The sequence below is a fragment of the Ovis aries genome, chromosome 1 (genome assembly GCF_016772045.2).
Source record: "Ovis aries strain OAR_USU_Benz2616 breed Rambouillet chromosome 1, ARS-UI_Ramb_v3.0, whole genome shotgun sequence".
Classification (NCBI taxonomy): domain Eukaryota; kingdom Metazoa; phylum Chordata; class Mammalia; order Artiodactyla; family Bovidae; genus Ovis; species Ovis aries.
The window spans coordinates 163381725-163525903 of NC_056054.1; the positions used below are offsets into that span (position 1 = coordinate 163381725).

Consider the following 144179-nt stretch of genomic DNA (forward strand, 5'->3'; position numbering starts at 1 on the left):
CCTTTCATATCTAATGTCATCAGGTCCTAGTGACTGCACTTTGAATTCTTTTGCGTCTCTTTGTCTCTCTCATAACTACCAAAGTTATATTGCCAATGGACTAGGCACTATACATGCATTTGAATCACTTGTGGAGCATTTTTTAAAGTGCAGATTGTTAGAACTCCATATTGATCCACTGAATAAATTTCTACAGTAATATCTCACAATATATATCCTGCATTAAAAAGCTCCACAAACATTCTGATGGATAATCTGGTTAGAAATCCCCGGGACAATAGCAACATCTCCTGAAGAGTATCCCTGACCCCAGCTTCTCCTCCATGACATCTATTTTCTGCGCTAATGAAAAACTAAATTAAAATACTCTCCAGTGTCTCTCCCTGTCTTGAAAACTTTCACTATGTACATATTACCTGAAGCAAAGTGTTCAAGATCCTTCACACGGTATTCAATTCATTTTATAATCCTGCTTCTTTTAAACATCTGTTCCCTTGACTGATAATCCATGGCCCAGACTCAGAATTTCCCTACCATAGTCTATCAAGTCCCCGCAAATTTAGCAAATGGTTAGAATGTCTCTTTTATGTAAATCTATTAATTTCAGCACATTATTTGAACTGAAATTATTGTACTGACTGGCATCTCTTCAGATCCCCCAAATAGTTTATTATAGTAATATTTTATGAAAGTAAAAGGACATTCTGGTAGAAGTATGATTTATTTTGACTCCACTTTCCAAGCTTTCAATTCATAAAACCCTAGTGAATGTTCTTTTTTCTTTTTTTGCATTTTATTTCAGGAGACTTCCAGTGAAGATATGGAAAATGAAAATATAACATTGCTGACAGAGTTTGTTCTCACAGGATTTAAGTATCAGCCACAGTGGCAAATTCCCTTGTTCCTGGTATTCTTGGTGATATACCTCATCACCATTGTGGGGAACCTTGGACTTATTGCTCTCATCTGGAATGACTCTCAACTTCACATCCCCATGTACCTATTCCTTGGGAGTTTGGCACTTGTGGATACTTCCATATCATCCACAGTGACTCCCAAGATGCTGGTCAACTTCTTCATCAAAAGCAAGATGATCTCTCTCTCTGAATGCATGGTACAATTCTTTTCCTTTACAGTCAGTGCAACCACAGAATGCTTTCTCTTGGCAAGTATGGCATATGATCGCTATGTGGCCATACGCAACCCTTTACTTTATCCAGTGATTATGACGAATAGACTATGCGTGCGACTGTTGGTCTCATCATTTGTAGGTGGTGTTCTTCACGCCTTTATTCATATAGGTTTTTTATTTAGATTAACCTTCTGCAGTTACAACACAATACACAACTTTTACTGTGATATTATGCCACTGTTCAAAATTTCTTGTACTGACCCTTTTATTAATATTCTAACGGTTTTTATTTTCTCTGGTTCAATACAGGTGTTCACCATTCTGACTGTGCTTATCTCTTATACACTAGTTCTCTTTACAATTTTAAAAAAGAAGTCTGTTCAAGGTATAAGGAAGGCCTTCTCCACCTGTGGAGCCCACCTCCTCTCTGTCTCTTTATACTATGGGCCTCTTCTCTTCATGTATATTCGTCCTGGATCCACACAATCAGATGATCATGATATGATGGACTCTCTCTTTTACACTGTCATAATCCCTTTGTTAAATCCAATTATCTATAGCCTGAGAAATAAGAAAGTCATAGACTCACTGATGAAAATTTTAGAGAGGAATATTTAGGTCACATAATATCTGTTCTCTTTCCACTAAAACAGTCATAAAACTCCAGATCAGATTTTGTTATGTGTTGACTAGTGTTCAAATTTTTGTAGTTGTAACAGTCATTATTTTAACGACCTAACATGTTCATTTCTAATAAATTCCTTAAAATGTCTATATCTTTTTCAAAAGCATAAGGGAATTTTAATTAAGTGTTCATATCCTACTAAAATAACTAAAGCAGAAAACACAGGAAAACATTTTACATGCTTGTATATTCTTCAGTATGGTTTTATCAGTGAATTTATTAAGTATATTTTAAGCACTAAAATAGTGCTGTACCTCTGAAAATTACTTGAGCATGATGTCTTTGATACAATATAGCTGTATGAAAGTGAAAGTCAGTTGCTCAGTTGTGTCCGACTCTGCAACCCCAAGGAATGCAGCCTGTCAGGCTCCTCTGTCCATGAAATTCTCCAGGCAAGAACACTTCCCTTCTTCCCTTCTCAAGGGGATCTTCCCAACCCAGAGATCGAACCCAGTTTCCCATATTGTAGGTGGATTCTTTACCATCTGAGCCACCAGGGAAGCCCAATATATACAATATACCTGTATAGCCTGGACACACGTATCACATTTAACTCCACAGCAGAGGTGGGTTTGTGTTTGAGTGAACAGAGGCAAATCCCAGGAGTTCTGCTAGCCATCAAAAAGTCTTTTATTCCACTTTATTTGAAATACATTGAATCTCACTTCTTGCGGGGACCAATTCAACAATTTCATCAATTCCAACCTAATCAGGAACACCCTCACAGAAACACCCCCAAATAATGTTTAAGTAGATATCTGGACAGCCCATGGATTAGTTGACACATAAAATTAACAATTACAAGTTCCCTTGCTGTCAACTTAGTGCCCATACACATATCTTAAAATTATATTCTATTTCTAAATAATGATAATTACAAGGAATAATTCCACCTAACAACTCTGCTGTACAACTCTGCTGTGTACAACTGAAAATGTATTACCTCTTCCCAAGAGTGGAGGTAAAATCCTTGAGTGAAGTTTACTATTCATTTTCTTTGATATTGGGTAATACAGTGTCAAATTAACAACATTTAATTATGATAATGTAAAGTCAGTACATCTTATGTCTCATAATAAGGGAATAAGGATGGAAAGAAAACAAACACAAGTGCTATACAGACACAAATATATTCATATCAAACTAAGAAGGAAATCTCTTGGCAATTACAATCCTCATATCTATAACTGGACGTGCGATTGTTGTTGGTATTTTAACTAACTTCTTCTACTACCCATTCTGTGTTCTTTTTGCCTTCAGCAAGCACCTGACTCAGGTGGTCATTGTTCTTCACTTGGTAGAACGACCCAAATTTCTAAAGAGTCTGGACCATTAGAACTATTGTGTGGTTTGGCCTCAAAGTTTTTCATTGGCCATAATCATGGGAATAACAATGCTAAGAGATACCCTAGAGGGTGCTGTGTATTTTGTGGAGGAGTCACCTCACCCAACATAGCAATTCACTTCTTTGTCTCATGATTCAAAGAAATGTAAAGTCAAAGGGACTGAGTGGTAGTCTACATTCAGATCAATGGAAGAATTGTTGTCTATCTTGGTGGAAGCCGGCTGTCCCACTAGAAGGTTTTTGCTTCACCATTGTCCTTCCTGACTGTCACAGAGAGGAGCTGCGTGCAGCAGCTGTCCACTTTCTGATGGTGCCTGCATACCATGCAGAACCATCTGTGTCAGGCCCCAGACTTCTTGGTCAACTAATTATAAGGACACAGGCCCCAGGTGGGACACAGAAGCCTTTGTGGCAAGATTGGAGGGCGATAGCATTGGAACCACTTCTTCAAGTAATTTATTTGTGCCTTCAGGGCCTTTCCTGCTTGATCAAGTATATGCTGTTTCTGTCTGATGAAGGAATGCTTCTGTGCCCACTGAAACTTATGGTTAGTGGGTCAGATAACATCCAATTTGTCAAAGGAAGCTCCAGTATCATAGTAAATTAGTGGTCCATGGTTAAACATTCATTTTTTTTTTTTTTTTGCCAAGGTTAACTATCAGGCCTACAGCTGTTTCTCTACAGTAGAGTAGTTATCCACAGAGGATGGCAGAGCTTTGCTCAAAATTCTAAGGGCTTGTATTTAGATCTACATTCACAGGCTGATTAAAGGCTCCAAGGAGCTGTCACTGCTGATTCAGTCTCCACAGGATCTGCTGGATATGGCCCGAGAGGCAGAGCAGTGTGCGCAACAGCCTACACGTGGCACAAAGCCTTCTTTTGCTCCAAACTCCACTCAAAACTAGCAATTGGTAATAGGCTGAAATACACCAAAATACGGATAACACTGCCTCCACAATTCACAGAGGCACATTCTGTGTTGTGCCTCTCTTTTTTAGCAAGGACCAGATGTAACAACTTATCCTTAACCTTAGAAGTGTATTTTTTTTGGACAAGCTCTACATCACTGGACACCTACATATTTCACTGAAATAGAAGATCCCTGAACTGTTGTCATATTTATTTTCTACCCTAGTCCTGCAAGTGGCTTCCTAATAAATACTATTTCCTACTCACTAAGACCAATAAGCACAATGTCATCTAGGTAACAGACTAAAATGATATAATATTTATAAGTCATATGTTTGATAAAAGACTTGTATCCAGAATAGATGAAACAGTCCCAATATTCATAATAAAAACAAATAAAATCAACCTAAAATGGGTAAGATATTTGAACACTCCATCAAAAAAGTTGTAGAGATGTCAAAGAAAGATGCAAAAAGACACTCTACAAAAATTAGCTACTAGGGAAATGCAAATGAAAGTACAACAAGCTATTACTTATCAAAATGACTAAAATTGAAAAAAAGTCCATACTGGAAGCAGTAATACAGGTATTTGTCATCAAGGATAGACAACCAAATAGTTAGGAAGTAATTATCCAAAATTAAAGAGGACATCATGCTTAAGCCAAGTGTTGGTTATGTTGAAGCTACCACTGCACATCGCATTACCCACTCTATTTCTCTGTGCATTTTTCACATGATTCCTCTCTTCTATGATATTTTTCTCCTCTATTTTGGCTTTCAGCAGCAAAATTCTAAGGAAGCAGATCAATAAGTCTATGATGCTTTTTGCTTCCCCCCATCTAGCCATCCAAGTCCCAAGTGGAGGTTAAGCATTTTCTTTTGTTACTCAGATAGCACATCAAATTATCAAAAATAAGAAAGTTAACTTTTGTTTATCTGAATGAATTACAGACAACTTTCTCTGCTAATGCAAAAAAGGAAAATCTGATGATCATACCACCATTTCAAAATCCCATAATAGTTTTCCTTTAAATTGGGATGTAGAACAAAGTCTCTGACTTGGCCTCCAAGTTTCTGTGTTACCCATATAAGTTGGCCTCCCTGATCCCATTTGGCTCTTCATGCAACCCTCTTTTCAGCTACATTTACTGTGTTGTGCTTCTCTAATTATCTAGGCTCTCTGATAAACTGATAGTCCTTCCAATAGTGAGGGTCCTGTGGACTGCACCTGTCCATATCCATATGCTTCACCTATTATAAATGAAGATGCTCAGGTCCTAGCCCTGATCTACTGAAACAGAATTTGCATTTTATCTAGACCTCCAGGAGACTCACAGGCATTAAAGTTTGAGAAGTACTGATCCAGGTCACCTCTCATTGTGGTCTTTTGTTTTTCCTTTCCTCCTTCCCCAGACCTTTGCTTAAAAAGCTTTCTCACTATATTTCAGCTTAAAGTTGGGAGTTAAGCATGTGTCTGTAACATGAGCTACAGTTTGTTTGAGGAGAACAAATTCACTTGGGGTCATGTCTTGACAGGAATCTTAGATTCTAAGACCATACTGATCAAAGCACGCAGAGCATCAACATTTATTGACAAACCAGAGTTTGCACACACATGTCAGAAGTGTCATCTGTGGTTGAAAGTGGACATAAAATGTAATTTCTATTGTTAAAACCAGAACAGTCTACTATGACTGGTGTTCATGATTTCAGAGACTGTGATGCCCCGTGGAACAACCTGGATTTCTCATACATGAACAAATCCACAATGTCCAGGAGAACAGTTTAGCTTTGGCCAAAAGTTAATCAATGGGTACTATCAGGGGAATTTTAGTCCTTCATTCCTTCTGCTTCTGGCAGAAGCACACAGTTGTACAATTGGTTAACTCATGTGTTCAAAACAAATTTATATAAAGTTATGTAAATAACATTTTCCTGAGCTTATATAATGAAGCTTCCAAAATGCAACAGTGTTCAAAGAACTGTAGCCTGTATTATTGTCATTGCAGTGCTCTTAGAATATTTTCTACTTCAGAAAGCCCAAACCCTGAAAGGATCTCAACAATTTCTAACAGATATAGGTAAGAGAGAGTGATTTTTCTAATGTTCATTATTTTTTTATGGAAGGTTAAAATACTGTTAGGTCCATACAATTTCTGTCCTTTATCGAGCCCATCTTTGCATGAAATGTTCCCTTGATATCTCTAATTTTCTTGAAGAGATCTCTAGTCTTTCCCATTCTGTTGTATTCCTCTATTTATTTGCATTGATCGCTGAGGATGGCTTTCTTATCTCTCCTTGCTATTCTTTGGAACTCTGCATTCATACGCTTATATCTTTCCTTTTCTCCTTTGCTTTTTGCTTCTCTTCTTTTCACAGCTATTTGTAAGGCCTCCCCAGACAGCCATTTTGCTTTTTGCATTTCTTTTCCATGGGGATGGTCTTGATCCATCTCCTGTACAATGTCACGACCTCCGTCCATAGTTCATCAGGCGCTCTATCTATCAGATCTAGTCTATTTCTCCCTTCCACTGTATAATCATAAGGGATTTGATTTAGGTCATTTCTGAATGGTCTAGTGGTTTTCCCTACTTTCTTCAATTTAAGTCTGAATTTGGCAATAAGGAGTTCATGATCTGAGCCACAGTCAGCTCCTGATCTTGTTTTTGCTGACTGTATAGAGTTTCTCCATCTTTGGAAGCAAAGAATATAATCAGTCCAATTTTGGTGTTGGCCATCTGGTGATGTTCATGTGTAGAGTCTTCTCTTGTGCTGTTGGAAGAGGGTGTTTGCTATGACCAGTGCATTCTCTTGGCAAAACTCTATTAACAAAAGCAGAAGATATTAAGAAGAGGTGACAAGAATACACAGAAGAACTGTACAAAAAGATCTTCATGACCAAGATAATCATGATGGTATGATCACTCAACTAGAGCCAAACATCCTGGAATGTGAAGTCAAGTGGGCCTTAGAAAGCATCACTACGAATAAAGCTAGTGGAGGTGACGGAATTCCAGTTGAGCTATTTCAAATCCTGAGAGATGATTCTGTGAAAGTGCTGCACTCAATATGCCAACATATTAGAAAGCTCAGCAGTGGCCACAGGACTGGAAAAGGTCAGTTTTCATTCCAATCCCAAAGAAAGGCAGTGCCAAAGAATGCTCAAACTACCACACAATTGCACTCATCTCACATGCTAGTAAAGTAATGCTCAAAATTCTCCAAGCCAGGCTTCAGCAATACGTGAACCATGAACTTCCAGATGTTCAAGCTGGTTTTAGAAAAGGCAGAAGAATCAGAGATCAAATTGCCAACATTTGCTGGATCATCAAAAAAGTGAGTGAGTTCCAGAAAAGTATCTATTTCTGCTTTATTGACTATGCCAAAGCCTTTAACTGTGTGGATCACAATAAACTGTGGAAAATTCTGAAAGAGATGGGAATACAGACCACCTGACCTGCCTCTTGAGAAGCTTGTATGCAGGTCAGGAAGCAACAGATAGAACTGGACATGGAATAACGAACTGGTTCCAAATAGGAAAAGGAGTATGTCAAGGCTGTATATTGTCATCCTGCTTATGTAACTTCTATGCAGAGTACATCATGAGAAACTCTGGGCTGGAAGAAGCACAAGCTAGAAACAAGATTGTCGGGAGAAATATCAATAACCTCAGATATGCAGATGACACCACCCTTATGGCAGAAAGTGAAGAGGAACTAAAAAGCCTCTTGATGAAAGTGAAAGAAGAGAGTGAAAAAGTTGGCTTAAAACTCAACATTCAGAAAATGAAGATCATGGCATCTGGTCCCATCATTTCATGGCAAATAGATGGGGAAACAGTGGAAACAGTGTCAGACTTTATTTTTTGGGGCTCCAAAATCACTGCAGATGGTGATTGCAGCCATGAAATTAAAAGACACTTACTCCTTGGAAGGAAAGTTATGACCATCCTAGATAGCATATTGAAAAGCAGAGACATTACTTTGCCAACAAAGGTCCATCTAGTCAAGGCTATGGTTTTTCCTGTGGTCATGTATGGATGTGAGAGTTGGACTGTGAAGAAAGCTGAGTGTGGAAGAATTGATGCTTTTGAAGTGTGGTGTTGGAGAAGACTCTTGAGAGTCCCTTGGACTGCAAGGAGATCCAGCCAGTCCATTCTGAAGGAGATCAGCCCTGGGATTACTTTGGAGGGAATGATGCTGAAGCTGAAACTGCAGTACTTTGGCCACCTCATGCGAAGAGTTGACTCATTGGAAAAGACTGTGATGCTGGGAGGGATTGGGGGCAGGAGGAGAAGGGGACAACAGAGGATGAGATAGCTGGATGGCATCACTGACTGGATGGGTGTGAGTTTGAGTGAACTCCGGGAGTTGGTGATGGACAGGGAGGCCTGGCGTGCTGCGATTCATGGGTCGCAGAGTCGGGCACGACTGAGAGACTGAGCTGAACTGAACGTTTGTTTGTCTCAATGAATTACACTGAAAACTTTCTCTGTTAATGCAAAGAAGGAAAATCTGATCATTGTACCACCATTTCAAAATCCCATAATAGTTTTCCTTTAAATTGGGATATAGAACAAGGTCTCTGACCTGCTCTTCAGGGTCCTGTGTTACCCACATAAGCTGGGCTCCCTGATCCCATTTGGCTCCTCGTTGCATCCCTCTTTTCAGCTATAAAAATTTTTACTTGATTTACAAAATGTCAAATTATCAGTTGAAAAATGGAAAAATATAGTGAATAATCTGTATATTTTATTTTTGAGAGTAAAATCTGGATGAGCAAAATAACTCTAAGAACATAATATACTCTTTAATTCTCTGGTTAACATAATTATACTGACTCTATAGGACAAGTTTTGGTGAACTAGAACTTCAAACAAATGAGCAATAGTTTAAGGATTTAGGTCGTAATGTTTTCTGGATAAGAAATCTTTCTGATAACTGTGTTCAAAGTATTTATTTGCTTTAATTTCCCACATTTTCTGATTACATTTTGTTAAATCACTTAAATACTAATCTCTATTCTTTCACTCACTTCTGACAATAATTTTGTAATATATACCTGTATACACACAGACAGAAAAATGCAGAAAATGTTTCTCCAGTGCTTTTCTCAGATTTATGACTTAATAAGTACCCACATATTAAATTGAGAATTTTTTAACTTTTAGTGATTTGGGATTGAGTGGAAGGATGTTTACTCGAAATAAATGTACACTTAACAACTCAATTGTTAGCACAGGATATTTATATTGCCTTTATTCAGTTCCAGTCTTTGCTCAATTTTATTTCACTAATAAAACCTGTGGAGAAGCAAATGCTGTGCATGTAAACCAGAAGGATTTCTAGAGAAAGTCAGCTCTAATCACAATAATAACAAAGCAAAAGCATCTTTTAAAAGTGAAGATAACTTTGAGGCAATGCTAATATATTTATAAATTAAAAGTAAAATTACAATGAAAGTCTCTAATTCATACACAAATTCCGTAGGAAAATAAACTAGGAATTTTGAGTAAAAGAAAAAAGAAATGTTTCCCTGTGCTGACAATCTTTGTTGAAACCAGAGTTGATAGATATTTACCCCCTCAAACCACTGAGACTTTCCTCTTATCTTCAGCTCTTCTGTGATACTTCCTTTCTTCATTGCTTGTCTTTCCTATAATTACTATGTTCCTTAGTCTCTTCCTGTTTTTTGCTGTTCCTTGTTTTCATCCACTCAAATTTCCCATTCCACTTCTCTATCCACTGTCTTCTCAATTCCCTCCTCTCTTTTTTGAAAACTTGCATAATATTGTTCTATAAGGAAAAAATGCATCTGCCTATGGGTGGTCAACAAATGTCAACTGTTGTCCACATCTGAAATACTTTATTTCATTCTCCTCGCTGCTCTGCCGCTTGCTTCCCATTCCCTTCTCATTATTCTCTGATCTCAACTCTATCCTCAAACGGAGACTGCTCTCACTAAAAAACTCTTGATTCTCACACTCAGTGACTTCTGTTCACTCCTTATACTCCCAGAGCAGTTATTTTACTTTAGACACCATACTTTCCTTTGTCCTTTTTGAGTATTTTCCTCTCCTTAAGTTCCCAACACTCAGCTTTCCAATTCCCACCTTCTCTGTTCACTCTGTTCAGTATCCTTTTCTTCTCTTTCCTTTCCTCCTTCTGTGTGAGCCAGAGCTGTTGGTTGCAAGATGAAATGAGTTAACTGAATGAAAACTGGCTGAAATGCAGAAATGTTAGGGGAATTGGAGAAGTCCACTGGAGAAATTGGCAAGATACAAAGAAAGAAGTCAGACGGTCAACAGCCAAAAACATGTCCCAGCTCTAGCTCAGTAAGATCACTTGTCATTGCTGCTGAACTTGAATTCCACAGCTCACTATCGATGCCACTGCTATGTGCACAGGATTCATGTTCTGGTTCCTCAGCTGATTATACAACCAAAGCAACCAAAATTCTCTTTGTCCCACGTTTAACCTCTGTCTCCCCTCTCCAAATCCCAAATCCAGGGTAAATGAGTTTTCGCCCCTGTAGCTATACCAAGTCCCCTCCCTCTAGGTGCCATGGATGGGAAAGTTAGTTTCCAGAAACTTTGGCTTCTAGAAAGGATGAGAAAGGATGAGAGCTTTAGTCTGCCACCGCAACTTATTTGGTAGAAAGGAGAATCAATGTCATCCATCCAATAAATGATGTATATTCATCTTTAATCTCTTTATATAACTTCAAGTTCATTCCTTCAATTTTTTACTTTATGCATACTGTTCAACGTATCAGCCATAGTAACTGCTTTCATTCACCTCAATGACATCCAAGTTATTATTTCTATTAAACACTTGTAGAATCACACTGCTAAGTTTATCTCACTCAGATGTTCAGAAGATGCCCCTTGCAAAAACTAGCTACTTCATCTGAGTCTTCAGTCTCAGGTTTTAATGAACTCCTAATCAGTCATGAAGTGACTCCCTTACTAACCACTCCTTCACATTTAATCTGCCACCAATATAGGATCTCACTGATCCTATATTCTGATTTATTTTTAATAATTTTATTTATTTATTTATGGCTGTCCTGCTTCTTTGTTGATGCATGGGCTTTTCTCTAGTTGCAGAGAGCAGAGGCTCCTCTGTAGTTACAGCGTGCGGGCTTCTCATTGAGGGGGCTTCAGTAGCTGTGGCGCCTGGCCTCAGTAGCTGTAGTTCCCAGGCTCTAGAACACAGGCCCAACAGTGGTGGATCATGGGCTTAGTCACTTGGTCACACATGGTATCTTCCTGGCCCAGAGACTGAACCAAGGTCTTCTGCATTGGCAGTGGATTCTTTACCACTGAGCCACCAGGGAAGCCCTGGTTTATTTTGATCTGTGTCTCTGTCAGATGTTCAAGCTGGATTTAGAAAAGGCAGAGGAACCAGAGATCAAATTGACAACACCCATTGGCTCATCGAAAAAGCAAGAGAATTCCAGAAAAACATCTATTTCTGCTTTATTGACTATGCCAAAGCCTTTGATTGTGTGGGTCACAATAAACTGTGGAAAATTCTTCAAGAGATGGGAATACCAGACCACCTTCCTTGCCTCCTCAGAAATCTGTATGCAGGTCAAGAAGCAATGGTTAGAACTGGACATGGAACAACAGACTGGTTCCAAATCGAGAAAGGAGTGTGTTGATGCTGTATATTGTCACCCTGATTATTTAACATATATGCAGAGTACATCATGAGAAATGCTGAACTGGATGAAGCACAAGCTGGAGTGCTTGTTCAAGATTACTGGGAGAAATATCAATAACCTCAGATGTGCAGATGACCACATGCTTTTAGCAGAAAGCGAAGAAGAACTAAAGAGCCTCTTGATTAAAGTGAAAGAGGAGAGTGAAAAAGTTGGCTTAAAACTCAACATTCAGAAAATGAAGATAATGGCATCCAGTTCCATCACTCTTGGCAAATAGATGGGAAACAGTGGAAACAGTGACAGACTATTTTTTAGAGCTCCAAAATCACTGCAGATGGCAATTGCAGCCAAGAAATAAAAAGGCACTTGCTCCTTGGAAGAAAAGTTATGACCAATCGAGACTGCATATTAAAAAGCAGAGACATTATTTTGCCAACAAAAGTCTGTCTAGTCAGAGTTATGGTTTTTTCTAGTAGTCATGTATGGATATGAGAGTTGGACTGTAAAGAAGGTTGAACACCAAAGAACTGGTGCTTTTGAACTGTGGTGTTGTACAAGACTCTTGAGAGCCACATGGACAACAAGGAGATCCAACCAGTTCATCCTAAGGTAAATCAGTCCTGAATATTTATGGGAAGGACTGATGCTGAAGCTGAAACTCCAATACTTTGGCCACATGATGTGAAAATTTGACTCCTTTGCAAAGACCCTGATGCTGGGAAAGATTGAGGATGTGAGAAGGGGACAACAGAGGATGAGATGGTTGGATGGTCTCACTGACTCAATGGACATGAGTTGAGTAAGCTCTGGGAGTTGGTGATGGACAGGGAGGCCTGGCATGCTGCAGTCCATTGGGTTGCAAAGAGTTGGACACGACTGGGCAACTGAACTGAACTGAACTGACATCTCCGTCTTCTCCCTCATCACCCCAATCACATCACACATGAACAAGAACTTCACATACTTTTAATCACTCCTGAAAAGTGCATGTTATTTGACCACATTCATGATCTTTTGGATCAATTTCTAAAATAGTATCTCAGATAATATTCTACATGAAAAACTACCCCAAACAATTTGGACATGTAATCTAGTTTGGGAATAACTGAACAAGAGTCATAGCTTACTAAAGAGCATTTATGACATAAGATTCTTCTTCCTACATTCTGTTTTCTAAAATCAAATATTTAGTTTCAAAAATAACCATTGATGACATGCCACATCTTAAAAGTTTTTAGTGCTTGCCTAATGCTTGATGAATAAAATTGAAGATTATTCATATGATATTCAATTTACTTGATAACCTAGGCCTTTCTAACATTTTTAAAACCTGCATTCATCTAAAACACACAGAATTTCCATATCTCATTCAATAGTTTCACCATAAATTTGTTCATGTTCAGAATTTCCTTTTTTTAAATAGGTTTATTCTTGTACATATTTTGAACTGAAATAATCACATTTTCCAAATATAACAATTTTCCCCAATACTTTTCTCATATTAAAGTAAGAGTAAATAAAATCATATTCAGGCTAGTTTATGGTTTTATTTATACCAGCCTAACTAAATGTTTTTTTTTAATCTTCTGATATATATTCTTTTCACATTTACTGCATTGTTTTTCGAGGCCATCTATTAAGGATACAGAAATGAAAAAAGCAACATTGCTGACGGAGTTTTTTCTCACAGGACTTAAGTATCAACCACGGTGGCAAATCTCCTTGTTCTTGTTTTTCTTGGTGATATACCTCATCACCATTGTGGGAAACCTTGGTCTGATTGTTCTCTTCTGCAATGACCCTCACCTTCATATTCTCATCTTAATCCTTGGAAGACTGGCATTTGTTGATGCCTGGATATCCTCCATAGTGACTCCAAAGATGCTGGTCAACTTCTGTGGCAAGAGCAAAATTATCTCTCTCACTGAATGCAAGTTACACATTTTTTTCCCTTGCAATCAGTGTAACCACAGAATGCTTTTTGCTGGCAACAATGGCATATGATTGCTATGTGGCCATAGGCAAACCAGTGACACTATCCAGTGATTTTGACAGATAGGCTGCGCATCTGGCTACTAGCTTTGTCATTTTTAGGTGGCCTTTCTCATGCCACACTTCATAACACTTTTTTATTCAAATTAACCTTTTGTGATTCCATCATAGTATAGCGCTTTTACTGTGATATTATACCATTGTTTAAGATGTCCTGTACTGACCCTTCCATTAATTTTCTGATAGTATTTGTTTTCTCTGGATCAATAAAGGTGTTCACCTTTCTCATGTTCTTGTGTCTTATTCACTTGTTCTCTTCACAATTTTAAAAAGAAGTCTGTTGAAGGCCTGAGGAAGACCTTCTCCACCTGTGGCGCCCACCCACTGTCTGTCTCTTTACATTATGTGCCTCTTTTCATGCATGTGTGCCATGGATCCGCACAGGCAGATGATCTCTATTTTACCTTGTCATAATTCCTTTGTTAAATCCAATTATCTACAGCTTGAGAAATAAGAAAGCCATAGATTCACTGACAAAAATGTTAAAAAGAAATGAGTAGATATCATACTAATAAACGTTCTTTTTTCATTAAAACAACACAAAATATTACAGGTTAGATGTTGTGACATGCTGATTAGTGTTCAAAGCTTTTACATTTATAATTGTCCTATTATTTTAATGACTTAAGATGTTAGTGCTTAACAATACTTTAAAGCATTTGTTCATCTTATTCTAAAATACATAAGGTATTTAATCAATTGTTTATGTCATAGAAAAGTAATTAAAGTAGAAAACAAATGGAAATATTTCATATGTTTGCATGTTCTTCAATGTGTGACTTTATAAATTCGAGCTATACTAAGCTAGTGGAGTTCCTCTGAATAGTTTATCATGTATTTGATACTCACACAGCTGTAGAGCCTCGTATCACATGCAGCTCCACAAGAAGGCAGGTTTGTCTTTGAATGAACAGAAGTATTCCCAGAATTCTGCCTGCCATCAAAAGGTATTACTTTCTAATTTATCTGACTGATCATTAATCTTTAGTAGGGATGAACTCTCATATCACATAAAGAAATAGAAATTAGAAAATAATGAGGAAAAATGGCTTTAGAAGATATTAAGTCAGAGCTACAGTGTAAAAGATGCCCTTAGCTAGTGTGCTTTTTTAGAGAAAGGCAAAGAGGCAAGTTGTCTCTCACTGTCTGTGACACTTTCCAAGGACCTTTCTAGCTTTGTTTGTATTTAAAGGTCAATCTGAAAAACTTCACTGATTTAGAAAACTAACAGATTACAATGATTTAAGTTGGGTAGGCATAGAAGAGAAGAAAAAAATGGAAAGAAAATGGTCAATTTTTCTAGAATTTAAAATCGGCAAAAGATTAAGATTTTAAGAACAGTAATATACTGTTAACAGTTAACAATAACAGTAGTTGTTATTGGAGTGTGTTGTTGACAATGAGGAGCTTTAAATGTATATTTGTTGTTGTCATTGTTCAGGCGCTAAGTTGTGTCTGAATCTTCGTGACCCCATGGACTGAAGCACACCAGGCTTCCCTGTCCTTCACTATCTTCTAGGCATGTTCACTGAGTTGGTGATGCTACCTAATCATCTCATTCTCTGCTGCCCTCTTCTCCTTTTGCCTTCAATCTTTCCCAGCATCAGGGTCTTTTCCAATGAGTCAGGTCTTTGCATCAAGTGGCCGAAATACTGGAACTTCAGCTTCAGTATTACTCCTTCCAATGAATATTCAGGATTGATTTCCCTTAGGATTGACTGGTTTGATCTCCATGCAGTCCAAGGGACTCTCAAGAGTCTTCTCCAGCACTACAATTCAAAGGCATCAATTCTTCGGTGCTCAGCTTCTTTATGGCCCAACTCTCACATCCAGACAGGACTACTGGAAAAACCATAGCTTTGGTTATATGGACCTCTGTCAGCAAAGTGATGTCTCTGCTTTTAAATATGTTGTCTAGGTTTGTCATAGCTTTCCTTACAAGGAGCAAGCATCTTTTAATTTTATGGCTTCAGTAATCATGTGCAGTGATTTTGGAGCCCAAGAAAATAAAATCTGTCACTGCTTTTACTTCTTCCCTTCTATTTGCCATGAAGTGATTGCAATTATCTTAGTTTTCAGAATTTTGAGTTTTAAGCCAGCTTTTTCACTCTTCTCTTTTAGCCTCATCAAGAGGCTTTTCAGTCCCTTTTTAGTTTCTGCCATTAGAGTGGTATGATCTACATATCTGAAGTTGTTGGTATTTCTCCCAGCAATCTTGATCCCAGCTTGTGAGTCATCCAGTCTGGCATTTCACATGATGTAATCTGGCTTCTCTGATGGCTCAGATGGTAAAGAAACTGCCTGCAATGCAAGACACCCAAGTTCTATCCCTGGGCTGGGAAGATCCCCTGGAGAAGGGGATGGCTACTGGCTCCAGTATTCATGTCTGGAGAATTCCATGGACAGAGGGGCCTGGTGGGCTACAGTCCGCAGGGTTGCAAAGAGCTGGACATGACTGAGCAATTAACACACGCTCTGTGTATAGGTTAAATAAACAGGGTGACAATATATGGTCTTGTTGCACTCCTTTCCCAGTTGTGAACCAGTCAGTCGTTCTAACCATTGCTTTTTGACATGCATACAGGTTTCTCAGAAGACAGGTAAGGTGGTCTGGTATTCCCATGTCTTTAAGAATTTTCCACAGTTTGTTGTGATTCACACAGTCAAAGCCTTTCATGTAGTCAATGAAGCAGAAGTAGATGTTTTTCTGGAATTCCTTGCTTTCTGTATGATCCAATGAATGTCAAACATAAAACAACTTTGAGATGATACAAGGTTATATAGCTCAGTGGGCGGATGGGAAGGACATGGAAATAAACAAGAGTTTGGATGTTTGTGCCTTCAAGTCCTTAAATGTCCATTTTATCACACTACATACTCTAAGAATAATAAGTGATTCATCTTCAGCTCCACCCATCTCTTCATCTCACCACTGATTCTATGTATATTCTTTCTGATACCACTGAGACCCTCACCTTCATAACTACATATCTTTTTGATTTACAAAACTCAAGTTACTTTTCCTCCCATTTTGTGGATCCTCTCTTATTTCCCAAACACAGCTGCCAAATTATTCTTTGTATGTAGAACTTGGAGCAAATCATATATTAGACATTATAAATGCTTTCAGAATATGAATTTTTTTAACTTCTGAGAAGATATTAATACCATTTCAATGACACAACAGACTGGTTCCAAATAGGAAAAGGAGTATGTCAGTACGTCAAGGCTGTATATTGTCACCCTGCTTATTTAACTTCTATGCAGAGTACATCATGAGAAACTCTGGGCTGGAAGAAACACAAGCTGGAATCAAGATTGCCAGGAGAAATATCAGTAACCTCAGATATGCAGATGACACCACCCTTATGGCAGAAAGTCAAGAGGAACTAAAAAGCCTCTTGATGAAAGTGAAAGTGGAGAGTGAAAAAGTTGGCCTAAAGCTCAACATTCAGAAAATGAAGATCATGGCATCCAGTCCCATCACTTCATGGCAAATAGATGGGGAAAGAGTGGAAACAGTGTCAGACTTTATTTTTGGGGGCTCCAAAATCACTGCAGATGGTGACTGCAGCCATGAAATTAAGAGACACTTACTCCTTGGAAGAAAAGTTATGACCAACCTAGATAGTATATTCAAAAGCAGAGACATTACTTTGCCAACTAAGGTCTGTCTAGTCAAGGCTATGGTTTTTCCTGTGGTCATGTATGGATGTGAGAGTTGAACTGTGAAGAAGGCTGAGTGCCAAAGAATTGATGCTTTTGAACTGTGGTGTTGGAGAAGACTCTTGAGAGTCCCTTGGACAGCAAGGAGATCCAACCAGTCCATTCTGAAGGAGATCAGCCCTGGGATTTCTTTGGAAGGACTGATGCTAAAGCTGAAACTCCAGTACTTTGGCCACCTTATACAAAGAGTTGACTCATTGGAAAAGACTTTGATGCTGGGAGGGATTGGGGGCAGGAGGAGAAGGGGACGACAGAGGATGAGATGGCTGGATGGCATCATGGACTCAATGGACGTGAGTCTGAGTCAACTCTGGGAGATGGTGATGGACAGGGAGGCCTGATGTGCTGTGATTTATGGGGTCGCAAAGAGTTGGACACGACTGAGTGACTGAACTGAACTGAACTATTTGAATGAAATGACTAACAGTATTGTCATGATATTTCCTTCTACTTTTCGATATAAAGCAAGAAACTTGCTAAACGTACTGTGAGTATTTGTGTTAACATAGGGTTGTGTGGTTAACATAACCAATATGATACAAATATATAATCTATATATATAGATATCTATCTATCTAAATGTATATCATATAAAGAGTTTTATTATAAGATATTGGCACATATAATTATAGAGACTGAGAGTCTGCCCTCTGCAAGCAGGAGACCCAAGGAAATAGATGTTCATAGTTCAAAGGCCTGAGACAGTAGAATCAATAGTATACATTTCCATCTGAGTCTGAAATCTTAAGAACCAAAACCATCAAAGACATGGGAAGATCAATGTCTGAGACAAGCAGAGAGAAAATTCAACGATCCGCTGCTTTGTTGTTGTTGTTGTTAAATTAGGGAGAGGCATCTGCTTTACTCAGTCTACTGCTGCTGCTACTAAGGCGCTTCAGTCGTGTCTGACTCTGTGCAGCCCCATAGACGGCAGCCCACAAGGCTCCTCCATCCATGGGATTTTCCAGGCAAGAACTCTGGAGTGGGGTGCCACTGCTTTCTCTACTCAGTCTACTAACTCCAAACTAATCAGGTCTGGAACCACCCTCACAGACACACATCCATAGGTAATATTTTCAAGATATCTGGATATCCCATGGCCCAGAGAAGCTGATACATAAAGTGAGCCATCACAAGTTTTTGTTATCAATTTGACACCTATACATTATTCCTTACTGTATTTAATCTTCAAATAAAGACAACAAGGTCATAATTCTGCCTAACATGATACAACTATGCTGTATACAACTGAAAATGCACTAAGCCTTTCCCCAGATGAGAAGGTCAAATCCTTAAGTGATGTTTATTCTCACTTAATATCTGGGAACTTAATACTATGATGTCTAATTAACAATGCTTAATTACAGTGATATATAGTCAATACATCTTATGTTGTATGACAAGGAATAGGGAATAATAGTGGAAAGAAAACAAATATATTATCTGTATATGTATAAACACACACACACATGTATTCTTACCCAAACAGGAAGAAAATACATACAGCAGCATTACTGTCTTCATATCTGTAACTGATGACATGGCATTTAAAACTTTATACACTTTTATATTCTTCCACTACCAGTCATATTCCCATTGACTTCAGGAAGTACTGAAGCTAATTATTGCTATTTACCTGGTGGGGTGACACAAATCTAATGACCCAAGGTAGCCTGAGTCATTAGAACTCCTGCCCAAATAGTTTGTTAAAGTTTGCCACTGAGCTTAATCATAGGGAAGAACCTCTAAGAGAGGTGCTATAAAATTTTTTATAAGAGCAACAGTAATTTAAAAAGAAATTTCAATATCTAATATGATCTAAAATCTTAAATTAAAATCTAGTATCATTTCTATCATTTAGTCTTATTGTTTTAATTTCCATTTTTATGTTTTATAATATGCATAATATTTTAGCAGTGTGGTACATCTATCTAATTGATAAATAAAATGTGTATATTTAGAAACATACCAAATGACTTTACTGACATGAATGTACACCAAAAATGGTTTGGAATCTCTCATATTGTAAAGCAACCAGCAGTTGGAAGATAGGTGAAATACATAAGGAGATGAGACAATCTGGGGGAAATTCTAGAATGAAAGAAGAATGAGATCAAGTATAGAACTCAGGGGAACATTAGTATAATTAAGGAAAAAGAAAGAAACACAACTCAGCATAAAAGACTCAGATGGAACAATCAGGAAGACTGAAGCAGTGAGTGTTATCACAGAAGCTAAAAGTAAAGATTTTCAGTAGAGTTAAAGTCTACAGTTTGGTTAGAAAGATAATTAGATGTTCTTTGGAGCAGGCATTCAGAGTTAGTTGTGACTTTAAGAAGAAATAGGATTTGATAAATTGGAAAGGACAGAAAAAATCAATGGAAAGGAACCAAAACAGAACAACTTCCAATCTAATTCTCCATTCATTTTATATTACCTGTTCTCTTTATATTATGTATAAGTAAACTTCTACCACTCTAGTTTGCTATTAATCTTTTATTTAGGTCTTGCTCTTTCAAGTTTCTAGGCTTTTATCATTTGATTCCCTCATGCTAATTCTTTCCTCATGTGCTTTGCTTATAAAATGCTAATTTATCTTCAAGGTTCATCAGGAATGACAATTCCACTTAGAAATCTTTTTTTAAAAATTCATCCAGGTCACAATTAACTTTGTTCACTATATTTTAATATAACTTATTTATACTTTTTTATATCACAGCCTAAATTGCTTGGTAGTTAGCAATGTAAGTATCTCTGTCATCACTAGGAGATTCTAATCAGAAGCATTTGTAAAACTTGAGAAAGTCTTATCCCCCTCTGCTCACATTTTGTACTCATTTTACCCACCATCTTTTCCAACACCATGTCTATTGCAGCACTTGATTAAGGTTAAACTGAACTAAAATTTTAAAATAAAAAAGCACATACTGAGGATCTAGCTCAGTTTGTGAATGCAGGTTCCAAATACATATGACACGGTCAGTGACTTGCTGACTTAAGCATATATAGTCAAGACTTAAAATCAAGACACATACAAGTCATGCTTGATCAAGTAGCAAATGCAATATAAAAACAAGTATCATGTATACTTTGGTCACTTGATGTGAAGAGCCAACTCATTAGAAAAGACTGATGCTGGGAAAGACTGAAGGCAGGAAGAGAAACAGATGACAGAGACGAGATGGTTGGTTGGCATCACCAACTCAATGGACATGAGTTTGAGCAAGCTCTGGGAGATGGTAAAGGACAAGGAAGCCTGGCATGCTGCACTTCATGGGGGTGGCAAAGAGCGGAAATGACTGAGAGACTGAACAGCAATAATCTTGTATATTAGGAAATGAAAAATAAATTTAAGGACCTAGGAAAGTCCTTAAGGGGAGATTTGATTTGAGATGAGGATGGTGTAGTTCTTGGAGGAGAGAGGAAGACAATGTTTTAGATGAGGGAAACATAAGCAAATTAATTAAACAGGTGCACAGAAAGTGAAGAGAGGCACATGGCCAAGTGCTCTGAGGTGAGAGGAATAAAGAAAGGTGACAGGCAAAATACAGACAGACTGTGTAGCATCTGAAAAGACCAAAAAAAAAAAAAAAAAAAGGTCTTGTGTGAAAAACCCATGAAAGACCTTGCAAATTCTTGAGTAGGAGAGTATAATTTTTCATTCACTGGACAAATATTTGTTGAGCACTACAAAATGTCACATATTGTTTAAAGTGTTAGAAATATACAGGGGTGAACATAACAGAGAAATCCCTTTCCTCTTAAGTCTATATGCTAATGGTGATTGGGTGGAAGGAGTGACCGACTGACTCCTTGTGATACAATAACAAATAAATATGTAGCATATCGAAGGTGATTAATGGAATGAAGGTTCTTGAGAGTCCCTTGGACTGCAAGGAGATCAAACGAGTCAATCCTAAAGGAAATCAACCCTGAATACTCATTGGTAGGACTGATGCTGGAGCTGAAGCTCCAATACTTTGGCCACCTGATGTGAAGAACTGACTCATTGGAAAAGACCCTGATGTTGGGAAAAATTGAAGGCAGGAGAAGGGGATGAGAGAGGATGAGATGGCTGGATGGCATCACGGACTCAATGGACATGAGTTTGAACAAACTCTGGGAAACAGTTAAGGACAGGGAAGGCTGGTATGCTGCAGTCCATGGGGCTCACAAAAAGTCGGACAAAATTTAGTGACTGAACAACAACAAAGTGGAAGGAAGGGGAAAAATAAGGTAAGAAAGATAATAGCAGCTGAGGGAAACTGAAAAGGTAGGAGAAACATCTCAGTAATTCATATGTAGGGATAAATAATGATATTACAGTTTTCAAAGAGGTTTTTAAAAGATACTGGGACAAATGTAAATAACAGAGTAAAGTTAATGACCCTGGCTGAACCTATCACATCTTTTAGTCTCCTTTCAAAATTCTAATAATCTTTCATAAGGCATATTAATTGTTTCAGTAAAAGGTAAAATTAATGAGACTATTTTCAGCTCATTTAAAATTTATGCAGATAATAAACAGCATCTAATAAGAATATATATAATAATTAGCAAGGTGATCATCAAACAACTTTAGTCTTACAAGGCATGTTTTTATGTGCTTCAACCTCATAGTCTTACAAGGCATCATTTTATGTGTAGGGGATTGAATCTCCCCGCAGAAATACTCTCATGTCTGTGCAAGGAAATCCCTTAGGATTTGATGGAAATTTTTAACTTTGCATTGTAAGGAACATAATTATTGACTCTGACCTATTCGCAGTGTCCTGATTTTCATTCTTTTAATCCCAAATGTTTTAGAGGCCAAAGTTTATATTCTGAAATTCTGTAAGACCTAAGACCAAGAAGGAAACATGAGGTCCTACAAAACATTCTTAGTGAAATTTAGGTAAGGGAGATATTCTAATTTATTTTTACTTTTAGTATTAACATCCATTTATATATTTATCTGCAATTATTAAGCATTTTTAGTTGTTATTAGGTTTCAACTATGCTGTTATCTTTCTAGCTCTTTTCAAAACTGAATTGTGGAAAATTCAGGATGAGATTCAAACTGTTATTCACAATGACCTTTTCAGATTAAGGTAGAACTTCAAAATATACAGGTAAAGACAAAAAAGAACTCTATTAAATAATTCAGGCACTTACATTGAACATTTCTAACTCTGCTGAATAATTAAGTGGAGTATTTTTAGTACTTTAAAACAAACAACCAAAATTTTCAGTTGGTGTTTTTACTTTGATGTTTTGATTATGGAAAAATAAAACTATTTTGGCCAAAGAATTTATATTAGTAAACCTAACAGTTAACAGTCTTAGTGGATCACTAAATGATAGCTTTTTAAGAAGAAAACAAAATTTGTCCTCAAAAATTACATTAAGTTTTAAAGGGTTTTCGCTTCCAAGTTTATGAAAAACTAAAGTATAAAAGCAAGATTACTATTATTTATTAGCTTTTATTCCACCGTGATATATTTTGGAAAATCTTACACAATTTTTTTAGAGTCCGAAAAATAGTAGATGAGTAGATTCAAATGAAAGGATACCTTCTTTTAAATTAAATATATATATGGCATTTATCATAAAACCATTATTTAACATATATAAGATGCTGATTTGATACATTTGTATATGGTAATACGATTGTCACTGTAACATTTAGGACTCTATCATGTCACATAATTGTCATTTCTGTGGTGGGAAAAATTAAGATCTAGTCTCAGTAATATTAATGATTATGGTAAATATTTTTGTCTACATTCATTATACTGTGCATTAGATTCCAGGACTTATTTATCTATTAGTCACAAATTTGTACCCTTAAACAACATTACTCCTATTCTCTTACTCCTTATCCCCTAGTAATACCATTTTACTCTGTTTTTAATAAGTATTGCTTTTTTAGATCCACATGTGAATTATACCATGCAGTATTTGTCTTTCTCTCTCTCTCTCTCTCTCTTTTTTTTTTTTTTTTTTACTTTATTTTACTTTACAATACTATATTGGTTTTGCCATACATTGACATGAATCCACCATGGGTGTATACAAGCTCCCGATCCTGAATCCCCCTCCCACCTCCCACCCCATATCATCTCTCTGAATCATCCCCATGCATCAGCCCCAAGCATCCTGTATCCAGTATTTGTCTTTCTCAATCACTTAGCAAGCATAACGTCCTCCAGGTCCATTCATGTTTTCACAAATGGCAGAGTATCATTCTTCCTCATGGCTGAATAATATTCAATTGTGTGTGTGTGTTTGTGTATATGTATATATGTATGTATGTATGTATGTATGTGTGTATGTATGTGTGCATGTATGCATACATACACACCACAGTATCCACCTTGTCTTCTTTATCCACCCATCCTATGATGGACACTAGGTGTCTTGTCTATTATGGATAATGTTGCAATAAATATTACAGTGCAGATATCCCTTTTATAACTTGTTTTCATTTCCTTTTGATTATACACCCAGATATGGAACTTAGGGATCATATGACAGTTTTATTTTTAATTTTTTGAGGAAAATCAATCTTATTTGTAATAGCTGAACCAATTTACATTCCCACCAATAGTGCATAAGAGTTCTCTTTTCTTTATATCTTTGCCAATACTTGTTATTTTTTGCCTTCTTGATGACAGGCATTCTGAGAGGTATAGGGTAATATCTTGTGTTTTTGACTTACATTTTCCTAATGATTAGTGATACTAAATACCCTTTCATGTGCTGTTGATTATTTGAATGTCTTCTGAATACCCTTTTAGTTCCTCTGCCCACTTTTAAATCAGATTTACTTTTACCATTGAGTTGTATGAGTTCCTTATATATTTTGGATATTAATCCCCAATTTTTGAATGATGAGGTTTGAAATTTTTTCTTTGTAGACTCTTCTTCAAAATTAATAGACTCAACTTGCAGGAGAGGTCACTAAGGATCACTGATAGGATTCTGAAAACAACTTGACCCCTTCCAGGTCACTGGGATGGAGGCAGGGCTGAAATCAATACTGTTTTCTCTTTGTAGCACAGTACAGCTGTCATAAGAAGTACAAGTCACAGTTAACTTCAAAATATCTATAATTTAATAAGCAAATTGTGCCTTCAAATAAAAAAAGGTAGATTATACATAAGGTATTCTAGATTGTGTTGCATATATAAGACATGCTTGAGAGCAGACAAAATGGAGATCAGTGTGATCTGGGGCATTTAGTTTAAACTTTCTTAAATAGCCTTACATGTAAATTATGCTTTATGTAAAAAGAGTAAATGATTTAGATATATGGGCAAAAGCACCAGAAATAATCGTGGACAGAGTCAGTATTTATGGAAATAGGTATGACACTAGGAAAAGGAATAAAAGACATGCTAATCAATGGATATTTAATTCCTTAGCTACCAAAGATTACTGTTTTTAAAATTGAGTAGGGAATAGTCCTCCCCTTAATCTTAGTAATCTTTGTGCAACTCCTAAGGCAAACCTTTAAGCTGTCTACTGTATTTTGTTTTCAAACAGGCATTCCACTGGGAGATTATATGAAAACTTTTGCTCAATGAAAAAAATATATATAAAGAAAAATTGATTTTAAAATTATTCTAAAAAATTTTAAATACTGACACTGAACTTATTTGAGGACACTGAACCAAATATGGATATCTTAAATTTGTACACTGTACTTGTGCAATTTCATAAAGACAAACTTTTCCCACTGTAAGCATCCTCCCTGGAATTATCAAAACAGTCTCATGAACCTGAGTTTTAGATTTGAGGTCATAGAAGCTGACATGTTAAGGGAACATATGTCCCTTAGAAGTCTGTGTGCCTGTATCACAGAGACAGTAGGAGAATCTGAAGAAGAAGCTCCTCTCCTTGTTGTAAAAATAAAAATTCTGAAGATAAAATAATACATGCTCTAAATTAGAATCTTATATTTCCATAATTCTTATCTCAACAAACAAGGTAGAGATGGCTGAGGATAACTGCTCCTTGGCAACTGAATTTATCCTCATAGGATTTACAGAACACCCAGATCTGAGGATTCTTCTGTTTCTGGTGTTCTTTATCATCTATCTGATCACCATGGTGGGGAATCTTGGCCTGGTGGCGTTGATAGTAACAGAGCAACGTCTTCACACACCAATGTACATCTTCCTGGGTAATCTTGCTCTGATGGATTCCTGTTGTTCCTGTGCCATTACCCCCAAAATGTTGGAGAACTTCTTTTCTAAGGACAAGATGATTTCTCTCTATGAATGCATGGCACAATTTTATTTTCTCTGTCTTGCTGAAAGTGCAGACTCCTTTCTCCTGGCAGCAATGGCTTATGATCGCTTTGTGGCCATCTGCAAACCATTGCAGTACCACATCATGATGTCACAGAAACTCTGCATTAAGATGACCACAGGGGCGTACGTAGCTGGAAACCTGCATTCTATGATTCACGTAGGGTTTCTGTTTAGGTTAACTTTCCGTGGGTCTCATCAAATCAATCACTTTTTTTGTGATGTTCTTCCATTATACAGACTCTCCTGTGTGGACCCTTATATCAATGAATTAATGATATTTATCTTTGGAGGATCAGTTCAAATATTCACTATTACCATAGTAATAATTTCTTACCTTTATATCATTTTCACAATTTTCAAGATGAAATCTAAAGAAGGAAGAAAGAAAGCTTTATCTACTTGTGCATCCCACTTTCTCTCTGTCTCAATATTCTATGGTTCTCTTCTCTTTACATACATTCGACCAAATTCAGTTAATGAAGAAGATAAAGATTTACCTGTTGCTATTTTTTATACTCTAGTTATTCCTTTATTAAACCCTTTTATTTATAGTTTAAGAAATAAGGAAGTAATAAATGTTATGAAAAAAATTATGAACATATCATAACATTCTGAAACAATTACCATGCCATGTGGACAGCCGATTGCAATTTGAGAAAACTTTTTTCAAAATCAAAGAATATTGAGAAAAATGGGAAATAACAACTTTCAATATAAAATATCAAATTATTAACACATGACTAGTTTCTGAGCTGAATAAACAAGTTCAGAAAAGAGACTTTCTGCTAAAATGTACTCCAAAATATGTTACTAGTTTTCATCAGGGATAAACTAAATAATTAATCTTGAGTAACATAAGAGTACTCTTGAGTAACACAAAACTGTGTTCCACTATGATTAGTTCCAACAGTTACTATTAGTTTCAGAGTATAATAGTTACAATTTTCAACAAATCCTAGAACTAGAAGTTATATACAACAGTTGCCTTCATATTGCCTTAATATTGCTGGTAAATTTCTGCAATTGGAAGCCATAATCTAACAAACTCCTCATACCTCAAGTTCTCAAAAAATAATTCCTTCTTAGGCAATACCGTGTGACAGAAGTAAGCTATATATTTCCATTTGAATATAAATTTTGAGTTTAAGATATTCTATTTGAATATGAATTCACATAAAATATTTATTTCTTAATCAACACTTTCCTCTTTATTGTTAGTCAATTTTCTATCAACTTTTCTGAAATAGAGTATTTTAATTTATTGTTGATTTATCAATCTGTAGTTGAATACGTTGCTACTTATATTGATACCCTTATGTATTTGATATTTTCATGCTGTTTGCTTTTGACTGGCAGCCCATCATATATGACAGTCTAATTACTAAATATATTAATTAAATAAATGTTTCTTCCTCTCATATTACTATTTGACTTGCTTATTATTATGAATATCTCTATCCTGGGCTGATTCCAATTAAGAGTATTAATGCATGGATAGCATTAACAAAAACCTGGAGATGCTGATCACACATAATTGAGACAGAAAATATTAATAATTCTACATTTATAAACAAAAGCATGTATTGATCCTTACATGGACTATTATGAAAGAAATAATTTACTGAGAACCTACCAACTGCTAGGCACTAAACCAAAACTTTCATATATGTTACCTACCAAATAGTTAGACAAGATTTTTCATGTCTTTCCACAGTAAAAATTCCACACATTGACAAGTCAGGAAAAGGGTTTATTACCAAAATGCCAAACCTAGAAATAATAAGCAGATTAACTGATGCATGTCATTCTTTGATCATTCTTTCATTTCCCTTTTTGCCCTCAATCCATTTTCCCACTTCCTTTCCTGTATTTATTTTATAATTAAGGACCACTGTCAAATTCAGACTCCTTCCCTTTCAAATGTCTTCTATCTACATTTGGACAATGAGGAGCAGTGTAACTAAAGACGGGGGAAAACCCATAATGTTTCTCCCCTCTTCCACTGCTAAAGAGAGTGTCTCTAAGCACAAGTTGCATCTAATCACTGAGTCTACCTACTGTAAGAAAGTTGCTCATGTGTGTGAAATCATAGATTATGTTAACTAACCACTCACCCTTGTAGAAACTCCTCACTAATAGTAATATCTGAGCTGCCTTACTATTCTGTTTGACTTTTTGATTTAACAATACTTTTGAACTGTTTACTAAATTAAATTTCTCTCCTTAACTAGTGGGCAAAGTCTTTGTTTTCCTGCATTGTTCCTCTTACAATGACTATATAAATTTTAAAACCTTTACATAATAATAAAACAGCAGAGTTAATAGCCACATAAAATACAAAAAATTGAAGATATTTATGAAAGAAAGAAAATGGTTAACACATTTATAAGAAACTACTATAATTCATAAAAGACATGCAAACATCTGAGTGAAAGGAAGGGGCAATGGACATTCAACAGAAAAAATTGCAAACCTAATAATCTTAAGAAATATATTTCACTTATTTCAATTTAAAATATGTGAAATTAATTATTTTTGGCTTTATTTATTTTACTTCTATTGTATGAGGGGAAGATCTATCAGTTTGGGAAACATTTAAAAGGATATGACACAAAATAGAAAGCCCAGAGATAAATCCACACACCTATGGACACCTTATCGTTGACAAAGGAGGCAAGAATATACAATGGAGTAAAGACAATCTCTTTAACAAGTGGTGCTGGGAAAACTGGTCAACCACTTGTAAAAGAATGAAACTAGAACACTTTCTAACACCATACACAAAAATAAACTCAAAATGGATTAAAGATCTAAACATAAGACCAGAAACTATAAAACTCCTAGAGGAGAACATAGGCAAAACACTCTCCGACATAAATCACAGCAGGATCCTCTATGACCCACCTTCCACAATACAGGAAATAAAAGCAAAAATAAACAAATGGGATCTAATTAAACTTAAAAGCTTCTGCACAACTAAAGGAACTATAAGCAAGGTGAAAAGACAGCCTTTGGAATGGGAGAAAATAATAACAAATGAAGCAACTGACAAACAACTAATCTCAAAAATATACAAGCAACTCATGCAGCTCAATTCCAGAAAAATAAATGACCCAATAGAAAAATGGGCCAAAGAACTAAATAGACATTTCTCCAAAGAAGACATGCAGATGGCTAACAAACACATGAAAAGATGCTCAACATCACTCATTATCAGAGAAATGCAAATCAAAACCACAGTGAGGTACCATTTCATGTCAGTCAGAATGGTTGCGATCCAAAAGTCTGCAAGCAATAAATGCTGGAGTGGGCGTGGAGAAAAGGGAACCCTCTTACACTTTTGGTGGGAATGCAAACTAGTACAGCCACTATGGAGAACAGTGTGGAGATTCCTTAAAAAACTGGAAATAGAACTGCCTTATGACCTAGCAATCCCACTGCTGGGCATGCACACCGAGGAAAGCAGAATTGAAAAAGACACGTGTACCCCAATGTTCATCGCAGCACTGTTTATAATAGCCAGGACATGGAAACAACCTAGATGTCCATCAGCAGATGAATGGATAAGAAAGCTGTGGTACATATACACAATGGAGTATTACTCAGCCATTAAAAAGAATACATTTGAATCAGTTCTAATGAGGTGGATGAAACTGGAGCAGAGTGAAGTAAGCCAGAAGGAAAAACACAAATACAGTATACTAACACATATATATAGAATTTAGAAAGATGATAATGATAACCCTGTATGCGAGATAGCAAAAGAGACACAGATGAATAGAACAGTCTTTTGGACTCTGTGGGAGAGGGAGAGGGTGGGATGATTTGGGAGAATGGCATTGAAACATGTCCAGTCCAGTTCAGTCACTCAGTCGTGTCTGACTCTTTGCGACCCCATGAATCGCAGCACGCCAGGCCTCCCTGTCCATCACCATCTCCCGGAGTTCACTCAGACTCACATCCATTGAGTCCGGGATGCCATCCAGCCATCTCATCCTTGGTCGTCCCCTTCTTCTCCTGCCCCCAATCCCTCCCAGCATCAGAGTCTTTTCCAATGAGTCAACTCTTTGCATGAGGTGGCCAAAGTACTAGAGTTTCAGCTTTAGCATCATTCCTTCCAAAGAAATCCCCGGGTTGATCTTCAGAATGGACTGGTTGGATCTCCTTGCAGTCCAAGGGACTCTCAAGATAATATCATATAAGAAACGAATTGCCAGTCTAGGTCCAGTGCAGGATACAGGATGCTTGGGGCTGGTGCACTGAGATGACCCAGAGGGATGGTATAGGGAGGAAGGTGGGAGAGGGGTTCAGGATTAGGAACATGTGTACACCCATGGTGGATTCATGTTGATGTATGGCAAAACCAATACAGTATTGTAAAGTAAAATAAAATAAAAAGGTAAATAAATGAATTTCAATAATGCCAAAATACACATACTTAAAAGTATACAACAGTAAAAATTTAAAAAAATAAAAGGATATGACAGCCAATTTGGGGGGAATATAATACAGCAGTTATACCTCTAAAATTGATACAATCTTTCTGCAGGATAGTTAAGCAAAATAGATTAGATTTGGGGTGGCCACAACTGGGGAAAATGTTTGATCATGGGTTTAGAGATCAGCAGGTCCCAAGGTAGACCCTGGGTGGGACAGTGGTGGCCATTGATGGCATTTTACTGAAGTGACACCTGTGAGGCCTCCCAGATCTCTTAGCAGAGCCGTAGATACCTAAATAGGCAGCACATTGAAACTTTGTGCATCTGACCCATGCATTTTAACATCCCTTCTGCTGAGTGTGTAGGGAGAGGGGGAAAGATACATTTAAAGGAAAAGGGTCACAGCAATCCCACTACTAGGCATATACCCTGAGGAAATCAAACTGAAAAAACACATGTACCCCAATGTTCATTGCAGTACTATTTACAATAGCTAGAACATGTATGCAACCTAGATGTTCATCAACAGTTGAATAGATAAAGAAACTGTGGTATGTATATACAATGGAACAATACTCAGTCATAAAAAGGAACTCATTTGAGTCAGTTCTAATGAGGTGGATGAACCTAGAGCCTATTATACAGAGTGAAGTAAGTCAGAAATAAAGATAAATATTGTATACTAACACATATTGATGCTTTTGAACAGTGGTGTTGGAGAAGACTCTTGAGAGTCCCTTGGACTGCAAGGAGATCCAACCAGTCCATCCTAAAGGAGATCAGTCCTGGGTGTTCATTGGAAGGACTGATGCTAAAGCTGAAACTCCAATACTTCGGCCACCTGATGCGAATAGCTGACTCATTGGAAAAGACCCTGATGCTGGGAGGGATTGGAGGCAGGAGGAAAAGGGGATGACAGGGGATGAGATGGCTGGATGGCATCACCGACTTGATGGACATGAGTTTGAGTGAACTCCAGGAGTTGGTGATGGGCAGGGAGGCCTGGCGTGCTGCGATTCATGGGGTCACAAAGAGTCAGACACGACTGAGCGACTGAACTGAACTGAACTGAACTGAACTGAACACATGAAATCTAGAAAGATGATACTAATGAAATTATTTACAGGACAGCAGTGGAGACACAGACTTATGGACATGGAGGTGGTGGAGAAAGGAGAGGGCGAGATGTATGGAGAGAGTAACATGGAAACCTACATTACCATATGTAAAATAGATAGACATATAGTAAACAGGAATTTGCTGTATGAATCGGGAAACTCAATCAGGGGCTCTATAAAAGCCTATATGGGATGGGATGGGAGGGAGGTTCAAGAGGGAGGGGACATAAGTGTATCTATAGTTGATTACCAACAAAATTCTGTAAAGCAATTATTATTCAATTAAAAAAATAAATTGAAAAAAAGAGGGACAGGGTCAGCTCAAAGCCCAATCCTCCTGGTTCTGATTCAGCAACTTGGGATTAGATACCTCTCCTTACCCCCAGAAATTGGGCAAAGAGCAAGATCAATCTCACAACCAGTGTAGGCTCTAGAAACTACATCTTTAGCCCCACCTTGTACAAAATTACTACTTTGCTTATTTAATTATATGCAGAGTTCATCATGTGAAATGCTGGGCTGGATGAATCACAAGCTGGAATCAAGATGGCTAGGAGAAATATCAACAGCCTCAGATATGTAGATAATATCATTCTAATGGCAGAAAGTGAAGAGGAACTAAAAAGCCTCCTGATGAGACTCAGAGAGGAGAGTGAAAAAGCTGGCTTAAAACTCAACATTCAAAAAACAAAAATCATGGCATGTGATCCCACCACTTCATGGTAAATAGAAAAAAAGTGGAAACAGTAACAGATTTTATTTTTTTCCAAGCTATGATAAACCTACACAGTGTATGAAAAACCAGAAATATCACTTTGCCAACAAAGGTGCATATATATAGTCAGAGCTACGTTTTTTCCAATAGTCACATATGGATGTGACCATAGGACCATAAAGAAGACTGAATGCTTAGGAATTGATGCTTTCAAGTTGTGGTCCTGGAGAAGGCTCTTGAAAGTCCCTAGGACTGCAAGAAGATCAAACCAGTCAATCCTAAAGGAAATCGATCCTGATTATTCACTGGAAGGATTGTCGCTGAAACTGAAGCTCCAATACTACGGCTAGCTGATGTGAGAAGTCGACTCATTAGAAAAGACCCTGATGTTGGGAAAGACTGAGGAGAGGTGGAGAAGGAGGCGACAGAGGATGAGATGCCTGGATAGCATCACCAATTCAATGGACATGAATTTGAGCAAACGTCAGGAGATAGTTGGAGGACAGAGGAACCTGGCATGCTACAGTCCCTGGAGTCTCAAAGGGTTAGACAGGACTTAGTGACTGAACAACAACAGCAAAATTTATTTCCACCCTCCAAAACAGACCCCTTTTATTATATTAAGGAGGAAATAAAATTAAGAGAATTCTGAAGTGCAAGGTTTCATTTCAACTCTCTTCCCCCATAATTTCACTAATTTCTGACTCCATGGATTTCAGACACCACCCAGTGAAGATATGGAAAAAGAAAATGCAATATTACTGACAGTTTATTTTCACAGGACTTACATATCAACCAAATGGCAAATCCCCTTGTCATTGGTGTTCTTGCTGATATATCTCATCACTATTGTGAGGAACCTTGGTCTGACTGCTCTGTTATGGAATGACCCCCACCTTCATGCGCCCAAGTACTTATTCCTTGAGAATCTGGCCTTTGTAGATTCCTAGATATCATCCACAGTGACCATCCTGCCCTCATCCAGTTGCTAGAGAATCTCTGCCAAGAGCAAAATGATCTGTCTAACTTAATGCAAGATATAATTTTTTTCCTTTGCAATCAGAGTAACCACAGAATGGTTTTTGCTAGCAACTATGGCGTATGATCACTACGTGGCCATATGAAAACCATTACTTTTTGCAGTAAATATGACCAATAGACTATGCAACCAGCTGTTACTTTTGTCATTTTTAGGTAGCCTTGTTCATGCCATACTTCATCATGTTTTTCAATTCAGATTGTATGTGTTAGTTGCTCAGTCGTGTCTTGACTCTTTGCAACCCCATGGGACTGTAGCCCACCAGGCTCTTCTGTCCATGGGACTCTCCAGGCAAGAAGACTGGAGTGGGTTGCCATTTCCTCCACCAGGGAATCTTCATGACCCAGGGATCAGTGTCTCCTGCATTGACAGGCAGATCTTTTACCATTAACACCAAAGTCAGATTAACCTTCTGTAATTTTATAATGTAGTACATATACTGTGACATTGTTTAAGATTTTATGTACTGACCACTTCATTAATTAAAAAAAATTTATTATTATTATTATTATTACTTTACAATATTGTATTGGTTTTGCCATACATCAACATGAATCCGCCATGGGTGTACACGTGTTCCCCATCCTGACCCCCCTCCCACCTCCCTCCCTATACCATCCCTCTGGGTCATCCCAGTGCACCAACCCCAAGCATCCTGTATCCTGCATCGAACCTAGACTGGCGATTCATTTCTTATATGATATTATACATGTTTCAATGCCATTCTCCCAAATCTTTCCACCCTCTCCCTCTCCCACAGAGTCCAAAAGACTGTTCTATACATCTGTGGCTCTTTTGCTGTCTCACATACTGGTTTATCATTACCATCTTTCTAAATTCCATATATATGTGTTAGTATACTCTATTGGTATTTTTCTTTCTGGCTTACTTCACTCTGTATAATAGGTTCCAGCTTCATCCACCTCATTAGAACTGATTCAAATGTATTCTTTTTAATAGCTGAGTAATACTCTATTGTGTATACGTACCACAGCTTTCTTATCCATTCATCTGCTGATGGACATCTAGGTTGCTTCCATGTCCTGGCTATTATAAACAGTGTTGCGATGAACACTGGGGTACACGTGTCTCTTTCAATTCTGGTTTCCTTAGTGTGTATGCCCAGCAGTGGGATTGCTGGGTCATACTGATACTGTTAAGTTGCTTCAGTCATGTCCGACTCTGTGTGACCCCGTGGACTGCAGCTTACCAGGCTCCTCTGTCCATGGGATTTTCCAGGCAAGAGTACTGGAGTGGGTTGCCATTGTCTTCTCCTGTAACTGCATAGTGATACACCAATTCAACTTACTGCTATGGGGGAAAAACACCATTTAATGGGACATGAAGACAAAGCACAAACCCGACTAAGGGGACACACGCTGTGGACCACAGCACTGCTATAACCAGAGCAAGTGGGGGTACAGCGGAGGGGAGATGGATGAGTAAGCTACAGCCTCGGGGGGGGGGGTCTGAATTGACGACAACTAAGCAGACAACAGAATGAGACAGGAAATCAAAACCAATGATGAAAGCAGACACACTGCCAGAGCACTCCAACAGCAAGGAAAACATACAGAACTGTTCTTTTACAAATATTCGGAAAGAAATTAAGCATGAAACTACAGAGAAATCGTCAAAGAATTTTAAATATCAACTAATTAGGCAATGACACAAATTATAAAAACAGTGTGGCAAAAGACCACAAAATGGACTAGTTACTTCAAAGGCCGCTTCACAGGTCGCTAAAGTGATTCACGGTTAATTATCAGCTGACTAACCATGCAGCTAATATGAAATGGTCTATTTCCAAGTTTTTAAGGAACCTCCACACTGTTTTCAATAGTGGCTGTATTAGTTTGCATTCCCACCAACAGTGTAAGAGGGTTCCCTTTTCTCCACACCCTCTCCAGCATTTGTTGCTGGTAGACTTTTGGATCGCTGCCATTCTGACTGGCGTGAAACGGTATCTCATTGTGGTTTTGATTTGCATTTCTCTGATGAGTGATGTTGAGCATCCTGTCATGTGTTTGTTAGCCATCTGTATGTCTTCTTTGGAGAAATGTCTATCTAGTTCTTTGGCCCATTTTTTGATTGGGTCGTTCATATTTCTGGAATTGAGCTGCATGAGTTGCTTGTATATTTTTGAGATTAGTTGTTTGTCAGTTGCTTCATTTGTTATTATTTTCTCCCATTCCGAAGGCTGTCTTTTCACCTTGCTTATAGTTCCTTTAGTTGTGCAGAAGCTTTTAAGTTTAATTAGACCCCATTTGTTTATTTTTGCTTTTATTTCCAATATTGTGGAAGGTGGGTCATAGAGGATCCTGCTGTGATTTATGTCTGAGAGTGTTTTGCCTATGTTCTCCTCTAGAAGTTTTATAGTTTCTGGTCTTATGTTTAGATCTTTAATCCATTTTGAGTTTATTTTTGTGTATGGTGTTAGAAAGTGTTCTAGTTTCATTCTTTTACACGTGGTTGACCAGTGTTCCCAGCACCACTTGTTAAAGAGATTGTCTTTAATCCATTGTATATTCTTGCCTCCTTTGTCAATGATAAGGTGTCCATAGGTGTGTGGATTTATCTCTGGGCTTTTATTTTGTTCCATTGATCTATATTTCTGTCTTTGTGCCAGTACCATACTGTCTTGATGACTGTGGCTTTGTAGTAGAGCCTGAAGTCAGGCAAGTTGATTCCTCCAGTTCCATTCTTCTTTCTCAAGATTGCTTTGGCTATTCGAGGTTTTTTCTATTTCCATACAAATTGTGAAATTATTTGTTCTAGCTCTGTGAAAAATACCGTTGGTAGCTTGATAGGGATTGCACTGAATCTATAGATTGCTTTGGGTAGTATACTCATTTTCACTATATTGATTCTTCTGATCCATGAACATGGTATATTTCTCCATCTATTTGTGCCCTCTTTGATTTCTTTCACCAGTGTTTTATAGTTTTCTATATATAGGTCTTTAGTTTCTTTAGGTAGATATATTCAGCATTTTATTCTTTTCGTTGCAATGGTGAACGGAATTGTTTCCTTAATTTCTTTTTCTACTTTCTCATTATTAGTGTATAGGAATGCAAGGGATTTCTGTGTGTTGATTTTATATCCTGCAACTTTACTATATTCATTGATTAGCTGTAGTAATTTTCTGGTGGAGTCCTTAGGGTTTTCTATGTAGAGGATCATGTCATCTGCAAACAGTGAGAGTTTTACTTCTTCTTTTCCAATTTGGATTCCTTTTATTTCTTTTTCTGCTCTGATTGCTGTGGCCAAAACTTCTAGAACTTGTTGAATAGTAGTGTTGAAAGTGGGCACCCTTGTCTTGTTCCTGACTTTAGGGGAAATGCTTTCAATTTTTCACCATTGAGGATAATGGTTGCTGTGTGTTTGTCATATATAGCTTTTATTATGTTGAGGTATGTTCCTTCTATTCCTGCTTTCTGGAGAGTTTTTTTTTTATCATAAATGGATGTTGAATTTTGTCAAAGGCTTTCTCTGCATCTATTGAGATAATCATATGGCTTTTATTTTTCAATTTGTTAATGTGGTTATTACATTGATTGATTTGTGTATATTGAAGAATCCTTGCATCCCTGGGATAAAGCCCACTTGGTCATGGTGTATGATCTTTTTAATGTGTTGTTGGATTCTGATTGCTAGAATTTTGTTAAGGATTTTTGCATCTATGTTTATCAGTGATATGGGCCTGTAGTTTTCTTTTTCTGTGGCATCTTTGTCAGGTTTTGGTATTAGGGTGACGTTGGCCTCATAGAATGAGTTTGGAAGTTCACCTTCCTCTGCAATTTTCTGGAAGAGTTTGAGTAGGATAGGTGTTAGCTCTTCTCTAAATTTTTGGTAGAATTCAGCTGTGAAGCTGTCTGGTCCTGGGCTTTTGTTTGCTGGAAGATTTCTGATTACAGCTTCAATTTCTGTGCTTGTGATGGGTCTGTTAAGGTTTTCTATTTCTTCCTGGTTCAGTTTTGGAAAGCTGTACTTTTCTAAGAATTTGTCCATTTCTTCCACATTGTCCATTTTATTGGCATATAATTGCTGATAGTAGTCTCTTATGATCCCTTGTATTTCTGTATTGTCTGTTGTGATCTCTCCATTTTCATTTCTAATTTTATTGATTTGAGTTTTCTCCCTTTATTTCTTGATGAGTTTGGCTAATGGTTTGTCAATTTTATTTATCCTTTACCAGTGCAGGGTCTTTCCCAATGAGTCAGCTCTTCGCATGAGATGGTTGAAGTATTGGAGTTTCAGCTTCAACATCAGTCCTTCCTATGAACACCTAGGACCAGTCTCTTTAAAATGGACTGTTTGGATCTCTTTGCAGTCCAAGGGACTCTCAAGAGTCTTCTCCAACACGACAGTTCAAAAGCATCAACTCTCATATCCATACATGACCACTGGAAAAACCATAGCCTTGCCTAGATGTACCTTTGTTGACAAAATAATGTCTCTGCTTTTTAATATACTGTCTAGGTTGGTCATAACTTTCCTTCCAAGGAGTAGTGGTGGTTTAGTCACTAAGTCATGTCCGACTCTTGTGACCCCATGGAGTGTAGCCTGCCAGGCTCTTCTGTCCATGGGATTCTCCAGGCAAGAATACTGGAGTGGGTTGCTATATCCTTCTCCAGAGGATCTTCCCGACCCAGGTATTGAACCCAGGTCTCCTGCACTGCAGGCAGATTCTTTACCAAAAGAGCTATGAGGGAAGCTCTTCTAAGGAGTAAGCATCTTTTAATTTATAAGTGTCTTTTAATTTCATGGCTGCAATCACCATATGCAGTTATTTTGGAGCCCAGAAAAAATGAAGTCAGCCACTGTTTCCCCATCTATTTGCCATAAAATGATGGGACCAGATGCCATGATCTCAGTTTTCTGAATGTTGAGCTTTAAGCCAACTTTTTCACTCTCCTCTTTCACTTTCATCAAGAAGCTATTTAGTTCTTCTTCACTTTCTGCCATAAGAGTGGTGTCATCTGCATATCTGAGGTTATTGATATGTCTCCCAGCAATCTTGATTCCAGCTTGTGCTTCTTCTAGCCCAGCGTTTCTCATGATGTACTCTGCATAGAAGTTAAATAAGCAGGGTGACAATACACAGCCTTGACGCACTCCTTTTCCTATTTGGAACCCGTCTGTTTTTCCATGTCCAGTCTTAACTGTTGCTTCCTGACCTGCATACAGGTTTCTCAAGAGGCAGGTCAGGTGGTCTGGTATTCCCATCTCTTTCAGAATTTTCCAGTTTACTGTGATCCACACAGTCAAAGGCTTTGGCATAGTTAATAAAGCAGAAATATATGTTTTTTTGGAACTCTCTTGCATTTTCCATGATCCAGCAGATGTTGGCAATTTGATCTCTGATTCCTCTGCTTTTTCTAAAACCAGCTTGAACATCGGAAAGTTCACAGTTCACATATTGCTGAAGCCTGGCTTGGAGAATTTTGAGCATTACTTTAGTAGCATGTGAGATGAGTGCAATTGTGCAGTAGTTTGAGCATTCTTCAGCATTGCCTTTCTTTAGGATTGGAATGAAAACTGTCTTTTTCCAGTCCTGTGGCCACTGCTGAGTTTTCCAAATTTGCTGGCATATTGAGTGCAGCACTTTCACAGCATCGTCTTTAAAATACTTCAGATGAAGTTAGAGTCTTTTACTTGATATCAATTTTGTAATGAGTTCAGGGGGATCACTTGCCCTGGGATAACTACTGCATGTCAGTGTACTTTAAAGACACTCTAAATGTCTTTAAAGAAAATCACAAGTATCATACACCTAAAGTGAATTACGTCTTTTTCTTTTTATCATGAGGATTATTTCCTGGGATATATCAGGAGAAGCTCTTAAGTTAGATGTTTGGATTAAAATATTTACAATAATCTTATTTTTACATATTTCTGGAGGTACTCACAAAGTTAAACTAGGTCAGCTTCCAGGAGAGATAAATTGGTTATCACTGAAAAGAATTAGTTGTCAGGATTATATGATTTTTGGACCATAATTCTCAAAGAAATTTCATATACAAGCTATTCCTTATGTGGTAATAATATGATGAGAAGGGATGTAAGTCAGCCTCATTTGAGGGTTACAGTTAATGACTGCATCATAATATTTCCATTTATTTTTCAGTATAAAGAAAAAGGTTCACTAAATATATAGTCTTTATATCAATCAGAATTATCCAGGGTAGTACCAACAGTAGGTATACATATATGAAGACAAATATAGAAATCAACCTATATCACTCTCTTTGTAAACCTATGTATACACATATATCTATATCTAAAGATAAATATTATTAGATTTGGGTCACCTTATTATGCAGGCTGAGAAGATCTGTGGTCTGTTATCTGCATGGTAGAGTTCCAGGAAAGCTGAGGCAGTTATCAGGTTTGAAATAGAAGAACTGATGGTATACATTCCAGCCCTTGTATGAAAACCTGAGAACCAATAGCATGAAGGGCAAAATAAGACTCATGTTCTGATCAATCAGCCTTCCTCTGCCTTTCTATTCCATACAGGCCCAGAATGGATGAGATTTCAGTCACATACAAAGGGTGCTGTAATCCACTTTACTAAGTCTACTAAGGCAATACTAACCTCTTTTAGAAACACACAGACACACACAAAAATAATGATAACTGGATATCTGGGCAATCTAGACCAAGTCAACATGAGACAAAATATGAACCACCACAAGTCCACCTTTTGTCAGCTTAGTTACCACACATAGCTGGTGGGAAAGAAACCGACTGCCAATGCAGGAGATGCAAGAGAAACAGGTATGATCTACAGGTTGAGAAGACTTTTTGGAGAAAAAATGGCAAACCAAAACGATCTGTGGAAAATTCTGAAAGAGATGGGAATACCAGACCACCTGACCTGCCTCCTGAGAAATCTGTATGCAGGTTAAGAAGCAACAGTTAGAACTGGACATGGAACAACAGACTGGTTCCAAATTGGGAAAGGAGTATATCAAGGCTGTATATTGTCACCCTGAATATTTAATTTATACACAGAATGCATCATGTGAAATGTCAGGCTAAATGAAGCACAAGCTGGAATCAAGATTATAAGGAGAAATACCAATAATCTCAGATATGCAGATGACATCACCCTATGACAGAAAGCAGAGAGGAACTAAAGAGCCTCTTGATGAAAGTGAAAGAGAAGAGTGAAAAAACTGGCTTAAAACTCAACATTAAAAATAAAATGATCATGGCATTGGTCCTATCATTTCATGGCAGAGAGCTGGGAAAACAATGGAAATAGTGACAGACTTTATTTTTGGGCGCTCCCAAATCACTGCAGAAGGTGATTGCAGCCATGAAATTAAAAGACATTTGCTCCTTGGAAGAAAAGCTATGACAAAACTAGACAGCATATTAAAAAGAGAAGACATTACTCTGCCAAGAAAGGTCTGTATAGTCAAAGCTATGGGTTTCCCAGGAGTCATGTAGATTTGTAAGAGCTGGACCATAAAGAAAGCTGAGCACCAAAAAATGGATGCTTCTGAACTGTGGTGTCGGAGAACACTCTTGAGAGTTCCTTGGACTGCAAGGAGATCAAACCAATTATCCTAAAGAAAATCAATTCTGAATATTCATTGGAAGCTCTGATACTTTGGTCACCTGATGAGAAGAACTGACTCATTAGAAAAGACCCTGATTCTGGGAAAGACTGAAGGCAGGAGGAGAATTGGACAACAGAGGATGAGATGATTTGATGGCATCACCCACTCGATGGACATGAGTTTGAGCAACCTCTGGGAGTAGGTGATGGATGGGAAAGCCCAGCGTGCTGCAGTCCATGGGGTTGCAGAGTCGGACACGACTGAGCAACTGAACTGATATCCCAATATAGACTGCTATGTATAAACCTACTGGCAACCACAAACCAAATCTCATAATAGATACAGCACATAAAATGTAGGAAGAAATACAAGCCATAAGGTTATCAAGTCAGAAGGGAAGAAATCAAAGAAGAAGAAAGCATAAAAAAGAAGTACAAAACAACCTCAAAACAACTAATAAAATGGCAATATGTACATACTATCAATAATTATTTTAAATGTAAACAGACTAAATGCTTTAATCAAAACATACAGAAAGGCTGAAAGGATACAAAAACAATACCCATATTTATCCCACAGATACTCACTTCAGATCTAAAGACCCACAGAGACTGAAATTGGAGGGATGAAAGTTGTTTCATATAAATGGAAATCAAAATAAAGCTAGGGTGAAGTGAAAGTGAAAGTTGCTCAATTATGTCTGCTTCTTTGCAACCCCACGGACTGTACAGTCCATGGAATTCTCTAGGCCAGATTACTGGAGTGGGTAGCCTTTCCCTTCTCCAGGGGATCTTTCCAACCCAGGGATCAAACCCATTTCTCTTCCACTGCAAGCAGATTCTTTACCAGCTGAGCCACAAGGTAGCAATACTTATATCAAATAAAATAGACTTTAGAACAAAGACAGAAACAGGAGGCATAGAAATACACTACATAATGATCAAGGGATCATCCAAGAAGATATAACCGTTGTAAATATGTATGTACTCCACATAGAAGCACAATACAGAAAGCAAATATTGATGAACATAAAGGAAGATGTTGACAATAAAACAGTCTTAGTAGGGGACATTAACATTTCTCTTACATTAGTGGATGGATCATCCACACAGAAAATCAGTAAGGAAACTGATCTTCAAGGATTCTTTAGATCAAATGGGCTTAACAGATATGTATACAGGACATTCCACCCCATAACAGCAAAAGCACATTGTTTCAAATGCATATGAAACACTCTCCAGGATACATCACGAATGGCAGCAAAAACAAGCCTTAGGAAATTTAAGAAAATTAAAATCAGATCAAGCATTCTGACCACAATATTTTGAGACTAGAAATCAATAATGAGAAAAACAAATCCCTCCAGAAAACACAAAAATGTGGAAGCTAAATAACACACTACTAAAAATTCAACAGGTCAATGAAGAAATCAAAGAAGAAATTTTTTTAAAGAGGGTGAAATAATGAAAACATAATGATCCTGCAAAGGCAGTTATTAGACGAAAGTTTACAGCAAAATAAGTCAACCTCAGAAATAAGAAAAATCTCATTCCCATGTAAAAGAAAATAAAACATACAGGTCAAAGCAGAAATAAATGAAAGAGATTAAAAGAAAAAATATAAAAGACTAATGAAACTAAGAACTGGTTCTTTGAAAGATAAACAAAACTGTTAAAACTTTAGCCAGACTCATCAAAAGAAAGAGGATCCAAATCAAAAAATAAGAGATGGAAAAGAATAAATGACAACCAGCGCCATAGAATTACAAAGGATCATAAGAGATTACTATGAACAAACTATATGTCAATAAAATGGACAACCTAGAAGAAAAGGATAAATACCAAGATATGTACAGTCTCTCAAGACAGAACCAGAAAGAAATAGAAAATATGAACAGACCAATTACAAGCAGAGAAACTGAATCAGTAAAGTAACAACAACAACAAACACAACAAAAACTCCCAACAAACAAAAGTCCAATACAAGATAGCTTCACAGGTGAATTCTATCAAACATTTAGAGAAAAGTTAACATTCATCCTTCTCAAAGTATTCAAAAAATTACAGAGGGAAGAAAGCTTCCAAACTCATTGTACATTGCCAGGATTACCCTGATAGAAAAGCTAGAAATACATATATCACAAAAAGTTATAGGCCAATATCTATGATGAACACCAAGGCAAAAATCTTCAAATAAATATTAGCAAACCAATTTCAACAATATATTAAAAAGATCGCACATGATTAAGTGGGTTTTACACCAAGTATGCAAAGATGGTTCTGCAAGTCAATCACTGTGATACACTACAGCAAAAAAAATTGAAGAATATAAATCATATGATCATTTCAATACATGCAGAAAAACCTTTTGAAAAAATTCAACATCAATAAAGTTGCAAGATGCAAAATTAATATATAGAAATCTGATGCATTTCTATGAATTAACAATGAACCATCAGAAACAGATATTAAGGAGACATCTCATTTATAGTTAGATTAAAAAATAAAATACCTAGCAATAAACCTACCTAAGGACATAGAATAACTAGGAAAACTATAAGACACTGATAATAGACATGAAAGCATACACAAATAGATGAAAAGATACACTGTGTTCTTTAATTGGAAGAATCAACCTTGTTATAAATGACATACTACACAGGGTAATACACAGATTGAGTTCAATCCCTGTCAAAGTATCGTGGCATTTTTCATGATAGAACAAATAGTACTAAAAGTTGTACTGAAAAACAAAATAATTCAAATAGCCAAAACAATCCTGAGAAGAAATAACAGAGCTGGAGGTATATATACTCCCTGATTTGAGAATATACTACAAATTAAAGTCATCAAGACAATATGGCACTGGGACAAAAACAGATGTATAGATTAATGGAACACAAAGGAGAGCCCAGACATAAACCCATAAACTTATCATTAATTAATCTACAATAAAAGAATGACATACAATGAGAAAATTCAGTCTCTTCAGTAACTGCTGCTGGCCATAAACAGGAATGAATTTGAATCAGCTGAACTGAGATGGATGAACCTGTTATATAGGGTGAAGCAAGTTAAAAAGAGAAAAACAAATATGTATTAACACATATTTATGAAATCTAGAAAAACGGTACTGATGAACCTATTTGTATGGCAAGAATAGAGATGTAGACATAGAGAGTGGACTTGTGGGCACAGCAGGGAAAAGAGAAGGTGGGACAAATTGAGAGAGCAGCATTGAAACATACACATTATCATGTGTAAAATAGATAGCTGGTGGGAAGTTGCTGTATAACACAGGGAGCTCAATCGGTGCTCTGTGATGACCTAGAGAGGTGGGAGGTTCAAGAGGGAGGAGACAAGTGTGTACCTATGATTGATTCATGTTATTGTATGGCAGAAACCAATACAACATTGCAATTATCCAGCAATTAAAAATAAATTAAAAAAATAAGTGCTCCTGGGAAAACTGGATGTTACATATAAAAGAATGAAGTTAGAACACTTTCTCACACTATATACAAAAATAAACTCAAAATGGCTTAAAGACAAAAATGTAAGACATAAATCCTTAAAGTGGCTTTCCAGGTAGCACTGCTGCTGCTGCTGCTGCTGCTAAGTTGCTTCAGTTGTGTCCGACTCTGTGCAACCCCATAGACAGCAGCCTACTAGGCTCCGCCATCCCTGGGATTCTCCAGGCAAGAACACTGGAGTGGGTTGCCATTTCCTTCTCCAATGCATGAAAGTGAAAAGTGAAAGTGAAGTTGCTCAGTCGTGTCCAACTCTTCGCGACCCCATGGACTGCAGCCTACCAGGCTCCTCTGTCCACGGGATTTTCCAGGCAAGAGTACTGGAGTGGGGTGCCATTGCCTAATTCTCAGGTAGCACTAGTGGTGAAGAAGTCACCTGCTAATGCAGCAGACATAAGAGATGTAGGTTTGATCCCTGGGTTGAGAAGATCCCCTGGAGTAGGAAATGGGAACCCACACCAGGATTCTCGCCTGGAGAATCCCATGGACAGAAGAGCCTTGTGGGCCCCAGTCTATAGGGTTGCAAAGAGTCAGACACGACTGAAGTGACTTAGCATGCATGAATCCTTACAAGAAAACATACTAGAACATTATTTGACATAAATTATAGTAATATCTTTTTGGATTTATTTTGTAAGACAGAATAAACATTCTCAATATAATTTGTCATTGGGAGAAATGCAAATTAAGACCATAGTGAGATATCATGACCCACCTACTGAAATGATAAAATTGGAAAGACTGCTTATACTGGAAGCAACAATGCAGACACCTGTTAAATTTAAAACAACAACAACAACAAACAAAAACCTGATAGATTAAAAACAAAGAGTGAAAAGATAGTTACACAATATTGAAGTGGGCAATATGTTTAAGGCAAGGGTGGGTTATCTTAAAGCTACATATTATATGTGTTGATGCACATTATACTGCTTACTTCATCTGTCTGCTGAGTTTCCACAGTGACTTCTCTTTATCTATATTTTCTTTTTCACCTCCTTTTTAGCTTTCACTAGCAGAATTCTAATTCATAAAAGAATTGAAAAATGACCCAAAAAATGTCCTTTGCTTTGCCTCTAACTTCCAATCAAATCCCAAGCAGAGGTTAAACATTCGTTGTACACTTCAGATATAAAACACAGCATCACAATTGTCATATTATAATATTTTGATGTAAATAATGCCATTATTTTCTTCAGTGATGCTCAATGGCAACTTTGTTTATACTTAAAGGCAAATCCGAACATGTGACCACCATGTTCAAAATCCCACAACAGTTTTCATTTAAGTTGGGGTATAGAACAAAATCTCACCTACCATGAGATCTGATGGGACCCCACCAATGCTGGCCTCCCTTGACCACTCTGACTCCTCTTTGCTTCTCTCTTTATATTTCTGCTACATTTGCAAAATTTTTTGGTTTATTTATCTAATTATCTGGTTTTTTGATAAGATAGGCCTGCAGATGATGAAACTGAAGGAGACAAATGTCTGGAGACAACACCATATTAGAAATGTAGAAACACAGTCATCACTGCTTAAACAGAATTTGCATTTTAAAAAAACCTCTGGAATAATGTTTGAGAAGCACTAACCTAGGCCACTTCCCACAGTGGTCCTCAGTTTTCTTTTTCCTTTTCTCCTCCCGCGGATTTTGCCTAGTAAGATTTCTCACTAGTTTTCAGCTTAAAGTAGGAGGTCAGGTGTAGTTGTGGAATGTGAGCCATGGTTTGCACAAGAAGGAAAAATTTAGGAGTTGACGGCTAAAGAGAATCTGTAACTTTGGCCTCACTCAAATCATGTGTGATGAGCTCAGATAATACTGCACTCATCAAAGAACTTAGACTATTGAATTTATAGATAAACTGGAGTTTGCATAAACATTTCAAAAGTGCCTGTGGTGGAAAGAAGTGGTATGAAGTGCAGTTTCAATTGATAAACTTGGGAACTGTCTACAAGGACTTGATGTTTATGATTTCAGTCTGTGATGTCCAATGAGACAGCCTGGACTTCTCATACATGTCCAAGTCCAAAATGCCCAGTAGACCAGCTTAGCTTTGCCCTAAAGGGGATCTTTGGGCATTATCAGGGGAATTTGAGTTCTAAGCTCTTTCCTCTTCTGACAAAAGCACACAACTGTACAACTTATTGACTCTGTGTTAAAGACAAATTCATATAAACAACAGTTTCCTGAACTTGGAAAATGAAGCCTTCAAAATGAAACAGTGTACAAAGAACTGTTGCCTGTGTTATTGTCATTGCAGTGCTCTTGTATTATTTTCTACTTCAGAAAGCTGATCTTGAAAACATCTTAGTAGATACAGGTAAGAGAGAATGATTTTTATAATATCATTATGTTTTTACTAAAAACAAAGAGTCGGACACGACTGAGCAACTGAATTGAACCGAAAGTTAAAAATATTATAAAACTTATAATAATTTTGAATTGGTTTACAAGATATCAAAATAGCCAAGTGAAAATGAAAAATAGTGAATAATTTGTATATTTTATTATTGTGAATAAATATGGTTAAGCAAGATAGCTCTAAGGCCACATTGTAATCCTTAATGATATTTAATTATTTGGTTACTATAATTATTATATAATTATTCCATAAGATAAGCTTTGGTAAACTGGAATATTAAATAAATTAATAGTGGGTTGAAATATTTAGGCCACAATGTTTTCCATGGAAGATCTTCCTGACAATTGTGTTCAAAATATTTATTTTACTTAGTTAACCTACATTCACTACTTTCCTGTGTATTTCTTAGGTTATTTCACTGAATATGTAAATATATCATCTATCTATCTATTTACGTATCTTCTGAAATGGTAAAAATACCCTTCTAGTCTCTTTTGACCTTTAGTAAAAGGTAGGCCTTAAGTACCCACACACTGAATTAAGAATTTCTGATTATTTATTAATTTGGGACTGCATGGAAGAACTGCAATTACAGGTACATTGCCTTTATTCAGCTTTAGTTTTTAGCTCAATTTGATTCTGCTACTAAAAGTTGTGGAGAAGCAAATGCTATAAAGGAAAGCTGAATATCTAGATAAATTCAGCTTTCACTACACTAATAACAATGATAAAGCATCTTTTAAATATGAGAAGAACTGAGGCAATGCTAGTATATTTATGAGCAATTTTAAAATAAATTGAAAATGCAATACTATTTCATATATAAATTCCATACGAAAATAAACTTGGAATTTTATTTCCCAGTGCTGCCAACTTTTGATGAAACCAGAGTTAAGACAAATATTTGCCACCACTAAGCCCCCAAACTCTGAGACTTTTATTCATCTTCAGCCTTTTAATACTTCTCTCTCTCTCCATTTCCTGATCTTTTCTATGCTTATCCATGGTCCTTAATCTCTTTCTGCTTTTTTTCCTTTCTGTTTCCTTTTCACTCAATCAAATTTTCCACTTCGCTTCTCTACCCATTCTTATCTCAATACTTTCCTCTTTCTCTTTTGAAAAACTACATGATATTGTTCTACAGGAAAAAAAAAAATTCACATTTGTCTTCCGGTGGTTCGGTTCAGTTCAGTTCCATCGCTCAGTGGTGTCCAGCTCTTTCCGACCCCATGAATCGCAGAATGCCAGACCTCCCTGTCCATCACCAACTCCTGGAGTTTACCCAAACTCATGTCCATCGAATCGGTGATGCCATCCAGCCATCTCATCCTCTGTCGTCCCCTTCTCCTCTTGCCCCCAATCCCTCCCAACATCAGGGTCTTTTCCAATGAGTCAACTCATCGCAGGAGGTGGCCAAAGTATTGGAGTTTGAGCTTCAGCATCAGTCCTTCCAATGAACACCCAGGACTGATTTCCTTTAGGATGGACTGGTTGGATCTCCTTGCAGTCCAAGGGACTCTCAGGAGTCTTCTCCAACACCACAGTGCCAAAGCATCAATTCTTCAGCACTCAGCTTTCTCTACAGTCAACTCTCACATCCATACATGACCAGTGGAAAAACCATAGCCTTGACTTTGTTGGCAAAGTAATGTCTCTGCTTTTTAATATGCTATCTAGTTTGGTCAAGAAATGCAAACTGTTCTCACCGTATTAGATACTTTCTTTCATTCTCCTCACTGCTGTGCCACTTCTCAGTGTTCTCTAACTCAGCTCCGTCACAAGATGAAAACTGCTCTCACTAAAGCCACTAAAAGTCACATAATTCCCACATGCAAAGATTTCTTTTCACTCCATTCTATCAGAATATTCATTTTGCTTTAAGGACTGTATTTGACTTTGTTCTTCTCGAGTATTTTCCTCTGTTTGAGTTCCCAACACAGTTTTCCAGTTCCCTCCTGCTTCTTCTATTCACTTTGCTCAGTAGCATTTTTTTGTCTTTCTTTTTCTCCTTTTGGGTGACCCAGAGCTCTTGGTTGCAAGAAGAATTAAGTTAATTGAATGGAAATTGGCTCCAATGAAGCAATGCTAGGGTAAGTTGAAGAAATCCACTGGATAAATGGGAAGGTACACACGGGGATGATCCAGAGAGATGATATGGGGTGGGAGGTGGGAGGGGGGTTTTTTAAAAAAAATTGAATTAAAAAAAAGAAAAATCAGACAGCTGACACCCAAATCATGTTTCAGTTCTAGTTCGGTAAGACCTGTTATCATTGTAGTTGAACTTAAATGCCACACTGCACACTGACAATGCCATTGTGGTAGACATAGGATTCATTTTCTGGGGTCATGACACTTTTTCCTTGGTTGAGTTGGCAAACAAAATTCTTTTTGTGCACATATGATTTTTGTCTTTATATATATTCTAAATGCAGTGTGGTAAGTTTGGGTGCTTTGCTTAGTCACTCAGTCATGTCCCACTCTTTACAACTCCATGAACTGTAGCCCACCAACCTTTTCTTTCATGGGGATTTCTCTAGGCAAGAATACTAGAGTGGGTTGCCAAGCCCCGCTCCAGGGGATCTTCCCAACTCAGGGACTGAACCCAGGTCTCCTGCATTGCAGGCAGATTCCTTACCAGCTGAGCTACCAGGGAAGCCCTGAGTTTGAGTGAAAGTGAAAGTTGCTCAGTCATGTCTGACTCTTTGCAACCCTGTGGATTATATAGTCCATGAAATTCTCTAGGCCAGAATACTGGGGAAGTGTAGCCTTTCCTTTTTCCAGGGGATCTTCCCAAACCAGGGATTAAACCCAGGTGGGCTGCATTGCAGGCAGATTCTTTACCAGCTGAGCCACAAGGGAAGAGTTTGAGTGTCTAACCCTAAATAAAATGCCTCGCCAACCGTCGCCCCCCCCCCCCTTGGCCCCTGCCCCATTCTAGGTTCAAGAGGGAGAGCAAAGTCACTTTCTAGAATTTTGGCTTCTAGAGTGGATGACAGTTTTTGTTTGCCACCAAGACTCATATGGTAAAAAAAGAGGATCAGATTTTTCCATCTAATAAATGATATACATCCATTTCTCTCTAATATAACTTCCTCAAATTTATTTTCATGGCTTCTCTCTTTTTACCTTACTCACACTGGCCAATGGAAAGGTCATACATACTATGCATTTCAGCCACCTCAATGACTCCCAAGTCATTATTTCTATCAATTTTTTGTAGAATCATACTGTGAAGTTTATCTAACTTGAATATCCAGAAGATGTTCTTGCAAAAACTAGCTACTGCCTCTGAATCTTCTATGTCAATTTTTGATGTCCATCTGCCCAGTCACTTAGTTAGTCTCTCTCCCTTACTAATCACTCCTTCACATCTTACATGTCACCAAGTTCCAATGACACTGAGCAGGACCCTGTGGGACCCTCATAAGTACAAAAGACTTTCATTATTTCCCATTTCTTTGTAGGAAAAAAGCTTTAGCTCCTAGACCTTCTCTGAGTTCCTAAGGTCAGATTCAAACAGGTGTTAATTAGGAAAAGGGAGGGAATACAGAAGCAAAGATGAATGGTCAGCAAACAATATTGCAGAGATGAAGCAGGGTCCTTGTTCTCCCTCAAGGAATATACATAACAACATAGCTTTAATTTTTCTTTAAGGCCTCTATCCAGGTAGAAGATGGTAACTTCAGGCTGAGCACAAGATTCCTGGAACAGACCCTGTTACCTGCCTCACCACAAACCAATCAGAAGAGAGTCATACATTCCGCAGCCCTCATCCCAAGTTTTGCCTTTAAACACTCTTCCTCAAAAACCAAGGATGAGTTAGGATTTTAGAACATAAGCCACATATTCCCCTTGCCTAGCCCTGTACTAAACTTTTCTCTGTTCCAAACTTCCAAACTTTTGGTTTGTCTGGTCTCTCTATGCATTGGGAACACAAACTTGAGTTCAGCAGTACAAGTGATCTTCATTCTCATTTTATGTTGATCTCTTTGTCTTCCTCATCATTCCTAATGTTATATCACATGAACTAAGAATTTCACGTACATTTAGATCACCTGGTGAATATTTAGAAAATGCCTTTTATCAGAGCCCATTCATGATCTACTGAATTAATTTCTTCAGTTATACTTCAGAATCAATATTTTGCACAAAACTCCCCCAGACAATTCTGATGTGTAATCTGGTTTAGGAATCATTGGACAATAGCTACAGCTTCCTAATTATTATTTATGATGCAAGTTTCTTCTCCCTGCACCGTATTTTCTATAGCCAAATATTTAACTTAAAAAATAAGTGATGTTCTCTCTCCTTGTCTAATAAGTTTTAAATTATTGCCAAATGCTTGCAGAATGAAGTTCAAGCTCTTCCTATGGCATTTCATTCATTTTATAAACTGGTCCCTTCTAACATTGTTACTTTGTTCTTACATCCATGTTCTACACAAAGAATTTCTTGACCTTACTCTATCAGTCAGTTTAGTCACTCGGTTGTATCTGACTCTTTGCAACCCCATGGACTGCAGCACGCCAGGCTTCCCTGTCCATCACCAACTTCCAGAGCTGGCTCAAACTCATGCCCATTGAGTCGGTGGTGCCATCTGACTAGCTCATCCTCTGTCATCCCCTTCTCCTTCTGCCTTCAATCTTTCCCAGCATCAGGGTCTTTTCCAGCAAGTCAGTTCTTTGCATCAGGTGGCCAAAGTATTGAAGCTTCAGCTTCAATGTCAGTCCTTCCAATGAATACTAAGGACTGATTTCATTTAGGATGGACTGGTTTGATCTCCTTGCAGTCCAAGGGACTTTCAAGAGTCTCCTTCAACACCACAGTTCAAAAATATCAATTCTCCAGTGCTCAGTTTTCTTTATAATCCAACTTTCACATCCATAGTTGACTACTGGACTAGTTTTGACTAGCTGGACCTTTGTTGACAAAGCAATGTCTCTGCTTTTCAATATGCTGTCTAGGTTGGTCATAGCTTTTCTTCTAAGGAGCAAGTGTCTTTTAACTTCATGGTTGCAGTCACCATCTGCAGTGATTTTGGAGCCCCCCAAAATAAAGTCTGTCACTGTTTTCATTGTTTCCCCATCTATTTGCCATGAAGTGATGGGACCAGATGCCATGATCTTTGTTTTCTGAATGTTGAGTTTTAAGCCAACTTTTTCACTCTTGTCTTTCACTTTCATCAAGAGGCTCTTTAGTTTCTCTTCGCTTTCTGCCATAAGGGTGGTGTCATCTGCATATCTGTGGTTATTTAGTATCCCCTAAGTTTGCTCATCTTCAGAATGTTTTTCTTCTCTTCTAAATCTTCTCGTTTCTGTGCAAAGTTTTAAGTGACATAATGCTTTTCTGTGTTCTAAATCTGCTCACTTCGGAAAAAAATTTTAAATGACGCAATTACATTATTTTAATATAACTTTTCCACTACTATTTTTCATGTATCATAGTAAGAGCAAATAAAATAAACAATATTCAGGTTAGCATATGCTTTTATTTCAATTACCCTCAGCAGATTCACTTTTAAAAATAAATGATGTCCTTTTTCCATTTATTACATTGCATTTCAGGGGCCATCTATTAAGGATATGGAAACAAAAAATGCAACACAGCTGAGAGAGTTCATTCTCACAGGACTTGTACATCAACCAGAGTGGCAAATTCCTCTGTTTCTGCTGTTCTTTATGATATATCTCATCACCATTATGGGAAACACTGGTTTGATTGCACTCATCTACAATGACCCTCAACTTCATATTCCAATGTACTCTTTTCTTGGGAATTTGGCCTTTGTAGATACTTGGTTATCATCCACAGTGACCCCCAAGATGCTAGTCAACTTCCTGGGCAAGAGTAAGATGATCTCTCTCTCTGAATGCAAGGTGCAATTCTTTTCCTTTGCAATCAGTGTAACCACAGAATGTTTTTTGCTGGCAACAATGGCATATGATCGCTATGTGGCCATTTGCAAACCATTACTTTATTCAGTGATTATGACCAATAGACTCTGCATGCAGCTGCTAGTCTCATCATTTGTAGGCGGCCTTCTTCATGCCGTAATTCATACAGGTCTTTTATTCAGATTAACCTTTTGTAACTCTAACATAATACTTCATTTTTACTGTGATGTCATGCCACTGATTAAAATTTCTTGTACTGATCCTTCTGTTAATGTTCTGATGATATTTATTTTCTCTGGCTCAATACAGGTGTACACCATTCTGATAGTTCTTGTCTCATATACACTTGTTCTCTTTACAATATTAAAAAGGAAATCTTTGCAAGGCATAAGGAAGGCCTTCTCCACCTGTGGGGCCCACCTCCTGTCTGTCTCTTTATACTATGGGCCTCTTCTTTTCATGTATGTGCGCCCTGGATCCACACAAGCAGATGACCAAGATATGACGGACTCTTTGTTTTACACTGTCATAATTCCTTTCTTAAATCCAATTATTTACAGCCTGAGAAATAAGAAAGTTATAGATTCCCTGAAAAAAGAGGGAAAGAGAGATGTTAAAGAGAGATGGTTGTATCTTATAGTATTATCGGTACTCTTTTCATTTAAATATTAACAAAATTATATGGTTTAGATGTTGCTATGTGATAGTGTTCAGGTTTTTTTGGATGTATAATTGTTCTATTATTTTAGTGACTTAAGACATTAGTAACTAATAAATCCCATAAAATAGATTTATATTCTTATTCAAAACACATAAAAAATTTAATCCTCTTTATAGAACACTAAAATAAAACAAAAACCCCAAATATTTTCTATGCCTGTATATTCTTCAATGTGGTTTTAAAATGCATTAAATATTAACACAGAGCAGTTCCTCTGAAGGAGACTTGTTTATGATGTCTTTGACACTTATAAGTCAATCACATTTAACTCCAAAGTGGAGGCAGATTGGTATTTGAATGAAGAGAGGCAACCCCTAGGAATTCTGCTGGCCATCAAAACGTCTTACATGCCACTTTATTTGGTGCATGGTAAATTTCACTTCTCATGGGAATCAACTCTCATATCACAGAAAGAAATGGGAAAGCAATGAGAAAAAAAATGACAGAGGATCTAAGATAATGAAGACAAAGAGCTACACTATGAGAGATGCTTTTACCTTAGTGTGCTCCAAGAGAGACAAAAGGCAAGTTCTCTCTTACTATCTATGATTTCTAAAGTCCTTTCTAGCTGTGTATATTTGCAGGTCAACCTGGGAAACTTCTAAGAAAGTTAATAGATAAACTGAAGGTTTAGGATGGATAAGAATGAAGAGGCAGAATAGGAAAATAATGGTCAATATTCCTAGAAATTTTTTAAGTGAAATTAATTAGAAAAAGAAACAGTCACATGTAAAGTTATTGGAATGTGTGGATGACAATGAGAAGTTTTGCATACTAAGATGCATACTAACAAAATTCAAATAATGTTAACATATGATACCATACTGCCCAGTGAGTGGCTAGGAAAGACATGAACAAGAGTTTGGATGTGTGTGCTCCAGATGTTCATTTTCATTCCATACTCTAAGACTAATGAGTGATTCACCGTTAGGTCCACCCCTTGTCTTCCTCTCACTATTGATTCTAGGTACATTCTTGCTGATATCACTGCGACCCTCACCTTCAGAACCACCTACCTCTAAAACTCTATAATTACTTGTTGCCTCCATTCTACTGATTCTCTCTTATGTCCTAAACATATCTGCCAGATTTTTCTTTGTAAAAGGAACTGAGATTAAATCACATAACTCTTCAAGGATTTTTAACGGACTCTCATTATTACTGAGTTTTCCAAATTTGCTGACATACTGAGTGCAACACTTTAACATCACATTAGGTTGTCATTAAGGGAATCAATGGTGCTATCAAGGGAATTTTATTTTATTATTCCTTCTTCTTCTGGCAAATGCACATAGTTAAAATGTATATAAGCAGCATTTTCCTGAGCCTGGAAAATTAAGCCTCCAAAGTGAATCTGTGGAAAGAACTATCACGTTACTATCATTCTGGTGCTCTTGTATTATTTTTTGCTTCTGAAAGCCAAACTCTCAAAGAATCTCAACAATTTATTAACAGATATAGGTAAGAGAGGATGACTCTTATAATATTCCTTTTTAATAGAAATTTAAAAGAATTTTAAATTTATAATAATTTTGATTTGGTTTACAAGATTCCTGAACAGTCAGTTGAAATATTACTGTGAGTAAATGTGAATAAGAAGAATAGCTCTAAGGCTACATTTTACCATTTAATCATGCTTAATTATCTGCTTAGCATAATCACAAGACTCCACAGGATAAGAGTTGGTAAACTAGAACATTAAATTAAAAGTTGATTTAAATACTTAGGTCACAATGTTTCCTGTGTAAGTAATCTTTCTGATAATTGTGCTCAAAATATTTATTCTATTTAATTAACTACACTGGTGGATTAAATTTTAAGTTATATCACCTAAATAGTAACCCCTCTATCCTTTCATCTACTGTTTAATTATTTCATTGAGTATATCTGTGTACATATATATGCAAAAGTGCTGGAAATGGCCCTCAATCATTTTGACCTTTATAACTTCATAAGTACCCATATACTGAATTGAGAATTTTTCATTATTTACCGATTTGGGACTGACTGGAAGGAAAGAGTATTTCAAATAAATACACAGTTAACAGCTGCAGTTATTGGCATTGGTTATTTATATGACCTTTATTCAGCTCTAGTCTTTGGCTCAATTTTATTCTGTTAATAAAACCTGTGGATAAGCAAATGCTGTGATGGAAAACCAGAAGGATTTCTAGAGAAAGTCAGCTCTAATCTCAGTAATAGCAAAGGTAAAGTATCTTTCAAACATGAAAAGAAGTTTGATGCAGTGTTAGTATGCTTATAGACAATATAAATTTCTGAAGTAAATTTACTTAAATTAAACACTGTCATACACAAATTCCTTAGGAATAAAGACTTGGATATTTGAAGGAAAGAAAAAGGAAAGTTTCCCAGTGATGAGCAATTTCAAGGAAAACCAGGGTTAATAGAAACATAAAGCCCCCAAACTGTTGAGACTTTCCCCTTATTTCATCTTCAGCCTTTCTCTGATACTTCCTCTCCCTCCTCATGTCCTTCTCTTTTCTACACTTATCCATCTATGTTCCTTCCTCTTTTCCTGCTTTTTGTTGTTTCATGTTTTCTTTCCACCCACCTACACTTCTCATTCCACTTCTCTACCCTCTCTCATCTCAATGCCCTCCTCTACCTCTTTTGAAAATGTTCATGACATTTTTCTACAAGAAAAAAAAAATCTCCTCTGTTCTTCACAGCTCAGATGCTCTGTTTCATTCTGTTCACTGCTGTGCTGTTTGCTTCCATCCGCTTTCCAGTGTTCTTTGATTCAGTTCTATAACAAAATGGAAACTGCTCTCACTAAAGCCACTAAAAATCTCTTCATTCCCACACTCAATTATCTCTGTTCACTCCTTATCTTACAAGAGCAGTTATTTCACTTTTGGCACTCTACTTTCCTGTGTGCTTTTAAAGTATTGTCCTCTCTTTAAGTTTCCTACATTCAGATTTCCAACCCCTTCCCTCTTCTCTGATCACTCTGCTCAGTAGCCTTTTCTGGTCTTTCCTTTTCTCTTTTTTTGGGTGAGCCAGTACTCTTGTTTCCAAGAGGAAAACAGTTAATTGAATAAAAACTGAATCCAACAAAGACATGCTAGGAAAGTTGGAGAAACCCACTGGAGAAATGGGTAGTCAACACTCCAAATCATGTTCTAGCTCTAGCTCAATAGCCCTGTTGTCATTGTTGCTGAACTTAAATACCACAAATCACACTGAAAATGCCATTGTGATGGGCACGGGATTCATTTTCTGAGGACATGATACTGTTCCCTTGGTTGAGTTGGCAACCAAAATTCTCTTCTGCACACATCAAGTCTTTGTCATTCTCTCTATATATTCCAAATTCAGTGTATGTGCAGCAGCATTACTAGCAGTAGATCAAGTCCCCTTACATTAGGTTCAAGGAAAAGTCAGTTTCTAGAAGTTTGGTTTCTAGACTTATTAGGTAGAAAATAGGATCAGGTGTTATGTATCTAAAATTATGTATATACCTATATATATATACACATATATACATATACACACACACACATATATATCCATTTTTAAATCTTTTTAAATTTCCTCAAATTTATTTTCATGTTTCATTTCCCTTTACCTTATACACATTTTCCAATGGATAGATCATACTATATTTTAGCCACTTCTATGACTCCTAAGTCATTATATTTTATTTTTATTAAGGTTTTGTAGAATTATATACCTGGGTGTTCAGAGGATGCTCCTTGCAAAAACTGGCCATTTCATCTGAGCTTTCAACATCAATTTTTGAAAATCGTTGGTGAGTTAGGATTTTTTGAGCTGAAGCCACACATTCTCCTTGTTAGTCCCTGCATTACACCTCTCTCTACTCCAAACTCCGACATTTTAGTTTGTTTGACCTCACAGTGCATCGAGGACACAAACCTGCATTCTGCAACATAAATGAGTCTTCATTCTGATTTATTTTGATCTCTCACTTTGTCTTTGTCACTCCTAATGCCATATCACACACGAACTAAGAATTTCCCATACATTTAAATCACCTGGGGAATATTTATACAATGTATATTATTAGACTTCATTCATGATCTACTGATCCAATGTCTACAGCAATACTTCAGAATCTATAATTTGAATGAAATTTTCTCAGACAATTCTGATGTGTAATCTAGTTTGGGAGTCATTGGACAATAACCACAACTTCCTGATTAGCATTTATGACCCAAGTTTCTCTCCCTGCAGTCTATTTTCTTCAGTCAAATATTTAATTTCAAAAATAACAGATGTTGCCACTTCCTGTTTTATATGTTTTCATTTCTTGCTTATTTCTTGAAGAATATAGCTCAAGATCATTCATATGGCATTCAATTCATTTTATAAACTGGGTCCTTCTAACTTCTGTACTTAGATGCTGCATCCATGTCTTACACATAGAATTTCTTGACCTCATTCTAGAGCATCCCCTAATTTTGCTCATCTCCAGAAAGTCTTTCTTCTCTTCTAAATCTCTTCATTTCTGTACAAATTTTTAAATGTTGTAATTGCACTGTTTTAACATAATTTATACAAGTAATTTTTATGTACTATGTAGTAAGATCAATAGAAAGCATTTAGATAGTATATGGTTTTATTTCAATTACCTTCAATAAATATTAGTTTTAAAATTCTTGATAACTTTTTTTCCATTTACTGCACTTGTTTCAGGGGCTATCTATCAAGGATATGGAAACAAAAAATGCAACAGAGCTGACAGAGTTCATTCTCACAGGTCTCACACATCAACCAGAGTGGCAAATCCCCCTGTTCCTTCTGTTCTTGATGATATATCTCATCACTATCATGGGGAACCTTGGTCTGATTGCTCTCATCTACAATGACCCTCACCTTCACATCCCCATGTACTTATTCCTTGGGAGTTTAGCTTTTGTGGATGCCTGGGTATCATCTACAGTTACCCCCAAAATGCTGGTCAACTTCCTGGGCAAGAGTAGGATGATCTCTCTCTCTGAATGCATGGTACAATTCTTTTCCTTTGTCATCAGTGTAACCACGGAATGTTTTTTGCTATCAACAATGGCATATGATCGCTATGTAGCTATTTGCAAACCATTGCTTTATTCAGTGATTATGACCAATAGACTATGCATTCAGCTATTAGTCTTATCATTTTTAGGTGGCCTTATACATTCCATAATTCATACAGGTTTGTTACTCAGAGTCACATTTTGTAACTCTAATATAATACATCACTTTTATTGTGACATTATGCCACTGATTAAAATTTCTTGTACTGATCCCTCTATTAATGTTCTGATGGTATTTATTTTCTCTGGTTCAATTCAGGTGTTTACCATTCTCATTGTTCTTATCTCTTATACACTTATTCTCTTTACAATATTAAAAAAGAAGTCTATACAAGGAATAAGGAAGGCCTTCTCCACCTGCGGAGCCCACCTTCTGTCTGTCTCCTTATACTATGGGCCTCTTCTCTTCATGTATGTGCACCCTGGATCTGAACAAGCAGATGATCAAGATATGATAGACTCTCTATTTTACACTGTCATAATTCCTTTCTTAAATCCAATTATCTACAGCCTGAGAAATAAAAAAGTCATAGATTCATTGACAAAAGTGTTAAAGAGATATTCTTAGATCTCATAGTAATATCTGTTTTTATTAAAGCATTAGCTAAATTGTATAGTTTTAATCTTGCTATGTAATGATTAGTATTCAAAATTTTTTGTACTTATAATGTCCTATAATTTTAGGACTTATGTTAGTACCTAATAAATTCCCTAAATAATTCTTACTTCTTGTTACAAAAATTTAAACTAATTGTTTATAGAATACCAAAATAAAGCAAAAAACAAAGGCAAGCAATCATTTTATGTGTGTTTATGTTCTAGAACATGACTAAAAATGCATAAAGTACTAAAATAGTGAAGTTCCTCTAAGGGGGAATTATTTATGGTATCTTTGATACTTATAAACCATAGACCTAGAGACAGAGACTCATTACTTTTAATTCCACAGTGAAGGCAGGTTGGTATTTGATTGAACAGAGGCAAATCCCAGGAATTTCGTCTGCTGTGAAAGGTCCCATATTCCACTTTATTTAGGCTATGGTAACTTTCATCATGAGAAACGCTGGGCTGGAGGAAACACAAGCTGGAATCAAGATTGCCAGGAGAAATGTCAATAATCTCAGATATGCAGATAACACCACCCTTATGGCAGAAAGTGAAGAACTAAAGAGCCTCTTGATGAAAGTGAAAGAGGAGAGTGAAAAAGTTGGCTTAAAGCTCAACATTCAGAAAATGAAGATCATGGCATCCAGTCCCAACACTTCATGGGAAATAGATGAGGAAACAGTGGAAAGAGGGGCTGACTTTATTTTTCTGGGCTCCAAAATCACTGCAGACGTTGATTGCAGCCACAAAATGAAAAGACGCTTACTCCTTGGAAGAAAAGTTATGACCAACCTAGACAGCATATTCAAAAGCAGAGCCATTACTTTGCCAACAAAGGTCCGTCTAGTCAAGGCTATGATTTTTCCAGTGGTCATGTATGGGTGTGAGAGTTGGACTATAAAGAAAGCTGAGCACCGAAGAATTGATGCTTTTGAACTGTGGTGTTGGAGAAGACTCTTGAGAGTCCCTTGGACTGCAAGAAGATCCAACCAGTCCATTCTAAAGGAGATCAGTCCTGGGTGTTCATTGGAAGGACTGATGCTTAAGCTGAAACTCCAATACTTTGGCCACCTCATGCAAACAGTTGACTCTTTAGAAAAGACCTTGATGCTGGTAAAGATTGAGGGCAGGAGGAGAAGGGGACGACAGAGGATGAGAGGCTGGATGGCATCACCGACTCACTGGACATGGGTCTGGGTGGACTCTGGGAGTTGGTGATGGACAGGGAGTCCTGGCGTACTGTGGTTCATGGGGTTGCAAGGAGTCAGACAGCACTTGAGTGACTGAACTGAACTGAACTGAACTTTCACTTATTGTGGTAATCACCTGTCTTATCACACAAAGAAAAGGAAAAACAAGGAGGAAAAAAGTGGCATGGGAGTAAGACAGTGAAAACAGAGCTACACTGCAAGAGATGCTCTTAGCTTAGAGTGATGCTTAGGAAAAGGCAAAGAGGCATGTTTCCTTTCATTGTGTATGACTTCTACAGTCCTTTTTGTGTCTGTATTCTATTGATCAACTTGAAAAGCTTCATAAACTAAGAAAGCTAGGAGAGTAGATTGACGATATATGCTGTATAGCCTAAAAGAAGAAGAATGAAGGGGTAGGATAGAAAAAATGGATGAATATTCTTTGAATTTTTAAAAAGTAAACCTAGTAAGAAACTAGAAACATGTAAAGATTATCAGATTATCAGGATGTGTGGTGGACAATGAGAAAATCTAAATGCATCTCATCAAAGTTCAAATAATGTTAAGATATGATATCTTGATGCCCGTGGTGTGACTGGGAAAGAAATGAAAATGAACAAGACTTTGCATATTTTGCCCCAAAGTCCTTAAATGTTCATTTTCATCACACTCCATACTCCAAGAAGAATGAGTGGTTCACGTTCAGGTCCAGCCCTTCTCTGCCTCTCGTCACTCATCCTAGGTACATTCTTACTGATACCACTGTGACCCTCACTTTCATAACCACCTACCTCTGTGATTTACAAAATCCCAGTTACTTATCTACTTCATTCTGCTCATTCTCTCTGATTTTCCAAACATATCTGCCAGATATTTCTTTGTAAAAAAAAGTCAGATTAAGTCTTATTACTCTTCAAAGATCTATAATGGGTTGCCATTACCAGGTTTTTTGTGTGGTGTGTGTGTATGTATACACACAACATACATACTTTAGCATATATTTATTTATACATGTGCATGTTCACACTATATGATGTCTATATATGCATATATATACATCTATATATATATGTTTATATAACTTTCTATCTCTATCTTCCTTACCCTTCATTTGTTCACTGTGGTATAAGTTGAGGTCCTTTCAATTATACTATGGTTGAACTCCAAGTCCTTTCCTTCACAATTCTCCTATGGACTCTTTTATATCAACAATAAGTTACTGAAAGACTCTGGATACACTTCCCTCATCAGTTATGTCCTTTTGCTCTTGCTGGTCTCCCCACAGAGATTCCACCTCCCCAGCCCCCAACTGCTCCTTCATAATTTCCATGGTGTCTTTCTTCAAGGTCTATCTTGTACCTTAGAGTGTAGAAGATCCACTTTCAGATTGCCCTAAAGAGGATGGCAATGCCCACTCATTTGAAACACTGTTGGTTTATTTATTCTTCTTAGACCACCCTTGGGCTTCGATATTACTTATTTTGGGCCTAAAAACTCTTTTAGATAGCAACTTAGAAATCTTAACACTTTTTTTTTTTTTTGCAGTGAATGGCAGAGTAGCTTGCACATATGAATTTCTAAACAAGTATTTGTGAAATATTTATGAAACTAAAAAAAAATCACAGTACAAATATATAGAATGCAGTAAGAATGCATCACTCTTTTTGAATCTTGTAACAAAGCACAAGAAGATTCCTTGGTTTGAGATGGTTACTGCATGCAGCTTGGCTTCTGTTATTATATTTCCTATTAGTTTTCAAAATAAAGCAAAAACTCATTAAAGGAACAGTGCACATTTGTTAGTATAGGGTTTTCCAGAATAACAGAACCAAAAATATATATTTAGTTGACCATATATCTAGTACTGTGGGCAAGAATCCCTTAGAAGAATGGAGTATCTCTCATGGTCAACAAAAGAGTTTGAAATGCAGAAGTTGGGTGGAATCTCAAAAACGGCAGGATGATCTCAGTTCGTTGCCAAGGCAGACATTCAACATTGCAGTCATCCAAGTCTATGTCCCAGCAACTAATGCTGAAGAAGCTGAAGTCAAATGGTTCTTTGAAGACCTACAAGACCTTCTAGAACTAACAGCAAAAAAAGATGTCCTTTTCAGCATAAGGAATTGAAATGCAAAGGTAGAAAGTCAAGAGATCCCCAGAATAGCAGGCAAGCTTGGCCTTGGAGTGCAAAATTGTTGTTGTTGTCGCTCAGTCATGTCTGATTCTTTGCAACTCCATGGACTGCAGCACACCAGGATTCCCTGTCCTTTACTATCTCCTGCAATGGCACCCCACTCTAGTACTCTTGCCTGGAAAATCCCATGGACAGAAGAGCCTGGAAGGCTGCAGTCCATGGGGTCGCTGAGGGTCAGACACAACTGAGCAACTTCACTTTCACTTTTCACTTTCATGCATTGGAGAAGGAAATGGCAACCCACTCCAGTGTTCTTGCCTGGAGAATCCCAGGGATGGGGGAGCCTGGTGAGCTGCTGTCTATCGGGGACACAGAGTTGAACATGACTGAAGTGACTTAGCAGCCATTTGCTCAAACTCATGTCCATTGAGCTGATGATGTCATCCAACCATCTCATCCTCTGTTGTCCCCTTCTCCTCAGGCCCTTAATCATTCCCAGCATCAGGATCTTTTCCAATGAGCTGGCTCTTCACATCAGGTGACCAAAGTATCGGAGCTTTAGCTTTAGCATCAGTCCTTCCAATGAATATTCAGACTTGATTTCCTTTAGGATTGACTGGCTTGATCTCCTTGCAGTCCAAGGCACTCTGAAAAGTCTTCTCCAGCACCACAACTCGAAAACATCAATTCTTCAGTGCTCAACTTTCTTTATGGTCCAACTCTCACATTTGTACATGACTACTGGAAAAACCATAGCTTTGACTATATAGACCTTTGTCAGCAAAGTGATGACTCTGTTTTTTAATATATTGTCTAGTTTTGTGATAACTTTTTTTCCAAGGAGCAAGTGCCTTTAAATTTCATGGCTGTAATCATGGTTCACAGTGATTTTGGAGCCCTAGAAAAGAAAATCTGCCACTGTTTCCATTTTTTCCCCCATCTATTTGCCATGAAGTGATGGGACTATGATCTTAGTTTTTTGAATGCTGAGTTTTTTTTTGTTTTTTTTGTTTTGTTTTGTTTTGTTTTACTTTACAATACTGTATTGGTTTTGCCATACATTGACATGAATCCACCACGGGTGTACATGAGTTCCCAATCCTGAACTCCCCTCCCACCTCCCACCCCATATCATCTCTCTGGATCATCCCCGTGCACCAGCCCCAAGCATCCTGTATCCTGTATCAAACATAGACTGGCGATTCGTTTCTTACACAATAGTATACATGTTTCAGTACCATTTTCCCAAATCATCCCACCCTCTCCCTCTCCCTCAGAGTCCAAAAGTCCATCCTATATATCTGTGTCTCTTTTGCTGTCTCACATACATGGTTATCATTACCATCTTTCTAAATTCCATATATATGTGTTAGTATACTGTATTGGTGTTTTTTTTTTTCTGGCTTACTTCATTCCGTATAATCAGCTCCAGTTTCATCCATCTCATTAGAACTGATTCAAATGTATTTTTTTAATGGCTGAGTAATACTCCATTGTGTATATGTACCACAGCTTTCTTATCCATTCATCTGCTGATGGACATCTAGGTTGCTTCCATGTCCTGGCTATTATAAACAGTGCTGCAATGAACATTGGGGTACATGTGTCTCTTTCAATTCTGGTTTCCTCGGTGTGTATGCCCAACAGTGGGATTGAATGCTGAGTTTTAAGCCAAGAGTTTTAATATCTTGAGTTGCTTTAATTACTTGAAGGACAATTTAAAAATACAGATTATTAGACTTTATTATTAACCCACTAAATCAATATGTACATTAAACCTCATAACCCATATTTTACACAAAAAGTTCCTTAGCCAATTCTAATGTGTCATCTGGTTTGGAAACCACTGGACAATGTAACAGCTTCCTGGCTAGTATTTCTGACTATAATTTCCACTCCCTATAGTTTATTTTCTATACTACCTCATATACATTTTTAAAAATACCTTACAGTGCCCCTTGTATCCCTTATTTTCAGTATATACTTACTAGCTGATGAGTAATGTTCAAGATACTTTGCAAGCCATTCAATTTATTTCATTATTTAAGTCTTTCAAACTTCTTTTCCCTAGACCCTATATCCATGCCCTAGATATAATTCCCTATGACACTCCACCTTACTTCCACAAATTTCCCATGTGTTTAGAATGTCTTTCATTTTTCTAAATCTGTTCATTGCTTCACATTTTTGAATTTAAATAAGAATTTATTTCCATTCACCCCCAAAATCCATGTTAAATAGGTAATAAATATTTATCCCATTGATTTCAGGCAATATCCAGTGAGGACATGGAAGAGCAACAGCATTACTGACAGAGTTTGTTCTCACAGGACTTAAGTATCAACCACAGTGGCAAATCTCCTTCTTCTTGGTGATATACCTCTTCACCATGGTGGGAAACCTCGGTCTGATTGCTCTCATCTGCAATGAGCATCACCTTCACATTCTCATGTACTTATTCCTTGGAAAATTGGCCTTTGTGGATGCCTGGATATCCTCCACAGTGATTCTCAAGATGCTGGTCAACTTCTGTCCCAAGAGCAAAATGATCTCTCTCACTGAATGCAAAATATATTTTTTCCCCCTTTGCAATCAGTGTAACCACAGAACGTTTTCTGCTGGCAACAATGGCATATGATCACTATATGGCCATTTGCAAACCATTAATTTATCCAGTGATCATGACCAGTAGACTATGGATCTAGCCATTAGTTTTGTCATTTTTAGGTGGCCTTTTCCATGCTATAATTCATAATGCTTTTTAAACTCAAATTAACTTTCTGCAATTCCAACAAGTACATCAATTTTACTGTGATATAATACTATTGTTTAAGATTTCCTGCACTGATCCTTCCATTAAATTTCTGGTGATATTTATTTTCTCTGGGTCTATACAGGTGTTCACTATTCTCATTGTTCTTGCCTCTTATACACTTGTTCTCTTTACAATTTTGAAAAAGAAGTCTTTGCATAAGGAGGGCCTTCTCCATCTGTGCAGCCCACCTGCTATCTGTCTCTTTATACTAGGGGGCCCTTCTCTTCATGTGTGTGTGCCCTGGATCTGCACAAGCAGATGATGAGGATATGATGGACTCTCTGTTTTACATTGTCATAATCCCTTTGTTAAATCCAGTTATCTACAGCCTAAGAAATAAGAGAGTTGTACACTCACTGACAAAAATAGTAAAATGCTTAGACTTCATACTAGTATCAGTCCTCCTTCACTAATACAGTCATATAATAACACAGATTAGATGGTGCTAATAAAAACACAGATTAGATGGTGCTATATGACAGTTCAGTCGCTCAGTCACGTCTGACTCTTTGCAACCCCATGAATCACAGCACACCAGGCCTCCCTGTCCATCACCAGCTCCTGGAGTCCACCCAAACCCATGTCCAGTGAGTTGGTGATGCCATCCAACCATCTGATCCTCTCTTGTCCCCTTTTCCTCCCGCCCTCAATCTTTCCCAGCATCAGGGTCTTTTCCAATGACTCAGCTCTTTGCATCAGGTGGCCAAATTATTGGAGTTTCAGCTTCAACTCAGTCCTTCCAATGAATACCCAGGACTTATCTCCTTTAGAATGGACTGGTTGGATCATCTTACAGTCCAAGGGACTCTCAAGAGTCTTCTCCAACACCACAGTTCAAAAACATCAATTCTTCAGTGCTCAGCTTTGTTTATAATTCAACTCTCACATCCATACATGACCACTGAGAAAACCATAGCCTTGACTAGAAGGACTTTTGTTGGCAAAGTAATGGCTCTGCTTTTTAATATGTTATCTAGGTTGGTCGTAAATTTCCTTCCAAGGAGTAAGCGTCTTTTCATTTTGTGGCTGCAGTCACCATCTGCAGTGATTTTGGAGCCCAGAAAAATTAAGTCAGCCACTGTTTCCCCATCTATTTGCCATGAAGTGATGGGACTGGATGCCATGCCTTGAGGACACCATGAACAGTATGAAAAGGCAAAAAGATAGGATGTGAAAGAGGAACTCCCCAGGTAGGTAGATGCCTAATATGCGGCTGGAGACCAGTGGAGAAATAACTCCAGAAAGAATGAAGGGATGGGGCCAAAACAAAATCAACACCCAGTTGTGGATGGGACTGGTGATAGAAGCAAGGTTCAATGCTGTAAAGAGCAATATTGCATAGGAAACTGGAATGTTAGGTCCATGAATCAAGGCAAACTGGAAGTGGTCAAACAGGAGATGGCAAGAATGAGCATCGATATTCTAGCCATTCTAGGAATCAGCTATATGACAGTAAGTGTTCAAAGTTCTTTGCATTTATGATCACCCTAGAGTTTTAATGACTTAAGGTAGGCATGCTAGTAAACCTCTTAAAATATGTGCATATGTAATTAAAAATTTTAGAAAACACAGAATAATATTTAATCAAGTATTCATGTCATATTAGAATAATTAAGGAAAACAATAAAATGTTTTATACATATGTTCTCAATATGGCTTCATAAATGCATTAAGCACTACAATACTGTAATCAATCTGAGAAAAATATGAATATGATCATTTGCTAGTAGTAGAGCTGTGCAGCCTGGAGATACATAGTACATTTAACTCTACAATGGAGACAGAGTTGTGTTTGAGTGAACAGAGGCCAATCCTGAAAGAGTAAGAGGGTACTTATTTGCCATGTTGCCATGTCACTAATTCAGAAAGTTAAGAGATGAGATGCAGATTTAACTGAGATGGGAATAGGAAGGAAAAGAGAACTAGCATAACAGGAAGGTAATGGTTTGAACCATACAACAATTTAAAAATAATGAAACTAACAGAAAAAAAAATGTTGAGTTTACAGGATTGTGTTGTTGAAAGCAAGAGTCTTCCATTGCGTATTGCCAAAATTCAAATAACATTAAGATGATAGGATATCAGATGATGATAGGATATCAGCTCAATGACTAGATGGGAAAAGACATGAACATGAGCAAGAGTTTGCATGTTTTGTGCCCCCACACTTTTCAAATGTTATGGTAGCTTTTGTCGTTTTCTAGACGGTATGAAGAAGAAGTGATTCATGTTCAGGTTCATTCCTGACCTTCCATTCTCCCCATTGTTCTACATACATTTAGAGTGTGGTCCTCACCCTAGCACTACTCACATCTCTCTTTTCAAAATTGGCCTTGGAATGCGGAATGAAGCAGGGAAAAGACTAATAGAGTTTTGCCAAAAGAATGCACTGGTCATAGCAAACACCCTCTTCCAACAACACAAGACAAGACTCTACACATGGATATCACCATAGATGGTCAACACCAAAATCAGATTGATTATAATCTTTGCAGCCAAAGATGGAGAAGCTCTATACAGTCAACAAAAACAAGACCAGGAGATGACTGTGGCTCAGATCATGAACTCCTTATTACCAAATTCGGACTTAAATTGAAGAAAGTAGGGAAAACTGCAAGACCATTCAGCTATGACCTAAATCAAATCCTTTATGATTATACAGTGGAAGTGAGAAATAGATGTAAGGGCCTAGATCTGATAGATAGAGTGCCTGATGAACTATGGAGTGAGGTTCATGACATTGTACAGAAGATAGGGATCAAGACCATCCCCATGGAAAAGAAATGCAAAAAAAGCAAAATGGTTGTCTGGGGAGGCCTTACAAATAGCTGTGACAAGAAGAGAAGTGAAAAGCAAAGGAGAAAAGGAAAGATATAAGCATCTGAATGCAGAGTTCCAAAGAATAGCAAGAAGAGATAAGAAAGCCTTCTTCAGTGATCAGTGCAAAGAAATAGAGGGAAAGAACAGAATGGGAAAGAGTAGAGATCTCTTCAAGAAAATTAGAGATACCAAGGGAACATTTCATGCAAAGATGGGCTGATAAAGGACAGAAATGTTATGGACCTAAGAGAAGCAGAACATATTAAGAAGAGGTGGCAAGAGTACACAGAAGAACTGTACAAAAAAGATCTTCACAACCAAGATAATCACAATGGTGTGATCATTCATCTAGAGCCAGACATCCTGGAATGTGAAGTCAAGTGGGCCTTAGAAAGCATCACTATGAACAAAGCTAGTGGAGGTGATGGAATTCCAGTTGAGCTCTTTCAAATCCTGAAAGATGATGCTGTGAAAGTGTTGCACTCAATATGTCAGCAAATTTGGAAAACTCAGCAGTGGCCACAGGACTGGAAAAGGTCAGTTTTCATGCCAATCCCAAAGAAAGGCAATGCCAAAGAATGCTCAAACTACCACAGAATTGCACGCATCTCACATGCTAGTAAAGGAATGCTCAAAATTCTCCAAGCCAGGCTTCAGCAATATGTGAACCATGAACTTCCTGATGTTCAAGCTGGTTTTAGAAAAGGCAGACCAACCAGAGATCAAATTGCCAACATCCACTGGATCATGGAAAAAGCAAGAGAGATCCAGAAAAACATCTATTTCTGCTTTATTGACCATGCCAAAGCCTTTGACTGTGTGGATCACAATAAACTGTGGAAAATTCTGAAAGAGATGGGAATACAGACCACCTGACCTGCCTCTTGAGAAATCTGTATGCAGGTCAGGAAACAACAGTTAGAACTGGACATGGAACAACAGACTGGTTGCAAATAGGAAAAGGAGTATGTCAAGGCTGTCTACTGTCACCCTGCTTATTTAACTTATATGCAGAGCACATCATGAGAAACACTGGGCTGGAAGAAGCACAAGGTGGAATCAAGACTGCTGGGAGAAATATCAGTCACCTCAGATATGCAGATGACACCACCCTTATGGCAGAAAGTGAAGAGGAGCTAAAAGCCTCTTGATGAAAGTGAAAGAGGAGAGTGAAAAAGTTGGCTTAAAGCTCAACATTCAGAAAACAAAGATCATGGCATCTGGTCCCATCACTTCATGGGAAATAGATGGGGAAACAGTGGAAACAGTGTCAGACTTTATTTTTTTGGGCTCCAAAATCACTGCATATGGTGACTGCAGCCATGAAATTAAAAGACTCTTACTCCTTGGAAGAAAAGTTGTGACCAACCTAGACAGCATATTCAAAAGCAGAGACATTACTTTGCCAACTAAGGTCCATCTAGTCAAGGCTGCGGTTTTTCCAGTGGTCATGTATGGATGTGAGAGTTGGACTGTAAAGAAGGCTGAGTGCCAAAGAACTGATGCTTTTGAACTGTGGTGTTGGAGACGACTCTTGAGGGTCCCTTGGACTGCAAGGAAATCCAACTAGTCCATTCTGAAGGAGATCAGCCCTGGGATTTCTTTGGAAGGAATGAAACTCCAGTACTTTGGCCACCTCATGCGAAGAGCTGACTCATTGGAAAAGACTCTGATGCTGGGGGGGATTGGGGGCAGGAGGAGAAGGGGCACCAGAGGATGAGATGGCTGGATGGCATCACTGACTTGATGGACATGAGTCTGAGTGAACTCCGGGAGTTGGTGATGGACAGGGAGGCCTGGAGTGCTGCGATTCATGGGGTCGCAAAGAGTCGGACATGACTGAGCGACTGAACTGAACTGTTTTCAAGTGATGAGTCCAGGGAGATTACTGGGCTTGGGATGGCTGCTAAGTGCCAGATCACCTTCCTAAGTCTTTTTCAAGACAATCTCAAAGATCATACACCTAAAGTGAATTAATCATGTTCTTTTTATCATAAAGATTAGCTCATGGGATATATCAGGATAAGAACATTAATTAAATGTTTGGATTAAAGACACAAACTATAAATATTTATAGAAAATATCACTATCACATATTTATGGAGTGCAGGTCACAAGAGTAAAACAAGTCTTCTGCTCTCTTTTTGTATCCTGAAGGATATTTTCAAGCCCTGGAGAGAAAGTAAATGATTCACAGTCCAGGAACCTTGACCATTTCTCCTTAGAGAATCTATGCCATTGCATATGCTCCTCGTTGGCCAAGGTTTGTTGCTTCATAACATTCCCATTGTTGTGCTGCTGACAAGTTGCCAAAAACATTATCCTACAACTGTGTTCAAAGAACCAACACAAACATTAGGTAAAAACAAACACCATCAAATCTAGAATAGTAATTTTCATTCTGAGCTGTGAACTACATAACAGAATTTTATTAGTATACATTAGGTAAGTATGAACACCAGACTTTTTCGTTGTTGTTTCTCACTAATATAGTGGCTGTCAAACTATAGTGGCCTCAGAATCATCTGGAGGGTTTGTAGAAACACAGATTACGGGCTTTGTCAGGAAAATATCTGTTTCAAATGCCATTGCTTCTGGTTTGGGACCCTATGGGTTGGCCGCTCTTTTAAATAATCAGTGAAGTAAACATTTTAAAATCAAGATATTTGAGGCAAATCAAAATGGAGTTTCTGTACTTCTATTCTCTACTTAAACAGCATGATGTAAATATTCTGAAGATTTCCACTCTAGGTTTTATATTTTCCTTCCTTTGTCAGGCAGCTGGACCCAGATTTTAATGGAGCATCTTTTCCAGAGGATGAAATACTGTGGATGTTTTTATAAACTTTTCTTGGAAAACATAACTGACAGTGTTGATATCCAATCAAAATCCCATTGCATCATGTCAGTAAGGTTAATGGGAGATACATTTGTTAATTAGAAAAATGAGCTGTCAGGATGGATCAACTTTTAAGACTTCATCTTATTTGAGAAGGTATCTTCTAAGTTAGTCTTATTTGAGGGTAACAGTTAACAATTGCAAGATGATATTTCCCTTTATTTTTTAATATAACAATGTACAATGAGTGTGTGTATATATATATATATATATAGATCAATCTAGATCAATGTAGATCTAAATCTATATCTACATCTAAACATATATCAATATCTGCAACTAAAGACATTTGTTGTAAGATATTGGCTCACATGTTTATTGACTCTAAGAAGTTTCATCATCTGCTTTCTGCGAAGTAGGGACCCAGAAATGCTGATGGCAGTTTCAAGGCTTAAGAATTCAAGTGTTGAAGACATAGATTCCAACTCACAAATGGTTGGCCATCAACTTTATTCAGCTCACTAATTTAACACTTTTCCAAAACACCAACTCTCGAAAGACACAAACAAAAATACTGTTTAACCAAATATTTGGGCTTCCCTAGATCAGGTCAGCTTAATCCATAAAATGAATCATGACAAGCCTACTCATTGTCAACTTGGTGTCCATACACAGTTCCTTAAACTGCACTTAAACTTTAAATGAATACAATGGCACCCCTGGGCCAAGTTGGCAGAGTAGGAAGAATATGAGCTTACCTCCTCTCAAAGGTATATCAACATTACAATTATTTATAGAACAACTATTGATGAGAAGGCCAAAATCAATCAGAACAGATCTTCCAAAACTGAAGCTATAAAGAAGGAACCACAATGAGACAGGTAGGAGGTAAGTCAAGTTGCAGTATAGTTAAGACCTACACCCATGGTGAGTGATCCACTACTGGGAGAGTAATTACAATTGAAGAAGTTCTCTGAAAGGAGTGAGGGGCAAGCCCCACATCAGGCTCCTCACCTTGGGGGTCCTCCTGCACCAGAAAGATGAGCTCCCAGAACATTAGTCTTTGAAGGCCACTGGGGCTCACTTCTGGATGATCCAGAGGACTGTGGGATATAGAGACTACTCCTAAATACCTGCCCCTCCAAAATGTCATAGAGGCCTGTCCACCAGAGGGACATGGCCCCACATATCAGCATGCAGACAATAAAACTCAGAACCCCAGGCTCCTGCAGCCAGAGACCCCAGGCCCTAGCTCTACTCATCAGTGAGCAGACATCAACCCTAGGACACCCTGGCCCAGACACAGATCCTTCCAACCAGCACACTAAGAATTAATATTGATAAACTGACCATACTATCCAAGTCAATATAGTCAAGGTGCTCTTGATCAAAATGTTAATGACATTTTTCATAGAACTGGAACAAGTAATGTAAAAATTTGTATGGAAAAAAAAAAAGACCTTTACTAACCACAACAATCTCAAGAAAGAAGGTCAACCTGGAGGTATCACACTCCCTGACTTCATTCTATATTACAAACCTATAGTAATCAAAATAGTATGGTACTGGCACAAAACAGACACATAAAGCAACAGAATAGAATAGAAAGCCCAACAATAAGCCATGTAGTTATGGTCAAGGAATCTACCACAAAGGAGGCAAGAACATAAAATGAGAAAAAGTCTTTTCAATAAGTTTTGCTCACAGAACTGACAGCTACATATAAAAGGATAAAATTAGAATATTTCTGCACATCATATACAAAAACAAAATAAAAATGGAAAATAAACATCTAATTGTAAAATTAGAAAGCATAAAATTTCTAGAAGAAAACCTAAGCAGAACATTCTTGGTCCTAAATCTTAGTAATATATTTTTGTCTTCTAAGGCAAAGGAAACAAAAGCAAATAAACAAATGGGGTCTAATTAAACTTAAATGCCTTTAAAAAAACAAAAGGACAACATTAACAAAATTAAAAGACAAACTAACAAATAGAAAATTTGAAAATAATATGACAAATAAATGGTTAATATATGAAAATACAAACAGATCATAAACTCAACATGTAATAATAAAATAGAATGATTAAAAAAATATACAGAGGACCTGAATAGACATTTTTCCAAAGAAGGCATACAAATGGCCAACAGGAAAATGAAAAGATGCTCAACATCGCTAACCATCAGAGAAATGCAAATCAAAAGCATAATGAAATATCATCCCATATCTCTTAGACTGACTGTCATCAATGAGACAGCAAAAACCAAATGCTGGTGAGAATGAAGAAGGGGAACGCTTTTACACTACTGATGGGAATGTAATTTGGTGAAATGACTGTGGAAAACAGTAGGCAGGTTCCTAAAAAAACTAAAAATAGACTACTATATGAACCAGCAAAGCCACTTCCAGGTATATATCTGAGGAAAATGAAAACACTAATTTGAAAAGAAACATGCACCCCAATATAGTCACAGCAGCGTTATTTACAATAACAAAGATACAAAATCAGTCTGAGTCCATCAACAGATGAATACATAAAGAAGATAAAGTATGTGTGTGTGTGTGTGTGTGTGTGTGTGTGTGTGTATATATATATATATATATATATATATACTGCCTGCAATAAAGGAGACCTAGGTTCAATCCCTGAGTTGGGAAGATTCCCTGGAGGAGGAAATGGCAACCCACTCCAATATTCTTGCCTGGACAACCCCATGGACAGAGAAGCCTGGTAGGCCACAGTCTATGGGATCGCAAAGAGCTGGACACGACTGAGCGACTAACACATACACATAAATAAATGTACATACAAACAATGGAATACTACTACTTAGCCAAGAAAAATAATTTTTTTTCATTAGCAATGACAGTGAAATAAATCTGCTAGAGAAAGACAAACACCACGTTATCACGTGTCTGTGGAACCTAAAAATAAAACAAAGGAATAAATATAACAAGACATAAACAGACTTACAGATATAGAGAACAAATTAGTGTTTACCAGTGGGGATAGGGAAAAAAGGAAGGGAAAGACAGGGTTGGGAACTTAAGAGGTACAAACTAAAATGCATAACAAGTACACTATAATGATCTATTGTATAGCACAGGCAATATAACCAGTTTTATAATCACTTTAAATGGAGCATAAAAAAAACAAACAAAAAAAAAATAAATAAATGGAGCATAATCTATAAGAATTTTGAGTCGCTATGTTGTATACCTGAAACTAATATGTGAAAACGAAAGCCACTCAGTCGTGTCCAACTCTTTGTGACCCCATGGACTATATAATCCACGGAATTCTCCAGGCCAGAATACTGGAGTGGGTCCCCTGGAGTGGATCCCCTTCTCCAAGGGATCTTCCCAACCCAGGGATTGAAACTAATATATTATATATCATCATGTGTGTGTGCTAGGTTGCTTCAGTCATGTCTCACTCTGTGAGACCCTATGAACTGTAGCCTTCTAGGCTCCTCTCTCCATGGGATTCTCTAGGCAAGAATACTGGAATCGGTGCCATTTCCTCTCCTGCGGAATCTTCCTGAACCAGGAATTGAACCTGTGTCTCATGTCTCCTGCATTGGCAGGTGGGTTCTTACCACTAGCACCACCTGGGAAGCCCATATCATGACAAATCTGGCCATTTCTCCTTCCAGGACCAAGCAGGTAGACTGCTCAAAGTTTTGCCCATTGGGAGGATATTCCATCACTACTATCCTATAGGGATGTCACGGAGAGTGTCAGGAGTGCGGTAGCTGTCCACCTTCAGATGGTGTCTTCATGTGGTACAGAATCCTTGTTAAATCAGCTCCAGGTAATCTCTTCCTCTTTCCATGGATTATAGAGACCAACCCACAAAGCCATAGTGCAGGCTGGGCTAGAGAAGTCATTGAAGCAGGTATGGGGATCATGTTTCTTCAAGAAACATACTGGTGCCCTGAGGGCTTGCTCAGGCCAGAGTGGGTACCTTTCTCTTCCATTTGACAAAGTTATGGCAGTGTACTGCCAATTTTATGGCTTGGTGGGTCATATAACACCAAGTTTATGAAAAGCTGCTCTGGTCTCATGGAAAACTGGCATTTTAACCAGCATGAATGGGAGAAAATAATAGCAAATGAAGCAACTGACAAACAACTAATCTCAAAAATATACAAGCAACTTATGCAGCTCAATTCCAGAAAAATAAATGACCCAATCAAAAAATGGGCCAAAGAACTAAATAGACATTTCTCCAAAGAAGACATACGGATGGCTAACAAACACAAGAAAAGATGCTCAACATCACTCATTATCAGAGAAATGCAAATCAAGACCACAATGAGGTACCATTTCACACCAGTCAGAATGGTTGTGGTCCAAAAGTCTACAAGCAATAAATGCTGGAGAGGATGTGGAGAAAAGGGAACCCTCTTACACTGTTGGTGGGAATGCAAACTAGTACAGCCACTATGGAGAACAGTGTGGAGGTTCCTTTAAAAACTGGAAATAGAACTGCCTTATGACCCAGCAATCCCACTGCTGGGCATACACACTGAGGAAACCAGAATTGAAAGAGACACGTGTACCCCAATGTTCATCTCAGCACTGTTTATAATAGCCAGGACATGGAAACAACCTAGATGTCCATCAGCAGATGAATGGATAAGAAAGCTGTGGTACATAAACACAATGGAGTATTACTCAGCCATTAAAAAGAATACATTTGAATCAGTTCTAATGAGGTGGATGAAACCAGAGCCGATTATACAGAGTGAAGTAAGCCAGAAAGAAAAACACCAATATAGTATACTAATGCATATATATGGAATTTAGAAAGATGGTCATGATAACCCTGTATGTGAGACAGCAAAAGAGACACAGATGTATAGAACAGACTTTTGGACTCTGAGGGAGAGGGAGAGGGTGGGATGATTTGGGAGAATGGCATTGAAACATGTATACTATCATGTAAGAAAGGAATCGCCAGTCTAGATTTGATGCAAGATACAGGATGCTTGGGGCTGGTGTACTTGGATGACCCAGAGAGATGGTATGGGGAGGGAGGTAGGAAGGGGGTTCAGGATTGGGAACTCATGCATATCCGTGGTGGATTCATATTGATGTATGCAAAACCAATACAGTGCTGTAAAGTAAAATAAAAAATAAATAAATAAATGTTTAAGCATTCAGACTCTAAAAATGCCTAGACGCAGGCCAACAGCTGTTTGTCGCAAGGAGAGTAGTTTGCAGTGGATGCAGGCCTTTGCTCCAGAACCAAGGGTCTGCTCTACTTTTTACCTATGTGTGTCCTATTCACTCAGTCATGTCCAGCTTTTTGCAATCCCGTGGATTGTAGACTGCCAGGTTCCTCTGTCCATGGAATTCTCCAGGCAAGAATACTGGAGTGGGGAGCCATTTCCTTCTCCAGGGGATCTTCCTGACCCAGAGATCGAACCTGGTTCTCCTGCACTGCAGGCAGATTCTTTACCATCTGAGATACCAGGGCTGCCCAAGAGGCCTGCCAAAGATTCCCAACTGCATCCTTGTCTGCCACTGCCCTCCAAGCACCATAGTTTCTGTGAGATCATGTGGTTCAATTGGCTGAGCAGTTTGCACAGCAGCCTGGACCTTTTATAAATGTTTTCCTGTTCTGAGCCACATTCAAAGCTAGCAGCTTTGGCTGGAATGGGCTGGAATAACACACCGAAATGATGATGGTGTTGTTTCTAAAATCCACAGGGTCCCACTAGGTGTTGTGCCTTTTTATTTTTTCTTTTGTAGGAGGTGCCAGATACAACAACTTATCCTTCACATGACTAAAATTGAAAAGACTATTCATACTAACAGCAGCAATGAAGACCTTTGTACTCATTCATAGGCAACAAAATGAGTTAAAAGGTAATTATACAAAACTGATGGAGAAGTAAATGGGAACCCACTCCAGTATTCCTGCCTGGAAAATCCATGGGCAGAGGAGCCTGACAGACTACAGTTCATGGGGTTGCAAAGAGTCAGATATGACTGTGTGACTGAACACATACACAGCTGAAGTGGGCAGTAGATTGTTGTGTTTGAGTTATGCTGAAGCTACTAATGCACATTATACTGCTTACTCCATCCTTGGCTGAGTTTTCATACTGACTTCTATTTGGTCTATGGTGTTTTTTTTCATGCCTTTTTCTGCTTTCACTAGCGTACTTCTAAGAACACAGGATAACTGATTAATGAGTCTACCAAAGTCTGTGCCTTTTCTTTTTTTTCCTAGCTACTGAGTTGGTCCCTAGTGGAGGTTAAGCATTTTTCTATTTTTCAGATATCAAAACTAAATATTATCGTTTTCATATTATACTACTTTGACATAAATAATGTCACTGTATTTATAAATAAACGTTTAATGGCAACTTCTCTGTTAATAATTAAAGGCAAATCTGAACATGTAACCCTCATGTTCAAAATCCCTCAATAGTTTCCCTTTCAATTGAGATAAAGAACAAAGTCCCTAACCCAGACTCCAGATCTTCTGTGATCCTATCTGTGCTGGCCTCCCAAAAAAGCTCCTCTTTGCTCTCTCTGCATGCCAATTCCATTTGCAATTTTTTTTCTTTCTATAATGGTCTAGCTCCCCAAAAAGCTAGACCTGCAAATGAGGAGTGCAAATGTTCAGAGGTAAATCCGTGTTAGAAATGAAGACACTCAGGACTCAGTTCTAACCTATTGAAACAGAATGCGCATTTTAAGAAACTCACCAGGAGATTCACAGGACCTGAAATCTGAGGAGCATGGATCTAAGCTACTTCCCATGCATTCTTTCTTTTCATTTTTCTTTTGCACCTCTCCTTGACCTATGCCTAGGAAGATTTCTCATCAAATTTCATTGTAAAGTGGAAAGTTAGAAATTGACATGGACTATGAGCTACAGTCTTCATGAGGAGGACAACTTTCTTGGGGTTGGCTCATAAAGGGAATTTAAAACTTTGGCTTCTGAAAACCAAGTGTGATTAGTCAAATCAGACCATACTGACCAAAGCACACAGAGTATCAAAATTCATAGATAAACTGGGGTTTGTATAAACATGTTAGAACTGTCATCTGTGATGTAAGTAGTGCGAATTTCAGTTTAAAAAAAAATCTAGAACTGTCAACACTGATTTGATTTTTATTTCAGAGTCTGTAATGCCCTGTGGTATTGCCTGGATTCCTCATAAATGTCCATGTCCATAACACCCAGTGGAAAAGCTTAGGATGTTTTAAAGAGAATCCTTGGGTGCTATCAGGGGAATTGGGGTTTTTCACTTCCTCCTCTGGCAAAAGAGCACAGTTATGTAATTGGCTGATGTGGTTCAAAACAAATTCATATAAACAACATTTTCCTGAGCTTGGAAAATGAAGATTCCGAAATGAATCAGTGTGCAAAATGATGCTGCCTATGTAGAGTCACTGCAGTATTCTTGTCCTGTTTTCTACCTCAGAAAGTAAAAAACTGAAAGGATCTCCACAGTTTCTTAAGAGATAATGGTAAGAGTGAATGATTTCTATAATACTCATTATTTTTTTATAAAAAGTTAAAATACTATTAAATGTATAACAACTTTGATCTCATTTATAAGCCAATTCAAGCCAATGTGTAGCCAACTGAAAATGAAAAATGAACAGTGAATAATCTATAACTTTTATTATTGTGAGTAAAATCTGGATGAGCAAAATAGCTCTAAGACTACACTGTATTCCTTAATGATATATAATTATTTAGTTAGAATAATTACAATGACTCTGTAGGATAAGTTTTAGTAAAGTAGAATGTCAAAAAAATTAAAAGTGAGTTTGGGGATTTAAGTCATAATGTTTCCTGTATAAGAAATCTTTCTGATAATTGTATTCAAAACACTCATTTCATTTTGTTGCTGTTGTTCAGTCACTAAGTTGTATCCAGCTCTTTGTGATGCCATGGACTGCAGCACTCCAGGCTCCCCTGTCTTCCACTATCTTCTGGACTTTGCTCAAATTCAAGTTCATTAAGTTGGTGATGCAATCTAACCATCTCATCTTTTGCCACCCCTTTGCCTTTTTGCCTTCAATCTTTCCCAGCATCATGGTCTTTTCCAATGAGTTGGCTCTTTGCATCAGGTGGCCAAAGTATTGGAATTTCAGCTTCAGCATCAGTCCTTCCAATGAATATTCATTTAATTAACCACATTAACAAATTAAATTTTAAGTTAATTTGCTTAAACCATAACCTCTCTATCCTTTCACCAACTTCTGACAATAATTTCATTGAAAAAAATATATCTGGAAAAATTCATAAAATATTTCCCAGCGTTCTTTTCTGCCTTATGACTTAATAATCACCCATACATTGAACTGAAAATTTGATTTTCATTAGTTACTGGGGACCGCATGGAACAAAACCCATTCCAAATATACACTGAACAAATTCAAATTTTGGGATTTGTTATTTATGTTGCCTATATTTAGTTTCAGTACTTGGCTCAATTTTTTCTGCTATCAAGCTGGTAGAAAAACAGAATCTGTCAGGTAAACCCAGCAGGATTTCTAGGGAAAGTCAGCTGTAATCATAATAACAAAGATACTGTGCAGTGGTAGAATATTTAACAATACAAATTTATAAAGTAATTGAAATGAAAGTCTCTGTTCCATATACAAATTCCATAAGAAATAAACAGGGTTTTGAATAAAAGAAAAATGATTTATAGTACTGATAGCTTTTAACAAAAATCAAATTTAAGACAAATATTTAAGCCATAACTCTAGCCTTTCCTTATTTCATCTAAGCTTTTCTCTGATACTTCCTCATTCCCTCTTCAACACCTTGTCTGTCCTACACTTATCCATCTATATCCCTTCTCCTCTTTCTGCTTCTTGTTTCCTTTTCACCTCCCCCTCCAAATTTCCCATTCTATTCCTTTATCCTCTTTCTTCTCAATGCCTGCCTCTCTTTCTTTTGAAAATTTAATTACATTGTTTCTCAAGACAAAAAATAATTTGCATCTGTCTCCACATCTCGGATACTCTTCTTCATTCTCCTCACTGCTATACCACTTGCGTCCCATTCATTACTCATTATTATCTGACATCTGTTCTGTCACAAATGAAAACTCATCTCATTAAAGCCATTACAAATCTCTTAAATCCTACTCAGTGATTTCAGTTCACTCTTTTTCTTACCAAATAAATGGTACTTTCCTTTGTCTTTTTTGTGCTTTCCACTCTTTAGGTTCATAAAACAATCTTTCTAATTCCCTTCTGCTTCTCTAGTCTCTGTTCAGTAGCCTTTTTTGGTCTTTTCTTTTCCCTCCTTGTGTAAGCCAGTGTTCCTGGTTGCAACATGAAATGAGTTAATTCAATGGAAATTAGCTCTAACAAGTAAGTGCTAGGAAGGCTTACATAAATCCACTGGACAAATGGGCAGGAACACACAAAAAAAGAAGTTGAACAGTTAACCACCAAAATCATATTGCAGCTCTAGCTCAGTGAGACCTGTTGCCATTGCTGCTGATTTGAATTTGAATTTGAATACTGAATTTGAAGCTCACAATGAAAATGCTATTGTTGTGGGTGCAGGATGCATTTTGGCAACACGATATTGCAACTTCGTTGACTTGGAAAATCTCTTTTCTCAACATTTGACCTCTTTCTCCCCCCCTTCATATCCAAATTCAGTGTAGATGAGTTTGAGTGGCTAATGTTAGATCTGGTCCCCTCACTCTAGGTTCAGGGGGAAGAGAAGGTCAGTTTTTAGAAATTTGACTTCTAGAGTAAATGCTTATTTTTGTCTAACACCAAGAGTCATATGGCAGAAAAGAGAATCAAATATTATTAACTAATACATGATGGGTATCTATTTTAATTTAATATAACACATCCACATGTATTTTCTTTTACCTTATCCACACTGTCCACTCTTTTCTGGATGGCCATACATACTATGCTTTCAGCCACCTCACTGTCTCGTGAGTCATTATTTCTTTTAAGCTCTTATAGATTATTATTGCTAAATTTATGTCACTTTGATATTCAGAAGTTTCTTGCAAAAATTGGCCTCTGCATCTGAAGTTTCCTTAATTTTCCATGATCACCTAGTAAGATACCAAGTGACTTTAATCTTTACTAACCCACTCTTTCTGCTTCCCTGATAGCTCAGTTGGTAAAAAATCTGCCTGCAATGCAGGAGACCCTGGTTTGATTTCTGGGTCAGGAAGATCTGCTGGAGAAGGGATAGGCTACCCACTCCAGTATTCTTGGGCTTCCCTTGTGGTTCAGCTGGTAAAGAATCTGCTGCAATGCTGGAGACCCTGGTTCGATTCCTGGATTGGGAAGATCCCCCTGGAGAAGGGAAAGGCTACCCACTCCAGTATTCTGGCCTGGAGAATTCCATGGACCATATAGTCCATAGGGTGGCAAAGAGTCAGACATGATGAAATAGATTTAAATCACTTATTTTATAAGTGCTCCCCAAGTGATTTAAATGTATCTGAAGTTTTTAGTTCATATGTGATATGACATTGGGAGTTTTTGAGAAGGCAAAGAAACCGATCAAAATAAATTACAATGTAGAGTTACTGGGACTTGGTGACACATGAGATATGAAGAGTGGGCTAGTGAAAGTTGCTGTCATGTCTGACTCTTATGATGTGCATCGGAGAAGGCACTGGCACCCCACTCCAGTACTCTTGCCTGGAAAATTCCATGGACGGAGGAGCCTGGTAGGCTACAGTCCATGAGGTCGCCAAGATTCAGATACGACTGAGCAACTTCACTTTCACTTTTCACTTTCATGCATTGGAGAAGGAAATGGCAACCCACACCAGTGTTCTTGCCTGGAGAATCCCAGGGATGGGGCAGCCTGGTGGGCTACCGTCTCTGGGGTTCACAGAGTCGGACACGACTGAAGTGACTTAGCAGCAGCAGCAGCAGTTTTCTCATAAATTTGCTCATGTTCAGAATGTCTTTCCTCTATTCTACATCTGTTCACTCTCATATACATTTTGAGATACACTAGGTGGTTGGTCAAAAAGTTTGTTTGGGTTTTTCCATAAGACCATACAGAAAAACTGAGCAAAATTTTTGGCCAACGTAATAGTTGGTTTTTTCCCAGCACAATAATTTCCACCAAATACTTTTCATGTATTTCAGTAAGAGTAAATAAAATAAAGTGTATGTTTGTATTTCTATTATCTTCCTGAAATTTTCTTTTTAATGACTGGTGACTGTCCTTTTTCCATCTACTGCACTGTATTTCAGAGACCGTCTATTAAGGATATGGAAACCAAAAATGCAACAGAGCTGACAGAGTTTGTCCTCACAGGACTTACATATGAACCAGGATGGCAAGTCCCCCTGTTCCTGCTGTTCTTGATGATATACCTCATCACTGTCATGGGAAACCTTTGTCTGATTGCTCTCATCTGGAACGACCCTCATCTTCAAATTCCCATGTACTTATTCCTGGGGAATTTGGCCTTAGTGGATATTTGGTTATCCTCCACAGTGACTCCCAAAATGCTGGTCAACATTATTACCCAGAATAAGAGGATATCTCTCTCTGAATGCATGGTGCAATTTTTTTCATTTGCAGTCAGTGCAACTACAGAATGTTTTCTGCTGGCAATGATGTCGTACGATCGTTATTTAGCCATATGCAACCCACTACTTTATCCAGCAATTATGACTCATAGACTATGCTTGGGAATGTTAGTTTCATCATTTGTTGGCGGCCTTTTTCATGCCTTAATTCATACAGGCTTTTTATTCAGATTAACCTTTTGTAATGACAACATAATACATCACTTTTATTGTGACATCATGCCCTTGTTTAAAATTTCTTGCACTGACCCTTCTATTAATGTTCTGATGATATTTATTTTCTCTGGTTCAATACAGGTGTTCACCATTCTTATTGTTCTTATCTCTTATACACTAGTTCTCTTCACAATTTTAAAAAAGAAGTCTGTGCAAGGCATAAGGAAGGCCTTCTCCACCTGTGGGGCCCACCTTCTATCTGTCTCTTTATACTATGGCCCTCTTCTTTTTATGTATGTGCGCCCTGGATCCACACAAGCAGATGATCAGGATATGATGGACTCTCTGTTTTACACTGTCATAATTCCTTTCCTAAATCCCATTATCTACAGCCTGAGAAATAAAAAAGTCATATATTCACTGCTAAAAATATTAAAAAGAAACATTTAGATTTAATACTAATATGTGTTCTCTTATATGAAAACAGCATAAAATTATGTAGATTAAATGTTTAATTGTGTTTAACGTTCGAAGTTTTTTGGATTCATAACTGTTCTATTATTTTAATGACTTAAGGTTTTAGTACCTAATAAGTGATTTTAAATATTTATATATATTATTTAAGCACACAGGAAATTTTAATCAAGTATTCATATCATACTAAAATAAGCAGAAAAGAAAATATTTTACATGCTTGCATATTCTTCATTGTGGTTTTATAAGTGTATTTACTAAACATATATTAAGCACTAAAATTGTGCTGTACCTCTGAAAAGAACTCAAATATAGGCCTTTGATTGTAATCAATCATATAGTCTGGAGACTCATATTACATATAACTCCACACAGTAAGCATGTTGTGTTTGAGTGAACAGAGGTAGATCCCAGGAATGCTGCTGACCATCAAAAGGTCTTCTATTCTACTTTATTTAGGACATAGTGAGCTCATTTCTTGTGTACTCAACTTTCATTTGACACAGAACTATAAACACAATGGGAAAGCAATGAAGAAAACATGAGAAAGGATTCAAGGATTTTGACCTGACTTTCACTGTTGAAGGATTCTCTTAACTCAGCCTGCTTCTATGAGGACCAAAAAGGAGTGAGTTGCCTCTCCCTGTCCATAATGCTTTCTAAGGCCCCTTCTAGCTATGCTTGTTATTGGGTAGTCTGAAAATCTTCACTGTGTCAGAAAGCTAACAGTTTAAATTGAGGACCTAATTTGAAATGGGCATGGGAAAGAAACAAGTGGCAGAATAGGAAGGAAATGGTCTCAGTCTTTGAAATCTGTCAATTAGCACAGTGGCAAAGAATCTGCCTGCCAATAGAGGAGGCACAAGACATGTGGGTTAGATCCCTGGGCGAGGGAGATCCCCTAGAGGAGGAAATGGCAACCCCCTCCAGTATTCCTACCTGGAAAATTCCAAAAACAGAGGAGTCAGGTGGAACAGTCCACAGGGTCACAAAGAGTCCTGAGCACACAATGAGCACACAAGTGCAGACTACTGTAGGGGCTGAATGTCAGTTTCCCCCCAAATTTGTATGTTGAAGCACCAACCCCTTAATATGGTGGTATTAGAGTAGACTGTTTGGCAGGTAATTAGTCTCAGATGAGGTTGTAAAATCATGAGGCTCAGATCATGAACTCCTTGTTTCAAAATTCAGACTTTAATTGAAGGAAGTAGGGAAAACCATGAGACCAATCAGGTATGACCTAAGTCAAATCCCTTATGATTATACAGTGGAAGTGAGAAACAGACTCAAGGGATTAGATTTGATAGACAGAGTGCCTGAAAAAATATGGACAAAGGTTCATGACATTGTACAGGAAACAGTGATCAAGACCATTCCCAAGAAAAAGAAATGCAAAAAGGCAAAATGATTGTCTGAGGAGGCCTTACAAATAGCTGAGAAAAGAAGTGAAAGGCAAAGGAGAAAAGGAAAGATATATCCGTTTGATTACAGAATTCCAAAGAATAGCAAGGAGAGACAAGAGAGCCTTCTCAGTGATCAATGCAAAGAAATAGAGGAAAACAATAGAATGGGAAAGACTAGAGATCTCTTCAAGAAAATTAGAGATACCAAGGGAACATTTCATGCAAATATGGGCTCAATAAAGGACAGAAATGGTATGGACTTAACAGAGCAAAAGATATTAAGAGAGGTGGCAAGAACACACAGAAGAACTATACAAAAAAGATCTTCATGATACAGATAACCATGATGGTCTAATCACTCACCTAGAGCAGACATCCTGGAATGTGAAATCAAATGGGCCTTAGGAAGCATCACTATGAACAAAGCTAGTGGAGGCGATGGAATTCCAGTTAAGCTACTTCAAATCCTAAATGATGATGCTGTTAAACTGCTGCACTCAATATGCCAGCAAATTTGGAAAACTCAGTAGTGGCCATAGGACTGGAAAAGGTCACATTTTATTCCAGTCCCAAAGAGAGGAAATGCCAAAAAATGTTCAAACTACCGTATGATTACACTCATCTCACATGCTAGGAAAGTAATGCTCAAAATTCTCCAAGCTGGGCTTGAACAGTATGCGAACCAAGAACTTCCAGATGTTCAATCTGGATTTAGAAAAAGCAGAAGAATAAGAGATCAAATTACCAACATCTGTTGGATCATAGAAAAAGCAAGAGAATTCCAGAAAAACATCTGTTTCTGTTTCATTGACTATGCTGAAGCCTTTGACTGTATATGGATCACAATAAACTGTGGAAAATTCTGAAAGATATGGGAATACCAGCCCACCTGACCTGTCTCCTGAGAAAACTGTATGCAGATCAAGAAGCAACAGTTAGACCTGGACATGGAACAACAGCCTGGTTCCAAATTTGGAAAGGAGTATGTCAAGGCTATATATTGTCACCCTGCTTATTTAACTTATATGCAAAGTACATCATGCAGAATGCCAGGCTGGATGAAGCACATGCTGGAATCAAGATTGTCGGGAGAAATATCAATAACCTCAGATATGCAGATGACACCACCCTTATGACAGAAAGTGAAGAACTAAAGAGCCTCTTGATGAAAGTGAAAGAGGAGAGTGGAAAAGCTGGCTTAAAATTCAACATTCAGAAAACTAAGATCATGGCATCTGGTCCCATCACTTCATGGCAAATAGATGGGGAAATAGTGGAAACAGTGAGAGTCTTTATTTTCTTGGGCTCCAAAATCACTGCAGGTGGTGAGTACAGCCATGAAATTAAAAGATGCCTGCTCCCTGAAAGAAAAGCTATGACAAACCTAGGCAGCATATTAAAGAGCAGAGACATTACTTTGCCAACAAAGGTCCATCTAGTCAAACTATGGTTTTCCATTAGTCATGTATGAATGTGACAGTTGGACTATAAAGAAAGCTGAGCACCAAAAAACTGATGCTTTTGAACTGTGGTGTTGGAAAAGACTCTTGAGAGTCCCTTAGATACAAGGAGATCCAACGAGTCAATCCTAAAGGAAATCAGACTTGAATATTCATTGGTAGGACTGATGCTGAAGCTGAAACTCCAGTACTTTGGCCACCTGATGTGAAGAACTGACTCATTGGAAAAGACCCTGATGCTGGGAAAAATTGAAGGCAGGAGGAGAAGGGGATGACAGAGGATGACATGGTTTGATGGCATCACAGACTCAATGGACATGAGTTTGAGCAAGCTCTGGGATTTGGTGCTGGACAAGGAAGCCTGGTGTGCTGCAATTCATGAGGGTGCAAAGAGTTGGACATGACTGAGTGACTGAACTGACTAACTGAGGTCATAAGGGTAAGGCTTTTCATGATGGGATTAGTACCCTTATAGTAAGGGAGAGAGACAAGAGAGCTAGCTTTCTCTACAGGTGTACTCAGCTAGGAAAGGCCATATGAGAAGGCAGCTGTTTGCCAGCCAGAAAGCAAATTCTCACCAGTACAGTGTTTGCTGGACCCTTGGACTCAGACTTCCCAACCTCCAGAATGTAAAAAATAAATGTCTGTGTTATAAGGCCAAAAATCTATGATATTTGATTATAGAAAGTGTGAGTTAATAAAAAATAAACCCATTATTTTGAAACAATCAGTGGCAAAAAATTTACAATATTAAGATATTTAGAGAACAAGAAGAATGGAGTTTCTACACATCTACTGGCTCCTACATAAATAGAACTATAAAAATAGTCTGAAAGTTCACCCTAGTGTATCATTTGCATTCCAGATCTACTCTTCCTTACTCTCTTTGTGGAACAGTCCTGTTTCCTCTTGGTATTTGCCATCTATCACCTCAATCAGCACAGTAACTCCTTTGTTTGTTTGATAACACAGAGGAATACAGATTCAAAAGTAGTGAGTGGTAGTTTACTTTCAGGTAAGTGAAATCACAGTTTGTGTCTGGGTAGAAACAATCCTCCATTTGGAAGTGAGAGTGCAATGCCAGAAGGGCAGAAAAACACAGGAACAAGAAATAAATATTTTGTAGTGGTCACTAGGGGCAGTAGTCACTGCTGCCACTCCCAATTCTGCCCCTTGATTCCTAGACCCATGAAACAGTATCATACACTGGTGTTTGGTTCAGAAATTTCAGCTTTCTGGAGATACTTGTCTTAGCTTTGTGAGATATTGCCATATAGTTCTGCTATAACTGAAGCTTTACAATGGCCATTTACCATTCTATCAAACTATATGCTTCAGAGAGTGGTGCACAGGGTAAGGCCACTGAATTCCACAAGCAGGGGCACACTGCCACACTTATTTTGCTCTGAAGTGAGTTCCTTGACCATAATCAGTACTGTTAAGAACATTATGACATTGGAATAGGAAATATGTTAGAATAAGGCTGATAATTTGGGCAGAAGCATTGACTGCAGGAATGTCACATATCTAGACATATCTGTATCTAGAGTAAGTATCTATTCCAGTAGAACAGATCACTTTTATTTCCATTTCTACTTCCACTTTATTTCCATTTCTACTTCCACTTCCAGTGAAATCACGCTGCCACCAAATACACAACTGATCACTCTGATGAATGATGGGGCCACATTAAGGATGCAATATTGGTCTCAGCTGTGGCTGCACACCCAGCAGAGGACAGAGTAAAGCTTAGGGACTTAGGAAGGGAAAGTCAATATTGTTGAGCCAATCAATAACCTCAGTCCCTGCCACTATGGCCACTTTGTTTAGGAGCCCATTAAATGATGGGGCTTCCCTGGTGCCTCAGAGGTACAGAATCTGCCTGAAAGTCAGGAGCCACAGGAGACACGGGTTTGACCCCTGGATAAGGAAGATCCTCTGGAAGAGGGTGTGGTAATCCACTCCAGTATTCTTGTCTGGAGAATCAAGGATAGCATCTAAGATTCCCCTACAAGGCCTTCTACAACTAACACCAAAAAATATGTCCTTTTCATCATGGGGGACTGGAATGTAAAAGCAGGAAGTCAAGAGATACCTGGAGTAACAGGCAAGTTTGGCCTTGGAGTACAATGTGAAGCAGGGAAAAGGCCAACGGAGTTTTGTCAAGAGAATGAGCTGGTCATAGCAAATACTGTCTTCCAACAACACAAGATGACTCTACACATGGACATCACCAGATGCTCAGTACTGAAGTGAAATTGATTATATTCTTTGCAGCCAAAAATGGAGAAGCTCTATACAGTCAGCAAAAACAACACTGGGAGCTGACTGTGGCTCAGAACATGAACTCCTTATTGCAAAATTCCGACTTAAATTAAAGAAAGTAGGGAAAACCACTAGACCATTCAGGTATGACCTAAATCAAACCCCTTATGATTATACAGCCAAGTGACAAATAGATTCAAGGGAATAGATCTAATAGACAGAGTGCCTGAAGAACTATGGACAGAAGTTTATGACATTGTACAGGAGGCAGTGATCAAGACCATCCCCAAGAAAAAGAAATGCAAAAAGGCAAAATGGTTGTCTGAGGAGGCCTTACAAGTAGCTGAGAAAAGAAGAGAAGTGAAAGGCAATGGAGAAAAGGAAAGATATACCCATGTGAATGCAGAGTTCTAAAGAACAGCAGAGAGATAAGAAAGGCTTCCTAAGTGAGCAATGCAAAGAAATAGAGGAAGACAATAGAATGGGAAAGACTAGAGATCTCTTCAAGAAAATTAGAGATACCGAGGGAACATTTCATGTAAAGATGGGCACACTAAAGGACAGAAATGGTATGGACCTAACAGAAGCAGAAGATATTAAGAAGAGGTGGCAAGAATACACAGAAGAACTATACAAAAAAGATTTTCATGACACAGATAACCACAATGACCTACAGCCAGACATCTTGGATTGTGAAATCAAGTGGGCCTTAGGAAGCATCACTAAAACCAAAGCTAGTGGAGGTGATGGAATTCCAGTTGAGATATTTCAAATCCTAAAAGATGATGCTGTTAAAGAGCTGCACTCAATATGCCAGCAAATTTAGAACAGTTAGCAGTGGCCACAGGACTGGAAAAGGTCAGTTTTCATCCCAATCTCAAAGAAGGGCAATGCCAAAGAATGTTCAGACTACCACACAGCTGTATTCATTTCACATGCTAGCAAAGTAATGCTCAAAATTCTCCAAGCTGAGAGCTTCCAGATGTTAAAGCTGGATTTAGAAAAAGCAGAGGCACCAGAGATAAAATTGCTAACATCTGTTGGATCATAGAAAAAGCAAGAGAATTCCAGAAAAACACCTACTTCTGCTTCATTGACTATGCTGAAGACTTTGACTGTGTGGATCACAACAAACTAGAAAATTCTCAAAGAGATGGGAATTCCAGACCACCTTACCTGCCTCCTGTGAAACATGCATGCAGGTCAAGAAGCAACAGTTAGAACTGGACATGGAACAATGAACTGGTTCCAAATTGGGAAAGGAGTATGTCAAGGGTGTATATTGTTACCCCACTTATTTAACTTATATGCAGATTACATCATGTGAAAATCCCAGGGTGGATGAAGCATAAGTTGGAATCAAGGTTGCCGGGAGAATTATCAATAACCTCAGGTATGCAGATGACACCACCCTTATGGCAGACAGGGAAAAGGAACTAAACAGCCCCTTGATGAAGGTGAAAGAGGAGAGTGAAAAAGCTGGCTTAAAACTCACCTTGAAAAAACTAGGATCATGCCATCCAGTCCCATCACTTCGTAGCAAATAGATGAAGAAACAATGAAAACAGAGAAAGACTTTATTTTGAGGGGGGCTCCAAAATCACTGCAGATGGTGAGTGCAGCCATGAAATTAAAAGGCGCTTGCTCCTTGGAAGAAAAGCTATGATAAACCTAGACAGCATATTAAAAAGCAGAGACATTACTTTGCCAACAAAGGTCCATGTTGTCAAAGCTATGATTTTTCCAGTAGTCATGTATGGATGTGATAGTTGGACCATAGATAAGGCTGAGCACCAAAGAATTGATGGTTTTGAACTGTGGTGTTGGAGAAGACTCTTGAGTGTTCCTTGGACTGCAAGGAGATCAAACCATTCAATTCTAAAGAAAATCAATCCTGAAAATTTGTTGGAGGAACTTCTGTTGAGAAGCAATCTCCAGTATTTTGGCCACCTGATTTGAAGAGCTGACTGATTAGAAAAGACCCTGATTCTAGGAAAGATAGCTGACAGGAGGAGATGGGAATATCAGAGGACAAGATGGATGGATGGCATCATCCACTCAATGGACATGAGTTTAAACAAACTTTGGGAGATGGTGAAGGACAGGGAAGTTTGGTGTGTTTCTCTCCATGGGATTGCAAAGCATTGGACATGCCTGAGCAACTGAACAACAATTGAATGATGACAAGGTTACTCGAGAAAGAGTAACTAGTGTCCAGTCATTGGGTCATCTTAATCACTTAATATCCTATTCTGCTGAGGTCACTATATATATATATATATTTTGTGTGTGTGTGAACATTCACATGGGACACAAATATCTTCATGTTTGTGCCCATTTAGAGAAATTATTAACAAAACTCTTTTACAGATTTCCTTGTCATCAATTTCCAGTCATTTTCCTTCAAAGGCTTTGAACGTCCCACCAAACCACTGGCCAAAGCCAATGAATGGGTATATATTCACACATCTGTCCATTTCTCCAGAATAAATTGAACAACCAGGTGCAATGATTACAGTTCTGCTCGCTGGAATGTTTTCCCATCACCAGTGTCCTTCAGGGATGTCAAGGAGAGGAGTTTCAGTGCAACAGCTATTCACTTTCTGATGCTGTCAGGTTAGGTTGCTTCCATGTCCTGGCTCTTGTAAATAGTGCAGCTGTGAACATTGGGCTGCATGTATTATTTGAATCGTGATTTTCTTGGGTATATACCCAGGAGTGGGATTGCTGGGTCATATGGTAATTGAATGTTTCGTTTTTTAAGAAACCTCCATACTGAGTGGTTGTCTACTTTTACACTCACAAGAATAGGGCATGGAGGTTCCCTTTTCTCCATACCCTCTGCAGCATTTATTCTTTGTAGATTGACGATGGCCATTCTGACCTGTGTGAAGTGATGCCTCATTGTATTAATATTTTTGATTTGCATTTCTCAAGTAATTAATGATGTTGAGCATCTGTTCACTTGTTTGTTGGCCATCTGTATGTCTTTGCATAAATGTCTATTTAGACATAAATGTCTAATAGGTCTCTGCCCATTTTTTATTGGGTTGTTTGCTTTTTGATATTGAGCTGCTTGTATATTTTGGAGATTAATCCTTGTCCATTGCTTTGTTTGCAAATATTTCCTACTATTCTGAGGGTTGTCTTTTCAACTTGTTTATAGTTTACTTTGCTGTGAAAAAGCTTTTGAGTTTCATTCAATTCCATTTATTTATTTTTGTTTTTATTTTCATGACTCTAAGAGGTGGGTCAGAAAAGATCTCGCTGAAATTTATGTCACAGTTCTGCCTATGTTCTCCTCTAAGAGTTCCATTGTGTCTGACCTGACATTCAGGTTAATCTATTTTGAGTTCATTTGTGTGTATGGTGTTAGGGAGTGTACTAGTTTCAACGCACTGTGGTACCTGAACGGGAGGGAAGTCCAAAAGGGAGGAGGTAAATATATATGTATGACTGGTTCATTTTGCTATACAGTAGAAACTAATACAACATTCTAAAGCAGCTATATGCCAACAAAAACTAATTTAAAAACTGAACTCTCTATAGTGACTGCTTCTTATGATTTCAGAGTCTATAATTTCCTGTGTAACAATCTGAATTTTTCATAAATGTCCAAGCTCAAAATGCCCAGGAGAAAATCTTAGGTTTGTCCTAATGGGAGTCCATGGGATCTATCAGGGGAATTTTATTAACAGTTCTTCAATCACACTTTTTCTGCCAAAAGAACACAGTTATAAAACTGGTTGAGTCTTGTGTTCCAAACAAATTCATATAAAAAGCATTTTCCTGAGCTTGGAAAGTGAAACCTCCAAAATGAATCAATGTGCAAAATATTGCTGCTGGTGTTCTTGTCAAAGCAGTACTTTTGCACTATTTTCTACTTTGAAAAGTCAAACACTAAAAGGTTGTCAACTTTGGTAGCTATAGGTAAGACAGAACGATTTCTATAACATCTATTTTTAAAACTGATGTTAAAATACTGTTAAATTTTATACTAATTTGATTTGGTTTACAAAATGCCAACAAAGACAGTTGAGAATGGAAAACAAATAGTGAATAATCTGTCTATTTTATTATTATGAGTCAAATCTAGATGAGCAAAATAGATTTAAGACTGTTTGTAGTCTTTAATGATACATAATTATATGATTAATTATAACGATTTCATAGGATATGTTTTGGAGAACTAGAACATTAAAAAAATAAATGTGAGTTTACAGAATCATAATCCTTCCTCTGTAAGAAATCCTTCTGATAATTTTGCTCAAGATATATATCCCATTAACTACATTCTTTGATTGATTTTTAAGTTAAATCACTGAAATAATAACCTCTCTTTCCTTTAACCCAATTCTGACAGCAATTTGTTTGGAAATAAAATAATTTCATTGAAATATAATTTCATACATATATATGAAATTGATTTTATACACACATATATATACACACACTCACAAAGGTTGCAGGTATGTGTGTGTATGTATATATATATATTTGTGTGCATATATATGTATATATATATGTATATAAAACTGTATGCAGAAAGTGCTTCCTAAGTGCTCTTTCAAATTTATGGCTCAAGTACCTACACATTAAATTGAAATTTTTTGTTTGTTGAATTGTTTAAAATTATATAGAAGAAAGCACATTCAAACAAATATATATTTAGCAACTGCAGCTGTTGCCACTGTTTATTTACATTGCCTGTATTACTATTCCAGGCTGGGGGTTAAATTGTTTTTCTATAAAACTGGTAGGGCAATAAGTACTCTCAATTAAATCCAGCTTCTAGAGAATGTCACCTCTCTGTGACAACAGACAGTCTAAGTAGAGGTAGCATATTTATTAACAATAGAAATTTATAAAGTAAATTATCTTGTCAAACCAGTGAATTAATCTGGTTTGACATGTTCATAACTAGCTAATAATCTGGTTCAAATGATTGTGAAATAAGTGAATACTTATTATTACTATTCAGTTCAGTTGCTCAGTCATGTCCAACTCTTTGCAACTCCATGGACTGCAGCACGCCAGGCCTCCCTGTCCATCACCAACTCCCGGAGTCCACCCAAACCCATGTCCATTGAGTCGGTGATGCCATCCAAACATCTCATCCTCTGTCATCCCCTTCTCCTCCTGCCCTCAATCTTTCCCAGCATCAGGGTCTTTTCAAATGAGTCAGTTTTTCACATCAGGTGGCCAAAGTATTGGAGTTTCAGCTTCAACATCAGTATTTCCAATGAATATTCAGGACTGATCTTTAGGATGGACTGGTTGGATCTCCTTGCAGTCCAAGGGACTCTCAAGAGTCTTCTCCAACACCACAGTTCAAAAGCATCAATTCTTTGACACTCAGCTTTCTTTATAGTCCAAATCTCACATCCATACATGACCACTGGAAAAACCACAGCCTTGACTAGACAGACTTTTTTCACAAAGTAATGTCTCTGCTTTTTAACATGCCATCTAGGTTGTTCATAACTTTCCTTCCAAGGAGTAAACGTCTTTAATTTTATGGCTGCCATCACCATCTGCAGTGATCTTGGAGCCCAGAAAAATAAAGTCAGCCACTGTTCCCACTCTTTCCCCATCTATTTGCCATGAAGTGATGGGACCAGATGCCATGATTTTAGTTTTCTGAATGTTGAGCTTTAAGCCAACTTTTTCACTCTCCTCTTTTACTTTCATCAAGAGGCTCTTTAGTTCTTCTTCACTTTCTCCCATAAGGGTGGTGTCATCTGCATATCTGAGGTTATTGATATTTCTCCTGGCAATCTTGATTCCACCTTGTGCTTCCTCCAGCCCAGTGTTTCTCATGATGTACTCTGCATATAAGTTAAATAAGCAAGGTGACAATATTCAGCCTTGACGTACTCCTTTTCCTATTTGGAACCAGTCTGTTGTTCCATGTCCAGTTCTAACTGTTGTTTCCTGACCTGCATACAGATTTCTCAAGAGGCAGGTCAGGTGGTCTGTATTCCCATCTCTTTCAGAATTTTCCACAGGTTGTTGTGATCTATACAGTCCAAGGTTTTGGCATAGTCAAAAAAGCAGAAATAGATGTTTTTCTGGAACTCTCTTGCTTTTTCAATGATCCAGAAGATGTTGGCAGCTTGATCTCTGGCTCCTCTGCCATTTCTAAAACCAGCTTGAACATCAGGATGTTCACAGTTCACATATTGCTGAAGACTGGCTTGGAGAATTTTGAGCATTACTTTGCTAGTGTGTGAGATGAGTGCAATTGTGTGGTAGTTTGAGCATTCTTTGGCATTCCCTTTCTTTGGGATTGGAATGGAAACTGACATTTTCCAGTCCTGTGGCCACTGCTGAGTTTTCTAAGCTTGCTGGCATATTGAGTGCAGCACTTTCACAGCATCATCTTTTAGGATTTGAAATAGCTCCACTGGAATTTCATCACCTCCACTAGCTTTGTTTTTAGTGATGCTCCCTAAGGCCCACTTGATTTCACATTCCAGGATGTCTGGCTCTAGGTGAGTGATCACACCATCATGATTATCTGGGTCATGAAGATTTTTTTTGTACAGTTCTGTGTATTCTTGCCACCTCTTCTTACTATCTTCTGCTTCTGTTAGGTCCATACCATTTCTGTCCTTTATTGAGCCCATCTTTGTGTGAAATGTTCCCTTGGTATCTGTAATTTTCTTGAAGAGATCTCTAGTCGTTCCCATTCTGTTATTAGCTACCTTTACAATTCCCAAATCATTATTTCTATTATGCTCGTATGGAATCATAATGCTTAGTACATATCACCTGGATTGTCAGAGGTTGCTCCTTCCAAAAACTTGCCACCACATCTGAGTTTTCAATCTGAATATTTGGTGACTTTTTACCTGGTAATCAAGTAACTCTTATGACTTTCTCTCTTTTACTAACCACGCTTTTACATCTAATATGTCTGCAAGTGCTAGTGGTTCTACATTCTGATTTACTTTGAACTATCTGTTTGAATTCCTCATCACCCCAATGTCAAAGCACACATGGAATTATATTTCTGCATATTATTTTCATCACCTAGGAAACATTAATAAAATTACTAGATAACATTCATGACCTAGAGAATCAACTTTGATAATAATACCTCAGAATCTATTTTGTACCCCTCCTTCTCCAGACACTTCTAATGTGTAATCTGTTGTAAGAATCACTGATCAATAGTCACAGCTTCCAGATTAGTACTTCTGATCCTAGGCTACATCCCCTGAAGTCTGCTTTATTCACCCAGTTATTTAACTTTAAAAATAACTGAGGATGCATCTCTATGTTTTAAAATTTTTCAGCTTGTCTATTCCTTAAAGAATAAAATTCAATAAAGTTTCATTAGTGTTCAATTTATTTTATAATCAGGCCCTTCTAACATCTTAATTTGACACTATATCCATGCCCTAAACACGTTTCCTCAATCTCATTTAATAATCCCCCATAAATTCGATCATGTTCAGAATGTCTTTCTCTTCTTCTACATCCATTCATACCTGTACATTTTTTGAACTGAAATAATTACATTATTCCAGTAAAATGATTTCTGCAAATACTTTTCAAGCATTTGGTAAGAGTAAATAAAATAAAGAGCATTCAAGCTTGGTATATGGCTCTATTCATATTACCCTAACCAAACTTCCTTTTCAAAATTCTTGAGAAATGTCTCCTCCTTTACTGCCTTGTATTTCAGATGCAATCTATTAATGATATGGAAACAAAAAATGCAACAGAGCTGACAGAGTTCATTTTCACAGGACTTACACATCAACCAAAGTGGCAAGTGCCCCTGTTTCTGCTGTTCTTGATAATATACCTCATCACCATCATGGGAAACCTTAGTCTAATCACTCTCCTCTGCAATGACCCTCAACTTCACATCCCCAGGTACTTATTCCTAGGGAACCTGGCACTTGTGGATATTTGGTTATCCTCCACAGTGACCCCCAAGATGCTGCTCAACTTCTTTGCCATGAGCAAAATGATCTCTTTTTCTGAATGCAAGATACATTTTTTTTCCTTTGTAATCTGTGTAATACAGAATGTTTTCTGTTGGCAACTATGGCATATGATCATTATGTGGCCATATGCAAACCACTAATTTATCCAGTGATCATGACCAACAGACTGTTTCATCATATTTTGGTGGTCTGCTTCATGCCACACTTCATAATGTTTTTTTTTACTCAGATTAACCTTCTGCAATTCCAACACAGTATATCACTTTTACTGTGACATTATACCCCTGTTTAAGATTTCTTGTACTGACCCTTCTATTAACATTCTGTTAGTATTCATTTTTGCTGGGTCAATACAGACACTCACCATTTCTATTGTTCTTATCTCTTATGCACTAGTTCTCTGTACAGTTTTGAAAAAGAAGTCTTTACAAGGCATAAGGAAGGCCTTCACTTGTGGAGCCCACCTCATATCTGTCTCTTTACACTATGAGCCTCTTCTCTTCATGTCTGTGCTCCCTGGATCTTTACAAGAAAATGATTAAGATATGATGGACTCCCTCTTTTACACTATCATTCCCTTCTTAAATCCAATTATCTACAGCCTCAGAAATAAGAAAGTCATAAATTCACTGGCAAAAATGTTGATAAGAAATGCTTAAAATTCATATTACTATCTGTCCTCTGGTTAAAATAGTCATATAATTGTGGAGATCTGATGTTGCTATTTGTAGTTTTGCATATAAGTTTGTTCCTCTTATAACTATCCTAGAATTTTAATGACTCACTAAGGTGGGATTTCTAGTAAACATCTTAAAATATGCAAATATGTAACTCAAAACCAAGAATAAAGATACATTTTAATCAAGTGTTCGTGTAATATTAGAAAAATTAAGGAGGAGAGAAATTATCATAGTTCACACATATATTCTCAGTGTGGCTTTATAAATGCATTAAGCAATACAATAGTATAATCACTAAAGAAAATGTAATATAATGTCCTTGATAGCAAAAGCTCTGTGTAGTCTAGGGACTTACATTACATTTAATTTTATAGTAAAGTTAGGATTGTTTATGAGTGAATGGAGGACAATTGCAGGACTTTGTGTCTATAAATAATCGAGAGAGAATTGAAATGAATACTTTAAATGAAGTAAAAGTGCAAGGCTTATTATCAATCTTGTGATGAGCCCATGAAGATTACTAGGCCTACAATGGTTACTGAATGTCAGATCACCTTCCTGTTGTTCAGTCGGTCAGTTGTATCCAACTTTATGTGACCCTACGGACTGCAGCACACCAGTCACAACAATTGCAAGTATCATATACCTAAAGTGATTAATCTTGCTCTACTTAGCAAGAGGATTATCTCCTGTTATATATTAAGAGAAACTCTTTAGGTAGATGTTTGGATTAACAATTAAACAGTATAAGTAAAAATATCATTATTACATATATCCAAAAGTGAAGCTCACAAGATTAGACCAACTCATTTATCTTGTTTTTGTTCCCTAAGGGACATCCCCAAGCCTCAGAAATGGAGTGAATAATCACAGTCCAGATACTTTTATTATTTTTCACTATAGGATCCATGTTATTGCATATTGCCCTGGATTGTTATTTTGTTGCTGTATAATATTCCCATTGCTCTATATGTTATCTAATTTTTTTTTCCCTGTAAGTTATCTAAATTTCTGTTTGTTCACAAACTGTTATGAATCAAAGCCTATATTTCTAATATAGGCAACTGGTGCATATTTCTTTGATAACCACAAAAATTTGATTCTATAACTGGATTTTTGTTTGAATGAAAAGGTTGAGCACAATGTATCACCTACCAAGTTCTTCTTTAGATTGGGTAGGTATGAAATAAACACTGGAGGCCTGTCAGATGACAGACTTCCTTTGGAGCCTTCTCTTCAATATGTCTAATCTATAGATTCTAGTGCTCTGATGTATGTTTCAGAAAAATCCATACTAACTTATGCCTTCTAAAATTCATTAAAATTTCTTCACTGATGTGTTCCCATTTTAATTTCTGTTAAAGTGGGTTTTTTTTCATTTTGTATATCATATAAGTCATTGCTGTGGAATGTTGGGAAAGATGTAAAATATAAACCCTTACAAAGCTTACATTTTAGAAGTATTGTCCAGATATCTTTAAAAAAAGAAACTATGAAATGACATATGTATTATTTAATGTTAGTGAGATGTAAAAGCTATCAGGCTACATTCATCCAGTTGTCTGAAATACTGATGATATCAGATGAAAACACTACTTGGAAACACAAATAATACAACAGAAATACTCTTTATTATGAAGATGTATCAATTATTTAATCTTGATATTTAAGAGAATTTATAGCTCCTCTGCCTTATATACATGGATAAATATTTTTTTCTCCTCATTTTACAACACTTTGTGATATTGAGAAGTTGCTGACAACATTATCCTTTACAGTGTTCAGAACATCAATACAATCACAAGGTAAGTAAAAACAAACTCTACTAAATCTAGAACCATATTTCTCAGTCTGAGTTGTGAATTGCTGTTGTGTTGTTATTCAATTGTGAAGTCATGTTCAACTCTTTGTGACTCCATGGAATGCAGCACACCAGCTCTGTCCTCTATCTCCTGGAGTCTGGTCAAATTCATGTCCACTGAACTGGTGATGCCAACCAACCATCTCATCCTCTGCCACCCCCTTCTCCGGCAGGAAAGGAAAAGATTGCCTTCAATTTGCCCCAGCATCAGGGTTTATTTCAATGAGTCAGCTCTTTGCATCAGGTAAACAAAATACTGGAGCTTCAGTTTCAGCGTCAGTCCTTTCAATGAATATTCAGAATTTATCTCCTTTAGGATTAACTGATTTGATCTCCTTGCTGTACCAGGGACTCTGAAATCTTTTCCAGCACCACAACATGAAAGCATCAGCTCTTCAGCACTCAGCCTTCTTTGTGGTTCAACTCTCACATCTGTATGTAACTACTGGAAAAGCTACAGCTTTGACTATATGGACCTTTGTTGGCAAATGGGTATCTTTGTTTTTTAATAAGCTGCCTAGGTTTGTCATGGCTTTCCTTCCAAGGAGTAAGCATCTTTTAATTTCATGGCTGCAGTAAACATTCTCAGTGATTCTGGAGCCCAAGAAAATAAAATCTGTCACTGCTTCCACTTTTTTCCCTTCTATTTTCCATTATGGGATGAGATGGGATGCCATGATCTCAGTTTTACTAATCTTGAGTTTCACGCCTCCTCTTTCACCTCTTTCACCCTCATCAAGAGGCTCCTCAGTTCCTCTTTGCACTTTCTGCCATTAGAGTGGTATATCTGCATATCTGAGGTTGTTTATATTTCTCCCAGAAGTCTTGATTCCAGCTTGTGAGTCATTCAACCCAGCATGTCACATGATGTACTCCGCATATAAGTTAAATAAGCAGGTGAGAGTATACAGCTTTGACATACTCATTTTCTAATTAGAAACCAGTCCATTGTTTCATATCCAGTCCTAACTGCTGCTTCTTGATCTGCATACAGGTGTCTCAGAAGACATGTAAGGTGGTCTGATGTTCCCATCTCTTTAAGAATTTGCCACAGTTTGTTGTGATCTACACAGTCAAAGGCTTTAGTGTAGTCAATGAAATAGAAGTTTTTCTGGAATTCCCTTGCTTTCTCTATGATCCAACAAATATTGGGAATTTGACCTCTGGTTCCTCTGCTTTTCTAAACCCAGCTTGTATATCTGGAAGTTCTCACTTCACATCCTGCTGATGGATTCACACATAGCTTGAAGAATTTTGAGCATAACCTTGCTAACACGTGAAGTGAATGCAATTGTATGATAGTTTGAACATTCTTTGACATTCCTTCTTTGGAATTGACTACCCAAGTACTGCATTTCAGACTCTTTTGTTGACTATAAGGGCTACTCCCTTTCTTCTAAGGGGTTTTTGCCCTCAATAGTAGATATAATGGTCATCTTAATTAAATTCACCCATTCTCTTCCATTTTAGTCCACTGATTCCTAAGATGTTGAGGTTAACTTTTGCCATCTCCTGTTTGACCACATCCAATTTACCTTGATTCATAGACCTAATATTTCAGGTTCTTATGCAATACTGTTCTTTATAGCATCAGACTTAACTTTCACCACCAGACACCAGACACATCCACAACTGAGTGTCATTTCTGCTTTGGCCCAGCCTCTTCATTCTTTCTGGAACTATTGGTAATTGTTCTCCACTCTTCCCCAGTAGCATATTGGACAGCTTCTGAGCTTGGGGGGGGGGGTGTCATCTTTGTCACCCCAAAAAATATCATATCATTTTTCCTTTTCATAGTGTTCATGGGGTTCTTGTAGCAAGAAATCTGGAGTGGTTTGCCAGTCGCTCCTCCAGTGAACCATGTTTTGTGAGGACTCTCTGCTATAATCTGTCCATCCTGGGTGGCCCTGCATGGCATGGCTCATAGCTTCATTAAGTTTCCACAGCCTCTTTGCCACGGCAAGGCTGTGATCCCTGAAGCAGAGCAAATCCTATCTGAGAAACAGTACTATGTACTGGATGTAGATTAAAAAAATATCCTTCTGAACTTTGAACTTTCTGGTATTATCATACAGGAAATTTTGTAACTTAGTTCTAAAAGTCCATTGTATCTTTCACTCAAATTAGCTGCTTCAGAATTTTAGGGAACAGGATAAGACAAGTGAATTTAATAATAATGGAGCCATTATGACATTTCATTTGCTATGAAGGAAATTCCTTGATCAGAGGCAATGAAATGTGGAATGAAATGCACCATGACAGTGGATAAGGAATCCTGTAAGTGCACAGACGGTTGTTTCAGCAGAAGCACTGCCTGTAGGGGAGGCAAATCTGTATCTAGAGTAAATATCTATTCTAGTAAGAACAAAACACCAACTCTTTCTTGATGGAAAACTGTCAAAGTAATCAACCTACCACCATGTAGCTGGCTAACCACCCCCATTAATGGTGAAATATTGGGGACTCAATGCTGTAATCTATACTGGCAAATGGAGCACTCTGACATGACCTTAGGCAAGCTGTCCATGTTAAGTGGAAGTTAATGATGTAGGAGTCACATGTAACCTTTGTTCTTATCATCATTTTGCCTTTTTCATGAGCTTATCTGGTGATGACAAGTGTGGCTGGAGAAAGAGGTTTACTGGTGACCATAGAATGGTTTTCAGCTACAAGTATTTTTAAAAAATACATTACTTTATATTCCTAGAGTCTTGTGCAGGTCACAAGATCAGACCAGTTCATTTGTCTTATTTTAATTTCTCTGAAGCATTCTCAGTTCTAGGAAAATGGAGTGGATTGATCACTTTCAAGTTGCTTTTAATCTTCTCCCTAAAGATTCATTTTAATTGTATATGTCTATAGTTTGTCGATTATTATTGGTATACAATGTTTCCATTGTTCAGACGGCTTCCTGTCAATTATGTGGATTTTTGCTTTTTCATACACTGTAGTGACTCAAACACTAACTGAAAGTGCAGGCTAAATGTATGCATTTTCTTCTACTGTCATTAAGGACATTTCCTAATGGATTTTTCTTTGAATGAGAAGTCTCATGTCAAGTTATGAGTATATGAGTGGGCTGTATAACCTATCAAGTCTTAATTTAGCTTGGTGAGTACCGAACAGACAGTTGGAGGCTTCCAAGAAACTCAGACCTCCTTGTAGCCTTTTCCTACAGATGTTTGGTCTACAGACTCCTCTGTTCTGACCTTCAGTACAATTCAAACCGCTTTATGCCTTCCAGAAATTATCAAAATAGTCAAATGATGTGATTCCACTCACCTTCTGTTACAGATTTATTAATTGAGTACATTATTTTTCATTAGAGTGGCACATTAAGAAAGAGGTAAAATATACACTTTTGAAAAATCCAGATTTCAGAAAACATATTTCACATATAAAGAATATATATTCTGTATTTAGAGAATATGATTCCTTTAAAAAGATACTTTGAAAATCAATCTGTATTGTTTACCAGTTATTTAGGTGTTTAGCATGATACCATTTTTCTAAATTCAGCCAGTTGCCTGCAACACTGCTGGAGACTGAAGACAGCAAGTGTCGTAATTCAAAAGAAGGCCTGAGACAGGAGGGCCGATGGTATAGATTCCTGTCTGAGTACAAAGTCTTGAGAATCAGGATCACCTAGAGCACCTAAAGATCAGTGTCAACCAGGCAAGCAGAAACTGAATTCAACCGTCCTTTGCCTTGCTGTTACATTCAGACCCCTAGCAGACTGGATGATGTCCGGGTACACTGGGAGGATCACGTGCTTTACTCAGTCCACCACTTCCATACTAATCACTTCTGGAAACAGTCTCACAGACACACTCCAAAATAATGTTTAATCAGATTAATGGACAGCCCACATCCCAGCCATGTTGACACATAAAACTAACCTTAAAATCTATCCATAATCACCGTGGCACCCATACATATCTCCTAAAGCCATATGTTATCTCCACATATAAGAAGAATAAAGTTATAGTCCGCCTAACATAACACACCCATTTGTGGATAATGGAAAAGGTACTATCTCCTTCCCCAGGAAAGTAGGTAAATCCTTTGAGTGATATTTATTTCTCTCCATGATAAATGGTAACTTAAATACTATAATGGCAAATGGACAACCCTCAACCTCTATACTATACAGTCAGGATATCCTATGCACATGCCAAGGAAAGGAGACTGGAAAGAAAACTAAGACATTTACCCTCAATTCAGTTCAGTTCAGTTCAGTTCAGTTGCTCAGTCATTTGCTTTACACATACACAAATGTATCCACATCACACTAAGAAAGAAACCTCTTGGCAATTACTGTCCTCATATCTGTAACAGCTCACATGATTGTAGCTGATATTTATTTTGTAGCTGATATTTTAAGTGAATTAGTTCTCTACATAGTCTATATTCCTATTGGCTTCAGGAAGGCTCTCAGATGAACACTGTTCTTCACCTGGTAGGGTAGAGCAAGCTTTCATTCCTGAAGAGTCTGAGCCATTAGAAGTACTGTCTGACTTGTTTGTTGAAGTTGTTCAATGACCTTAATCATGGGAATGAAAACACTGAGAGACTAGAGAATCTTCTCTACTCCAGACATTCTTTTCCTTACTCCCTTTGTAGAATAATCTAACTGCGTTCTGGTAGTTGTCATCAATCACCTCGGCCACCACAGAATTTCTTTTTTGTCTGCTGATTCGGAGGAATGCAGACCCAAGGTACTGAGTGTCAATCTACCTTCAGCTCAGTGGAATCATGGTTTTGTGTCCCGGTGGAAACATTCCTCCCTCTGTAAGTCAGAGTGTAAGGCCAGAAGGACAGAAAAACACAGAAACAAGAAACGAATATTCTGTAGGAGTTTTTAGAGTTAATAGTGACTGATGCCACTCCCATTTTCGCTCCTTGATTTCTAGACCCATTAATCTGCTATGGGTGAAACAGTATAACATACTGGTGGTTGGTTCAGAGATTCGCCATTCTATCAAACTGCATGCTTTAGAATGATGGGGGATAGAGTAAGACCAGTGATTTTCACAAGTACGGGCACACTGCCACACTTATTTTTGCTCTGAAGTGAATTCCTTGACCAGAATCAGTGCTATTAAGAATACTGTGACAGAGATTCCCTGGTGGTTCAGTGGTAAAGAATCCATCTGCCAATGCAGGAGACATGGGCTCTGAGGCTGGGAAAGATGAAGGCAGGAGGAGAAGGGCTGAAAGGGCATGAGATGGTTGAATGGCATCACTGACTCAATGGACACGAGTTTGAGCAAACTCTGGGAGACAGTGAGAAACAGGGGAGCCTGGCATGCTGCACTCCATGGGGTTGCAAAGAGTTGGACATGACTGAGTGACTGAACAACAACAATGACAGTGGATAAGGAATTCTATAAGACCAAAGATGATAATATTGGCAGAAGCATCGACTGCAGGGAAGTCATTAAATCTAGACATACCTAGAGTAAGTGTATATTCCAATAAGAACAAAGGACTCCCACTTCAGATGTAACCACGCTGCCACCAGATACACAGCTGATCATGCTAATGAATGGTGGTGCCACACCAAGGGCTTAATGTTGGGTCGACTGCTGACTGACTGGGTACCCAGCAGTGGCCAAAATGAAGCTGGACTTAGGAAGGGGAATAAATGTTGTTGAGCCTATCAATAACCTCTGTCCCTACCACCTTGGCCACTTAATTTGGGAGCCCACTGAGTGGTGACTGAGGTGCTTGAGAAAGATTGACTGGTGTCTATACATCGTATGTTTAATTCCTCAGTTGTGTCTGACTCTGCAACCGCATGGACTGTAGCCCACCAGGTTCCTCTCTCCATGGGATTCTCCAGGCAAGAAAATTGGAGTGGGTCTCCATTGCCTTATCCATGGGAGCTTCCTGACCCAGAGACAGAACCCAGGTCTCCTGCACTACAGGTGGATTCTTTACCATCATCTTAATCACTTAGTGATAATATCCTGTTCTACTGAGATCACTTTTTTGGGTGAACATTTGCATGGGACACAAATACCTTCATGTTTTTTGCCCATTCAGAGAGATCTATTAACATAACTCTTCTACAAATCGCTTTGTCATTGATTTCCTATCATAGTCCTTCAAAGTCAATGAATATTCCACCAAACCACTGGCCACAATCAATAAATTGGCATATAATCACACAACTGTCCATTTCTCCCCCCAACCAAAGTGTACCATCAGGTGCAACAGTCAAAGACCTGCTCACTGGAAAGCTCTTCCTTCACCACTGTCCTCTGCAATGCCACAGAGAGGAGCTGTAGTGCCGCAGCTGTCCACTTTATGATGGTGCCTGCACACCATTCAGAACCATCCGTAAATCAGGCCTCAGTCTTCTTGGTCAACTACTCATAAGGACGCAGGCCCAGGCTGGGAGACAGAAGCCATTGCAGCAAGAGTGAAGGCAAATAGAGTTTGGACCACTGCTTTAGTAACTTACTTGTGCCCTTAGGGCCTGAACCTGCTTGATCAAGTTTATATATACTAATTTCATTTGATGAAGAAATGCTTCTGTGCATACCCAACTGCATGGAAAGTGACAGGGATACTATTCAGCTTAGCAAGGGCAGCTCTGGTATCATGGAAAATTGATGGCCATGGTTAAACATTCTTTTCCTCCTAAGGCCCACTAGCAGGCCAACGGTTGTTTCTCTAAATTAGCGTAGTTATCTAGAGGATGGCAGTGCTCTGCTCAGAATTCTAAGGGCATGCACTATGACCCACCTCCAGAAGTCTGTCAAAGGTGCCGAGCTCTTCCACTGCCACCTCCAGAACCACTGCTTGTGCTGGAGACGGCCCACGAGCACAACAGCTTTTACATTAGCCTTGATATGTTGGAAAGCCTCCTCTCCTGAAGAGAAGTGAGGTCGTTCAGTCGTGTCAGACTCTGTGACCCCATGGACTTTAGCCTACCAGCCTCCTCTGTCCTTGGGATTTTGCAGGAAAGAATACTGGAGTGGGTTGCCATTTCCTTCTCCAGGAGATTTTCCCAACCCAGGGATTGAACCCATGTCTCTCGCATTGTAGGTGGACGCTTTACCGTCTGAGCCACCAGGGAAGTCCCTTCTCTCCTGGCTTCACTCAAAACTAGTAGCCCTTCCTGTCACTTGGTAAATGCGCTGGAGGAATACACCCGGATAAGAATAATATTGCCTCAGAAATCCATAGAGGCTTCTTATTGTGAGGCTAATCTTTTTGTGCTTATGAGAGCACAGTGAACAAAAGGTTACATTTGGTTACAAGAGATTCCCACCTTTCCTCACCTTTCTTCATCTGCTACTCAAACCCTTATCACCCAATTTTCTGTCAGTCTGGAGGTTTCTGCTTTTCTTTGTCTGTCGATGAACTCCTGCTGTTTACAAGATGCGTGATTTCCTGGTTCCTGCCCCCATTTCGCTGCTCTTCCCTAGCTACCCGCATGCTGTAACATTCCCCCTCAAGAAGTCTGGGCCCTTAAAATCTTTTACTCATCATGCACCGAAGCCAAGACACTTCTTTGTTGTTGTTCAGTAGCTTAGTAGTGTCCAATTCTTTGCAATCCCATGGACTGCAGCACATCATGTTCCCCTGTCCTTCACTATCTCCCCGAATTTGCTCAAACTCATGTCTATCAAGTTGATGATGCCATCCAACCATTCCATTCTCTAATTCTCTTCTCCTTTTGTCTTCAGTCTTTCCCACATCAGAGTCTTTTCAGGTAGCAAAAGTATTGGCGCTTCAGCTTCAGCATCAGTTCTTCCAATGAATATTCAGGGTTGATTTCCTTTAGGATTGACTGGTTTGATTTCCTTGCTGTCGAAGGGACTCTCAAGAGTCTTCTACAACACCACAATTCAAAAGCATCAGTTTTGGGGCACTCAGCTTTCTTTATGGCCTGGCTCTCACATCTGTACATGACTACTGGAAAAACCATAGCTTTGACTATATGGACCTTTGTCGGCCAAGTAATGTCTCTGCTTTTTAATATGCTATCTAGGTTGGTCATAGCTTTCCTTTCAAGAAGCAAATGTCTTTTAATTTCATGGCTGCAGTCATCATCAATAATGATTTTGGAGCCCAAGAAAATAAAATCTGCACTGTTTCCACTTTTCCCCCTTCTATTTGCCATCAAAAGATGGGACCAGATTTCATGATCTTTGTTTTATGAATGTTGAGTTTTAAGCCAGCTTTCTTTCTCTTCTATTTTGACATAATGTCATCATTTTTCTCAATAAATGTTTAATGGCAACTTCTCTGTAAATATTTAAAGGCAAATCGGGACATGTGACCGCCATGTTCAAAATGCCTTAGTAGTTATCCGTTAAGTTCGGTAAAGAACAAAGTACCCGCCCAGCCTCTAGATCCTCTGTGATCACTCACACTGGCCTCCTTTGTCTACTTTGTCTCTACTTTGCTTCTCTCTTTGCACACAAGCTCCATTTGCCATTTTTCTTTGTTTCTGTATTGTTTCTGTAATGATCCAACTCTCTGAGATGCTAGGCATGCAAATGAAGGAAGTCTCTGAGGATGGCAAATATCCAGACACAGCACTCTGTGAGAAATGATGCCCCTCAGGAACCACCTCTGACCTACCAAAATAGAATCTGCATTCTAAGAAGATCACCAGGAGATTCATAGGAATTAAAGTTGGAGGAGCCCTGATCTTGGCTACCTACCCCTGTGGTCTTTCATTTTGCTTTTCCTTTGCTCTTCCTAGGAAGATTGCTCATCAGTTTTCACTGCAAAGTGGGGAGTTAGGTGTGGGTCTGGATGTGAGTTACAATTTCCATGAGGAGGAGGATTTTCCTGTAGTTGGCTTCTGAAGAGAATCTAGAACTTTGATGTCATTAAAATCATGTGTAGTTAATTAAAACCATACTGGCAGAATATCAAAATTCATAGATAAACTGGAGTTTGCATAAACATGTCAGAAATGTGTTCTGTGTTATGTAAATATAAGTTAATGTTTATGATTTCAGAGACTGCAATGCCCAGTGGAACAACCTGGAGTCCTCATAAATGTCCAAGTACATAATGCCCAGTGGAAAAGCTAAGTTTGTCCTAAAGGGAATCCTTGGGCACTATCTGGGGAATTTTAGTTCATCATTCCTTCCTCTTTTGGCAAAAGCATACAGTTATGCAATGGTTGACAATTCTGTTCAAAACAAGTTCATATAAACAACATTTTCCTGGGCCTGGAAAATGAAGCTCCCAAAATGAATCAGTGTGCAAAATGATGCTGCCTGTGGCATTGCAATTGCAGTGCCTGAGTTCTATTTTGTATTAATACTTCAGCAAGTCGAATGCTAAAGGGATTTCCACAATTTCTTAACAGATATTGGTGAGAGAGAATGATTTTCATAATATTCATTATTTTTTATAGAAAGTTGAAATATTATTAAATTTTTAATAATTTTGATTTGGTTTATAAGATCAAAATATCCAGTTGAAAATGGAAAACAGTGAATAATCTGCATATCTTATTATTGTGAGTAAAATCTGGACAAGCAAAATAGCTCTAGGACTACATTGTATTCTTTAATGATATAAAATTATCTGATTAAAATAATTGGAATGATTCCATAGCCCAAGTTTTGGTTACTAGACTGTTAAACAATAAAAGGCAGTTTAGGAATTTAAGTCAGAATGTTTCTTGTAAAAGAAACTTTTTTGATAATTGTATTCAAAACACTTATTTCATTTAATTAAGCAGACTCTCTGCATTTAAGTCACTTAAATAGTAAATCAATTAAACAGTAACCTCTACTTTGTAACCTACTTCTGACAACAGTTTCCCTGAAAAAAAACATATATATATAGAAAAATGCAAAAAATGTTCCTCTAGTGCTCTTTTCAGCTTTATGACTTAATAATTACCCACACATTGAGCTGAACATTTTGATTATTTAGTTTTAGGACTGCATAGAAGAAAAGTGAAAGCGAAGTCGTTCAGTTGTGTCCGACTGTTTGCAACCCCTTGGACTGTAGCCTGCCACGTTCCTCTGTCCATGGGATTGTCCAGGCAAGAATACTGGCATGGGTTGCCATTTCCTACTACAGGGGATCTTTCCAACCCAGGGATCAAACCCAGGTCTCCCGCACTGTAGGCAGACACTTTACCATCTGAGCCATCAGGGAAGTCCTGCATAGAAGAAAGACCAGTCCAAATAAACATACATTTAATAACTGCAATTATTGGCACTGATTATTTATATTGCCTGTATGAAATTCCAGTCTTTGGCTCTATTTTTCTGCTATCAAACTGGTAGAAAAGCAACAGCCGTCAAGTAAATCCATCAGAAATTCTAGGGAAAGTCGGCTCTAAGCACAGTAATAGCAATGATACTAGGCAGTGATAGTATATTTACTAACAATACAAATTTATAAGGTAAAATTAAAATGAAAGTTCCTATTCCATAGAAAAATAAACTTGGAATTTTGAATAAAAGAAAAGATTCTCAGTGCTGACAACTTCTAATAAAAATCAGATTTAAGACAATATTTAAGCCCTACCTCTAGCTTTTCCCCTTATTTCATCTGAGCCTTCCTCTGGTGCTTCCTCTCTCCCTCTTCATTGCCTTATCTTTCCTACACCTAACACTGATGTTCCTTCCCTTCTTCTCTTTCTGCTTCCTGTTTCCTTTCCACTGCCCCTTCCCCGTCTAAATTTACCATTCTGCGGCTTTATCCTTACTCCTTTCACTGGCTCCTCTCTCTCTTTTGAAAACTTTCATGATGTTGTTCCACAAGACAAGAAATCCACATCTGTTGTCCACATCTGAGATACTCTCTTTCATTTTCCTCACTACTGTCCCACTTGCTTCCCATCCATTTCTGGCCTTGACTCTATCACAAATGGAAACTGCTCTCACTAAAGCCACTTAGCCATCAGGGGACTACTAAAGTCACCACAAATCTCTTAATCCTGACATGCAGTGGTGCTGTTCACTCCTTGCCCAGCCAGAGCATTTATCTGACTTAGGCACTGTTCTTTACTTTGTTCTTCTTGAGTATTTTCCTCTCTTCACATTCCCAACACTCAGCTTCCCATTCTCTCCTGCCTCCCTGATCACCTCTGCTCAGTAGCCTTTTCTGGTCTTTCCTTCTTGTGTGAGCTGGTATTCCTGGTTGCAAGATATCTCACAATGACAATGCCACTGTTGTAGAAACAGGATGAATTCTGGTGTTGTGATACTGTGTACTTGGCTGATTTGCAACTAAAGATCTCTTTTGTTCACATTTGACCTCTTTCTCACCCTTTCATATCACAAATCTGGTGTAGGTAGGTTTGAGTTCAGTTCAGTTCAGTCACTTAGTCATGTCCGACTCTTTGCAACCCCATGAATTGTGCAGCATGCCAGGCTTCCCTGTCCATCATCAACTCCTAGAGCTTGCTCAAACACATGTACATTGTGTCGGTGATGCCATCCAACCATCTCATCCTCTGTCATCCCCTTTTCCTCCTTCCTTCAATCTTTCCCAGCATCAGGGTCTTTTCTAATGAGTCAGCCCTTTACATCAGGTGACCAAAATATTGGAGCTTCAGCATCAGCATCAGTTCTTCCAATGAATAGTCAGGACTGATTTCCTTTAGGATTGACAGGTTGGATCTCCTTGCAGTCCAAGGGACTCTCAAGAGTCTTCTCCAACACCACAGTTCAAAAGCATCAATTCTTCAGTGCTTAACTTTCTTTATAGTCCAGTTCTCACATCCATACATGACTACAGGAAAAACCATAGCTTTGACTAGATGGACCTTTGTTGGCAAAGTAATGTCTCTGCTCTTTAATATGCTGTCTAGGTTTGTCATAGCTTTTCTTCCAAGGAGCAAGCTTCTTTCAATTTCATGGCTGCAGTCACTATCTGCAGTGATTTTGGAGCCCAAGAGAATAAAGTCAGCCACCATTTCCACTGTTTCCCCATCTATTTGCCATGAAGTGATGGGACCAGATGCCATGATCTTCATTTTTTGAGTTGAATTTTAAAAAAGCTTTTTCCATTCTCCTTTTGCCTTCATCAAGAGGCTCCTTAGTTCCTCTTTGCTTTCTGTCATAAGGGTGATGCTATCTGAGGTTACTGATATTTCTCCCAGCAATCTTAATTTCAGCTTGTGCTTCATCTAGCCCAGTATTTCACATGATATACTCCACATATAAGTTGAATAAGTAGGGAGACATAATTGACATACTCTTGACATAGCCTTGACATACTCCTTTCCCAATTTGGAACCAGTCTGTTTTTCCATGACCAGTTCTAACTGTTGCTTCTTGACCTGCATACAAGTTTCCCAGGAGGCAGGTAAGGTGGTTTGGTATTTCCATCTCTTTTGAATGTTCCACAGTTTATTGTGATCTACACAGTCAAAGGCTTTAGTGTAGTCAATGAAGCAGAAGTAGATGTTTTTCTGGAAGTCTCTTGCTTTTTTTATGACCCAACGGATGTTGGCAGTTTGATCTCTGCCTTTTCTAAATCCAGCTTGAATATCTGGAAGTTCTCGGTTCAGGTACTGTTTTTGCCTAGTTTGGAGAATTTTCACCATTATTTTGCTAGCATATGAAATGAGTGCAATTGTGTGGTAGTTTGACTGGCTAACCCTAGATCTAGTTCCCTCACTCTAAATTCCTGGGGAAAGTCAGTTTTCAGAATTTTGGCTTCTAAAGTGAATGACAGTTTTTGTCTAATATCAAGAATCATGTGGCAGAAAAGAGGATCAGATGATGTAGCAAAATCCATTTTAATTTAACTCCTTCACATTTACTTCCTTCTTTTTACCTTATGCATGCTGTCCACTGGATAAGTCATACAAAGTATGCTTTCTGCCACCTCAATGATTCCGGAGTCATTTCTATTAAGCTCTTAGAGAATCATACTGCTAGGTTTATGTCACTTCAATGTTCAGAGGATGTTCTTAGCAAAAATTGGCCACTGTATCTGAGTTTTCAATCTTAATTTTTGATGACCATCTAACCAGAAACCCACTGACTGTTTTACCTCTATTTATAACTCTTCACATCTAATGGCAACTCTACATCCTGATTTATTTTGATTTGTCTGCCTTCCTCAAAATTTTCAATGTCATATCACACATGGAATAAAAACTTCACAAACATTTTAATCACTTGGGGAACATTTATAAAGTACATATTACTAGATGTAATCTATGACCTACTTACTCAATTTCTACAATAATACCTCAGAATCTATATTTTGTGCCAAAACTCCCCCAGACAATTCTGTTATGTAATATGGTACAGAAATCCCTGCATAAATGTTCCAGTTTACTGATTAATATTTATGACACCAGGGTCTTCACCTTGCAGCCTATTTTCTACAGTCAAGTATTTATTTTAAAAAAATGGTGAAGACACTCCATGTCTCAAAAATTTTCAATGTCTGTCTATTCCTTGAAGAAGAAAATTTAAGGTCTTTCATGTGGCATTCAATTCATTTTATAATCCAGGGCCTTCTAACATCCTGGGTGTTTTTTTTTGTTTATTTGTTTGTTTGTTTGTTTGTTTTTGCTGCACTGGGTCTTCATTGTTGTATGAAGGTTTTATCTAGTTGTGGTGAGCGGGGGCTACTTTTCACTGTGGTGTGCAAGCTTCTCGTGGCACTGGCTTCTCTTGCTCCAGAGCACAGGCTCTAGGGCCCACGGACTTCAGTAGCTGTGGCGAAAGGGCTCAGCAGTTGTCATGAACGGGCTGAGTTGCCCCATGGCCTGTGGGATCTTCCTGGACCAAGGATCAAACCCATGTCCCCTGCATTGCAAGGCACATTCTTAACACCTGGATCACTAGGGAAGCTCTACCTCTTTACTTTTGATGCATAATGTCTTAATGTCTCCTCTTCTATACCTGTTAATTATTGTACATACTTTGAAATAAAATAGTTGCATTTTTCTAATGTAATAATTTTCTAAATACTTTTCATGCATTTTAGAAGAGTAAGTAAAATAAAGGGCATTCAGGCTAGTGTATGGTTTTATTTCAATTATTTTCACCAAAGTTTTTTTCTTAAATGATTGATGACTATCCCTTTTACATTCACTATATTTGATTTCAGAGGCCTTCTATTAAGGATATGGAAAGAAAAAATGCAACACAGCTGACAGAGTTTGTTCTCACAGGACTTACATATCAACCAGAATGGCAAATCCCTCTGTTCGTGCTCTTCTTGGTTATATATATCTTCACTATCATGGGGAACCTGGGTTTGATTGCTGTCATCTGGAATGACCCTCACCTTCACACCCCCATGTACTTCTTCCTTGGGAGTTTAGCCTGTGTGGATACTTGGTTATCCTGCACAGTGGTCCCCAAGATGCTGGTCAACATCTTCACCAAGAACAAGAGGATCTCTCTCTCTGAATGCATAGTGCAATTCTTTTCCTTTGGAGTCAGTGGAACCACAGAATGTTTTCTGCTGGCAACAATGTCATATGATCGTTATGTAGCCATATGCAATCCATTACTTTATCCAGCGATTATGACTAACAGACTATGCATGCGAATGTTAATTTCATCCCTTACAGGTGGCCTTCTTCACACCTTACTTCATGCATGTTTTTTATTCAGATTAACCTTTTGTAATTCTAACATAATACATCAATTTTATTGTGACATCATGCCGTTGTTTAAAATTTCTTGTACTGATCCTTCTGTCAATGTTCTGATGATATTTATTTTCTCTGGTTCAATTCAAGTGTTCACCATCCTTATTATTCTTGTCTCTTATACACTAGTTCTCTTTACGATTTTAAGGAAGAAGTCTGCACAAGGCATAAGGAAAGCGTTCTCCACCTGTGGTGCCCACCTCCTATCTGTCTCCTTATACTATGGGAGTCTTCTTTTCATGTATGTGCGCCCTGGATCCACACGAGCAGATGATCGAGATATGATGGACTCTCTATTTTACACTGTCATAATTCCTTTCTTAAACCCAATTATCTACAGCCTGAGAAATAAGAAAGTCAAAAATTCACTGACAAAAATGTTAAAGAGAAATATTTAGATCCAATACTAATATGTGTGTTCCTCCTTGAAAACAACACAAAACTATGTAGATTAGAGTTCAATTTTGTTTGCATTCATAACTACCCTATTATTTTAATGACAAGATTTCAATACTCAATAAATTCTTTAAGATATTTATATACCTTATTAAAAGAGATGGAATTTTTAATCAAATGTTCATATCATGCTAAAATAAGTGAAGCAGAATTTAAAATGGGAAATTCCCTGGCTGTCCAGTGCTTAGGACTACACATCATCAGTGCTGATGGCCTGGGTTTGATCCCTGGTCTAGAAACTAACATACTACAGGCTGCATGGCACAGCCAAATAAATTAAAATGAAAAAAACTTTACATGCTTGTATATTCCTCATTGTGGTTTTTAAAGTAGATTTATTAAACATGTATTAAGCACTGAAATATGGGTTTCCCAGGTGACACAGTGGTAAAAGAATATGCCTGCCAGTGCAGGAGACATAGCAGATGTGGTTTGGATCTCTGGGTCAGGAAGATCCCTTGGAGGAGGAAATGGCAACCTGCTCCAGTATTCTTGCCTGGAAAATTCCATGGACAGAGGAGGTGGGCGAGTCCATGGGGTCACAAAGAGTTGGATATTACTGAGCAAATGAGCGCACGAGTACTAAAACCTCTGAAAAATACTTGAGATGGGATCTTTGATAGTAATACATTCTTATAGCCTGGAGACGCATATCACATTTAACTTCACATAGTGGGCATTTTTGTGTTTGAGTGAACAGAGGTAAACCCCAGGAATATTGCCAGACATCATTCAAGGTTTTATTCTACTTTGTTTGGTCCCTGGTGATCCTGCTTCATATGGATTCAATTCTCATATGACACAGAAAAATAAACTGAAGAGGAAAGTAATGAAAACCACGTGAAGGGAGTTAAAACACTGAAGGGCAGGCCAAACCATACGAGATGCTCTTAACTCAGTGTGCTTCTATAAGGAGGTAAAAGTAAGTTACTTCTACTGTCTATAAAGGACTTCCCTGGTGGCTCAGACGGTAAAGCGTCTGTCTACAATGCGGGAGACCTGGGTTCGAACCCTGGGTTGGGAAGATCCCCTGGAGAAGGAAATGGCAATCCACTCTAGGACTATTGCCTGGAAAGTCCCAGGAACAGAGGAGCCTGGTAGGCTACAGCCCATGGGGTCGCAAAGAGTCAGACACGACTGAGCCACTTCACTTCACTTCACCATCTATAATGCCTTCTAAGGCCCTTTTTAGCTGTGTCTGTTGCTGGGTAACTGAAAATCTTCACTAATTCAGGAAGCTAAGAGTTCAGACTGAATGACTAAGTTGGGATGGGTATGGGAAGAAGAGAAATTGGAGAATAGGAAGGAAATGGTCTCAATCTTCCTAAAATTAAAAAAAAAAAGTTTGTAAGCTGAAGAAGTCAGTAGTATATAACATTTATTTAAATGTGTTGTTAACCTCAAAGGGTTTTTAATGTATATTATCAAAGTTCAAATAATGTCAATAGCATGATATCATAGTTCCCAATGTGTTGGTGGCAAAGACATGAAAATGAGCAAAAATCTGGATAGTTTCTGTCTTAAAAGTCCTTGAAAATTGGCTTTTCTCACATTGCATATTATTTAAGTATGATAAGTGATACATTTCCAGATCCATGCCCGCCCTTCTCTCAACACTGAAATTTCACACACACTCCTATTGATTCCACTCAGGTCCACACCTTCAAAATTATCAGTGTCTGTGATCTGTAAAACTCTAGTTATTGATTCCTCCATGTTGCTAATATTTCCTTCCTTTCCAAACACAACTGTCAGATTAACCTTTAGAAACAGGACTGTAATTAGACCATATCATTCTTCAATTACTTTTAAAGGACTGTCATTACTACCAGATTGTAAGCAAACATGATGAATGTATCTAGAGTTGTAGATATACAGATGCACTGTAATTATTTTTTCATGTGTATGCAGATTATATGATATATAAACAAAAGTACAAATATTTGTATATATTGAAATGTATCTATATATACAGATTATATTATATATAAATATGCTACCTAACCATCTATCTATTCTCTATCCAGCATTTGTTCACTCTGACAATATCTGAAGTCCTTTCAAATAAAACCTTAGTTTAACTTAGTTCAAACTGGAAAGTTCTTCCTCCACGATTCTCCTATGTTATATTCAAACTGAGTTTCTGAAAGCCTTCTGGACAAACCTCTCTCTCTCAGGTTCATGCTTTTGCTCACACAGGTCTATCCATAGAGTGCCTTCCCTACTCAAATATTTCGTCTTCATTTAAAACTGAAATGGCATCATTTCTTCAATATCTCTCTCACATGCTACAACTTCCAAGATGTATTTCCAGAATATCGCAAAGAAACTAGGAATGCTCACTGATTTTAACCTTTTAGCAGCTGATTTATACTTCTTGGCCCCACCTGGCCTTATATAATAAGTTCTTTTAGACTACAATTTATATGTCTTTCTCTCTTTTCTTGTATGTAGCACAATAGCTTATACATATGAGGTCTTAAATAGGAATTAGTGAAATATTTGTAATATTAAAATGATAGACAGCACAAATACATAGAATGTGTAAGTTTGTATCACTCTTTTTTAACCTGGTAATGAGACAAGAGAAATTACTGGGCCTGGGGTGGATGCTGTATGTCAGCTTACTTTTTAAACTTCTTTAATGTGAATTCCAAATATCATATACCTAAAGTGAATTCTTCTTGTACATAAGATTGGGTCCTGGGATAGAGTATGACAAAATATCTGAAAATAGCCTCCTAATTAAGAAGTTTGGGTTAAAGATACACGTATTTCAACAAACAGGATTAATCTATACTCCTGGAGGTGCAGGTCACAAGATTAGACCAGGTCATCTATCTGATTTTGTTCCTCTGAGGCATTCCCTCCACATTTTAGGAAAAGGAAATGGATTGATCACAGTCCAGGTGCTTTTACTCTTCTCCCTAAAGAATCATTGTTATTGTATATGTCCATAATTTGTTGTTATTGCTGTACAATGTTTCCATTGTTCAGATGGCTTCCTGTCAATTATACGGATTTTTGCTTTTTCAAAAATTGTAATGACCCCCAAATTAACTGAAACTACAGGCATCATGTATATATTTTTTCTACCATCATTAAGGACTTTTCCCGAAAGGATTTTTCTTTGAATGAGGAGTTTGATGTCAAGTTATGAGTATATGAGTGGAGTAAATCACCTATCAAGTCCTAATTTAGCTTGGTGACTATGGAATAGCTGGAGGCCTCCAAGAAACTCAGATCTCCTTGCAGTCTTCTCTTGTAGATGTCTCCTCTACAGATTCCTCTGCTCTGTTTTGACCTTCAATACAATCCTAACTGCTTTGTGCCTTCCAGAAATTACAAAAATCCCTAGTCAAATGAGGTGATCTCACTCACCTCTGATCATTTTGTAGATTATTTTTGTCATTTCACTGGCATGTTGGAAAAGAGGTAAAAGATACACCTGTGAAACATTCACATTTTAAAAAAGGTATTCTTCTGATTCCTTTAAAAAGAAACTATGAAATTCAATCTGTACTATTTAACAGTTATTTAGGTGTATAGAATGAGATCATTTTGCTAAACTTATCAGTTGTCTGAAACACCGCTGATGCTGGATTAAATCAGTCCTTAGAAATACAAATAATATACTTGAGACACTGTTTATCATGAAGTGCATTTATTCTTTTAATCTGGAGACTAAAAGGAAAGAACAATTCTTCTCTCCTTATATACATTTATATATGATTTTTCTCATCACCTTAGAATACCTTAGTACTGGGTGAGACATGCTGTTCAGGAGTCTGTGGATAAAATTGTTCTAGACAGTGTTCAACATGATTAGGATTAGATAAAAACATATCAATCAAAGCCAGAACTATGTAACTAAAGTCTGGTGGTTAAATAACTTTGGCAAAATGTTATTTACTACATGTCAATACTTCTCTGGTATAGGATTTCCCTTTCATTGTTTTTGCTCTTCTAAAGCAAAATTCTCAAAATTTAGCAGGCATCAGAATCATTTAAAGAGACAAATTGAAAGGTGTCATCATTAGAGTTTCTGATTCTGTTTTATTTTTTGTTGCTCAGTCCGAAGTCATCTCTGACTCTCCACAACCCCATGGACTGCAGCTACACAAGGTAAACCCCTGTTTGGTTTCTCCCCAAATTCCTATGTTAAATCACTAACCCCCTAATGTGGTGTTATTTTGAGTGGAGTCTTTAGAAGGTAATTACTCTCAGACTGGGTCATAAGGATAAGACTTACATGATAGGATTAGTTCCCTTAAAACAAGAGGAATAGATAAGGCAACTATTGTCCTCTACAACAATACTCAATCAGGAAAGTTCATGTGAGGTGACAGCCTGTTACTAGGCAGGAAGTAAGCTCTCACCATGTACAATGGGCTTCCCAGGTGGCAGTGTGGTAAAAGAATCCCCCTGCCAACGCAGGATATGCAAGAGATTCTGATAGGATTCCTGGGTGGGAAAGATCCCCCGGAGTAGGAAATGGCAACCCACTCCCTGGAAAATTCCGTAGATAGAAGAGTCAGATGTGACTGAGTGACTGAGCACACACACATGTACAATATCTGCTGTCCCACTGTTCTTGAACTTCTCATTCTCCAGAATGTAAAAACTAAATGCGTGCAATAGAAGGTCAATGATACTCTATCACTGCAGCCTAAGATAGAAGAATAATTGCTTTAAACAATCGGTAAAGCAATGGCACCCCACTCCAGTACTCTTGCCTGGAAAATCCCATGGACGGAGGAGTATGGTAGGCTGCAGTCCATGGGATCCCTGAGTCGGACACAACTGAGCGACTTCACTTTCACTTTTCACTTTCATGCATTGAAGAAGGAAATGGCAACCCACTCCAGTGTTCTTGCCTGGAGAATCCCAGGGACAGGGGAGCCTGGTGGGCTGCCATCTCTGGGGTCGCACAGAGTCGGACATGACTGAAGCGACTTAGCAGCAGTAGCAGCAGCAGCAAAGCAAAACTGGTATAGCATTAAGGTATTTAGAGAGCAGACAGAATGGAATTTCTACATATCCTCTGTGGTGTGGTTTATTTACTAAGTTGTGTCCAATTCTTGCGACCCTATGGACTATAGCCCACCAGGCTCCTCTGTCCATCTGATTTTCCAAGCAAGCATACTGGAGGGGGTTGCCATATCCTTCTCCAGGGGATCCTCCATTTCTTACTGAAAAAGCACTATGAAATATTTCTGAAAGTTTCTACCCTCTGTTTATACTTACCTTTCAATTTTGAACAGAAGGACACAGATAGGGTATATGTTTCAAGGGATGAAGTATTTTAGACTTTAAAAAAATTACTTTTTCCTGGAAACCATGATTAACATTAATGATAACCAATGCAAACCTAGTGCCTGATTTCAGGAAGGTTAATGGGAAGCATTTCTGTTCCTTTTGAAAAACAATTATCAACCTAGATTAGTTTTTACACCTGTTTTTTGTTATGCCCAGAGTCGGAGTCCCCAAAACTGAGAGAATAAGACGTCCACAGCAATGCAAAAGCATGAAGGGGTTTTATTTCTAGCTCGAGCTAGGGCTCCCACCACATCCAATGCAGTGGAGTGGAGCAAGGAGCCCCAAGCCCAGATTTACAGCAGTATTTATAGGTTTTAGAACAGAGGGTTGGCAAGGGCTGATTGGCTGCAGGAGTTTCCTAGTATTTACTAATTGGCTAATTTTTATTGGCTGCAGGGGTTTCCTGGTATTTACTAATTGGCTATTGGCTTCAGGGGGATGTCTTTTACATCCTGATAAACTCAAACCAGGTTACGGGGAGTATGCTGATTAGACAAGTCCTGGCATCCGCAGGGATGACCTCACTGGGCAATGACTCAGCTTTTCCCGTGAGTCCTACCTTAGTCCCTGAAGCCTATCATGGCGTTTGTTAGGTCCCAACATTTTTCAAAAGAAATTTCATATACAGATGTTCCTTATGTTGTAATGATGTGATGCTTACTACTTCTGAGAAGGTAGTGAGACCTTTTAGAACAAATCTAACTGTTGAATAGTGACATTTCTTATAACATACAAGATAAAACAAGAAGTTCACCAAATGTACAGTGAATTTCTGTTGTAGTCATGTTTGTCTAGAGGAACAGAACTAAGAAGATCTATGTACCTCTGTTTTTGCTGCTACTGCTAAGTCGCTTCAGTCGTGTCCGAATGTGCGACCCAACCCCATAGATGGCAGCCCACCAGGCTCCCCCGTCCCTGGGATTCTCCAGGCAAGAACACTGGAGTGGGTTGCCATTTCCTTCTCCAATGCATGAAAGTGAAAAGTGAAAGTGAAGTCACTCAGTCGTGTCTGACTCTTAGCGACCCCAAAGACTGCACCCTACCAGGCTCCTCTGTCCATGAGATTTTCCAGGCAAGAGTACTTATTGTCTACCTATAAACTAAAGTCATTTTTATGAGCTATTGACTCACACAATTATGGAGGCTGAGAGACTCCATTAAATGCCCTCTTCAAGTAGGAAACTGAGGATAGCAAGTGTCATAATTCAAAGGTTCGAGTCAGTAGTTAGTGTTAGTTGCTCAGTTGTGCCCAACTCTATGTGACCCCATGGACTGAGCACCGGGCATCTCTGTCCATAGAATTCTCCAGGCAAGAGTACTGGAGTGGGTAGTCATTCTCTTCTCTAGGGGATATTTCCAAACCAGGAATTGAACCCAGGTTTCCTACACTTGCAGGCAGACTCCTCACCATCTAAGCCACCAGGGAAGCATGGTATATATTCTTATCTGTGTATGAAATTCACAGAATCATGGTCACCAAGAGCAGCTGAAGACCAGTGTCAACCAGGCAAGCAGACACTGAATTCAACCTTCCTCTGCCTCACTGTTTCATTCAGACCCACTGCAAATGGGGATGATGCCCAGATATATTGGGGAGGACCATATGCTTTACTGAGTCCACCAATTTCATACTAACCACTTATGGAGACACCCACAGAGACACACACCAAAATCATGTTTAATCAGATTTCTAGACATCCCACAGCCCAACAAAGTTGACACATGAAATGAACCATTACAAGTCTGAAGTGAAGTGAATTGAAGTCATTCAGTCGTGTCGGACTCTTTGTGACCCCATGGACTGTAGCCTACCAGGATCCTCTGCCCGTGGGATTTTCCAGGCAAGAATCCTGGAGTGTGCTGCCATTTCCTTCTCCAGGGGAATTTCCCAACCCAGGGAATGAACCCGGGTTTCCCTCATTGTAGGCAGACGCTTTACCATCTGAGCCACAAGGGAATTGGCCCAAGTCTACCCAAGGCAACTTGGCACCTGTAAACATCTCCTAAGATTATATTTTATCTTCACATAAAGAAAACAACAAAGCTATATTCCACCTAACATAATACACTTATATATGTATAACAAAAATGTTCTATCTCATTCTTGAGGAGGTAAAATCTTTGAGTGATATTTATTTTTCTCCTTAATATCTGGTAATTTGAGTGTTATTAATCTGATATCATATTATTTAACTAGTATAAATAAAGTCAGTACATCTTATGTCACACGATAAGGGAATAAAAGTGAAAAAATTTGCCACACACACAAATGTATTCATATCACACTAAGAAGGAAATCTCTTGGTAATTACAGTCTTCATAGCTGTAAATGATCACATGATTGTAGCTGATCTTTTAACTAACTTATCCATTCTGTATTCCCTTTGCCTCAGGTGGCCAGTGTTCTTCACCTTGTGTGATAACACAACTTTCATTCCTGAAGAGTCTGGGCCATAAGAACTACTGTCTGTATTGGTTTGTTGGCGTTTTCATTGACCTGAATTGTGGGAATGAAAATACTAAGAAATACCTTAGTGGGTTTTCTGTATTTCAGACATACTCTCCGTTACTCGCTTTGTGGAGCAGTCCCATTTCCCCTTGGTAGCTGCCATCAGTCACCTCATCTAGCACAGTAATTCCCTTCTTTTTTTTTTTTTATACAGATTTTTATTTATTGCAATAAATGCTTTCTTATCATATAAATAGTATGTACATTGCTAGAAATTTTAGAAAATACATCTAATTTCAATGCAAATAAACTGCTGAAATTATATATCATATTGAGATAAATGCTGGTGAATAAAACTAAAAATTTTTCTGATGCATAAGCACATTTTTTTTTCAACTAAAATAGAATCACGTTACTTTTTTCCACTTGAGATCAAATGCCAGTTCTCCACCTCATTTTTTTTTTAGTTTTTATTTTTTAAATTTTAATATCTTTAATTCTTACATGCGTTCCCAAACATGAACCCCCTCCCACCTCCCTCCCCATAACATCTCTCTGGGTCATCCCCATGCACCAGCCCCAAGCATGCTGCATCCTGTAATTCCCTTCTTTGAGGATTCAAAGGAGCATAGAGTTAACAGGATTGAGGGGGCAATCTATTTTCAATTAGTGGAATCATTGTTGTGTTTCCTGGTGGAAGCATTCCTCTGTTTGGAAGTGAGTTCACAAGGCCAGCAGAGGAGAAAATTACAGGAACAAGAAACAAATATTTTGTAGTGGTCATTAAGGGTAGTAGACACTGACGCCAATCCCATTTCTGTCTCCTGATTCCTGGACCCATGAATCCTTGCTTTGACAGAAGCAGTACCAAATACTGGAGGTTCAGAAATATTCAGTCTTCTGGAGGTCCCGGCCCTAGCCTTGCAAGATATTGCCATCTAGTTCTGCTGTTAACTGAGGCTTTATGAGAACTATTCATCATTCTATCTAACTATATGGTTCAGCAAGGTGGGAAATAGAGGAAAGCCAGTGAATTCCACAAGGGTGGACATGTTAACATATCTTTTTTTTCACTAAGTTGAGGTCCTTGATCAGAAGCTGTGCTGTCAGGAGTACTATGACAGTGGATAGGGAATACCATAAAGATGGAAGGATGATAATCTTGGCAGAGGCATTTTCTACAAGGAATCCCATATACCTAAATATATCTGTATCTAGAGTAAGTGTCACAAAACACTCCCATTTCCACGATGGAAACTGTTCAAAGTAATGAACCTGAAACCAGGCACATGGGTGATCAGGCCAATGAATGGTGCCACATCAGGATTCAGTGATGGTCTCAGCTGCTGGCTACCTGAGCACTCAACAGAGGTCACAGTCAAGCTGGCCTTAGGAAGCACAAGTCAAAGTTAGGTGTTAAGAAGATGCATAGCCTCGATCTCTGACACACTGACCACTTTATTTGTGAGTTCACTGAGTAGTGACAGAGTGCTTGAGAAGAGTGACTAGTGTCCATACATTGGATCACCTTAATAACTTAATGATAAAATCTCATTCTGCTAAAATCACTTTTTTTGGTGAGCATTCACATGGGACACAAACATTTCATGTTATTTTTACCCATTCAGAGACATCAATTAACATAATTCTTCTCAAATTTTCTTGTATTTCCAGCCATTTTCCTTCAAAGTCGAGGAACATCCTGCTAAACCATTAGCCACAGCCGATGAACTGCTGTATAATTACATACCTGCCCCTTTCTCTTTCCAAATAGAGTGAACAACCAGGTGTGATGCTCAAAGTTCTGCCCATTAAAAGGTTTTCCCATCACCAATGTCCTTCAGGAAGGTGACAGAGAGGAGTTGTAGTGCAGCAGACGTCCACTTTCTGATGGTGCCTGTATACCAGGCAGATTCATCTGGATCTGCAGGCTCCAGTCTTCTCTTCTCTGTAAACTAATTACAGAGAACTCCCTGTAGGACCACAGGTCCACACTGTGAGAGAGACACCACTGTAGCACGAGTAGACACTGACAGAATTTAGACCACTTCTTCAGGTAACTTATTTGTGCCTTCAGGGCCTGTTCCTGCTTGATCAAGTATCTGCTAGTTTCATCTGATAAAAGAATGCTGCTGTGCACACACAACTTTATGGTTCGTGGGTCAGATAACCTTTAGTTTAGCAAGGGCAGCTCTGGCATCATGGCAAATTTTGGCCATGGTTAAACATACACTTTCTACTGAGGCTCACTAGCAGAGAGTGAGCAACAAACAATGGTTACTTTCCTAAAGTAGAGGAGTTATTCACAGAGGATGGAAGTGTTGTGCTCAAAATTCTAAAGGCCTGCATCTATTTCCACCTCTAGAGGCCTATTAAAGGCTCCAAGCATCTGCCACTGCTGACTCAAGCTCCACTGGACCTGTTGCATATGGTCTAAGCCAGCAGTCTGCAACCTTTATGGCAGCAGGGACTGATTTCATGGAAGACAATTTTTCCATGGACAGGGGGTGGGGAGGATGGTTTCAGGATGATTTAAGAGCGTTACATTTATTGTGCACTTTATTTCTAATCTAATGTTGCTTCTGATTTGACAGAAGATAATGGTCCAGGGCCCAGAAGTTGGGGACCCTTAGCCAAAGGGACTGAAGAGCTTGCACAAAAGCCTAGACATGTTCCATGTCTCTTGTTCTGAGCCCCAATCAAAACTATCAGCCTTTCCCATCATTCAGTAAATGGGCTATAGTAACACATCCAAATAACAATAGTATTGCCTCCAAAATTTACAGAGGCGTGGAGAAGGAAATGGCAACCCACTCCAGTACTCTTGCCTGGAGAATCCCGTGGAGCGAGGAGCCTGGTAGGCTACAGTCCATGCGGTGGCACAGAGTTGGACACGACTGAGTGACTTCACTTGCAACGCGGGAGACCAGGGTTTGATCCCTGGGTCGGGAAGATCCTCTGGAGAAGGGAATGGCAATCCACTCCAGTATTCTTGCCTGGAGAATCCCATGCACAGAGGATACAGTCTACGAGATCGCAAAGAGTTGGACACAACTGAGCGATTAACATAACATAACATATTATCCGTTGTTCCTCTCTTTTAGTTTCAGGAAGGGCCAGAAGTAATATCCTTCACTTAGAAGAATTATCTCAACATGTGCTATATCACTGAACACCTAGACATTTCACTAAAGCAGAAGGCGCCCACATTTTTGTGAGATTTGTTTTCTATGTCTGTTGCAAATGTCTTACCAATGTAAATACTCCTTGCTTCCTATAACCAATCAGCGTAATGTCATCAATGTAACAAATTAGTGTGTTACATTACAATATTTACAAAGCATATATCTGATAAAAGACTTTCACTGGGAATACATGAAGCACTCCCAAAACTCATAATAAAGAAACAGATAACCCAATTAAAAACTGGGCAAACTATTTGAACAAACACTTCACCAAAAAAGACAGACAGATGTCAAAGAATGATACACAAAAAGAGGCAGGATATTATGAAGTCACTAGGGAAAAGCAAAGAAATCACAATGAGCTATTAAAAATTAAAAGTGATCATAAATGAAAAGACTACTCATACTGGAAGCAGGAATACAGGCCTTTGTGCCCACAGATAGGCAACCAAATAAGTTAGGAGACAATTACACAAAGTTGAAGAAGGCAGTAAATTTTATCCAAGTGTTAGTTGTGCTGAAGCTACCTGTGCACGTTACATTCCCCACTCCACCGTCCTGTGTGCTTTTCACAGGAACCCCTCTCTCCTATATTATCTCCTCTATTTTGGCTTTCACCAGCAAAAATGTAAGGAAGCAGGTTAAGTGATTAATCAGTCTATCAAAATGAAGCATTTTTTCCTCTCCTCCTATCTAACCAGGAAGTCCAAAGTGGAAGTTAAGCACTTTTTTCTTTTCACATATCACATCAAAATGTCACAAACAAGTAAAGTAAGCTTAATTTTTCTGAATGAACATTCATGAACAACTGTCTCTGTTACTGCACAAATCTGAATTTGTTATCACCATGTTCAAAATCCCTCAATAGTTTTCCTTTAAGATGTGGTAAAGAACAAACTCCATAATCTGGCCTCCAGACTCTGTGCTATCCACATATGCTCACTTCCCTGACCCCATCTCGCTCCTGCTGCCTCTCTTTGGAAGCCATATTTACTATTTTGTGTTTTTCCAATGACCCAGGCTCTCTGATCATATAGAGAATGAAAGTTCCAGCTACACAGAAAGGTCAACTTTCTTGCAATTGGAGTTTGGAGGGAATCTAAAACATTGACCTCATTCAAATCATATGTGATTGGCTCAGACAAGTTCATACTGAGCAAAGTTCTCAGAGTACCAAAATTTAGAGATATGGTGGAGTTTGCACAAACATGTCAAATATGTCATCTGTGTTTGAAAGTATGGCATAAAGTACAATTTTTATAGTTAGAACTGGCGCTGTATACAATGACTACTGCTTATAATTTCAGAGTCTGTAATGCCCTGTGGAACAACATGAATTTCTCATATATGCCCAAGTCTTCAATGCCCAGAAGAACAACTTAGCTTTGTCCTAATGGAATTCCATGGACACTATCAGGAGAATATTAGTTCTCCACTCCTTCCTCGCTGGCAGTCCTACAAATGGTTAATTCTTGTGTTAAAAAAATTTTAATAAACAACATTTTCCTAAGCCTGCATAATGAAGTCTCCAAAATGAATCAGTGTATAAAATATTGCTCTTTGTGTTATTGTGATTCCAGTTCTCCTGTATTATTTTGACCTCGGAAAACCAAATGCTGAGAGGATCTTGACGATTTCTTAACAGATACTGGTAAGACAAGGATTTCTATAATATTCATTATTTTTCAAGAAAAATTAAAATACTGTTAAACATAATAATTTTGATTTGGTTTACAAAATGTCAAAACAGGCATTTGAAAATGGAAAACAATAATAAGAAGTAAATAATCTGTTCTATTGTTAAAAGTAAAATCTGGATGTGCAAAATAGCTCTAAGACTATTTTACACTCTTTAATGATATGTCTGATTAGATTGACTATAATGACTCTATACGATATGTTATGGTGAACTAAACATTAATTGAATTAAAAGTGTATTTAGGGATTTAGGTCATAATGTTTTTAGTGTAAGAAATATGTGTTATATATACATTTATTTATTTATCCATCTATGTCCTGTCCTCTTTTCCGGCTTCTTATTTTTTGTTTTAATTTTATTTATTCACTTATCTTTGGCTACACTCAATCTTCACCATTATGCACAGGCTTTCTTTAGTTGTGGAGAGCAGGGACTACTCTCTATTTGTGGTGCATGGGCTTGTCATGGCAGTGGCCTCTCTTGTTGCGGAGCATGGGCTTGAACCCATGTCCCCTGCTTTGGCAGGTGGATTTTAACCACTGGAACACCAGGGCAGTCCTTCCTGCTTCTTGTTTCCTTTTCACCCAAATTTGCCTTTCTGCTTCTCCATCCTCTTTCCTCTCAATTCCCACCTCTCTTTCTTTTGACAACTTTCATGACATTGTTCCACAAGAAAGAAAATCCACATCTGTTCTCCACATTTTTATTTCATCTTCCTCAATGCTGTGTCACTTGCTTTCATTCAATTCTCATTATCCTACAATCCCTACTCTATCACAAAATGGAAACTTCTCTCACTAAAGCCACTAGAAGTCTCTCTTTTTTTAAATTTATTTTTTCAGTTGAAGGTTAATTGCTTTACAGAATTGTGTTGGTTTCTGCCAAACATCAACACGAATCAGCCATAGGTATACATATGTCCCCTCCCTCTTGAACCTCCATCCCACCTCCCTCCCCATCACACTCCTCTAGATTGTCACAGAGCCCCAGTTTGAGCTCCCTGAGTCATACAGCAAATTCTCATTGGCTATCTATTTTACACATGGTAACATAAGTTTCATTCTCACACTCAGTAATCTCTGTTCACTCTTATCCTACTAGAACATCCATTTTGCTTTAGGCACTGTACTTTCCTTTGTTCTTGCATATTCTCCTCTCTTTAACTTTTCAGTCTCAGTTTTCCAGTTTCCTCCTGTTTCTCTGATCACTCTGCTCAGTAGCCATTTGTGGCTCTTTCCTTTTTTTCCTTTTGTGTGAGCCACAGCTCCTGGTTTCAAGACAAAATGACTAAACTGAAAGGAAACTGGCTCTAACAAATAATGCTAGGGAAGCTGGAGAAATCCACTGGAGAAATAGGCAGGGACGTAAAGTAAGAAGTTAAGCAGTCAACAGCTGAAATTATATCTCAGTGCTAGCTCAATAAGGGCTGTCATTGCTGCTGAACATGAGTGCTACAACTCACAATGAAAATGCCACTGTTGTGGGTGCAGGATGCATTTTCTGGGGTCCTGTTATTGCTCCCTTGGTTGACTTTGAACCACAAATCTCTTCCGTTCACATCTGACATCTCTCCCCCCTCTACATATTTCATATCTAGTGTTTTTAGTGGTTAACAATAGATCTAATTCCCTCTCTTCAGGAAAAGTCAGTTTCTAGAACCTTTGGCTTCTAGAGTAAATAACTTTTGTCTGCCACCAAGACATTTGCAATAGAAAAGTCAATCCGATCTAGTAAATGATGTATATACATTTCAATCTCTTTAATATAACTTCCTCACCTTTATTTTCATGCTTTCTTGTTTTAACATTATGAACACCATCCACTGGGTTAGTCATATATGCTGTAGTTCAGTAACTTCAATGACTTCCAAGTCATTATTCCTATTAAGTCCTTATTGAATGATACTAAGTTTATGTGATCTGGATGTTCAGAGATTGCTCCTTGCAAAAATGGGCCACTGCATCTGAGTTCTCAATCTCAGTTTTTGATTACTCTTCCCAGCTACCAAGTGACAATCTCTTTTACTAACTGTCCTTCATATCTATTATGCTATCAAGTCCTATTGACTTAAATCTAATTAATTTTGATCTCTTTGTCTTCCTCAAAAGCACACAATGACTTAAGAATTTCAAATGCATTTTAATCACTGAAGGACATTTATAAAATTCATATTACCTTTATTCATGACCTGCTGAATCAATTTCTATGATAATACCTCAGAATTTATTTTTGTACCAAAACTCCCCCAGAAAATTCTGATGTGTAATCTGGTTTGGGAATCATGGGCAAGAGTCATAGATTCCTGATTAGTATTTTTCACAACTGGTTGTTCACCCTGCAGTCTATTTTCTACAACCAAATATTTAATTTCAAAAATAACTCATGATGCCAATCCCTGTTTCAAAGTTTTCAATGAATGTCTATCCTTAAAGAATAAAGTTCAAGATCTTTCACATGGCACTGACTTACTTTTATAACCCAGGCCCTTTTGACAACTTACTTTTGACACTATATTCACCTTGAAAATGCAGGATAGTTTGCGCATAAATTTGCTCATGTTCAGAATGTCTTTCTTCTCTTCTACATCTATTCATGACTGTTTACATTTTAAAATAAAATGATTGCATTTTGCCAAAATAACAACTGCTAAAAATACTTTTTATGTTTTTAGTAAGAGTAAATAAAGGGCATTCATCATAGTGCATGGTTCTGTTACTGTCAATGAATTTTCTTTTAAGAATTCTTGTGAAATGTTCTTTTTCCATTTATTGCATTGTATTTCAGAGATCATCTGTCAAGGATATGGAAACAAAAAACATAACAGGGCTGACAGAGTTCATTCTCACAGGACTTACACATCAACCAGAGTGGCAGGTCCCCCTGTTCCTTCTGTTCTTGATGATATACCTCATCACCATTGTGGGAAACCTTGGTCTAATTGCACTCATCTGCAATGACCCTCACCTTCACATCCCCATGTACTTATTCCTTGGGAATCTGGCCTTTGTGGATACTTGGTTATCCTCCACAGTGACCCCCAAAATGCTGCTCAACTTCTTTGCCATGAGCAAAATGATCTCTCTTTCTGAATGTAAGATACAACTTTTTTCCTTTGCAAATTGCGTAACCACAGAATGTTTTCTGCTGGCAACAATGGCATTTGATCGCTATGTGGCCATATGCAAACCATTACTTTATCCAGTGATCATGACCAATAGACTATGTATCTGGCTGTTAGTTTTGTCATTTTTAGGTGGCCTCGTCCATGCCATAATTCATAATGCTTTTTTACTCAGATTAACCTTCTGCAATTCCATCATAGTACATCACTTTTATTATGACATTATACCATTGTTTAAGATTTCCTGTACTGACCCTTCAATTAATTTTCTTATGCTGTTCATTTTTGCTGGATCAATACAGGCATTCACCATTTCCATTGTTCTTGTCTCTTATACACTTGTTCTCTTTACAATCTTAAAAAAGAAGTCTCTACAAGGAATAAGGAAGGCCTTCTCCACTTGTGGAGCCCATCTCCTGTCTATCTCTTTATACTGTGGGCCTCTTCTCTTCATGTATGTGCTCCCTGGATCTGCACAAGAAAATGATCAGAATATGATGGACTCTCTGTTTTACACTGTCATAATTCCTTTCTTAAATCCAATAATTTACAGCCTGAGAAATAAGAAAGTCATAGACTCACTGACAAAAATGTTAAAGAGAAATATTTAGATATGATATTAATAAGTATTCTCTTTTCATTAAAATACTATAAAACTATACAATTAGATGTGTCTGTGTTGATTATTATTTAAAAGTTTTTGCATTTACAGTTGTACTATTCTTTTATTGACTTATTCCCAGGTGGCTCAGTGGTAAAGAATCTGCCTGCCAATACAGGAGAGACAGGAGATGTGGGTTCGATCACTGGGTCAGGAAGATCCCTTGGAGGAGTAAATAGCAACCCACTCCAGTATTCTTGACTGGAATATCCCATGGACAGAGGAGCCTGGTGGGCTACAGTCCACGCAGTCACAAGAAGTCAAACACGACTGAGCAACTAAGCATCAGTTCAGTTCAGTTCAGTCGCTCAGTCGTGTCAGACTCTTTGCGACCCCATGAACCACAACACGCCAGGCCTCCCTGTCCATCACCAACTCCCGGAGTTCACCCAAATCCATGCCCATTGAGTCGGTGATGCCATCCAATCATCTCATCCTTTGTCATCCCCTTCTTTCCTGCCCTTAATCTTTCCCAGCATCAGGGTCTTTTCCAATGAGTCAGCTCTTCGCATCAGGTGGCCAAAGTATTGGAGTTTCATCTTCAACATCAGTCCTTCCAATGAACACCCAGGACTGATCTGCTTTAGGATGGACTGGTTGGATCTCCTTGCAGTCCAAGGGACTCTCAAGAGTCTTGTCCAACATCACAGTTCAAAAGCATCAATTCTTCTGCACTCAGCTTTCTTTGTAGTCCAACTCTCACATCCATACATGACCACTGGAAAAACCATAGCATTGACTAAGCATACAAGATGTTAGTATCTAATAAGTTTCTTTAAACAACTTCATATTTTAATTATTTTTGTCATACCTAAAAAATTAGAGCAGAAAACAAGAATGAAAAAATTCTACAGGCCTATATGTTGCTCACTGTGGCTCTATAAATACATTCAGTTGTAAAACAGTGCAGGCCCTGTGAACAGGACTTGATGATGATATCTTTGCTATGTCTATAGCCATGTAGCCTGCAAACTCGTATCAAATTTAACTCCGTATGGAGGCGGGTTTGTGTTTGGAGTGAACAGAAGTAATTCCCAGGAATTTTGCTAGCAATCAAAAGTCCTATTATTCCACGTTATCTGAGGTATGGTAAATTTCACTTCTTGTGGGGATAAACTCCATTCCACACAGAGAAATAAAGAGAAATGAGAAAGCAATGAGGAAAAAATGGTATGGGAGTTAAGACAATGAAGACAGAGCTACACTGTTAAGAGATCCTCTTACCTTAATATGTTTCTTAGAGAAAGGGAAAGAGGTGAGTTGCCTCTTAACTGTAGATGATTCTTCTGTCTGTCCTTTCTAGGTGTGTCTGTATGTTATGGATCAACCTGAGAAACTTCACTAATTCAGAAAGCTAACAGATTAGGCTGATAATTTAAATTGGATAGACATAGAGAATAAGAGAGAAATGGCAGAACAGGAGAAGAATAGTCAAATACTTCTTGCAAACAAAATCCAGGAATGAACAGCTTCACTAGAAAGTTTTACCAAACATACAAAGAACTTATTTCAAAAGACAGAAAGTGAGAAAACATTCCCAAATTTACTCTGTTAATGTTTACCACCATTACCTTGATACCAAAACCAAAGATATTATTAAAAAATAATATTACAGTGCAATAACTTTGAAGGATGTAGATACAAATCAAATTCAACACTACCCAAAAGTATCATACACCATAATGAAGCTGGATTCATTCCAGGGTCAAGGATGATTCAACATATGCAAATCAATAAATACCATATCAACAAAAGGAAAGGAAAAAAACACATGATCATCTCAGTAGATTTAGAAAAAACATTTGATAAAATTCAACATCCATTCAGGAATAACCTATCACCAAAGTATATATAGAGGGAACATATCTCAATATACAAAAATCCATTTACAACAAACCCACAGCCAGTATAATACTCAATGGAGTATTATAATGAAGAGCTGAAATTTAGGAAAGAAACAAAGATGCTCACTCTCACCATTTCTATTCAATATCATATTGGAAGTCTTAGCCACAGAAACCAGACAAGAAAAAGAAATGAAAGGTGCTCACACTGGAAAGGGAAATGTTAAATTGTCACTATTTGCAGATGAGATAACACTCTATATAGAGAAGTTCCATGACTCCACACAAAACCTGTTAGAACTAGTAAATTAACTCAGCAAGGTATCAGGATACAAGATTAATATACAGAAATCGGTTGCATTTCTTTACACTAACAATGAAATATCAGAAAAAGAAAATATAAAACAACTCCATTTAAAACTGCATCAAAAAATAACTAGGAATAAACTTAACCAAGCAAGCGAAAGACCTATATACAAAACTTTAAAACACTGATAAATAAAACTGAAAATGACTTAAAAGAATTGGAAGGATATCTCATGCTCTTGGATTGGAAGAATTAATTATGCTAAAGTGGCCATAGTACACAAAGCAATCAGTGCATTTAATGCAAGCCCTATCAAAATATCCAGGATACTTTTCACAGATAGAACAAATAACCTGAAATTTATCTGGAACAATGAGACCCCAGATTGCCAAATTTGTCTTGGGGAAAAATAACAACAAAGCTTGAATATATATATATATAACCCTTCTATACTTCAGACTATATGACAAAGCTACAGTAAGCAAAACAGAATGTTTGGGGCACAAAAACAGACATATAGAACAATGGAACAGACTGCATATGAGTTATATGATTGATGAGTTATCAATCAATTTTTAATGAAAATCTACCTAGTCAACTAAATGACTTCTCTGTTCTTCACTGACCACCACCTTCACATCAAATATGTCACCAAAGTGGTGATTCTACATTGTGAATTCTTTTGCATTCTCTTCACTCTCCTCTCAAAGTCATTTTACCCAGGGCTAGGTGGCTAGTGGTAAAGAACCTGCTTGCCAATGCAGGAGACATAAGAGCAGGTTCAATCCCCAGTTCGGGAAAATCCCCTGGAGGAGGAGATGGCAAGCCACTCCGGTACTCTTGCCTGGAGAGTCCCATGGACAGAGGAGCCTGGTGGGCTACAGTCCATAGGGTCACAAAGAGTCAGACACAACTGAAGAGACTTAGCACACATGCAGGCATATTTCATCCAAATAGATCTCATCTATTATAGAAAATAAAATTAAGAGGGCATTCTGATACGCATGGTTTATTTCAACTCTCATTCCCATTTATTCATGTTGAAAATTCTTTGTGTCTTTATTTCTGGTTTACTCCATTTCATTTCAGGTAATACCCAGTGAGGACATGGAAAAGGAAAATGCAATGTTGCTGACAGAATTCATTCTCACAGGACTCACATATCAGCCAGAAGGGCGAATTCCCCTGTTCTTTTTGTTCTTGGTGATATATCTCCTCACCATTATGGGAAACCTTGGCCTCATTGCTCTCATCTGCAATGATCCTCACCTTCACATCCCCATGTACTTATTTCTTGAGAATTTGGCCTTGGTGGATGCCTGGATATCATCCACAGTGACACCCCAGCTGCTGGTCAGTTTCTTTGCAAAGGACAAAATGATGTCTCTCACTGAATGTAAGATACATTTTTTTCCCCTTTGGAACCAGCATAACCACCAAATACTGTTGGCTGGCAACAATGGCATATGATTGCTATGTGGCCATTTGCAAACCATTACTTTCTCCAGTTATTATGACCAATAAACTATGCATTCAGCTATTAGTTTCATCATTTTTAGGTGGCCTTTTCCATGCCATACTTCATAATATAACTTTTATTAAGATTGACCTTCTGTAATTCTAATATAATACATCACTGTTACTGTGAATTCGTACCACTCTTTAAGATTTCCTGTACTGACCCTTCCACTAATTTTCTGATGTTATTTATTTTCTCTTGGTTAATACAGATGTTCAGCATTCTTACTGTTCTCATCTCTTATACATTTATTCTTTTTACAGTCTTAAAAAAGAAGTTGGTACAAGGCATAAATAAGGCCTTCTCCACCTGTGGGGCCTAACTCCTATCTGTTTATTTATACTATGGGCCTCTTCTTGTCATGTATATACACCCTAGGTCTGCACAAGCAGATGATCAAAATATGATGTACTCTCTATTTTACATGATCATAATTCCCTTCTTAAATCCAATTATATATAGCTTGAGAAATAAAGTCATAGATTCACTGGCAAAAGTGTTGAAGAAGAATGCTCATATCAGTTCACTTTTTACTGAAATAGTCATAAATTGTGCAGATTAGATGTTGCTACTATTGACCAGGATTCAAATTTTTTTGCAGTTATCATTATTACCCTAGTGTTTTAAAGAATTAAGCTGAGAGTACTAATAAGCATCTGAAACTCTGTGTACATGTTACACAAAAAAGTAGATAAAATTCTAATCAAGTGTTCATGTTATACCAAAAAATTAAAGATGAAAACAAATTAAAATCTTCTGCATATATCTTCTCAATATGTCTGCATAAATGCATTAAGTGCTATGATAGTATATTCACTCTGAAAAGAATTTAAATATGGTATCTTTGATATTAAGAAACCTTCACAGCCTGAAGAATCATATCATGTTTAAACTCCCCAGTGGTGACAAACCTGTGTTTGAATAAACAGAGGGCAAATTTCAGGAATTCTGCTAGCAATCAAAAAGTCTTCCATTTCACTCTATGTGGGACATACATAGTAAATTTCACTTTTTTGTAGAGTTTCAACTCTCTGTGCCTCAATTTTGCCCAGTTGTTCAATTGTGTCTCACTCTTTGCAACCCTGTGGATTGTAGCCTACCAGGCTCCTCTGTCCATGGGATTTCCCAGGCAAGAATACTGAGTGGGTTGCCATTTCCTCTTGCATGGGATCTTTCAACCCAAGGATAGAGCCTGCATCTTCTGCATTGGCAGGCAGGTTCTTTACCACTGAGCCACCTGGGAAGCCATGCAACTCTCTAATCATACAAAAAATGCAACAGAAATGAGTAGTCAATAAAAATGAAAAATGAGAAAGGAGTTACAGCAGGGAAAATCAGGTCAAATTGCAAGAGGATGCTGTTAGCTCAACGTGTGTCTATGTCTAACAAGAAGAGGGAGGGTGTCTCTCACTATCCTTCCTCTTGAATGGTTCTGTCCAGTTTGGGGGTATGTTGTAAGGTAATCTGAAAAGCTTTACTGATTGAGAAAGCTAAACAATGAGACTGAAGATTTAATTGGGATGGGCATAGAAAGGAAAAAAAGAGGTGGCAGAATGTGAAGGAAATGGTCTCAACTTTCATACAATTCTAAGAAATATGAAACTAATCAGAAAAAAGAAGTAATATGTATAGATTATTAGAATGTGTTGTTAACAAGAAGCCTCAAGTGCATATTACCAAAGTACAAATAACATTAAAATGATCTATCAGAGTTCAATGAGTAGCTGGGAAAGACATGAAAATGAGCCAAAGTTTGCATGATTTGTGCCCCCACGATCCTTAAATGTTAGCTTTTGTCACAATCCACACTTTAAGAATAGTAAGTGATTCGTCTTCAGGTATATCCCTGACCTTCCAGTCTCACCACTGATCCCATACACATTCCTACTAACACCACTGATGCCCTCACTCTAAAACTACTCACATCTGTCGTTTTCAACATTCTTGATACTTTTACTACTTGGTTATGTTCCAGACATTGTTGTCAGATTATTTATTATGGAAAGAACTCTGATTAATATTTCTCTTCAATAATTTTTAATGGATTGTATTGCTATCAGATTATGTATATATATTGTATACCTATCTAGAAATCTCTATATGCATATGTATATGTTTGTTTATGTGTATCAACATATTGCATGATTTATAAACATATCTATCCTTAACTATAACTTACCCTGAATTTGTTCATGTTGGCATTATTTGGGGTCTTTCCCCCAAAAAATCTTGATTTAACTCCAAATTCTCTTCTTCCACTATTCTCCTAATGGGCCCAATGCTATAACAAAAATGAATCACTGAAACTCTTCCGGACAAATCTTCCTCTCAGGTACATTTTTTTTTTTTTCCCAATACAGGTCTCTCCACTGGAACATTCTCCCCAAGTATATTTATCTTCATTTGAAATTATAACAGTCCTTCCTTCAAGGTCTATCTTAAATGTTATACCTTCCACAACACATTTCCATAACACCTCAAAGAGAAAAAGAATGCTCCCTCATTTTGAAACATTGAATAGTTTATTTATACTCTTAGGCCATGTATAACACTGTAATTCTTACTTTGGGCCTATAAGCCATTTTTAGGTTACAGTTTAGAACTCTCACTATTCTCTCATTTATTCCCATGTGGTGCTTAGCACAGTTGCCTACACACATGAGGTCCTAAATAAATATGCAATATATGTAAACTTGAAATTATTCTGACAGCACAAATATTTCAAATGAAGTATGAATGCATCACTTACTTTTCAGTCTTGCAATGAGCCCACAGAGATTACTAGGCCTGGGATGGCTACTCTATGTCAAGGCACCTTCATGTGTTTCTTTCAAGATGATCACAAGCATCACATACCTAAAGCGAATTAATCTTGTTCTTAGAAAGAGGATCAGCCCCAGTGATAGAGTATGACAAAATATCAGGGTGAAGCTCTTTAGTTAGATATTTGGGTTAAAGATACAAACCATATAAATATTTATAACAATAACATTATTACATATTTTTGGAGGTGCAGATCACAAGATTAGCCCAGGTGATCTGCTTTCCTTTTGCTTCTTGAGGGACATCACCAAACCCCAGAAAGCAAATGAAAGGATAACAGTCATGATGCTTTCATTATTTTTCACTAGGGAATCTATGTATTTCCATATATCTATAATGCAGTCATTTTCATTGCTATATAATATTCCCATTGTTCTGATATTTTTTCCTATAATTTAAAGTTTTGCTTTTTTATACACATATAGTTATGACCCAAAGACTACACTGCTAATATAAGCAAATGATATATGTGTTTTATAATCATAAAGGTTTGTTTCCCTAATTGGCCTTTTGTTTGAATGAAAAGGTTGACACCAAGCTATGAGTATGTGAGCATGGTTTACCTGTCAAGTCTTCTTTAGGTTAGGTGGGTATGAAGAAGGCACTGGGGGTCTCTCAGAAACTCAGGCTTCCTCTGTAGCCTTCTGTTGAACATGTCTAATCTAGAGATCCTACTGCTCTGATGTGTCTTTCAAAAGAGATCTTAACTATTTTATGCTCTCCAGAAATTCACCAAACTCCTCACTGCTGTTTTCCCATTCTCACTTCTATGAAACACTTTTTTCATTTTTGAATATCATGTATGTCATTTCAGTATCATGTTGGAAAAGATGTCAAGTATGAACTTGAGTAAAGCTCAAGAAACTGTGAAATTAAATTACATATGTATTATTTAACGGTATTTAGATGCAATGAACTATCACATTGCTTATGGCAATGCTAAGTTCATCCAGTTTTCTGGAACACTACTTATACTGGATTAAACTACACATTGGAGATGCTAATAATATAACATAAATACTCTTTATTATGAAGCTGTATTGATTTTCTTAACCTAGAGATTTAAAAGACTCCACGGTTCCTCTCTCTTTATGTACATTTATAAACATTTTTTTTCTCATCGTTTTATAATATCTTATGCTGTTGGGAAGTTTCAGAATATTATCCTACACAGTGTTCAAATAGGGCTTCCCAGGCTGTCCAGTGGTTAAGACTTGACCTTGCAATGCAGGGGATGCCGGTTCAATTTTGGTCTGGGAAGATCCTACATGTGTGTTTTTCTGGAATTCCCTTCCTTTTCTATGATCCAGCACATGTTGGCAATTTGATCTCTGGTTCCTGGGCCTTTTCTAAACCCACCTTGGATATGTGGAAGTTCTCAGTTCATGAAATGCTGAAGCCTAGCTTGAAGGATTTTGAGCATAACCTTACTAGTGTGGGAGATGAGTATAATAGTCCAGTAGTCTGAACATTCTTTAGTACTGCCCTTCTTGGGAATTGGGATGAGGACTGACCTTTTCTAGTACTGTGGCCGCTTCTCGGTTTAAAATTTGCTGACATATTAAGTGCAGCACTTTAATAGTATCATCTTTTAGGATTTTAAATAGCTGGAATTCTGTCACCTCCACTAGCTTTATTGGCAGCAGTGATTCTTAAGGCCCACTTGACTTCACACTCCAGAGTGTCTGGCTCTGGGTGAGTGACCACACCATTGTGGTTATCTGGGTCATTAAGATCTTTTCTGTATATTTTTGCCATCTCTTCTTGATCTCTTCTGCATCTATTAGGTCTTTATCATTTCTGTCCTTAATTGTGCCCGTTTTTAGATGAAATGTTCCTTTGATATTTCCAATATTCTTGACGAGATCTCTAGTCCTTCCCATTCTGTTGTTTTCCTCTATTTCTTTGCATTGTTCATTGAAGAAGGCCTTCTTGTCCCTCCTTGCTATTCTCTGGCACTCTGCATTTAGTTGAGTGTAGCTTTCCCTTTATCCCTTGCTTTTGGCTTCTCTTTTTTCCTCAGCTATTTGTAAAGCTTCCTCAGACAGCTACTTTGGCTTCTTGCATTTTTCTTTGGGATGGCTTTGCTCACTGACTCCTGTACAATATTATGAACCCCTGTCCATAGTTCTTCAGGCACTCTGTTTACTAGACCTAATCTCTTGAATCTATTTGTCACCTCCACTGTAAATTTGATTTAAGTCATAGCTGACTGGCTTAGTGGTTTTCCCCACTTTCTTTAAAATAAGCTCCAGGTCTTGTTTTTTCTGACTGTATACAGCTTCTCCATCTTTGGCTGCAAAGAATGTAATCAATTTCATTTCAGTATTGACCATTTGATGATGTCCATATTTAAAGTCATCTCTTGTGTTGTTGAAAAAGGATGTTCTTTATGATCAGTGCATTCTCTTGGCAGATTTCTGTTAGCCTTTGCCTTGCTTCGTTTTGTACTCCAAGGCCAAATCTGTCTGTTACTCTAGGTATCTCTTTACTTCCTACTTTTGCATTCCAATACCCTATGAATAGGACATACAACTTTTTTCGGTGTTAGTTCTAGGAAGTCTTGTAGATCTTCAAGTGTACCCACTGTCAACTTGGCACCCATAAACACTTTTTAAAACTGTAATTAAACTTCAAATAAGGATAACAGTAAGGGCATAATTCTACCAATAATGATGCAATTGTGCTGTGTACAATCAAAAATGCACCAAAAAAGGGGCTTCCCTGGCAGTCCTGCGGTTAAGAATCTGCCTGCCCAATGCAAGGGACATGGGTTCTATCCCTGTTCAGGAAGATTCCACATGCCACGGGACAATGAAGCCTGTGTGCCACAATTACTAAGCCTGTGCTCTAGAGCCTGCAACCTACTGAAGCCACTGCTCTCTGGTGCCTGAGCTGCACAACAAGAGAAGTCACCATAATAAAAAGCTCATGCACCTCAAAGAAGAGTAGTCCCTATTTGCTGCAACTAGAGAAAGCCTGCACAGAAAGTCTTCTGCAGCAACGAAGACCCAGTGCAGCCAAAAATAAGTAAATAAAATAAGTAAATAAATTATTTTAAAAGGCACTAAGAGGGAAAATATTTACTCTTTAATATCTGATAACTTAAATACAATGATGTTAAGTTGACAATGATTAATCATATTTACTCAATTCATCTTATGATAAGGGAATAATAGTGTAAGGAAAAGTAAGACATTTGTTGTACACAAGCATACACACATACACCATAATGTACTCTTATCAAAGTAAGGAAGAAATACTCAAGGCATTTTGTAACTGATCTCATGGTATTTATAACTACCTTCTTCCACTTTCAAATCCATTTTCCCTTTACTTTCATAAAGTACTGCAGTTAGTCACTATTCTTTATCTGGTAGGGTGACCCAAATCATCATTCTCAAAGAGTCTAGAAAATTCGAAGTTCTGCCCAATTAAAAAAAAAAATTATTGGGGGCTTCCCTGGTGGCTTAGCTGTAAAGAAGTCACCTGCCAATTTAGGAAATGAGAGCTCAATCCCTGGGTTGGGAAGATCCCTCAGAAAAGGAAATGGCAACCTACTCCAGTATTCTTACCTGGGAAATCCCGTGGACAGAGGAACCTGGTGGGCTACAGTCCATGGGGTTGCAAACGAGTCGGACATGACTTAGCGACATAACAATAACAATAGCTGATTACGATGTTATATTAGTGTCTGCAGAACAGCAAAGTGACTTAGTTATACATATATCTACTCTTTTTAAGATTCTTTTCCAATATAGGTCATTGCAGAGTATTGAATAGAGTTCTCTGTGCTATACAGTAGGTCCTTATTAGTTATCTGTTTCGTATCATAGAGTAGTGTGTATGTGTCACTCCCAATCTTCCAATTTATCCCTTTCCTCTTATCCTCTAGTAACTATAACTTTGTTTTCTAAATCTGTAACTCTATTTCTGTTTTATAGATATATTAATTTGTAGGCTTTTTCAAAATTCTACATATAAGTGATATCATAATTGTCTTTCTCTGTCTGACTTGCTTTATTCAGAATGACCATCTCTAGATCCATTCATGTTGCTTCCTTTGTTGAAGTTTGCCACTGAAGTAAGTTTCAGAGACTAGTACTTTTAAGAGATGCTCTGAGGGATTTTCTTTTTCCAGACACAATTTTGGAGCAGTAGTCCCATTATGGAGCAGTAGTCCATTTTCCCTTGGTAGTCAGGATCAGTCACTTCTGGTGACTTAGCCTTCCTTGCCTGATGATTCAGAGGAATGAGGAGCCCAAAGTGGCCCAGTAGCACTCCTAAGATCCTACTCAATGGAATCACTGCTATGTGTGCTGGTGGAAATATTCTTCCCTCTGGCTATAAGGGCTCTCAACCTCTGAGCATAATATCTTGGAAAATGAAGTTAAGTTGTCTAATGAATCTCTAGGTGTAATACTGAGTAGTGCCATTTCCATTTCTACTTCTTGATTTTTGACCTATGAATCCTGGCTATCTGAGAAACAGTACTATGTATCAGATGCTGATTTTAAAAGCACACAGCCTTCTGAAGAACCTTGATCACCTATGGTACTGTCCATCCAGGAAATACTGTAACTGAGTTATAAAAGGCCTTTCTGACATTCTCTCAATCTAACAGCTTCAGACAAGTGAACTCAATAGTAATGGGGCCATCATCACATTTCATTTACTGTTGAAGTAACATGAGCAGTAGATAAGTAATCTTGTAAGTCCACAGAGAGTTGTTTTGGCAGAAACACTTTGTCTGCAGGGAAGGAAAATCAGTATCTAGAGTTAGTACCTATTCTAGTAAGGACAAAACACTGACCTTTCCACAGTGGAAAATTGTCCAGTGTAATCAATCTGTCACCAGGAAGCTAGCTTATCACCTTGATAAACAGTACACTATCAAGGACTCATTGTTGGTCTCTGCTGGCAGACTGGGCACTAAGATGTGGCCATGGCCAGGCTGGCCATGGTGAGTAGAAGCCCATGTTGCTGATTCCACAGGTAAACTTTATTCCTGCCACCATGGTCCCCTTTGAGTCCCTTTGGTGTTGACCAGGGTAGGGTGGCTGAGAAGAAGGGAGTGGCAACCCACTCCAGTACTCTTGGCTGGAGAATCCCATGGATGGAGGAGCCTGGTGGGCTGCAGTCCATGGGGTCGCTAAGACTCGGACGTGACTGAGTGACTTCACTTTAACTTTTCACTTTCATGCATTGGAGAAGGAAATGGCAACCTGCTCCAGTGTTCTTACCTGGAGAATCCTAGAGACGGCGGAGCCTAGTGGGCTGCCATTTATGGGGTCGCACAGAGTCGGACACGACTGACACGGCTTAGCAGCAGCAGCTGCTGCAGCAGCAGGGTGGCTGAAGAAAAATGTTGACTGGTATCCATGACTGGATCATCCTGTCCACTTCATTATTAAAGTCATCCACTGCTGAAGTCATCCTTCAGTGAGTATTCACATCCGGCACAAATATCTATGATTTTTCCCATTTAGAGGGAAATATCCACATACTTCTTCCTCAACTATCCTTGCCATCAATTTTCCAGTATTAGTGCTTCAAAGTCCCTTACCATCCAGCCAAACTATTGGTTAAAGCCCACGAATCACTATATAATCACATACCTGGCCATTTATATTTACAAGCAAGTAAGCTATCAGGTATCCAAGTTCTGTCCATTGGGAAGATTTTCTATCACACTGTCTGCCAGGGAAGTCACAGAGCAGGAATAGTGTTAGAGTAGTCCACTTTGGGATGGTGTCTGCATATGATGCAGAACCACTGGTAAACCAGATCCGGGTCTTCTATTCCTCTGTTAATTATAGACAACCCCTACCCCTCCTATTAGGCCACAAGTGCAGGCTGGGATGGAGAATCCAGTGCAGCAGGCATGGGAACCATGGGCATATGGGTTGCTTCTTCATAGACATTACTGGTACCTTCAAGGCTTGCTCAGGCTAAAACATGTACATACCACTTGCATTTAATAATGATATGACAGTGTACTCCCAATTTAATGGCCTGGCAATCATACAACACCCAATTCAGGAAAGGCAGCTCAGATGCCATGTAAAACTGATGACCCGTTATTAAGCATTCAGTCTGAGACACCAGGGAAGCCCCTGATAGGGCACAGGGCAGGCTAATAGCTGTTTGTCACATGCTGCTCTTCAGTGGATCTATTATATATAACTCTTTGCAACCCCATGGATTGCAGCATGCCAGGTTTGACTGTCCTTCACTGTCTCCAGGAGCTTGTTCAAACTCATGTCCATTGAGTTAATGATGCCATCCAACCATCTCACCCTGTCACCCCATTTTTCTCATGCCTTCGATCTTTCCCAGCATCAGCGTCTTTTTTAATGTGTCAGCACTTCACATCAGGTGCCCAAAGTATTGGAGCTTCAACTTCAGCATCAGTCCTTCCAATGAATATTCAAGATTGATTTCTTTTAGGATTAACTGGTTTGATCAACTTGCTGGCCAAGATAATCTTAAGAGCCTTCTCCAGCATTAAATTTTGAAAGCATTTAAGCAATACTTTGGTGCTGAGCCTTCTTTATGGTCCAACTCTCAAATCTGTACATGACTACTGGAAAAACAATAGCTTTGACTATACAATGGTTCTATGAAGACCTACAAGATCTTCTAGAACTAGCACACACAAAAAGCTGTCCTTTTCATCATAGGGGACTGGATTGCAAAAGTAGGAAGTCAAGAGATATCTGGAGTTACAGGCAAATTTGGCCTTTGAGTACAAAATGAAGCAGGGGAAAGGTTAACAGAGTTTTGCCAAGAGAATGCATTGGTCATAGCAAACACCTTCTTCCAACAACACAAGAGATAACTCTACACATGACATCATCACCAGATGGTTAGTACCAAAATCATATTGATTATATTCTTTGCAGCCAAAGATGGAGAAGCTCTATACAGTCAGCAAAAACAAGACTGGCATCTCACTGTGGCTCAGATAATTAACTCCTTATTGCAAAATTCAGATTTAAATTGAAGAAAGTAGGGAAAACCACTAGACCATTCAGGTATGACCTAACTTAATCTTATGATTATACAGTAGAAGTTACAAATAGATTCAAAGGATTATATCTGACAGAGTGCCTGAAGAACTATGAATGGAGGTTCATGACATTGAACAGGAGGCAGTGATCAAGACCATCCTCAAGAAAATGAAATGCAAAAAGGCAAAATGGTTGTCTGAGGCCTTGCAAATACCTGACAAAAGAAGAGAAGCAAAAGGCAAAGAGAAAAGGAAAGATAAACCCATTTGATTGCAGAGTCCCAAAGAACACCAAGGAGAGATAAGAAAGCCTTTTTCGGTGATCAATTCAAAGAAATAGAAAACAAAAATAGAATGAGAAAGACTAGAGTTCTCTTCAAGAAAATTAGAGATATCAAAGGAACATTTCATGCAAAGATGGGCACAATAAAGGACAAAAACAGTATGGACCTAAGAAGCAGAATATATTAAGAAGAGGTGGCAAGAATATACAAAAGAACAATACAGAAAAGATCTTCATGACCCAGATAATCATGATGGTGTGATCACTCACCTAGAGCTAGACATCCTGGAATGCGAAGTCAAGTGGGCCTTAGGAAGCACCACCACAAACAAAAATAATGACGGTGATGGAATTCCAGTTGAACTAAT

The 144179-nt window shown here is 38.0% G+C and overlaps 7 protein-coding genes and 5 pseudogenes across 7 annotated transcripts; all 12 read left to right on the forward strand.

Moving 5' to 3' along the window:
• The first annotated feature begins 799 nt into the window (after positions 1-799).
• LOC101104455 (olfactory receptor 5H2-like) lies at positions 800-1750 on the forward strand. Its single transcript, XM_012188378.4, has one exon. The coding sequence runs from the start codon at positions 821-823 to the stop codon at positions 1748-1750; it is 930 nt and encodes a 309-aa protein (XP_012043768.3). The 5' UTR covers positions 800-820.
• Positions 1751-13391: 11641 nt separating this feature from the next.
• On the forward strand, positions 13392-14305 carry LOC101104712 (olfactory receptor 5H1-like; annotated as a pseudogene).
• An 11191-nt stretch (positions 14306-25496) lies between these two features.
• LOC106990261 (olfactory receptor 5K1-like) lies at positions 25497-26423 on the forward strand. Its single transcript, XM_015091805.2, has one exon. It carries the CDS (start codon positions 25497-25499, stop codon positions 26421-26423), a length of 927 nt encoding a protein of 308 aa, XP_014947291.2.
• Positions 26424-32825: 6402 nt separating this feature from the next.
• Positions 32826-33582, forward strand: LOC121818689 (olfactory receptor 5H1-like; annotated as a pseudogene).
• An 18596-nt stretch (positions 33583-52178) lies between these two features.
• On the forward strand, positions 52179-53162 carry LOC101105468 (olfactory receptor 5H8-like). Its single transcript, XM_012107899.3, has one exon. It carries the CDS (start codon positions 52179-52181, stop codon positions 53160-53162), a length of 984 nt encoding a protein of 327 aa, XP_011963289.3.
• A 4735-nt stretch (positions 53163-57897) lies between these two features.
• LOC105609872 (olfactory receptor 5H8-like) lies at positions 57898-58836 on the forward strand. Its single transcript, XM_012188385.3, has one exon. The coding sequence runs from the start codon at positions 57907-57909 to the stop codon at positions 58834-58836; it is 930 nt and encodes a 309-aa protein (XP_012043775.2). The 5' UTR covers positions 57898-57906.
• A 1412-nt stretch (positions 58837-60248) lies between these two features.
• On the forward strand, positions 60249-65426 carry LOC101105717 (olfactory receptor 5H8-like; annotated as a pseudogene).
• A 16482-nt stretch (positions 65427-81908) lies between these two features.
• LOC101105974 (olfactory receptor 5H2-like) lies at positions 81909-82859 on the forward strand. Its single transcript, XM_027965813.1, has one exon. It carries the CDS (start codon positions 81930-81932, stop codon positions 82857-82859), a length of 930 nt encoding a protein of 309 aa, XP_027821614.1. The 5' UTR covers positions 81909-81929.
• A 12863-nt stretch (positions 82860-95722) lies between these two features.
• LOC105609875 (olfactory receptor 5H2-like) lies at positions 95723-96631 on the forward strand (annotated as a pseudogene).
• Positions 96632-112565: 15934 nt separating this feature from the next.
• Positions 112566-113531, forward strand: LOC101106489 (olfactory receptor 5H2-like). Its single transcript, XM_012188434.3, has one exon. It carries the CDS (start codon positions 112602-112604, stop codon positions 113529-113531), a length of 930 nt encoding a protein of 309 aa, XP_012043824.1. The 5' UTR covers positions 112566-112601.
• A 15491-nt stretch (positions 113532-129022) lies between these two features.
• LOC101106740 (olfactory receptor 5H8-like) lies at positions 129023-129973 on the forward strand. Its single transcript, XM_004003765.3, has one exon. The coding sequence runs from the start codon at positions 129044-129046 to the stop codon at positions 129971-129973; it is 930 nt and encodes a 309-aa protein (XP_004003814.3). The 5' UTR covers positions 129023-129043.
• A 3299-nt stretch (positions 129974-133272) lies between these two features.
• LOC101106994 (olfactory receptor 5H8-like) lies at positions 133273-134255 on the forward strand (annotated as a pseudogene).
• Positions 134256-144179: the final 9924 nt, after the last annotated feature.

Coding starts and splice junctions, on each gene's coding strand:
- LOC101104455 (XM_012188378.4), top strand. CDS start 821: ATGGAAAATGAAAATATAACATTGCTGACAGAGTTTGTTCTCACAGGA.
- LOC106990261 (XM_015091805.2), top strand. CDS start 25,497: ATGGCTGAGGATAACTGCTCCTTGGCAACTGAATTTATCCTCATAGGA.
- LOC101105468 (XM_012107899.3), top strand. CDS start 52,179: ATGGAAACAAAAAATGCAACACAGCTGAGAGAGTTCATTCTCACAGGA.
- LOC105609872 (XM_012188385.3), top strand. CDS start 57,907: ATGGAAACAAAAAATGCAACAGAGCTGACAGAGTTCATTCTCACAGGT.
- LOC101105974 (XM_027965813.1), top strand. CDS start 81,930: ATGGAAACCAAAAATGCAACAGAGCTGACAGAGTTTGTCCTCACAGGA.
- LOC101106489 (XM_012188434.3), top strand. CDS start 112,602: ATGGAAAGAAAAAATGCAACACAGCTGACAGAGTTTGTTCTCACAGGA.
- LOC101106740 (XM_004003765.3), top strand. CDS start 129,044: ATGGAAACAAAAAACATAACAGGGCTGACAGAGTTCATTCTCACAGGA.